General features: G+C 37.0%; 1 protein-coding gene and 2 pseudogenes across 3 annotated transcripts; 1 reads left to right on the top strand and 2 right to left on the bottom strand.

Annotated features, from left to right (window-relative positions):
• Positions 1-26,190: 26,190 nt before the first annotated feature.
• Positions 26,191-28,666, bottom strand: LOC118531426 (large ribosomal subunit protein uL15 pseudogene; annotated as a pseudogene).
• Positions 28,667-54,550: 25,884 nt separating this feature from the next.
• On the top strand, positions 54,551-143,910 carry RSPO3 (R-spondin 3). Of its 3 annotated transcripts, none has more exons than XM_036085432.2 (6): positions 54,551-55,159; positions 87,562-87,753; positions 89,305-89,451; positions 94,773-94,970; positions 141,981-142,150; positions 143,552-143,910. In XM_036085432.2, the coding sequence occupies exons 1-6, from the start codon at positions 55,063-55,065 to the stop codon at positions 143,585-143,587; spliced, it is 840 nt and encodes a 279-aa protein (XP_035941325.1). In that variant the 5' UTR covers positions 54,551-55,062; the 3' UTR covers positions 143,588-143,910. The 3 variants fall into 3 exon arrangements, with proteins under 3 accessions (XP_035941325.1, XP_035941326.1, XP_035941327.1); XM_036085434.2 differs by lacking the exon at positions 54,551-55,159 and adding an exon at positions 55,432-55,554; XM_036085433.2 differs by having other exon boundaries at positions 141,981-143,910.
• On the bottom strand, positions 91,446-91,668 carry LOC118531459 (U2 spliceosomal RNA; annotated as a pseudogene).
• Positions 143,911-144,179: the final 269 nt, after the last annotated feature.

Here is a 144,179-nt window from a genome sequence, read left to right as displayed (position 1 = left end):
ATGTGACTCTTGATCTCAGGGTCATGGTTCAAGCCCCACCCTGGGTGTAGAGATTACTAAAACAATTTTTTTAAAGATTACTTCTATTTTCTTGGTTCATACTCTGATATGAGCACCCTTGATACAGCCCTAGTTTGTTCTATAAATGATACTGAATCTTGCAGCATAGTTGGTAAAATCTTTACCTAGGTTTGGTATCTTCATATCTAAACTTCTATAATCTTTCCCTAACTATGCATGTAAATACACACACACACACACACACGCATGCCCGCATAGGTGCATCTCAATTTTGGGTATTTCTATTCAATTTCATCATCTAGTATATATCTCTCTCTAGCCAGTTGCCACATTGATATGTAACCCTGGTTAATTTTTATTTCTCTCATGATACTCTACGCTGCTTATCTGTGTTTGCGGTGTCTGTTTCACTGGTACACAGTAGATACTCAATAAATTCTTAGAGAATGAGAGAACCTGTCCCTTCTATATTACTTTTTTCTTTTTAAAAATAATTGCTCTTCTCACCACAAGCAACTCAACACCTTGATGCAAAATGAATGCCTAGTTCGACCTGGAAAACTGCAAATCTGTTGTCCTTTTTCACCCTACTCATATTAGCAAATACTCTTTTTAAGTTGATAGTACTAATCACCACCTAGTGGCTAGGATGAGGAACTATCTGATTTGAAATGTGTTACCTGGCACTTTCAAGGCATTTGGGAGGTCCAAACATTTGGAATTAGAGGTTATCAATGACAGCAGGAGCCTCAAGTAATCCCCAGCAGAGTCCAATCTAGGCCTTGGATAATCTTACACCTAGATCTTCTTGTCTTGGGTTTAGACCATTTAATCCTCTTTGGGGATGTTTGCATACAACAGTGAGGGCCCCAATATCAAAATTTCCAGATCCAAATCTCAAATCTGCCACTTGCCCTCCAAATGATCTTAGACAAATCATTTAGCCTCCCTATGTCGCAGTTTTTCATCTATAAAATTGGATTTCTCATTTATAAAATAATATTCCCATACAGAACTTCATGATCATAATATCACACTGAGGCTCTTCTGAGGATTAAGTACAATAACTCATGTGAATGAATTGATGCAGTAACTGGCATTTAATTAGAACTCAATAATTGAGTATTGTTTCTGTATTGAGTTAGTTCATCTTCCTGGCTGAGTTTGAAACCACTCTTGATTATATTCATTATACACATGCAATTTTTCTCCAGTCCAGGTCCTGGTTTCCATGTTCTTTCTTGGTCTGCACTGGGGACTGTTTCTGGCCTACCCTGGCCCTGCTTTCTAAATCCAATGTTTGACTCATCATCTTTGCACCCCACAAACTACCTCTTTGCCTGAGGAGATTTGTGTCTGCTGTAAGATTCTCGTATTTTCATTTTTATGACAATAGAGATCATTCCATCTTGGGTAATTTTCCCTTGTCTATAAATATACCACTTTAACCACTTTACCCCTTATATATCTTTCACTGCATGCTCCTTTTCTTCAGGAAAAAAAAATTGATCATCCCTTTCTCCTACTCTTAACTTCCATTGTATTGTCATGGCTGATAATACAACTGGGGATCTGTGGAACTACCCATATCAAGGAAAGAGAAACCTTAAAAAGTTTTAAAATAAAATTAGGCCCAAATTATATGAATGCTACTAATCCTTAAAGACCTTGAAAATGCCCATGAATCCTCCTAAAAACCTGCACAAACTTGCCATTTTCTAACTCTTCATTTAATTGAAGTGTATGTTTCTTCAAGAACCAACCTATTGAGAAATACTTTAAAACACTTCTTACATAATATTATTGTGAAAAACTTAAAACATTTTCTGTAAATATTGATACTTCAAGCATATGTTTTATTGTATCAAGTGGGTATTTTGTATCAATCCTAGAAAACTAACCACCACCATAAATATTGTTGTTATAGAATAATGTAAGCCAAATGAACTTACTATACACGATTCATTTCTAAGTTAGGCACTGAATATAAGAAGAATGAACATGATATCTGATCTGAATTATTTGGGCTTATTCTCCCAGCATGTCCTCCTGTTATCTTAGTCATTGAGTAATTTGATCTTGGTTGTTTCTTTTTTTCTCTTCCCTGTTGAAACAACTGTGCTTTGAAAGTTAGAATAATCAGAACAGCACAGATACTTTTCAGTCAGATTCCATCGATCATATTCTGAATATATTACCTAGTGATGACAGTCTTTTGTTCGGTGGGGTGTTCACAGTATGTTGGGCACTGGAAACATCACTCATGGTGATATTATATGTCTGAGGAACGGGTCAGACTGTGGAATGCCCTGGTTTGTTGCCTTCAATCAAGTAAGATAATTTGTTCTCATACATTTGGATGAAGGTGCAGTTACGCTCATTGATAAGTGGAGCTGTATAGACATAAGGTCTAGTCAGTTCATTCCATCCTCATACTGGACATTCTTCTCCAAAATCGTGTACCACAAGCTAAAAAAGGTGAAAGAATAGATGCCAGTTCCAATTCCTTCTGTCATGGTTTGCTCGTCTTCCCTTGGTCTTCTCAGAATGCAGAGTTTAGGAAATTTTATTTTGTGACTTATTTCATAATTTTGGTTTATTTTGTGATTCTAGATAAATCATTAAAATCATAGAAATCCTTAATGCTGGCACTATGATCCTTGTGCTATAAAGAAAGCTATTAGAAATGATTTTAGTCAAAGGTTTTTGTGATGGTGGATTTTTATAAGTGTCAGAGTTTTGCACCCAAGGTCTTATACTTCAGAAACAAAAGAAATTGAAACTTTAGTGACATTTTTGTTAGTATCTATGACAAGGAGTCTCTTCTGAGGTGCTTGTAACTAGGTTATTCAGGTTCTACAGGTGCTATTAATTCACTGCCTACAATTTAAAGATTTTTTTAAAGATTTATTTATTTATTTGAGAGAGAGAGAGAGAGAGAATACGTGGGGGAAGGGGCAGAGGGAGAGGAAGAGAGAAGCTTTTTTTATTCAAATTCAATTAGCCAACATATAGTACATCATTAGTTTCAGATGTAGTGCTCAATAATTCATCAGTTGCGTGTAACACCCAGTGCTCATCATACCATGTGACCTCCTTAAGAGAGGAAGAGAGAATCTTAAATAGACTCTGTGCTGAGTGTGAGCCCTACATGGGGCTCAATCTCATGACCCTGAGAGCATGACCGAGCTGAAACCAAGAGCTGGATGCTCAACTGACTGAGCCACCCAGGTTCCCCTAAAGATTTTTTTAAAACTTGTTCTTCTTGGGCGCCTGGGTGGCTCTGTCAGATAAGTGTCTGCCTTCAGGTCAGGTCATGATCCCAGGGTCCTAGGATCGAGTCCCACATTGGGCTTCCTGCTCAGGGGGACCCTGCTTCTCCCTCTCCTCCCCCGTTCATGCTCTCTGTCACTATCTCCGTCTCTCTCAAATAAATAAATAAAATCTTAAAAAAAAACAAAACTTGTTCTTATTTTATAAAATTACAAAAGGAAATGGGTTCATTAATGGGTTCATTACTTTTAGAAAAATGTTCCCATTAAATTTAAGCCTGCTTTAGAAATATTCAAATGTATGCACTTATGCATTCATTCAAAACATTTTTTTCTAGATGTCTGTCAAACTATGCAAGTTTTAAAAGTAGCCTGAGACTAACATTTAAGGAGGGAAATAAAACAAAAACATGTGATGGAACCAGACAATAATTATAAATTAATATAGATGTAAAAATAAGATAATATTAAACAGTAATCTGAACAAAATATTCATTTTCAGAAAATATACTGTACAAGGGCAGTTAAGTGGTATCCAGATCAACAGTAGACATGTGAGATTTAAGAAATCTGGGAAAGGGAATCTAGGAAAATGAGGTCATGAATTTTAAGATGGATGGAGTGAAATATAAGACCAACATGTTGTACTGAAGAAAAGAATGAAAAAGCATTTCAGATAAATATTCCATTAATTAATATGGAATCCCTCAAAATCAAGTTCTTAAGGAAAATTACCACTGGTCTCAGAGTAATTACATATCATTTCATTATGAATCAAGAGAGAAAATATTTCATTACTTGGAATGTTGTAGGCTATTCAGCACAATACAAAGCAATAATGAAATAAATAATAAAATTTAATCTGTTGACTGTTCTAAAAGGTTTAGTAGATGGAAGGTTCTTTACTATGTTAGAATCTAATAGTAGAAAAATTAGAAATGACTGTATAATCCTGGAGATTAAACATTAAAAGACATGAAACTAAATGTGAGAGAAATATCTTAGGACATCATGAAAATTAAGAAAGGAAATAAGGTTTTTGGCCGATAACGCACAATAACCAATCAAACAAAGAACCCTTACTAAGGTGAAGCATGCTGCTATCACTTTTGTGAACATAGTAATATTGACTAAGCTAACACTAAATTTTTTCTAAATAGTTGATGGTGAAATTACTTGTGATTCAAAGAGATTTCCAGAAGAGGAAATAGTAAAAACTCTGTTTCAATAGGAAGAAGTATAAAGATCTGAGGAAACATTCTCATTAGAGCCCAGAGAAAGGCAACATATTACAGGAAAAGAATTCACTAATCCTAGCTTTGATCCATTTGAATAAAAGTGCCACTATTTAAAACATTGATATCTCAAATCCTACAAAAGTTGTTGCTCCCACATTCCTCTTTGTAGAAAGCTTCTTTGAGAGCTCTTGATCCCCATTACCCCATCACCCCCATTACCTAACACCCAAAAGAATAATTACTTCATCTTTGCTCCACCTTGAATCTATCTCTGTCATAACACAATTGCCCATTATTATATATTAACAACTAACAAATAACACTTGTAATAGACTGGAAACTCCTTAAGGCCAATGTTTATTATATTCCTATTGCCTCACACAATACTAGCATTTACTGGGATGTAAAAACTTATGAAAAGTAGAAGTTTAAAGTTGTTCTTGAATTAATACTAGCAGTTCAGATATAGTTTGTTATATTACTTCATGGTATTTTGGATTTTCTCTTCTTATCTCTTAACATATTTGTGAAATAATTACCAATTATAATAATTATTATATAACTTAGACTATTATATACATAATGTGTATATATATACATAATTATATGTATATATGGCCTGGGTTAACCACATAATTTGCAGGGCTCAGCACAAAATGTAAATGTGGAATTCCTTGTTCATAAAGCGGGAAAAAATGCCATAAATTACAAAATACAAAGCTTTTCCCTTTCTTTTGAGTTTTCTATTTTAAACTGTCATGGTGTTTTTACTTCCTATTTAATGTCATCCTAAGTAAAGAATATTTAAATTGTTATAAATTTTACTACTAATTTCATATTACACAATGCCAGTTTTAAATGCAAATATAAAAAAATCTAACCTTCATGCAGAATCATTGAAATTATACAATTTCAATTTGTAGCTTGTATATGCATATGTATTTTGTTGCTGCTAGAACAAAGGATACTCTGCATAAAACTAGCAACTATCTTGTTTCACTTCTTGATATGCACACGTTCTACCAACTCACTATTTGCAGCTTACCCAGGAGTAAGGAAGGACTGAAAGGAAAGGAACTATGGATTGCCTTATCTTTCTTTTTCCTTTTATAACATAGCAGCTTCTATAACGTGTTTACCTTGTACTTGCTTTGAGTCTGTACTCCAATGCATTGTGAGTGCAATGGAATTCTGTGTTGATGGGACATCACAAAGGTTATATATGCAAAATGGATGGCAAGGAATGGTGGTCACATATACTATTCAATATCATCTCTGCTCACATGAATGATCTATTATCCATCAAACTCTGCTTACAAAACACAAGTTCTAAGATAAAGTTTTTAAGAATTGAAGTTGCAACAACAAAGCATTAAATTAAATACAGGGCCCTTCTGAGGGCAAAGCCTGTTGACCTGAATAGGCTGTAAACCCATGAAGCCAACCCTGTATGGGGCCTCCTGATAATATTTAGACCACAACCCCAACCACAGAATAAAGTAAGTGGTCAAACACAATTGGCTTGTAAATGTCACTAGCATTAGACGGTAGGTGACTTAAGTTTTGCCTTAAGTTGGAACTTGAAAACTTTCCTGATTACTTTCATTTGTGTCTAAAACTAATGTGACCTTTTAGACTGTGAAAGGAATGCTAATAAGTTGATTGCCAAAAATTTTGTCAATTTTAAATTTATATAGATGCTATTTGTGGTAATCCAATCAGACAAAAGGCTCTGTTACAAAGATACTTCATATCTGAAGTAAAAAAAAAAAAAATGGTTTTCAAGCTATGGGATGGCACTCCCATTAGTAGATACTGAAATCAAATTACTAGGTTGTAACCAGAATTTTTTAAATAATGAAATAGACAAGAATAGAAAAGATCAGAGTGCTATACATATAGCAAAGACATGTATAATTTTATGAAACTTTAGTTTCAGGTGTACATAGACCTATTATACATATATATATATATAAATGAAAGTAATAGGCTGCAATATAGGATGTATTTCTTCCTGGGCTTATCATTTAGAAAGCATTGTCATTAAAATCTGTGTCCTAAGATAAAGTCTATGGTTTCTAAACTCAGGAACTCTATACTGTAACAAAGATTCATTTCAGAAAAAGAAAATCAAATTCATTTAAGTCATACTGACAACTATTTTCTACAAAATGTTGCCTTTCCAAGCTCAGATCCCTCTATATGATTATGTTCTCCAGGACTTATAGATAATGTACTCAGCAATTCAAGCATTTGCAACATCCACCAAAGAGTGGGCATTTGGAAGCAAAGAAAGAAAAAAAAAACACATTTATTCCCTTCCATTATTTGATTTAATCCTCACAGTAATCTCTAATTGATAATATCATTCTTCTTTTATAGGCAAGGAAGATGAAACTCAGAGAATTTAAGTAATTTGCCCAGTCACGTATCTTATTAGTGGCAAATGGGACTTGGAACCTAGGTTGTCTGAGTCCAAGTCCAGCATTTAAGTCTCCTGAGGTGTTATAATCTTATAAAAAATGTTGAAAAGATTAAAATTAAAAGGGGAAATAACATAACTGATGCACAAAAATCAAGGTTTGATTGTGTTACAGTCTAGTGAAATATAATTTAATTTTGGACTCCATTTTCCCATTGAACCATACCGTAACTAATAGGCAATATTCTTTTGTGAATCAGAGCTTCAGCATTTGCATTTTCTTGTGGTTACATTATAAGAAATAATGTGCAATGTTTTGATTTCTTTGTACCCACAATCTAAGACATTCAAAAACAACAAAATTCCACAAAGGAGGAGGAAAAAATAAATCTTAGAGAATTTTGGAAAGAATAGTATCAACTTTTTATAGCAATCATAAGAAAATCATCTACATTCGTATCAAATATCAGGTTTCCAGCACAGGAAAAGAAAACTGCAGTACCTGCCATTTTAAATTACTCCTTGTCATGTTTTTATTCCTCCTCCTCCCCTGGGATGTTAACGTCTTGAAGAAATATGTGTGCACTCTGAAAATATTTCCTGAAGTCAGTGGATTCCATATGTTCCTAGGGAAACAAATTATTCACTCCGTGGGTCATTCCTGGTGACATTTAGATCTTCTAATCAGTACATTTAGGCCCTATGTACTTTTTATTTTCAGAGCTCTCTTACGTAAAACTACATAGAACTCAAGAAATATTTTCATTGACTCAAACCCTCCCTTAATCTAAAAGAACACACATGAACACACACATACACTCTCTTTCATACACATTTACATACACAAATATATACACAAAGACACACAATTATATGTACTTTATAGTTTAATTATATTGGACATTGATTTAAGGAAAGTAAGACCACTATTTCAAACTAAGTAAGTGATACAGGCCTAAATGCAAAGGAAGCATTAGAAATGCACACAAAAATATACTCAATAGCCTTAGTTCACAGAGTTGATCAGAAGAATGGAGGCCAAATAACAAATTCTAAGAGATTGTTTCCATTTGTTTTGTGCGTTATTTTGTTTGCTTGTCGTACAGAAATAAAGATCAAGAGTTGGAGTGTGGCTTTTGCTTTCCTTTGGACCAAAAAAGAAAAATAAAAGTGTAGTTCTTGAAATACTTTCCTCATTTGGTTTCAAGGTACTGCCTTTTTCCTGTTTTCTGAAATGCTCTTTAATGATTCTTTTCTTTACTGACTCTGATGTTGGAGCTTCCCGAAATTATTTCATTGGTCCTCTTCTTTGTTAGTCTTAGAAATTTCAATATTATCACAGGCTTCAATTGCCATCAATGTACTATAAACTCCCCAAACATATATTTTATTCATTTATTGTACATATATTTGCTGATTATTTATATGTCCAGAAATTTTGGGACAAAATAATCATGGTCATCACCATCTTACAACTTAAAGTCATTTACTGGAGCCATATATTATATATACATATATATATGTATATATATATATAAAAGAAAAAATAATAATAAAATAACAATAGTGCTGGCAAGGAAGAAAAGTAGGACACAAGTAAGAGAATAAAGTAGGAGGAAGGGAAATGACATTTAAGTTGAGATCTAAAAATTAAGATCCAGTCTAACAAAGATCAAGGATAATCCATTTGAATAATCTGTAATATCTTTGATTTTAAGATGTATATAACTGAACTGTAATTTCCATACAAATCCAATTACCCTGCTTTTTCTCCCAGCTATTTCTGTCTTTGTTAATAGCACCACCATTCACCCAAGCTGACCACCTCAGAAGTCTCTCAAGAATCTTCCTTGTCCTTCACACTTTACATAATCGCTTACCAAATCCTATGAATTCCACTCCACATAGAAGGTGTTTAAGAAGTGTTTTTTATTAATGAATAGTGACTCAATCAATAAACCACCTGCTGATGAAAAATTTCTAAATGCCATCATAAATCTATCTTAATAACAATAGAATGTGTTTCTTCTTCATTTAGAATGTATACTCTACCTTTCAAAGGAACATAAACTACTTTTGTTGAACACATCACAATATTGAAGAAAGGAGGAGAGAAATCAGTTCCTATCTTGCCACTCAATCTCAATCTAAAATAGTTTATTGATAAAGGGAAGACCACATTTTTATTTTAGGAAGTATTGCTCCTAGGGAAGAGCATCAAAAAGGAGAAAATAATGCTCATCTTTTACTATCTATATATAGAACGCTCACAGATTTATATTCCCACCCATATCTCTTCCCTGCACTACTTGTCTATAGGCTTATATATCCAACTGCCTACTCAGAATTTTCACTTTAACTTCTTAAACATATATATCTAAAATGAACTTCTGATATTCTCTCCCAAACCCTCCTCCTCCAACAGTCTTTATTATCCGTGTAAACAACAATTCCATCCTTCCAGTTGCTCAAGACAAAAACTTTGGAGTCATTCTTAACCCCTCTATTTTCCTTATATCCCACATTCAATTTTACAGAAAATCTTGTTGGCTCTACCATCTAAATAGATCCAGAATCTGACTAGTTATCACCACGCCCACCCCAAACAACTTGTCTTAAATCAATATTGTCTCTCTCTCAGATTATTGCAAAACCTTCCATAGGGTTTCTGCTTCCATACTTGCTCCCTACAATCTTTTCTTAAAAGAGCAGTCAGAGAAATACTTTTTGCTCAAAACTCTTCAATGACTATCTTACCTGAGGTAAAATCCCCAATCCATACAGATGCCTAATGTGACCTAGTTCCTGCTCTTCCCTGAGATGTACTCATCTTTGAGTACTCCCCCTTCACTCCCTTTCTTCTTACCACACAATCTTTTTGTTATTTCCTGAGTAGTCTAGGTAAGTCTAGGTAAGCATTCCCCTCAGTGCTTTTATAATTACTCTGTTGCCAGATCCTGGAAAATGATCCTAGATCCTCCCTCTTCCACCCCACCTCATGACTAACGCTTTATCTTCTTCTTAATTAGTCCTGTGCTGGCTACCCTACTTAAAATTACAAACCCCTCCCTGTCTCACACTTCCTATTCCCCCTGCCATGCTTTATCTCCACAGCACTTTCAAGGTCTAAGATTCTATATAATTATTTTTTTCTTTGTTGACTGTTTCTACTAACTGAAACATCAGTTCTTTGAAGGCAATATATTTTGTCTTCTTCATTGCTATTTCACCAGTGACACACAGTAATGTAAAAAAATAGAAATGAACAACCAAAAGGATAAATGAATAAATGAAAAATGTGTATTTATATGTTAGGAATTAGCCTGGAATGAAGATGGGAGATTTGGTCAATACTTGCAAATTAAAAAGAAACCCATCCTCTTTTATGAGTACCCAGAGAATAGATTTTCTACTCTAAATAGAGTTTAGCCAAATTTAAATTGTGGGTGTGGTAGAAAGAGAGAAGTGGGAGGCAAATTAAGGATGGGTTTGCTATGGAGGGGTAGATAAAGGGAGAAGTGTGCATTGTGACTAATCTGGATATCTGGTTTTTGGGAATTGAGGAGTTTGCACTCAACTATTTCCAAATCCCTGTCCAGCTATTAGGTTCTCTGATTCTACAAAGAAGATAGATACCACCAAGCATCAAGATAAAGATGCTTATTAAAAATTTGGTTAACATTATCTCTAAATTCCCTGGAAGCTAAGACAAAAAGCAAAACACATTGAGTTTAATGTGCATTTGTTTATGTGTTTGTTTTGTCAAGGAAAGCATGCAATTCACTCCACAAAGGCAAATTTATCTTACAATTGAACAGTTAAAAATTGACTTAGGTTCTCTAACAAGGGCCTATGGATAAGAGAGTGAACAACATCTTAAAACATAATTTAATGAAATACATATATATACACATACACACACATACATACACATAAATATGTATATATATAAAATCTATGATTTTTTATGGGCTCTCTCCAAATGCAAAGGACATAACATTAAATGAATATATGTTGAGCCTCACAGGATACATAGTAATGTACCTTGAATGTTTACTTTAATACCAATCCAATTTTCAGCATTTTGCTCCCTACATCCTTACCTTAGCAACATACTTATGACTTATCTTTACCATCTTAAACAATTACATAGCACACAAGGTTACAAATTAAAGAAGTGCAGGTGGAGGTGCCACAAATTGGTTGGTACTTTTGGAGGAAAAGTTGTTGAGGTTCTATCACACCTTTTAAAATATTTTTAGAAAATTAAAATCAAATGTCCAGAAATGATTTTAGAAGTCATATTTCTAAAGTGATCATTTTCTTTGCCTCCCTCAACCAGAAGTGATTACTTTGTGTTATTTTGTTCAGATCACTGATAACTGCTACATGTACTTTTAATTTTTTTTCTAGCTTTATTGAGGAATAATTGGCAAATAGAATTGTATATATTTAAAATACAACCTGATAATTTGATATACATATACACTGTGAAATGATTTCCAAGTTGAAAGTAATTAACACATGCATCATCTCATATAGTTAACTCTGTGTGTGTGAGAAATGAGAATACTTAAGATCTACTTTCAACAAATTTCAAGTATATTGTATTATTAACTATAGTCACCATGCTATATATAAATCAGATCTCAGAACTCATTCATCTTATAACTGAAATTTTGTACCTTTCAATTTACATCGCCCTAATTTTCCCCTCTTCCCAGCCCCTTGCAACCCTCGTTCTACAATTTCCTTCTATGAGATCAGTTTTTTTAATCCCACATTTAATGATATCCCTTAGTAGTATTCATTCTTCTCTGTCTGGCTTATTTCACTTAGCATAATGCCCTCCAGTTTTATCCATGTTGTCGCAAACAGCAGGATTTCCTTGTTTCTTATAGTTGAATAATAATTCTATTGTACATATTCACACAACATGTTCTTTATTCATTCATCCACTGAAGGACACTTAAGTTGTTTCTGTACCTTGGCTATTGTGAATAATGTTACAAAAAGCATGGGAGTACAGATATCTCTTTGAGATAATTGATTTCATTTCCTTAGGATATATACCTAGGAGTGGAATTGCTGGGTCATATGGTAGTTCTATTTTTAATTTTTTGAGGATCTCCTTACTGTTTTCCAGTGGCTATACTAATAAACATTCCCATTTTAGTGGGAATGTTTTCCCCACATCCTTGTCAACATTTGTTATCTCTTGCCCTTTTTGATAACAGCCATCTTCATAGGTGTGAGGTGATAATCTCATTGTGGTTTTGATTTGCATTTCCCTAATGAGTGGAGATATTAAGCACCTTTTCATATACTTATCGGCCATTTGTATGCCTTCTTTGAAAAAAAAATATCTATTCAGGCCCTTTGCTCATTTTTAATCAGATTATTTGGTTCTTGGCAGTTCAGTTGTATGAGTTCCGCATATATTTTGGATATTAACCCCTTATCAGATATATGGTTTGCAAATACTTTCTCCCATTCTATAGGTTTTCTTTTTGTTTTATGGATTGTTTCCTTTGTTGTGCAGAAGTTTTTAGTTTGATGTCCCATTTGTGTATTTTAGCTTTCGTTGCCTGTGCCTTCAGCATCATATCCAAAAAATCATTGCCAAGACCAATGTCAATGAGCTTTTTTCTATGTTTTCTTCTAGGTTTATGGTTTCAGGTCTTATACTCAAGTCTTTAATCCATTTTCAGTTAATTTTTGTGAGTGGTGTAAGATGGGTATCCAGTTTCATTTTTATGCATGTGGATAGCCAGTTTTCCCAACACCATTCATTGAAGAGACCAGCCTTTCTCCATTGTTTGTTCTTGACACCCTTGTCAAAGACTGGTTGACTGTATATTCATTGATTTACTTCTAGGCTCTCTATTCTGTTCCATTGGTGTACGTATATATTGTTATGCTAGTGACACACTGTTTTGGTTACTATAACTTTGTAATATAATTTGAAATTAGGAAGTGATGCCTCCAGCTTTGTTGTTCTTTTTCAAGATTGCTTTGGCTATCTGGAATCTTTGTGATCCCATATGAATTTTAGAATAGTTTTTTCTACTTCTATGAAAAATGCCATTAGAATTTTGATTGTATTGAATCTATAGGTTGATTTGGTTAATATAAGACTTTTAATCTTCTAATACAGTCCAAAATCATTATTCACAGATTCTGTATTTGCGAATTTGCCTACTCACTAAAATTTATTTATATTCCCCAAATCAATATCTGCACTGCTTTCCCTGTCATTCATAAACATGTACAGAACAATGAAGAATTTGAGTCTCTAGCTGGCACATCTCCCAGCTGAGGTTAAACAAGGAGATGCCCTGTCTTCTTATTTTAGCTCTCATACTGTAAGCAAGTACTTTTTCACAGTCTACTTAATACCTTTTTAATTTTTGTGCATTCGGTTGGTGATTTTGCCATTTTATTTTATTTTACTTAAGTTTTTACTTAAATTCCACTTAGTTAACATACAGTGTAATATTAGTTTCAGGTATACAATTTAGTGATTCAGTACTTCCATACAAAATCCCGTGCTCACCACAAGTGCCTCCTTAATCCCCATCATCCATCTAACCCAACCTCCCACCCATCTCCCCTCTGGCAACCACCAAACTAAATTCAAAATGGATTAAAGACCTAAATATGAGAGAGGATTTTGCCCTTTCAAATAATCACCAAGTGCAGTATTGATGTGCTGTTTAGTCTTCCTTAGTGCAAGAGACTGTGATGTACATTAATGGAGAAAATGTGTGCACAGGTTAAGCTTTGTTCAGGCATGAGTTATCATGAGAGTGCTGTTGACCATGAGTTCAATGTTAAAACCAAGAATATATATTAATTAAGATGTCTTTAAGCAGAATGAATAAAACAAGGTTATATATTGATCAGTTGTCAAAACTATTGTGACCAGAGGAACATAACACTGTATTTCCCTTAGGAGCAATGTTCAGTATTTGCTAATTCAGTGTTTGCCATGACTTTATAGAACATAACTACCATGAATAATGAGAATAAATGTATATAGTCAAAGTATGAAATACAAGCTTTGGAAAAGACTTTTGAATGTAAAGCTTATACAATGTCACTAGGGCTACCTTGCTAGATACAGTCTAGTTAAAAGATTTCATAAAATAGCTGCATGTCTCCATGTTGTTAATCATTGATGTTTCTAAAGTATTAAAAAGAACATGTATGTAACTCCTCCCTTGATCTTCGCACTCCCTTCTATTAGACAGCATGACAGAGGGGTATCTTTCTAAGCAAAATTTGCAAACTTCTTTGGCAATTTTATCTTTGAGAATAACAATACTAAGCCACCAGTAAAAATATATTACACGTAGTTCTGTAGGCATTAGATCTGCTAGTATAACTGGAAACTTGAAGGATTTTTCTTTATTTGTTTTTATTTTCAGGGATTTTGGAAAGGGAAGAGGACTTGAACTCAGAAGACTTCTGTTTGGAATCTTTCCTCCACCACTTTCTAGCTATAGTTACTCTATTAATCTGAGTCTCTTTATGCAAGATAGAGAAATATCTTTTTCACAAGTCTATAGTCAACATAAGAGGAAATTATATAGAGAGGACTCTGAGAACTATAAGGGTTATACAATCATGCCATATCCAATCTAATCTACTGGAATACTTATGTCTTAGTCATATTCAAAGGTCTAGCCTTCGTCTTCATCATTCTTGATTTGACTAAAACATTTTACTCTACTGATTAACTTCTTCCTGAAACAATCTCCCTTGTTTTTTAAGAGACTGCATCATCTCATTTCTATTCCACCCTCTTATAATTGTACTTTCTTGGCCTGTTCTGGAAGGATCATGGTTTGAGGAAGGAGAAAGGATAAGGGGAAGAGAGAAAGAAAGAAAAAATTTCTGAGTCAGAAACCCCAAGTTCAAATAAGACTCCTCTGGTATAGAACCTTATACAAGTAACTCCTTGGTTTCTAGCTTTCTTTATGTATAAATTTATACTAAAAAATATGTACCTTGTAGGATTCTTTTGAGTGTTAAATAAGTAGCAGAAATGATTATGTTCCCTATGAGATGACTAAGTTGAATCACACCATGCCTTACATTCTGGTTTATTTCAGTCACTACAGGCAGGCCAGCCTCCCTGTGCATCAGATGGATTTCTATTCTAATTTGGATATGTATATCCCCAAGTCTAACTCAAGCTTCCACATCTTGTCAACACTCAACTCTTGTACTGTGCCCTCTGAAACTCATGGTTTGTCACCATCAATAAACCCAATATTCTCAACCTCTTCTCTATTAGCTCTCTTCATCATCAGGTCCAGCTTACGTTACATGCCTCTCAATTGATGGCTTTTTGTTCCACTCACAGGGAGGAGTTAGATATTCTCTCTGCTCTTTATTGCTTCTTTCAACCTCCCCAGAATTATAGCTACTTCCAAGTACATGCTATCAGACTCTGATATGTGATAATCCCTCCTTGTTGCAAATGTCTATCATCTTCCAGGTCACTCCCTCTCATTTAGTGAGTACTTTATCATCTTTCTCTTTACCACTAACTCTATATTATGTTAGGTGATTTCAGTGCCTGTTCAACACTTGGGTACTTAGTTCATTGACCTTCCACTCATTCCATGTTATTCCTGTGCCATAACCTTGAACCAAGCTAAACTATGTAATGTTTCCCAAATATGCCCTATGTCTTCCAGTCTCCGAATATTTGCTTAAGCTCTTTCTTTCTGTTGATGGAGCACTGTCCTTTTTCATCTCTATCTGACAAATTTCTACTTATCATTCATTGCTACCCTAAATGTCATTTTCCTCATGCCGTCTTTCTTGAACATTTAATTTGGCTGTGAACTTTCCTTTCTTAAAATCCTGTGTCATTCTTATTAGAGTTAGCCTTTAATTATACTCTTCTGTATTCTTTTCTTATCCTCCTATGTCCTATGCAGATGTTTATTATTATTATGGTACGCTTTTAGCAGCAGAAGCTACTTTTTACCTATAGTGGCTTTCTTTGATAAATCTAATACAGCCATTTTTTAAGTATATGCTCAAAAATCCATGTTTAAATAAAGAATTATAACTTCACTACTATTAATAATTAAAGTGTGTTTAATCTCAGGGTGCCTGGGTGGCTCAGTCAGTTAAGCATCTGACTCTTGATTTTGACTTCTGTCATGATCTCAGGGTCTTGAGATAGAGCCCTGTATTGGGCTCCACACTCAGTGGGAAGTCTGCTTGAGATTCTTTCTCTCCCTCTCCCACTGCCCCTACCCCTCATCTCTAATATAAATAAATAAATATTTTTAAAAAATGTTTTTAATCTCAATAGACTGCTGGTTTCCATAAAGACTATGGAGTCAGGCAAAGGGCTAGAATAGCATCTTTTTTGGATCCTGAGTGCCTACAACAGTGTTTTTAATTCAAACAACTTTTGTTAAATGGATAGATTCTGTTCTGTTTTTTTGGTCAGAGTTTCCCATGCTTAGCACATTTGAAGCGAGACATGTCCATGCAAGAGGCAAACAACCTGCAAAAGTCTTGTATGAAAACAATAATCCTGAGTAAAAGTGGTGGCAATTCTCTAAAACTGTAATTCAAAACCTTGACTAATTAAAAGAATCATCTGCAGAATATTGTAAAAAATATAAATGCCTAAATGGCATCCCCCACATACTAATTAGAATTTCTGCAAGTGAGACCAACCACCTGATTTACAATCTGGGGATGAGATAATTTTGGAAACATCTCTTAGAGGAGGCATGGCTCAGAGCTGGTTCCATTTCTTACCAGTATATATGACCTCTACACTCCATTCAAAGTGATTATGTATGTATTTTTTTTAAATCTGAGTATGTGTCATCTATGCATTGAATAAGAATCTAGGAAATATAATTGAGGCAGAATAGTTGGACAAATCTACAAGGCAGTGATTATTACAGGTAAGTATTTTAAAGGTGGATAATTTAATGTGGACCTACTTCATTTAAAATATATTTATATATTTATAATGCAATTTTGATATATGAAAATGAATTTCCAATTTGGTGTGTTTCTTAAGATTGGCTGAATGCAAAAAGACTAAGAAATGTTAGTTCATATGTATTTGATACTGTCTGTTCTTGGCTTGTTATGTATAATTGTGTCATATAAATAGGTCCAAGCCAAGTAAAGATAGTTTAGCTATGTAAAAGTACCATGACAGCTCAGAAAGATCATTTAAGGTCACATAACATAGCCAATTGGAGTTTGTTTGTCAATTGTGGGGTTAATCACAGTGGAATAACACTTTTACTTAGCTAATCCACATCGCCTCCATTTTCAGAGAAAACTGATAAACCACACCTTGTTCTCAGAAAAGATTTAATAACTAAGAACTGGAATGAGATTGAAAAGCCAAGTTGTATTTTTCATATTAAAATTAAAAGCTTTAGACAAGGGGCAAAAACACTAGGCTTTGTTGAATCAACTGTCTAAATTCTTGAATTAATTCTACCACTGAATTGTTCTGGGGAAAACAAAAGCTGTCTTTTTAAATACGCCTGTTTTGAACACTGACAATATTTTTTTATTTAAATAGTAATTAATAATAATAATTAAAGACAAGGGTGAACCCATGCTTCATATGTGGTAGGCATAGAAAACTCTGACCTACAAAGACAGAGCAGAAATCATTCATTCAGCAAAAATAATTTGAGCATCAAAGCACCACAAGAGGCACTCAAAAAAAAAAAATAAAAAAATAAAAAGACTCCCCCCACCCCTAGCACTTGAGACTCGTGGTCTAACAGAGAAGGAAGGGGGGCGCCTGGGTGGCTCAGTCGTTAAGCGTCTGCCTTCGGCTCAGGTCATGATCCCAGGGTCCTGGGATCGAGTCCCACATCGGGCTCCCTGCTCGGCGGGAAGCCTGCTTCTCCCTCTCCCACTCCCCCTGCTTGCGTTCCTGCTCTCGCTATCTCTCTCTCTGTCAAATAAATAAATAAAATCTTTAAAAAAAAAAAAAGAATTTAAAAAAAAAATAACAGAGAAGGAAGGAATATTAAGAGATAAAAAATAAATATATTTATAAGCCATCTATGGTATAGTCATCTAACATGAGATGAGTTCTTGGCAGGCTTTTGTAGCCATAAGAAATTTTAAGAAAGAGAGAAAATTTAGTTGGGCTTGAATAATAAATGGAAAGATGATGAGCTGTGGAAAGCATTCTAAGTAGTGTTCTGGAATAATAAACATCATTTTTTTTGAAATCACAAGACTTTGGGTCAATTGAGATCTTTGAAAGCCAGTTAACCTTTTTGAACCTCAGGTTTCTCATCTGAGAAATGGGAACAATAGTAATACCTACCTATGTCTTATAATTATAGGAAGGATCAAATGAAATAATGCCTGCAGAAGTGCTCTGGAAACTGCAAAGAACCATGAATATGCTACAGTCTTGAATACACTTTTAGTTGGGGAAATGATGTAAGTGAAGACTCAGAGGCCCCATGAGCCTGGTGTATGGGAGGAGTGTTGACAGTAAGAAGACTAGCTCCGTTGGAGTGGAAAACTTATTGGGAGTACTGTTAAGTCAAGTTAATAGATATAATTAGGGTCAAATGGTTTTGTTTGCAATCTTAAAAAACTATTTGGCATTATTTCAGTGGGCAATGTAAAAGCACTCTTAAGTTCTTACAGTTGAGGACAGAGGGGGCAAATCAAAGCTGAATTATTTTCTGCCAAAGCTATGCAAATAGACCAAATGAGGAAGAACAGATCAAATAGTAAAAAAACTACAATATCTTAGAAATGATTTGGTAGCAACTTGGGCTAGAATATTGTCTATGATAATGGAAAGGAAGGACTTTGTGATGACAGAATTAACTTGGCTGAGTAGCTGACTTGTTGCTGAAGTGAGATATTCAAAAAAAACACCCAAAATCTCATATTGTTGTTGGGCCATGAATAGCAATGGGAAATATAAAAATAATATTACGTCAAATGTTTAAGGGAGGAAAGTTATTCCATGCTCATGGATTAGAAGAATTAATATTGTTAAAATGTCCATACTACCTAAAGCAATCTATAGATTCATTGAAATTCCTATCAAAATACCAACAGCACTTTTCACAGATCTAGAACAAGTAATGCTAAAATTTGTATAGAACTACAAAAGACCTTGAATAGCCAAAGCAATCTTGAGAAAGAAGAACAAACCTGGAGGTATCATAATCCCAGATTTCAAGATATACTACAAAGCTGTAAAAATCAAAATAATAAGGTACTGGCACAAAAATAGACACATAGATCAACAGAACAGACCAGAGAGCCCAGAAATAAACCTATGCTTATATGGTCAATTTATCTATGACAAAGCAGGCAAGGATATACAAAGGGGGCTAGACAGTCTCTTCAATAAATGCTGCTGGGAAAACTAGACAGCTACATGCAAAAGAATAAAACTGGACCACTTTCTTATACCATGCACAAAAATAAACTCAACATGGATTAAAGACCTAAATGTAAGACCTAAAATCATAGAACTCTTAGATGAGAACATAGACAGTAATTTCTTTGAATACAAATCAAAATTACAATGAGATATCTCCTTACACCTGTCAGAATGGCTAGAATCAAAAAGACAAGAAACAACAAGTGTTGGAGAGAACGTGGAGAAAAGGGAATCCTCATGCACTCTTGGTGGGAATGTGAATGGGTGCAGCCACTGTGGAAAAGAGTAGAGAGACTCCTCAAAAAGTTAAAAATAGAATTACCATATGATCCAATAATTCCACTATTGAATATGCTCCCAAAGAAAACAAAAACACTAACTTGAAAAGATATATGAACCCCTATGTTTATGGCAGCATTATTTACAATAACCAAGATATGGAAGCAGCCTAAGTGTCCATCCATAGATGAATAAAGAAAATGTGATATATATACAGTGGAATATTACTCAGACATAAAAAAAGGATGAGATCTTGCCATTTGTAACAACATGTACGGACCTGGAGGGTATCATACTAAGTGAAAGAAGTCAGAGAAAGACAAATATCATATGATTGCACTTATATGTGATATCTAAAAAACAAAACAAATGAATAAACAAACAAAAAGCAGAATCAGACCTATTAATACAGAGAACAAACTGAAGTTTGCCAGGGGTGGGAGGCATTGGGCAAAATGGGTGAAGAGGAGTGGAAGATACAGGCTTCCAGTTGTGGAATGAATAAGTCACAGGGATGAAAGGTAAAATGTGTTGTGTGTTGTGTGCTGACAGATGGTAGCTACCATAGCATATAAACTGGTTGAATCACTATGTTGTACACCTGAAATTAATGCAATATTGTATGTCAATGATACTCAAAAATAAATAAGTTAGTTAATTAATTAATTAGTTAATTAATTGAAGGGAGTAGAGAGCCAAAGAGGCAGGGAACAAGGAGAACCGGCAAAATAATAGTTTGCTTTAATAACAATGAGATACTTGGAAAAATGAATGTAAAGTTCGAGTAAAAAAAAATATTGAAGTCATAAGTATGGATTTGATAAAGGAAATGCTGAGAAACTTGGATTTATTTGTATGAGAGATAAAGGGCATAGAATATGCCTATACCTAGGGGAATTGGTAAGAATAAGAATGCTTACTGTTGGCGAGGATGTGGAGAAAGGGGAACCCTCCTACATTGTTGGTGGGAAGGCAAGCTGGTGCAGCCACTCTGGAAAACAGTATGGAGGTTCCTCAAAAGGTTGAAAATAGAGCTACCCTATGGCCCAGCAAGTTCACTACTGGGTATTTACCCCAAAGATACAAATGTAGTGATCCGAAGGGGCACATGCACCCCAATGTTTATAGCAGCAATGTCCACAATAGCCAAACTACGGAAAGAGCTTAGATGTCCATCAACAGATGAATGGATAAAGAAGATGTGGTATATATATACAATGGAATATTATGCAGCCATCAAAAAATGCAATCTTGCCATTTGCAACAATGTGGATGGAACTAGAGGGTATTATGCTAAGTGAAATAAGTCAATCAGAGAAAGGCAAGTACCGTATGATCTCACTGATATGAGGAATTTGAGAAACAAGACAGAGGATCATAGGGGAAGGGAGGGAAAAATGAAACAAGATGAAACCAGAGAGGGAGACAAACCATAAGAGACTCTTAATCTCAGGAAACAAACTGAGGGTTGCTGGAGGGGAGGGGCGTGGGAAGGATGGGGTGGCTGAGTGATGGACATTGGGGAGGATATGTACTATGGTGAGTGCTGTGAATTGTGCAAGACTGATGAATCACAGACCTGTACCCCCGAAACAAGTAATACACTATATGTTAATAAAAAAATTTTTTTAAAGAATAAGAATGCTTACAAAATAAATGAAGGATGAGAAACAAGGAACAATAAGTAAAGATTACTACTATTTCAGTTATTTTAGTAAGTAAAAAATTTTTATAATACTGAAATTATTTAAATGTTCATAATTAATTAAAAAGAAGCCCTTGAGTGAATCTTTAAAAGCACTGGGATAACAAGTTGCAGTGTTGTTCAGTGTGTTTGTAGACAAAGATAAGGAATCAGGGAAAACAGGAAATTAAAGAAAGAAGTTCCCAAGAGGGACCAAAAGATAAGATCAATTATTTTGTTTTTTGTTTTGTTTTGTTTGAATATAAAAGTTCCCTATTCCTTTCTCTCTCTCCTACTAAATAATGCCCTTTTTTTCACAGTGCCACCTCAAGGTGGGTAGGGACATTTGAAGAAGAAACAAAGAAGGCATTGCAACCCTTTTTAGCAGGGTGGGACAAATCTACAATGGGCTCAGGGAGCATTGCTAATTGTGGAGGTCAGAGGACGGGGGAGCTTGGTGAGGTGGAACATGGGACTCTTTCACAAAGAATCAGGTATTTAAGTGGGAGGAGAACTAATTTTTACAGAATGCTAGTTAGACAACATCATTCTAGCTGATTTATATATATATCTTAGTGAGGTAGAGAGTACTATTCTCATTCTTTGAAGAGCCTCACAGAAGTTAAATAATTTGCCAAAAGTCAAATACCTACTATGTAGCAAATATAAAGATTTAAATGTGTATATGCCAGACACTAAAGTCTTGATCTTTCTCTATTCCACTCTTTCCTTATCTGTAAAATAAAATTAGGGAACTAGATATTCTCTAAAACCCCTTCCAACTCTAACATTTTCTGTATCTCCATTATATAAGTACATCATTGGACAGCTCACCTTATTCATTCATTGATGGTGAAACAGGGTTTTTAAATGGGCCTTTTGGGGGTGCCTGGATGGCACAGTCAGTTAAGCATCTAACTCTTGGTTTCGGCTCAAGTGGGGATCTCAGGGTCATGGGATCAAGCTCCACATCAGGCTCTGCGCTCAGCACAGGAGTCTGCTTAACATTCTCTCTCCCGTTCCCACTGCCCCTCCCTCCCACACTCTCTCTCTCTCTCAAATAAGTAAATAAATCTTTTTTAAAATAAAAATTAAAAAATTAAATGGGCCCTTTGACTGGTACTCCCAGTGCCTGATCTTCCTACTTCCTTTACTTTCTCTGGAACACCTCATCTTCACACTCCTTTCATTTAAAAATGCATCCTTATGTGCTATGGTGAGCGTTGTGAATTGTGTAAGACTGTTGAATCACAGACCTGTGCCTCTGAAACAAATAATACACTATATGTTAAAAAAAAAAGAAGAAGAAGAAGAAGATAGCAGGAAGGGAAAAATGAAGGGGGATAAATCAGAGAGGGAGATGAGACATAAGACACTATGGACCCTGAGAAATAAACTGAGGGTTCTAGAGGGGAGGGGGGTGGGGGGATGGGTTAGCCTGGTGATGGGTATTAAAGAGGGCACGTACTGAATGGAGCACTGGGTGTTATAAGCAAACAATGAACCATGGAACACTACATCAAAAACTAATGATGTAATGTATGGTGATTAACATAACATAATAAATAAATAAAAATAAAAATAAAGGGAAAAATGCATCCTTAATTCAGTAAATACATCATATTTAATTTTGAAAAAAAGTTCCTTGTCTGAACCTTTGCCTATTCTGTGAAAAGGACTTAGCAGGGTCAGACATTAAATGAGAAATGATTCAAATGGTAATAAACATATGTTGGTAAATTCAGGTGACATTACTTTTTTTTTTTTTCACTCCAGGGGTATAAAATACCCAAAGTGTGCTTTAGGAATTTGTATTCTTCAACAAAATTTTCATAATAAATCATACCTACAAAATTATGGAGTTAGAAGAAATTTCATGAGACTCTACCCAAATCCTTGCATTTTACAGAGGAAATAACCAAGCTACAGAAACATTAAGGCAATAAGGTATTCAGTAAACACATGGGCTTTGGGATGAGACTGTCAAGACTAAATTTGGCTTTTAATAGCAATGGCTTCTGTGTGATTCTCTGATTCTCAGTCAACTCATCTGGAACATGGGGATAATTACAGTACCTACCTGAGATGATTAAATAATTTAATGTATACAAAGCACTTACCATAGTACCTGACCTAGATTAATTGCTCAATAAAAGTTATTATTATTACTACTATCAGCAGCAGCAGTAGCAGCCTTGTTATTCAGGCCTAGTCAGAGGCAAAACTCAAACCAAGGTCTCATGAGTCCTATTTCAGTATTCTTTCACTTTAGTTTCAAGGTACTGCACAGAATTTTAAGTTAATGATACTGCACATGAGTAGGGCTTGAAGAATGCCTTCTTCCTGGGTACCTCAACACTGGAAAGTCTGTCTTCATAAACATCACCATATATGTACTTTCTGCAACCCTGCTCTTCCCACAGTCAATTAGGATGAATGTCCTCATGAAAAGGCAACAGTAATTCTTTGTCACAAGTGCAAATAGCACTATTACAGAGCTGATATGATTAAACACACAATCATTTGAAAACAAACTGAAGTTGACATTCTTCATTGGTCTGGCTGGCTGTGGCACAACAGTTCTCTAATCCACCCACAGCCTTCACATGGTAACAATGATAACTCTCACTGGCACAGGGCTATACAGTTTTTAGAAAATCCTTCACTCACATCTTCCCATGTGATTCTCACACATTGCTATGTAGTAGAAAGACAAGGTATTATTACCTCATTTTGTAGATGAGAAGAGTAAAGCTAAGGAGTGACTAACTTGGGGTAACCCAGCTGGTAAGCAGCTGAGCCTGTCTACTCAAACCCAGAAATTCTGTCTTCAAGTGCCTATGTGCTCTTCCTGCTATAGAAAGCACACGGCCCTCAGCTTGATTACTTACAAGATAAAGTGATTCTTATTTTCAGATCAGGTTCAAATACAAAAGAATTCTCAGAGTAACTGAAATGCACTAGCATCCTGTGAAATAAGTTAGTACACCTACAGAAGTATCAGTCTGGTTTTCTGGAGGGTCAATAGTTGCTCTGCTACCAGAGAGAATTAGGTACTTATGAAGATAGAGCTGAGAATCTTTCTTTGTGCTTAGAAGCATACACAGTAAACTTTCCAGTGAAAAAAAGAAACCTGACAGAGCAAGCAAGCAATGGTCATCTTTCTAAGTTATCAAGACTTCTGTGCAACATCTGATTCTGCAATCTGTCATTGCTCAAAGCCAAGAAATGAAGAGACAGTGGGAGTCTAGTTCTTTGTAGAAAGCAGTGCAGTTGTTGGGGGCTTTGTTCCCTTCCTTCTGCCAAATGGGATGGGACTCTGGCAGCAACACTTTGAATAAATCCTAAAAACATTTTTAAGGGCCAAGAAATTACTTCATTAGGGAGAGGGAGGGAGAAAGAGAAGGAGGCGCTGGATCCCTGGAGCAATCAGTTTACGTGCTGTGATATGAGATTTGATTATCTTTATCTGATTTTTATAACTTCAAATGCTATTGGTCTCAAAATACCCAGCATTTTAAAGATCTCTGATTCACCCTTGAACCTGGTGACCTGTCTCTACATACTGGTTATAAGTTCAATTTCCCCCACGTAATTCAGTATGCATTAGCTCCACATTCCCTAAGAGTATTATCTTGTCTTTTGTTAAGTAGCATTGGCTTTCATTTTTTAATTCCTCAATTCTAACTCACATTTCAAAATCCAGATAAAATAATCACAGCAGGTTATAGGGGGAAAATGTTGAATTTAATATAGGCAGACTTGAATTGAGGTCCTGTCTTTTTTATTAATTAAATGTACAGCTGTATCAAGCTTGATTGTATCAGGCTATTTTTATCCTTTGTTCAGAAGGAGGTCAGTTTTATCCTTTGTTCAGAAAAAAAAAATGTTTATTTCTAATTTCTAAGGCTTTAATATTTTCTATAATTCTATGATTTTCTGACTTCCAAACAATCCTCAGGAATTCCTATGTTGCCAAACTGAGGTGGTATTTCTCAGTACAATACACTCTCCTTGCACTCTGATAGGAAAGTAAAAGGATCTAGAGTCTACAGCTCATACAGCTAAAGCCATGTTTTTTTCAAAGTATTCCAATCCAGGTGAATTAAATAAACAGAAACAAAATCAATGAAGATGTTATGTATATGTTCATATCTTGCTTTAACTCACAACTTGGAAGAATGTATAAAACAATATGGAAAAATTACAATATCAAAAAATTAAAATAAGCAAATTGTGAGTAGAACAGAAGGTCAAGACCATAAGGAAAGACAGAAAAAAGTCATGTATAGCTTGATAAAGTCCATATTGTTATTAACATTGACATTCAATATGTCAGTCCTCACACCGTTTTACGCATGCTTAAAGATCACAAACTTTTGTATGGGGTAGTGAAACTATATTTATTATATTCAAAGTCATATATTTTCAAATATTTGTGGTCTTTTCTTACAAAAAAATATATTGCAATCAGGAAAAGCCCTGTCACGCCGTGTATTTCCTAGGTTCTAGAACATATTTGAAGCACTAAGGATTGGACAATTCTACATGTCTTACAAAAATAATGTATTCTCTATACTTTCTAATGCATATATACATCTGATCCACACTGAAATAGGTTTTCAATCCAAGGTTTGGATCTTTATTGAGTTGTTTTTTAAAATATAACTTCCAAATGTATGTTACTGTTTGATTCTTTTGACTGAACTAACAACCCAGAAGATACAAATCAAGTAAAAGCTTGATGGCCATCTGGTGGAGATCTTACAGAAGGTGTTTATACTTTGGGCAGAGTCTGGCTTCTTTTCATAAAAGCTGGTGAAAACTGGGTGTGGACTTCAACCCTGTGGACCAGTTCTCAGGCATGAGATAGAATCCAGGAGGTCTGGCTGGATCAGATTTGTTTTGCAGAGCATCGGACAACAGATGTAAGCCAAGGAGTAAGCACTAATATTATCACAGGGATTACCAGTCACTACCAAAAGAATATTATTAAACAGAATATTATCACAGGGATTACCAGTCACTACCAAAAGAATATTATTAAACAGAAACAAATGTAATGATAACAGGAAAGAAAGCAAAAAGTCAGGACCTAAAGGGATCACGAACTGGTCAGGAATCAGAGTGGAAGGTAGGATGTAGTGAAATATTTATGATATTGCTATCTTTGCTGTGCATGAATGAAGCAAGGTTGCCAGAATCTTTTTTTTTTTTTTTTATTGAATGATAGGTAGATTAGTCAGCTTAAAGAAGTATTCGGCTGTATGTTTGTCACTGTAGTTATCCAGTGGAGATGACAAAAATGTCAAATCCTCTTAAGATGTTCTGGACCATCTGAGGTCACCTTAGTACCATTGTTCTGGGAGAATAAAAGGAAAAGGCTTCTCAGACCCTTCAATAATTTAAATGTAGATTACCTAGACAAGAGGAATAGCCATTTTTGTCAAATTTTGTTTTGAGAGACAGTTCATAAGTCTCTTCCATTTTTCCACATCTTGAGCACAGAGGCACTTTCTATCATTTTTCCAGACTATCTTTTCATAGGTGTTTGTAAAATGAAGAACCTCGAAAGACGAAGACTGTGTTTCCCAAAGCAAAGAGCAGGTTTGCCTACTGTCTTATATAATAAAAAGCATGTTTATCTTCAGAGTAAAAGACAGGAATAGTTACATCTATTATAAAAGATTCAGGTTCCCTAATCTCAAGACACCTCTAGTTTAACACCAACTGGTGTATGGACCGGCATTACCTAATATGTGCACTGTCTTGTGGGAACTGGGGTGTGGGGAACCAGCACAAGAAAATGCTGATACTCTGGCTATTGCTATTGCTGATAAGATCATTTGTTTCTGAACCAGAAGTCTTGTATCTTCTGCCAGAATTTATGTAACTGTGACAGGCAAACTTATTAGCTTGCAAGGAGTATAAAATTTCAAAGAGAATAAATATAATTTAAAATAACTTGCTTATAAAAGAGCCATCTTAAGATAAACTCACCTCTGTTAACTACCTCACCTCTGTTAACTACCTTTAGTGAGAAGCAATACTTCACCACAGGCTTGGAAAAACTAAAAGGTTTAGACTAACCACTACATGTACTTTATATGATATTTGTCTGTTATATTTTAGACACCAGAAATATTGGCTTTACCCAACTGTACTTCAGAAGCCTATGCATACCTACTAAAACTAAATCCATCCATACTTAAATACATATTGAGTACATTATCTCTACCCTAAACAAGATTTCCTCTTGGTAGATAAAACTTGGGTTTAGAAATCTTATGAGTTTTCCCCTTTGATTTTGAGTTTCAAAATATAACCTCACTTATTCTTGATTTCTACTCCAATTTGAATTTAAGTTTTTTTTTTTATAATGAAGATGAGAAAATTTTATTGTGTCATAAGTAGGCAGACATTTAGAGGGACATGGAATCCTTCTGTGGTTTTTTTTGTTGTTTTGTTTTTTTTGTTTTGTTTTTATTATGTTCAGTTAGCCAACATATAGTACATCATTAGTTTTTGATGTAGTGTTCAACGATTCATTAGTTGCACTTAGTTTTTATTTATGTCCTCAAGATGTTCATTTGCTAATCTCAAACAGTAGCAATTATAATTGAATTATATCAACCTATTGTTTTTCAGTTATCATCTCTACATTTGTCTAGGTCAGTATTGTAAGCCTTTTGTTAAAAACTCTGGGAAATATCAACCATATCTATATGGTACCTTTTATAAAGATCACTTGGAATTTTTTAATTCATTTTTTAAAGCACTTGTTAGCATTTAATGAACCTCCCTCTGTGTGGCTTCAAGCTACCAGGACATAACCCCCCCAACCCCCCCCTTACCCCCAGCCACACACACACACACACACACACACACACACACACACACCCTTAATCTTCTCCTCAGCTCTTCTAGTGAAGAATTTGGCTTTCATGATGATAGGCTGTTTTGGGAGCTATCCCTTTCCCAAAACCTTATATTAGCTTAATCTTACCACATTTATGATAAGAGCAGCTCTAGTCTTGTTTTTGGCAGCATGTACCTGTGTCTGCTCACTGACCAAGGTCCACGTTTATCAAGGTTGAGAGTTGGGCAGAAGCTCTGGTTCCTCTTAAAGTGGTAATGCCTCATACCAGTTTTTCCAAAGTAACCTGAGTGATATTTGTCAAAGTTGATCCTGTGGTGATGCATGCCACCAGCATTACCCTGGCATCCTGGGTGCTTCCAGTGCTTGCCAATGTCGCTGTGTCCATGGCTCACGTGGCCCCAAAGTTTCCGGATCTTTCTCAGTCTGGATGGCATGTTGGCAGCCCAGACAAAAGAGTTTAATTCATTTTTAAATGTTATCAGCATTGTATCTAGATTGGGGCAGTCACCCCAGAATATAGTTAGAGAAAGATGCAAGTGGAGAGGATGAAGGGTCATAATATGTAAATGTGAAAGAAACAACAAAAGGTAGGGATTTAAGTTGAATGTTAGGCAAACAGGCAAAAGGATCAGTAAATTCCAGAGAAATCCAGAAGGGGCAGAAGTGACAGAGCAGGTGGTAGCCTGAGGCAGACATGCTAGTATATCCCAAGTTTAGATTATTGTGTCTTATCACTTTAATGTTCCAAACAACTTGATCAGTACAAATGCACCACCCTATTCACTTGAGCAAATCTTTGCCAACAGTCAGTAAGTTTCAATTTAAACACATCACACATCTGTTTACATTCAGTAGAGAAATCTGAGAATTTTCATCAGGATATACAAAAATTGAGTCTGGAAGTTTGTGGTCTAACAAGTCCTCCTACTCAAAAGCAAAGGCATTATCGCCAAAAAGGCTGTTCGAGCACAGACGAAAGGACTGAGGTTTCAGAGATGATGGGAAATAGTGTGCCCATCCCAACCAGTCTATGTTAAGAATCAAGCTATCTTTCTGGCCACACCAAATTGGCCAAGACCAGATTTATGTGCTTATTTAACTTGGTGTCACAAAAAAGATGAAATGTTTATTTTAATAATTATATATTGGAATTCACAGTTTTCATTTTCTTCAAGACTGCATGATAGGGCCCTGGGTAACAAGCAGGATTCTTATTTCTATCAATGGAAATTTTCCCCTAGAATTTACATTTTTTTTAAAGATTTATTTATTTATTTGAGAGAGAGAGAGAGAGCAGTGGGAGCAGGGAGAGGGAGAAGGAGAGAAGCAGACCACTGCTGAGGGTGGACCCAGCCATAGGGGTTGATCTCACAACCTTGAGATCATGACCTGAGCCAAAATCAAGAGTCAGAGGCTTAATCAACTGAGCCACCCAGGCACCCCTAGAATTTACATTTTAAACTAATTTTCTTTTTAGTTTATAATTTTTCACTCTCTGCTATTCATGCAATAAAAGTCATTGATCACTTACTATATTTAAAGCACTTTACTCACCACAGAGTACCAAATGATGAATAAAACAAAATCCCTGCCCTAAAGGAACTTAAAGTAGGCAGTTATCTTTGGAAACAGACCATCATAGAAGCACACTCAAATTGCCACTCCAACAAAAATATTTAGGTTGTTAGTCGGTTTAACTTACTACATTTATTAAATGATTTGACCTATCAAAATAAAAAATGTTTATAAATATTATATTTACATAAAATATATTTATATATGTTTACATATGTATGTTAATATACTTTTGCAAAGTTGAAAGTGAAGCAAAATTACAAGTGGCTAGACTCATTCTTGTAATTCATTGTTATTAAATTGTAAGGTACTAGAAATAAAAAAAACTAGCCTCTATTAAAAAAATAATAGCAATAATAACTTATGGTTTTTCTATAACCACTATAATCTTCATTCTTCAGTCATGCATCCAACACTTTGACTTGGTCACTCTTTTCTGCCTGTGTAAAGGTGCTGCTAAGCTACTCTCATCTTGTGAATACATTGCCATCATAAGGTTTGTATTTTTGAGAAAGTGAATCCAGGGAAAGTAATCCAAGGAAGTTTCAGATAGCATGGCCAAGATAGACAGATAATATACATGTTGAAGTCTCTTCCCACAGCTATCAAACAGCATCAGGCACTCATCTGATTTATTTATTGTTGGGGTTCATCCTATGACACCCACCTCTACTGTTGCACACAAGATAATTATTACATCGACATATCAGGTCATAGGCAAACCATAACTAAGAAATCTACATAGACCTATATAGGTGATCCTAGGCCACATGGACAAAAATGGAAAGATCACATTCCAGAATGTACCACTATCCTATTGTTCATTGTTTCAGACAGTAAAACCACCTTATGCCATTCATATATGGTCTGCACTTAATATCTGGCATTGCCCTAGGTGGAAAGAAAATTAGTAAATGAAATCTAAATACAAACATCTAATTTTTACCTTTCATTGCAACTCTAACCTCCTCCAAACTTTTACAAGAACTAAGACACACAGTCTTCAACTAAATTAGGTCTCTGTTTCCTTTACCCATCTTTTCTCTTCTAGAATATTAACTACCTCCCCCCACCTCCAACATACATTGTTTCAGTTGCTTCTGTACACAACTTGCACCCCTATAGCCTCATATTTTTATTATGTTTTTGCCATTTCATGGTCCCTGGTCTTTTCGTAGTGCCTATCGAGAAAATCTCCAAACTTTTACCAAGGCAACAAATCTACTTTCTTCCTTCTTAACAACCAAGAGATAAGGAGAAAGTCACTTACTGTGAAAATTGTGACCCCTACAGATTTCTGGTTTCTGGCCTCAGTGGGGTTTACAATGTTTCATTTGACCCTGGTCTTTATCCCTGCCTCCTATTCTCTCATGTTGGAGATTCCAAATTTTCACATCTTTCCTTAGGCTCTATGCACTTGCCACAGCCCAAACAGAAGATTTCTTCCAGTTAGGTATTTAACTTCCCTACCTTGTTCTTAATTGCACACTCAAAGTAAGCTTCCTGAAATTTGATCCTTCCCTCTATTTACTTTGTTACTGTTCTGGAGAAATCAGTGATAATTTCTTCCCTGGAATACTGAACATTCTAACTGATCTCCCTGCCCATAGTCTCCTGCTTTTCCCTATCATTTGCCTCCTTGCATACAACATTCATCCACTCTAATCCTGCTTCCATATGCTGGTAACTTCCAAACCCTGTCCTGACTGATCTCCTAAACCACACAGATCCACAGTTACAACTACCTTCTGAATATCTCCAAATGGACATTCAGCAGACTTCATATGCTTAACATGTCAAAAACTAAAATTTTAAATTTCCTGCCCTGCAACCTACTTCTCCCTGAACTGTTATTGAATCAATAGTGCAAGTTAAAATCTGTTAGCCATTGTCAGCCCCTTCTTCTTATTCACCAATCTCCCCAGACATCACAAATAACTGATTGCTAAGCATTGTCATTATACCACCCAACTATCTTTTCAGTCTTTCTTCTTTTCTTTAATTCTCTTACTAACGTTCCAGTCTTTTCCACTTGGGGTTAAGATCATGAATGTAGCCTACTAACGACTTTTGTTTCCTCAAATTTACTCCCTATCTGATACCAGAGCATTATTTCTAAAACATACATACATAATTCAGTATGAAAAGGCTGAAAGTGTCTGATGAATCTCACTATTCACCATGTAAAGGAAAGGAAAAGATGACGTAACACTGGAAATCAAGACTGACAGTAAACTAATGCCAGAATTTAGGAAGCATTTGGGAAGAATCCTCACTAAATGCAAAGTCAGTGACACTGCCCACCATAAAGAAGAGGAAGTAATATACATTTGTACTTACCTTGTATCAAGTACTATAGTAGGTGCTTAGGTAAGAAACTAATTCATCACAACTCATTGGATCAGAAACTGGGAAAAATAACTAGCCCACGGTCACAAAGCAAATAGGAAGAGAATTACAACCAAGGCCATCAGACATCAAAGTTGGCTATTAGTCACTATGTTATACTATCTCTCAAAAAGAATATCTAGAAGAAAAGAAATAGTCAAATAAAAAAGGGAATTTAACTAATAAAGGATTTGAAAAATTACATTATGGATTTATTATCCATAAAGGTAAAAATAACCTAGACAAAAATCTTACATGATGACTATAAAGAAAAAGAATCACTGACACAGCTTTTTTTTTCCCTGTAATAATAGTTGGCAAAAAGAGTTGAGAGAAAACTTTTTGTTTCAATAGTTTAATATTCAAGCCAAGTTATTATTCATCTATGAAGGCAACAGAAGATATTCAAATGTTCAGAAACATCCCTCCCTTGCAACACTTATGAAAAGACCACACATACTCAAGAAATGTTTGCATTACACCGTTAAGTGAGGAAAGCAGGTTATAAAACAACAGGCATTATGTAAGCTATTTTTTGAAAAAAACGTGTATCTTTGCAAATACATTCATGGAAAATATCTAAAACCTTTTATGGTGAAATGTTATCATGTATGAAGGGTATGAAGGGTTTTTTTTAATTTCCATTTTTGTAGTATGCAATTGCTTATGCCATAAGAATAATGAAAGTTAAAATAAAAAATGTTTTTGGAAACAGATTAATAAAAATTAGAAACTTAATAGGCAATCATAATATTAAAAATTATGATTAAGTGCTGAACTCTATGAAGCATAGAGCCAAACTGAAATACTTACTTGATAGTAAAACTTAATGAGAACCCACAAGAAAAAATAATTATTTGTTAATAATAATCTTGTATAAAAGTCAATATTTTTTTAAAAAAATCAATACCTCAGTAGCAGAAAGGGTTAAAGAGAATAAAATATTACCATAGAGCTCATCGTACACATGGGCCCCGAAAGATACCATGGTGAAAGAGTAAGAAGAGGCTTTTTTAGAAGAAGAAATTTTAGTGGCTGGGAAATATGAAAAACTATTTGTCCTCCTAATTAAGGAAATATAAATGAAAATAACAATGAAATGTTCTTTCACATATGGCCATGGCATAAAGTAGAGATTTATATCATCCACTGCTATTGAGTTTGAAAATCAGTGAAACTGATCACAGTAAAAATGTGTACAGATGATGAGAGATGTAGGACTTTGGAGTAGCAGGTAAAATTTACAATGTGCATAATGCTCATGTCCAAAAATCTCATAGTATTTCTCTATTCAGAGAAGCACTTCCAAAATATTTATTGCAGCATTATTTGTAACACCAAAAAATTGGAAACATGTAAATGTGAGTTAAGAAGGGAATGGGTTAAATCAATATGGTACATCCATGCTATGGAATACTGTGTTTAAAGAATGAGAAGGGGGCACCTGGGTGGTACAGTGGTTGAGCATCCAACTCTTGGTTTTGGCTCAGGTCATGATCTCAAGGTCATGATCTCAGGGTCATGAGATCCTGTGCTGGGCAGGGAGTCTGCTTGAGATTCTCTATCTCCCCCCTGCCCCTCCGCCACTCGTTCGTGAGCACGCACGCGCACGTGCTCTCTCTCTCTCTCTAAAAATAAATAAATCTTCTACAAAAATAAAAATAAAAGAATGAGAATGAACACTATACACTGGCATAGAGCACTCTTCAACTTCATAGTTTTATGAAGAAATCAAATCTCAGGAAAATACATACAAGATTATTCCATTTATTTTTTAAAAACTCCACACGGCAAAAAGATACATATTATTATCTGCCTTAAATACATGAAAGTGTCTATTAAAAATCTTGAAAAATGGAGAAAGAATGGGAATTATTTTTTTATTCTGACATTTTGTAATTCTCTATGGGATTTATTCTAAAATAAAAATATGGGGTGCCCGGGTGGCTCAGTCCTTAAGCATTTGCCTTCGGCTCAGGTCATGATCCCAGGGTCCTGGATCCAGCCATGCATCAGGCTCCCTGCTCAGCGGGAAGCCTGCTTCTCCCTCTCCCACTGCCCCTGCTTGTGTTCCCTCTCTCACTGTGTCTCTCTCTGTCAAATAAATAAATAAAATCTTTAAAAATAAATAAATAAATAAAATAAAAATATATCTGTCAAAACACAGAGGCTAAGGTAAAGCTTGGATCTTAATACTTGACTGAGGGGAAGAGGGGAAGACTGAGGGGAAGAGTGCACTCCTCAATGGCTGCAGGAGTGAGAAAAGCCAGAAAATGAGGCAGGGAAGCAAAGAAAGCAAAAACAACATGGGGCAGTTTGGAGCTGGCACAGCTTCACGGGAAAGCATAGCTGGGGACATGTCCTGGCAGGCCACATGGAACATCTGCACCTTGGAACAGTTGGGGGTGGGCTGGGGAGTAGACTAGAGAATCAGCTCTCTCTCATCTCCTATTCCTCAGTGGTCAACTTTTTCCCCAAAAGTGAACTCCCCTGAACTTCTGGGTCATGTTACTCATTGCATGTGAAGTATCTTTGGGAAAGACAGATCTCATGTGCAATATTCAGTGCTCATCTGAATGCAGAACCAGTGGGAAGAGACAGAATTGTCATGTATTTAGCTGAGTTGAGCCTGGTTTAGATGCGGCCACAGGTCGCTCCTCATCAGGTACAGTAAAGCCCAACTTCCTGCCAGGGGAACCTGAGACAGCAAGTGTTATTTGGGAATAAGGTGACTCCACAGGGTGATAGAGATCTCTACTGAACAAGTGTCCAAGACCCCAGGAAACAGATGGGGCCAAGTGAATGTAGGAAGGTACATGAATGCTTAATTCCACTATCGGTATATTAAATTATGTAAATATGCTAATTATAGAATTGAAAGCGAGTAACTAAACAAGTAAAAGTTATTAATATATTTTTACATTCTCTATTAAAGGAAATAAAGAAACTAAAGAAGGAAGAAAGAAAAGATGATGACACAATCTAAAATCCTGAAATACTGATAGTAGACCAATTCTATGATGAGATTTAAGTCTACTCTATTAATCTTGGCCATATACATGTTATGCTTTACCACCACTTATATCATTACCAATAGCATAAGGAGCCAGCCTGAAATTGAAGTCAGCTCTGAAGCCAAGAGAAAAGAATGATACCAACTATGCCATAAGGACAGCCAACCAGCTGTTTCTTAGGATGTGTCACACTGACTTTGGTACTCAAACATTCCTCTGTAATTTAAAGGCATACCTCAAACTGTGAAAGGAATTGCCAAAGATACAGAAACTAAGACTCTAAAATTATGCATGATGCTAATTATCCCTATTATGAAATTCTGTTCAAAGTTTTCTTGTAAAAAATAAAAACTTTTGTTTTCTGTCATATCAGTAGTTTAATTTCATATGGAAACATCTTTATTCTACAATGAAGACTTAGAAATTAAGCTGGGAAATTATTTCAAATTGTCTGCAGTCTATGTTTCTGTTAGATTGCACATTCCACACTACTCAGTTCAATGCAACTCCAAAAAAAGCAGTTGAACAGAACATAGATCCAAGGGACAGAGCTAAAATCCAGGCTGCCATAAACTCCTTCCAGAGCTCATCCTTGCAATGACATCTATTCTCTCTCTAACACTGTATTTCTCTTTGACCTTTAACATCAATCTACTTGACACTTCTGATTCTGTGATTGGTCAATGACCCTACTCTGCTATGTAACCACTAACATAAGATTCTATTTTCAGGTATATTTTTGGATAAGGATAAAGCCTTCTTACCCCTGTCATCACAGCAGTTCAGAAAGGCATGAAGGGGTAAGGGAAAGAAAAATTAAGCAACCTGGCAAGAGTTCTGCCCCAGCCCTGAGCTGAGCTGAGAGGTGAGGAAGCCACAACTAAGTCGAAAAGATTCAACATCGCTGGAAGGAAGAACACTCTGCCCATATCCATTGGTAAAACTATATATGTTCACGGCATGATAATATGAAGGATATGATGATGCACAAGGACTTCCTGCTCAAAAATCTCAACCCCGTCCCTTGACATTTTATCATCAGGGATTTAAGCCTTTGCAATTACCAAGGGGAGGCAGATCCTGCAGTGTAAGCTAACACCCAAAAGGAATAGAATGTCAGCCACTTGAAAAAGAAATATAGAAAAGCTAAATACAGAATGAAAAGTTGGTGGTAAAAAAGACCACTGAGAGTGTAGGTAACTGTACATAAAAAAAAAAAAAAAGAAAGAAAGAAAAAAGAAAAGACAAATATTCCACATATGTCACTCTTTTCCCTGAATTTTCGGTACCCTGGTTAAGGAAAAGGAGCAGTGAGAATCAAAGCAAATAAAGTATGCATTGGGCACCTCGTCTACAAATGGCTTGTTGTAGCTGTGGGCTACAAGGAGGAAACAAAATGTAGAAATGGAAGCAGGAAGATAGAAAAAAGGCATAATAACAGAAATCAAAGTTACAACAATAAGAAAGCATGAAACAAAATCCTAAAACACATCTTGTACTAAATATAAGAATTTCTAATTCCATGTCAGCTCTATTTAGAGATTTGATCCTATTGAAATATGGAAATAAATTGGTACCTGATGAGAAAAATGCTGGCTATTACTCATCTCCAAGGGCTACACCTACAGGAGATTGACTATATGAAAATGTTATGCAAATATTAAAAACATTCACTCAAAATCTGCTTTGAGTAAATACCAGCTTATCATTGCCACGGACCAAAACTGAAGCTGTATGGTTTCTTATAAATACGTAAAGTACAAAAGAAAAAGAAATATAAAATATTTTTTCCTCCCTCAGTTCCTAAAGAACAAATGTCCTAAAGCTAATTTCCTCATAAACACAGGAGCTGTTGTACCATTCGAGTATGAAGCCTGAGGAACTGCAATTAGGGGCACTAAAATAGACTCCATGTCTCCTCAACTCAGTTTTCAAAAACTAGGTGTTCTTTTTCAATAGCTTTCTTTTATTCATTCTGTCAGTGCGTTTTGTTGAGCATCTCCTATAGGCAAGCCGTGTTGCTTAAAATGAAAAATGTAAAGTTTAGATCACCTGATCCCTACACTTAAGGATCTTGAAGATTTGCAGAAAAGGTAAGATACATCCAGAAAAACAGCTATAATGTAAAGCAGAAGATGTCAAAAGAAAAATTAAATATTAAAGCAAAATGCAAGGACAGTTCAGAGGAAGTGGAAAATATTCGCAGTGTTGGGAGAGGCAAGGTGTTTTTCATGGAAAACACACCAGCTGAGTAGAGCCCTGAAGAACATGTAGGATTTCTATAATTATAGATAAAACCTAAAGGAATTCCAAATGAAAGAAATAATACAATACAAGGAGCAAACATGAAAAAGCCCAAGAAGTATTTGGGGGAAGAGCATGTAGTCTAATTGTGTATGTTTAGTGTATATGTTCTGTATATTAAGAACAAAATGCTAGACTTCCATGATTTTAGGAGCTACTGGCTCATACTCAGATTTTCAAGGCATGCTTGTATACAAATCATAAACTATCTTCTGTTGGAATAATATCATTACATTTACATCTGATAGCTTCTAGCTCAACCCTTTATTTTAGCGGAATTGAAAAACTGAATTTCAAAGAGGATAAATGGCATTTGCAAGTTCATACAGCTAATTAATGGCGGCACTGAGACCCAAAGTGTGGAGTTTATCATTCTGGTCCAGGAGGAAGGATTTATCCCAGGCCATAAATGTTCTCTTGCTCCACACCCTACCTCCCACTCTCTCCTTAATCTTGCCAAAATATGCATTGGTTCACAGGCTGACCCATGCAGTCTATGACCAAGGGAGAGAGTATTTTCTCTGTAAGATGCTAATTGGTTCATATAGGGAGTCAGTCTCTACCTCGGCCTTGTTAGCTCCCAGGTTCAAACTAACTCCTAGACTACACCTTAACTAAGAAGATCAAAACAACGTTGTCACCAAGAAAATTTCTAAAAAGAACCAATAGCAGTTGAAATGCATTAAACATAACTTTCTTAGATTTGACTCCCTCTAGAGTATGTTGGAGGAAAAGACTTGATCCAGTGAATTCTTTTTCAATACACATTTTAAAACATGGAAAGTTCTTGATACAATACTCCCCTCCTCCCACAAAATCTGTAAGTGTTCTTAAAAAAAAAAAAAAAAGGCAGAAACAATTCAGTTTTTCTTAACAGATGGAGCTAAAATGTTTCTGCTGAATAAACTACTGATTTATATCTCTAACTCACTCACTTACTGGTACCAGGACCAGAGATCTCTATAAAATACATCATTAAATACTGGCTCTGTGATTTAAAGTATTAAAATTCCAAATTCACAGTAATACCTTTAGTATGGGGCAGGTTGTGTTCTTTTTAATGAGTTAGAACTTAATAAATGCTATCAAATCAAATAAACTTATTGTGAAACCTTTTTTCTTTCCACAATTTCAACAAAAGTTCATTAACCAAATTCAATGAGATTCAGCTTTTTCACATATATAAAAAACATATATTCATTTGTAAATGTGAAAATGTCATAAGTTCTTTTATGGCAGGATATGAAGGTATTAGCTCCGTATTGCAAAAAAGAAACTCAAGAACTTGCTTAATTCTCCCAAAATCTTAATCCTTGAATACATTTAAGAGATTTCTTTCACATGTTTTGCATTCTTGGTCTAAGGTAGACTTATTCAACATAAAAATTTTCTCAATGTCACTGAAGCATTAAGTATGATATATCAATAATAATAGAAGTATTTATGAACTCCCTCACAGGAATAACATCCATGCTAGGATAATCAAATTACCGCCAATCTTTTTTTGTTCCTTCCCATTCTAGCAAGGAACATACATAAAGCATATACATATACATATATATACTTTATATATATATATATATATTATATATATATATTATAAATATATATAGATACAGTATTTATGGATATATATGTATATTAGTGAGCTCTGTTTAGTGAGCTTCTGCTAACCTATATTGGTAGACCCAAGTATAGTGTTATTTTACTATCTACCACCCCCAAATTTAAATAGTGTACTTAAAGAAATTTGAATATAACATGGGAGAAGAAACCATAAAATCTTAATTTGAAAATACTTTAACATTCATCGGAATTCATGCAGAAATTCCACTGTACCAGAAAACACATTCCATTTTAGGCAGTTCTCATGGTCCAAAATTACCCCTTATGTCATTCTTTCTCAGTAATGTTCCTCCCAGTACAGAAAGCTCTCATTAGGCCTTGGGTCCCCAGCTATTAGTTGATTAGTAAAGTGCTTTGGCTTGTCTACTAATACTACTACTTAACTTGATTGATTAATATACATTAAAGGGGCAGAGGAAAGTCATGCTGGTGGGAACCTATAACCGAATGGTTATTTATTTGTACACTATGGGGCATTAAGAGTTCATTATGACTTTCTTGAATACTGCAAAGTAGATAATTGCTCACTTTCTGCAGGATTGAGGAAAAAATTCCAGTTTTTCACAAGTTGCAAAATGTAGTGACTAATCCTTATTATATTATATTACACAGTTGTATGATGACTCCTGATGTCAATAGACCATTTTCCATTCCACAGACTAGACTCACTTGACTTTCTGTTTATTTAAGTGACACTCTTGTTTGAAATTCTGGGTGCTTCTTATCCCTTTGAGTCACACACTGTGTCTGGGAGCCTCTGCTCTGGCACTTTTAGCACCTCATTAATTACTAACCATAGCAAAGTCCTGCTGTTTTGCAACTCCTCTGCCTTTGTTGGGAAATCACAACCCCTTGCTAGAATGAGAAGGCAGGACAATAGTTATCTGCCAAATGTCCAGTTTGTGAGCATATTACAAAGGCTAATTATCTTAGGGTCTTGTAATTTCCCTAGATAGTCAAACTTGATAACTCAGTGTGTCTCTGAAGTGCCTTTACGTTTAGGACCGGGCGAAATCCAGAAAGCATTTGCATTCAGCTAACTGATAGTCAGAGAAGTTAAATACTTGTTACAGTTATAAAGGAGAATAGGTGATGAAACAGAATATAGTCTCCTGGTTAACATGGGCATCTTTTAGAGAGAGTCCGAGGCACAATACCCAGAGGCAGGCCTAACAGCACTCTCAACTTCTTTTGCACATACCATCTGAATCTCCCATTTGGCTTTCAATCTGTGCTCTACTCCACTGTTGTTTATTTTTGGAGCATACTAGTTCTGACACCAACCGCCCTACCCATGCCAGTAAATTTTAAGCCCTTCAGAGGTAGGGGCTATATCCTCTAATATTTTTTATCTGTAACACCTAGAAGAATGCTCCATACATTTCTCTATATAGATACTTAAAATACAGGGTATTTTCCTATTACAAAATATAACAAATAAAAATATAAATAATTCTATCAATCAATGCAAGATCTTGGATGACAACCGACAATTTTATGAAGAAGAAACCTGTCAAACCAACCTCGTGTTTTATGTCAAGATGGCAGATAAACTGACTATAAGAGTTATCCACACCAGTATTAGAAATGGGTTCTTTCCCTTTGTGGCACATTTATCAATAAAGAGACTACGTATTCTTGAAATAAGTATTCCTCAATCTGGGGTTTAAATAAGAGTAAACGGAATCCAGAGGATAGCTTTTCACAGTACTGAAGAGTCCTTACTCCTTCCCTTCATAGTGAATGCTAAGACTCAGAGTCAAGTTAACCATTCTGATTTGCTCTCCCTCTTCCCGTAAAAACTGTGGTTATCTTGTCTGAAATGTTCCCTTTCAGCACCAGCCCTTTCCCAGACAAAGAGACTTAGAGGTGTTGAGAATCATTCACTGATCTAGGAGGAGCAATGGCTCATGATAAAGATAAAAGGATGCCTCATTTAAGTCCCATCTCCACCTCTGCTCCTACCCTATCAGATATTTTGGAATCTCATCCCACATTCTCTCCTTTCCATGCTGATCTCCCTGCTTTCTGAGTCCATTCCCTCTTCTCACCTGGTAAAAGGATAGAGGAGCTCTGAGACAAAAATGATCCCCCACAAGGCTACCAGATAAAAGGAATGGAACATCATAAGATTACCAGCGTTTCCCAGGCTTCCTTGTTAATAAATGTCACCCGGGTCGCTTATTCAATACACTGAAAATTCTGATTTCTGATTCCTTAGGTCCTAGACCTAGACTCTGGACTCTATTTTGTTAGTAAGGGCTCTAGGCGATTCTTATCTTTAGGCATATTTGGGAAAGAGTAGGAAATGTGTTTTACCCTGTTGACACACTAAAACCTCTGGGAAGTATTTAAATCATACAGATGCCCCAATCACCAGAGATTTTAATTTAATTACATTGAAACAGAGTCCGTTCATCAGTACTTTTAAAAGCTCTCCCAAATGATTATATCATGAAGCAGCTTCTCAAGCTTTAATGTGCATACAAATCACCCGGGAAATGGTTAAAATGATTCAGTAGACTGTTATTCAACAAATCTAGGGTGGGGCCTAAGATTCTGCATTTTCTAACAAGGTGATGTCTGTGGTGCTAGTCTGTGGACCACATGTGAGTAGCCAGGACTATTAATTGGTATCTTTGGGACTGAAGCCAGAACTAGAACTAGAGCTAGTGCTCGCTCACTCACCTTCCCTTTCCCTCGCTCTCTCCCACACATTATTTCTATATTCTAGATTCCAGTAGTGAGTGAAGTGAATAGCATGGAAGAGAAGATTGAGAGTAACCTGCCATCCTGCCCAGATGGGAGAACTATTAGGTGAACGAATGTGACAACGGGCCCTAGTGCCTGACGTAGGGCCTGGAATGTGAGCTCTCAGAAATTGCCTCTGAATAGGAATCTGAACATTGTGAGGGGCCATATGCACAGAGTGGGTCATTCAACTGGTCTCAAGAAAGAGGGAAAAATTTAAGCCTAAATCTTTCCTTTGAACAGTAATAACTTTAACACCTGAACTGACCTTTCCCTATATCTCCCTCAGATTTGCTTCAAAGTCTGGCTTTCACTCAAGTCTTCAAAGACTGGCACCTTGACTGAACTGCTCATTTATCTGTAGGCTAAAGAGTTATCTTTTTCTGGGGATAAGAAAGTATATATAACATAAAATCTTCATTTTTTCATATATTTCTTTGTATCTTCCTCTTGACTAAGTTGTGAGCTCCTGGAGGCCTATGCCCTTCATTTCTTCGGGGTTACTCTCACAACATTTAATAAATTTATGCTTATTGCCTACACAGTAGACACTCAGCACTTTCGCTAATTGGCAGTGTGGAAGCGGAGTCCAAGTGACTTTTATACATTGCAGTAATGTGAAAATAAATGAATAAATTTTAACGGTACAAGTTAGCTTAATACATGGAATAAACACATTGCCTTATTTATTTGAGCAGGTTATAATTTTTTTCCTTAAGTATGACTGAAAAAATAAAAACAGGGCCACTTGCATAGCAAATTCAGGTTGGTGTTCTCTATTCTAAAAACAAATATGGGGGCTTCAGTTACAAAAGCAAATGCAGAAATATTAGAACTTCCTTCTATTATATTCAGAATTCACCTGACCCTAGACTTTACAAATGCAAGTATATCGATATCAATGAAGAATTAGTCAAAGAACAAAAATTAAAAGGTTTAACCCAAGAATATGAATAAATTCATAATTATTTTAAACTCTATGAAGAGTTCTTCATTGGAAAATGGTAATGATGATCCAGGTCAAGGCCCAAAGACGGTACTAAAGGAATACTGAATAAATGTGAGTGAGTGAATAAATGAACTAGTGAATGAATGAGCTGTCCTGAAACTCCACTGATATGAAACAAAAGGATATGAATTTTTAAAATAGTATAGCATGAGTGATGAAACCGTGTTCAGAATCCTGGTGTGGGCAAAAGTATCCTGCTAATGAAAAGGAGTGGGTTTTATTCCCAGCTCTGCAGTATGGCCTTGGGCGAGCCATTTAAGCTTTCGGGTCTCAGTTTCCTCATATACAAAATAAAATAATATATACTAGATGATCTCTTAGAGTCCTTACAGTTCTAGAATTCTACGAATTTTACAAGCCAAATTAAACTGAAACTTCCATTAACAATTGAAGTTTTACCAGTTTCTAAGCAAAGATTCTAGTTTGCTTTTGAAATTTCAACTCAGGGGGTGCCTGGGTGGCTCAGTTGATTGAGCATAGGACTCTAGATTTCAGCTCATCTTAGGGTCATGAGATGAGCCCCACCTCAGCCTCCAGGCTCAGCGGGAGTCAGCTTGAGATTCTTTCCTCTCTCCCTCTGTCCCTCCCCACCCTCACTCTGGCACGTGCTCTCTCTCTCTCTCTAAAAAATAAATAAATCTTTTTGAAAAGAGAAATTCCAGTGCAGTACAGAAACTTTATGCTGGCATAGCTTGTATTAGTGGGAAATAAAATTTGTTCTGCAACTTTAAAAGCCTGCAAAGAATATTGGAAACTCCCTCTCCCAAAGTCTTTAAAAACTGTAGACACTTTCCTCTCTCAAAGATGCTTCAAAAAAAAAAAGTTCTCCTACCTCAAGTTTAAGTGGCAAACAGGTTTCCCTATTGTACTCCAACTCCCATTGATTGATGGTCGCAGCACAGAGCCCTGCATGTAAAGGATCCTAAAGCCCCTTAGCACTTGGTGATTCAGAGTACCACGATCATATCAGTGCTGTGCACTTCAGAGGGAAGGAATTGTGGTACCAGAATGAAACATTTGCCAAGCGTGAAGGATTAAATTAACTCCCAAACCCTTCAAGTTCTCTAAAATACATGTATTTCAACTTGGTATTAAAGGTAATCATCTTTAACAATGTACATAAAATAAAAGAAGCCATTCTTGTATTTAACTTTTAAATACCAATTAATTCAACAACAGAAAATATATTTTATTCCGGGGGATTCGGATGTTCCATCTTTCAGTCAATCTTGCCCATTATCTGTACAGACCTATTGAATCTTACCCTGTAAATTATTCATTACTTCCCTCTTTGTTATCTCAATGCAAATTGTCTACTTTAATTCCCTTATTTACTCACCTTCTGCATACTCATTTTGGTTTACTTACACTAGGTCCTATGCTGATGGAAAGAATCAGAATCTGACTTAAGGGTAACCTCAGAAGCCCAATAACTACAAAGTGTGTTTCTCACTCATGTAATATGTCCAGCATAGTCAGGAGGGTCTAGGGAGTGAGAGGGCTGTTCACTGTAGTCCCACAGTGACCAAAACTGATGAAGGCTTAATTTTGTCCATGCTTCCGTGATTGTCACAGCATTAGAAAGAGAATGTGGTAAACCTGACCCTGACTCTTAAAACTTTTTTTTAAAGATTTTATTTATTTGAGAGAGAGAAACAGAGATAGTGAGAGAGAGCATGAGCAGAGAGGAGAGGGAGAAGCAGGATCCCAACTGAGCAGGGAGCCCGACACGGCCTGAACCCAGCACCCTGGAATCGTGACCTGAGCTGAAGGCAGATGCTTAACTGACTGAGCCACTCTGGCACCCTGACTCTTAAAATTTTTATCTTCAAGTGACTTAGTATCACTTCTGCTCTCATTTCTTTCCATGTATACATTCTGTGCCTAACTTTGCTGAACAGCCTCATGGCTACGCCACAAGGCCATGTCAGGGCCAGCATTATAGAGAAAGTTCTTTTGGTTATTTTTCACCCATATTTGAGTGCTGTATGAGATGTCTTTGGCCTCCAAGTAAATCTGTTCTTGAACTATTATATTAGGTCTCACCAGCATGGGGAGGAATTTTGTTCCTCCTCTGACCTTTGATTATAAGTTCCTTATGGACATTTTGCACAAGGTCTTACGTATCCACAACAGTTCTACCCCTACTATATGAAAAGGAACATGAATGATTGACTGTCAGTAAGAGACTGGATTGTGATTTCTTTGTCATACGGTATTTGTCTTTCTTGGTATGACTTATTTCACTTAACATAATACCCTCTGGGTCCATTCACATTCTCACAAATGTAAGATTTCATTCTTCTCTTAAAGCTGAGTATCTATTTTATATATATGTAATATATATAAATATCTCATGTCTTCTTTATCCATTCATCTATCAATGGACATATTTGTGTTGCTCCTATATCTTGGCTATTGTAAATAATACTGTAGTATATATAAGGGTACATATATATTTTCAAATTAGTATTTTCATTTCCTTTGGGTAAATACCCAGTAGTGGAATTATTGGATCATATGGTATTTCCATTTTTAACTTTTTGAGGAACCTCCTATTTTTCATAGTGCACTAATTTACATTCCCGCCAACAGTATACAAGGGTTCCCTCTTCTCCACATCCTTGCAAACACTTGTTATTGATACTAGTCATTCTGACTGTTGGGAGGTGATAACTCATTATGGTTCTGCTGTGCATCTGTACTCATCTACTTTTAGTCTCCAGTGTATATTCTGGATAATTTTCCTGTGTCATAGGACATCCCTCCTCAGGTGAATCTGCATCAGGGAATTTAAATTTTCTTTAGAGCAATCCATTTTATATTCTAACACAATCTCCTCCTACATTAAGGAGACTGCCATCAAGTGTCTAATCTAAATTTTCATTAATGCATTATTGCGCCATTCATATAAAAATAAGTTCATCCTTGAAACACTCCAGCTCCCTTGTACTGCTGCTTTTTCTTGCAGTTTCTGTTTCTGCCCTCACTTTTCACCTCTCATAATCACTAAGCATCCTTATTAGATACAAATCTCCCAAATACTCACATTTCATAATGCCCTACACAGGTTGGACCTTCTCCCCTTGCCAAATGTCAGAGATCTGTTACAAAGAAAATGATCTAATTAAAATAATTCACTAGTTCTGAACTTCCTTGAGAATATTTGCACTTAAAATAAATTTCTAATTGTGATAATTTCAAGTAGTGTACATAAGGATGTGCATAATTTCACGAATGAGAATAGATGAAAAATACATATACACATTCATATACACAGAGGAAAGCAAGCTATACGTGTTAAGTATCATTATTTGGGGCAAATATCCTCAAGTTATTACTTACCTATTAGAAGTTAGGCTGGCCTAATTTCTAACTCTTATAGTATGATCTTTAACAAAAACGTGAAAGACCATATTTTATGTAATTTATAATGTTACTAAAAAAGCATTGATTCTTATGATTACAAATAATGAAAATTCACCTTAAAGTCATGCAAAATCAATGTATCATTCCTAAGTAAGTTAGAGAATCAATTAACAGTGAAGGAGTAAATCCATTAGTTTACTTGCCTCTTTTCCTAAACCCTGAAGGTTTATCTATTTGGTAGGGCAAAATGAGTGTATCTATTTCATTAAATCTTAGAATTATGGAATGTAATGATAGTGACTTCATGTTCATATGCACTAAAATTATAAGTCTTTCAGTCAATTTTAGTAGACCAAAGAAAGACCTCCCAGCAAGAAAGCATTTACACAGTGGCTCTTTTAATGAGGAGACTTCTATGTTGTATTCACAAATCTTAAGTAATGCTATCTTAGCTCTTGAGACAAGAAAGAAAAGAAGGAAAATAACAGGCTGAAGTTTACCTCTACATAAAGGAAGCCCTTATGACTTCCCCACAATCAGAATGCCCCAGCAATTTTTTTCTATGAGTTCCAAACCATAACAGCTCTCTACTAATAGACTCAAGGCCAAAACTTCATCATAAAAGTAGTCTGGAACTTTGTACTGATTTAATAGTCTGAGGTGTCCCAACCAGAATTTAAACTGAATCCAGAGAAAGAACTAATCTAGAACCAGAACAGTCTTTACAGATAGAATATATGGTAAACTTAATTTTGCTTTCTTATTTCAACTCAGTGTCAGTTTTCTGACCTGCCAAGAGGTTTGAAAGCTTGACTTTATACAAAGATCAGTAACCCATTCACCAGCTCTTGATGGGTTAAAAACAGCCAATAATTCTCATATTAAAGATGGAGTCTATTGGGTAAACCATGGAATCTGAGGTAGCCATGTAACTTGCTTTAACCAACAAAATGTAGTGGAAATGACACTGGAAGACTTCCAAAGGGCCTTGCAGTTTCCCCTTTTTATGCATCTAGAACCCAAAGAGCTCCATGCTCAGAGAATGAAAAACCACAGGAGGAGAGAGGCCTACCTTCCCTAGCATCTCAGATGAGCCCAAGTTCAGTAACTGACAGCTGAATTCAGTATATGAATGAAGTGTCTGAACACTTCAGGGAGACCAGCAGGAGAACCAGTCAACTAACAAAATTGTGAGAAGCCATGAATAGTCAATAATTTCAGGCACTAAGTTTTAGGGGTGGTTACAGCAATATGTAACAGAATACCATCTCCCTGGGAGGAAAGTCCTTTGTTCTTCTTCATTTTCTTGCAGAATATTTCTCACTGAGGCAACTGGAAAGCATGGCAGGATGGTTAGCATGCAAATGTCAGAAGCACCAGCCACTGAGAACCCTTTCTATTCCTCATAATGGTTATAACTCCCTACATCTATGGCATACCCCACAGGCCACTATGAAATCAAAATATGTTTCTAGAAAGAAAGAATTATATGGAAGAAAAGAAGAAAGAGAGAAGGGCAGAGGTAGGCCAGCCCTTTATCAGTACCATGTAAGCTAAGGCTAGGTTTCAGAGCAGGGATCTTCTAATGTGGAGAGGGATAGACAGCCAAACGGATGAGGCTCAGCAAGAGACTTCTGGGTGAGGTTGGGGTCATAAAAAACTGGGGAGAACAAGTTGCAAAGGAATTATAGAATGTGTGGGGAATGGTGAAGCATGGGGCTGGAGTCGGAGAACGAGAGCAACGCTGGCCCTCTTTGTTACTCTAAATACATTCAGACACTTGTAGAAAATAGGAGAAATGAAGTGTCATTTTTCTCACATGAGAAGAATCTACCCACAGTGTATCTAAAATAAACTAGTCAAATCATTAACCTACATAGACCCCCGCACATGTATCAGCCATTAACAACACTCCCACATGGTCAATACTGAGCCACATTGAATTGCTGGGGGAGGAGGAGGCCTGATACCACTCCCGGGGTATGGCTGCCTCCCTAGCAAGCAGGCAGCCGACTGTGACCACTGACCTCCAGAAAATAAGACAAAAGAGCTTATACCTCCACCTCTGAATCAGTACCAACCTAAAGCAAAGGAAGGAATCCTTCCTTATCCACATTAAGACTCACCATCAAGTCCTTTAAACGCTGTACGTCTTAGACACAGAGTTTATCTCTACCCCCCAACCCAAGCTTTGTTTCTCTTTCCTCTTCCCACAACATACCACATAGTCTTTATCACATAGCATTTATTTCATGTAAGTGTCAATGCTTTCTGTGCCTGTCTCCTCACTGAGGGTGTTCTCCTTGAGGGCAAGGCCCTAGTCTTCATAGTTTTGTATCTCTAGAAGCTAGCATGGTGTTTGCTACACGGTCAGTAAATGCTGAAGTAAGAGTAATCAACTGACCAAAAGTGACTACTCATGTAGTTGTTACTACATCAGTAGTAACAAATGTAAACCATAAATGATAGGTAGTTATAGGGATGGAGAAAAGCATTTTATTTTTTAACATAGATGCTTTAAAGAGATGTTTCCTAAAGCCTATTGTTGAATATGACCATAATGCCTCTACATGCCATTTTATTTCTGTCATAAACTGTAACACTGCTTTTAACCAGAACACCAACACAAACTATAAAGTCATCTCTTCAGTATTCTTGTCTTAAGGATCATAAATAAAACTCTGCTTCTTTGTCTAGCCTGGAGACACCCATAGCAGGCCGCATCAACAAATACTTGTGGGATGAATGGACAACTGATTTACATTAGCTGTTACCCTTTACTACCCTGTCCAGTAAGGTATCCTTACTTACCTATGGAGTGTTCAAGACTGGTTTTAGATCTAGCAGGAAAAAAATAAATAAATAAAAAGCAACTTAATCAAAACAGCCTTACAATCAATGTCATTCATCTTTTGCTGATGCTGTGTCCTGCCTTGCTCCTTCCTTTCCTGTTTCTCACCTTATTTCTAATGCCTGGCTACAATTTTGAACATGAGCTTTGCTCTGCTTCTTGCCATTCTGATTCTAGTTATTCACTCTGGTTTAGCCCATGACCTTACTCAGATGTCTGTTTTATGCCACCTTCCTTACTTGATAAGCATTCCTGGCTGTAACCCTCCAGCCTTCCCTGATCAACCTCCCCTTCACCCAACTCAGTTTTAATCAAGGTGCATCCTCTGGAAAAGCCAGATAACATGAAAAAAGTCACTGGATTTTAATCAGCTTTCAAGCCCCAGCTCTGATACTTGTGTGTCACTTAAAGACCCAGCAAGAATTTTTGGAAGGTACTTTTACAAAAGGACTATTTATAATAGTGCAGAGTTAAGGGATGCAACAGGAGATGTTGAGGAACCCAGGCACTAGCATTTCTACTCGTAGGCCTAAAGAGGCAGGGTGAGTAGATGGTGTTATCAAAACCTGGTTGAGAGCTAGAGCCAGGGAATAGGGCTGCTTAACAAAGCTATAGTCACCCTGAGGAATACATCAATTTCCAGAATGATGACAAAGCAGTGAGGGAGCAGAATCACTCTTCCCTGAATGCTTCCATTGCTGTCCCCATTGACTGAACCTAACCAGACCGTGACCAGATGACTGGTCCATAGAAGTCAACATCCTGGGGTCAGGGAAGACAGAGAAAATAGATGTTGAGGTAATATAAAATCACAAGAATAGTTTCTATATAAGTTTAGGTAAGTGACTTTACCTCGCTGGCTTTAGTTGTCTCCTCTATGAAACAAGTGTTTTGAGATAATACATGCAAAAACAACTATAAAAGAATGCTCATTAAAATTATCCCTCACCTAGTCTTGCATGCTCCATCTTATAGTACTTTTATGTCTTTGACAGTAACCCCTCCACCTAAAGCTGTGACCACAGCCACTTTAAACCTCACTGTTGACTTTCTGAAGTTTCCTGAGACGGAAGAGGCATGGATATAAACCCTCATCCGAAGATATGGATAGAAAAGGAAAGGAATAACACAAAATAAAAAGGAAAGTCCTCATTCAATGAAATCCCTGTTCCTTTCTCACCTAGGATTCCTGAAAACAGGAACTGAGACTGAGTGGTATCTGCAGGAAGTTCATAAGTCTTTTTTCCTACCCACCCCAGGTGTCCGCCCACAATCTGAGGTTTAAAATCTGTTCTTCCTTATCCCAAAGTCTAGAGACATCTAAAGAGATTAAACTGTTCTGGACATATTGTGCTAGGCCAGAGTCATCTAGGATTCTAATGGATTAGGCATTTCCGGAAAATCAACAAGTTTGTGAAAAGATTTCTAAATCTGGGCCTATTCAATTAAACACAATTCTGTAAGTGAAAGCTGTGTTGTTACATAACTAGAAATAGCACTGACATTTGCAATTACAAGTCTGCTTTTCTTTTTTGGATATGTTGCCATTATTTTCAGAGCTAAAAGGCACTCTGGAGATCATCTAGTTGAATTTTCTCATTTTTCAGATGAAGAAATCTGAAACACAATGACAAATACGAACAAGAACTTCACGTTGGTCCCTAGGTTACTAGTCAATCGTCTTACTGCAACACTTAACCTCTTTATATTAAAGCTCTATAATCAAAAATTTCTGAGGTATTAAATTCTTTATATTAAATACTACCAGATATTCACTTTTAAATGAGCCCTGCAATTAGCTTATTTGTGAAAGAGAAAAGTTTTTAAAAATAGGCACACCAGACAGTGCTCACCACAATTTTATAAGTGTCCCATAATTTCATCTGGGAGGAAGAACATTCTTTCTTGTTGACAGAAAGTAATCCATCATGGGTCTTGACTTTCTCATTTTCTTAATGCTATATAACCATTTAATCATTTTTTAAAATTGCTATAATAATTCTGTCTCCTTTATTTCTCACTCTAAAAATAGTAGCTGTCCTTCATCTGCTAATTTCAATGGCTTTTAAATATTGCTGTCCGCTCTATATTTCAAGGATGACATCTAGCTGCATCAGTTACACAGACCCCGCCAGCAATACCCTGTTTGACTTACTCAGATGCCTCCAGATCTGAGTAACTAGAGAGCTGAGCATTTTCAGGATCTGCATGTTAGCTCTGTGGTATAATGACTGATGTCAGCCTGAACTTTGCCAAATATCTCTCATCACTACTAGTTATATCCCATTCCAAACGATTGGGCTTGCTCTCTCTTTCTGGAGCACACCCCCTTTCACATATTTGAGTATGGATTCAACAATATGACAATCATTTTCTTTCCTTAAAGTGCCACTCGCAATGGACAAAAATAACTTGTTACTATTGTCACTGCCTGGTGGGGGGAGGTGGTAAAGGGGAGATGAGAAGTTGTAGTAACTAGTCTGAATGTGTTTAAGCCCCCATCTTTATCCAAAACTATTCTATTCTCCTGGCCCAACCTTCTTAAATTCCTGGTTATTCAAACTCCCTAGTATTTTAATGTTTTCTGGAGAAAAACAACAAGCAAATGTTGACTTGTATGCTGAGCCTATGGTTTTTAACTTGCTTTAGGCTTGGGCCCTGGAAACCATAGGCAGCCACAGGCTTCTATGAGTGTTGTTTTATTGATTAAAAATTTAAAAAGGTACTATGTTGCACAAAAATAGGCCATGGCATGCTTTCCATAAGCTTCTAGAACACTTGAGGGAATGGACGACTCAGCCAGGCAAGTAAACACACATTTAATAGTATGGCAACATGGATCAGGAAAAAGTTATTCTAAAGCATAGCGTCAAGAGAGAAAGAATACACTCTCCATTTATTTAATGTTTTCCTTATGTTTCCTCAGAACAGTGCTTATTCCTTGACAAGCTTTTCCTGCATACTGCATCTAGTACTTCTTTCCTGGGATGGCTCAAGAGCTGCAGCTTCTCACTCTGCTTGTTTATTTATTTACACTGTCATTCCTATTCTCATCCAAACTAACATATGTCTGCACGATACAGAGTGAAAAGTAAATGTCTGTCTTCATGTTTATTTCCCTGAAGTTGTTCACTAAATTGCTTTTTTTACATCCCTTTTGCAATCTCATCCCATCCGGCTCAAGTATCCTGGATTAGAAAGGCAGTCTCTGGAGTCCTTTTCAAAGGGAGCCTCCCACAGCCTTTAAATCCCCCACATTTTATGGTGCAGATATTCAGGATCTGAGGTATTAAGTAAGAAGGAAAGCAAAGCTGACTGGGATGGGCATAGAAAAATAGAGTAGCTCCTTTTTTGGATAATCATTATTGGACTCGTCCTGTTATCTCTAACTTCTCTGGTTCAAACGGATAAACCCAGTCATTTGCAACTGGACATTATGCAACAGATAAAGATGGGGAGTGTGTTTGTGTGTGTGTGTGTATGTGTGCGTGTGCCTGCAATGTACAGAAAATACCATTCCTCCACAGAGAAAGAATTGCAAATGGGAATTCTTAAAGATAAGCCAAAAATCATAACCTTAATGGGGTTGTTGTCTTTCCCATAATATAAAATCTAAAGAAAACTACTCTTACCTTCAAAATTCCAATACAGGTAAGCAAAGTAATTAATAATTTAATTAAGGAATTATCATGGAAAGACCAGACTCTCAGATTCTAATTTTTAGCACTTTAACAAGAATGTATATTTCATGTTCCTTTCCTTTTGCTTCCAGGCCATTTCATCTCCTCAATCCTCTCTTCTGGGCTGTGTAACAACTACACCATTGAAGACTTCAGAGAAATACAACAATTTGAAGCATTGCAAGCTTACAAAATGGGATGGGTAGGAGCGGTGACCTTTTTATCCCCCTCATTTATAAACACATAAATAGAAGGCAATCCAGTTTAGGGATTATAAATGAAGGAAAAAGAAAGAAATACAAATCTTACTTATTTCCAGCAAGGCTTTGGCTATCTTCTAAACCTAAATTATTTGAGCAAAAGAATTAGCAAGGTGTTTCTGAATCAGGGACTTTTTCAAAGTGACCTCTCGGGGGCTGTGTAAAACTGTAATGCTATAATGTATAGTCCTTCAGATATTGTTAAATACAACTACCTATTAGTTTATATTAAAATCACTTTGGGGGCTTGTGACTTAAATAATACTTCTTCAGTAACTTCTGGAAGCTCATCGACTTGTGCTACTGGAGAAAAGAGGTGGGAAGCTTAACCATTGACTAATAACAGCCAGGGTGTACACCGCTCAGAAATGCCGGCCCTGGGTTCTCCCATCCCTGGGTGGACCAGCTGACTTATTTTCCTCTGCCATGGGGCCCTTACCTGCGCTGGGAACAGAGGAAGTAGAGGACCCTCCCCTCCTCCCCTAAGACTAGGAAAGATCTTTCTGAATATCATTTCCTCTTCCCTAGACGAGAAACCAAATTGCACAACAGATCTTCTCAAGATTGGGAGACTGAGGGTGAGAGAGCGCGCGCGCCAAGCGAGGGCAATCAGACTAAGGAGAGAACTGCCTGAGGGGTGGAGGAATCTCCCGGAGCCGCAGCAAAGGCTCAGTTTGGAAGAAAGCGGCAGCACAACTGCATTTCCAAAGGGACGGTCCTGAACGCACACACCGCTGGGTCCTTCCCACTCGGGGCAGGTAACCCGCGGGCGAAGTGACCGTCAGCGCCCACTGAGCTCCTCCGGACCAGCCGCCCGGCACCCAACTGCAGCCACCTTTATTGAAAGGAAGAAAGAAAGGGAGCAAAGCAACGGAGGGGTGCTCAAGAAAACTGGAAAGGAGTCCGCAGACAGAAACCCTCCAGCGATCTGCCTAGGTGGCGAGGGGCGAGTTGCCCTGGGGCCAGCCGTTGCGCGCCGGCGCGGGGGGTGGAGGCTCGAGGTAGCAGGGGTGCTCCGCTGGGAGAGCCTGGTGCGCCCAGCCTGAGGCGGTGGAGACCAGCCGGGCTCAGAAGTGGGGGGCGGGGGTCTCGCGCCCGCCGGGACCTTCTGCCTCAACACTCCCGGCGCGAGCGCGCCCACCTCTCCCCGCGAGAGCTGCCTTCTGAGGGGCTCTTCTCGCCGCGCTGTGCCTCCCCCACTCCCCCCGGCTCGCGTTCTCCGCCTTCTTTGCAGTGTCCAGAGATGCTCCGTCGCAGACCCGGGACCCCTTAGGCGCCTCTTCCCGTCCCTCTGCCAAATCGCAACGCCTGTACTTTTCCAGCTCCCTCTTTCCCTCTTGAAATTGAAAGTTATTGAGGTCGCTCAGGGTTGTGCTCCAGCAGTTTCCTTCCCCGCCCCCGAGCTCCCCCGCCCCCCGCAGCCATCCCCCCCTTCCCCCTCCCTCGTCCCGTCCTTCCCTCCCTCCTTCCCTCCCTCCCTCCACCACTGGAGCGGCTCCTACTCGCGAACAGCAGAAGCAGCTCGGGGTCTCTCCGCCGCCCCTTGGCCATGGCCGCGGTGCCGACGGCGCCCGCTCCCCTACGATCCCCGGGCCCCCGCCGCTGTCGCCGCAGCCGCCGCAACCTCTGAGCCCCAGGAGCCGCCGCCGCCGTTACCCGCCCGCCCGGATCCCGCCCGCCGCCGCCCCTCACCATGCTACCTGCGGCCGCCCCGGCGAGGCCGCTCGCTGCTCGTGGAACCCTCGCTTGCGGTGTTGACAGCCACCCTTGCGGAGCCGCCGCGGTTCAGGGCTCGGACAATTTGAAAGTACAATAGTTGGTTTCCCTGCACCCGACCCGCTTCGTTTGCCATCCCAGCACGCCTATCGGATCTGAGTGGAGAAGTTGTCCGCTGCTTGGGGTCTCCCTCCCTATACGCCTAACACCTACCTATACTTCTAAAACATTTAATATAATTAACAAAAGAAAAAGGAGAAAAGGAAGGGAAACATTACTGGGTTACTATGCACTTGCGACTGATTTCTTGGTTTTTTATCATTTTGAACTTTATGGAATACATCGGCAGCCAAAACGCCTCCCGGGGAAGGCGCCAGCGAAGAAGTAAGTGCAGGGTTTTTTACACGTTTGCTCCCTCCCGCCGCGTTCACCTGTCGGGTCTCTTTGCTTGTCCGGAGTCGGTTCCCAGCGTCAGCGGTCCTCCCGCCCTGCACCCCACGCCTCCGAGGGGAGGTAATAGTTCAGGCTCCGGTATTGACGGCGTCTTTCACGCCTTCCTCTACGCGCCCCTCTCTTCCTCCGCGTCCTCGCGGGTGCCAAAGCGGGAGGATTGGGCGTTAACGTGGCTCCCGCCCCCATGTTACTTCAGGTTCGAGGAAGAGTTTAGGTTTTCGTTAGACAAGCTCTAGGTAGTTGTGCTTTCCTTCCGTGACTGGGATGGGGGCCTGGAACCCCTGGCATCCTAGACACCCAGCCCGCGAGATGTCTCTGACCACTGAGTAAGCGCCGGGGCGGGGAGGCGTGGGGGTGCGGCTGCGGCGCCGATTCACCTCGCTCGGGTTGCGAATTGCTCGAGGGCCAGCCGGGGAACCAGAGAGCGAGCGCCTGCGCGGCCGCTCCCCGCAACCATGCACGAATGGAGCAGAAAGGCACGCGGGGGGCTCAGGGTTCGCGTGTCTACGCGCTTGCAGAGCCGCTCGCGATCCCACTCCGGGGAGGGTCTAAGGACTGCCGAGCCCGCCGCTGGGAGCCTGAGATGCCGCGTTTCCAGTTACGATCTTGCCTGTCACGCGTGAGCGCTTGTACCGTTTCAGCCTCTTTCAGGGGTCCCCTGGGGCAGACAGACTGAGGGTGGGGTTCTCCCTCAGGACTCAGGCTCCCCATCTCACTGCCCCTTATCCTGTCTCCTGTCACTTGGAAGGATGGCTTGTGAAGTCGTCTCAAAACAGTGCCCTCCCTGGGATTGAACGGGTGGGTACCCCAGGGCACCCTCAACCTGGGTTGGTCTGTCTGAAAGGTGGCCGTCTTCCAGAGATGAGGAGACAGGCGCGAGAATGGCACCTCTCCCTGCTCCCGGGTAGCCTGGCGCGCTGGCGCTCTGGCGTCTGTGCCCGCGTGGGGAGTCCATTCGCGAATAGTAGGGCTGCGGGCGACCCTGGCTCCGGCGCGGGGGACGCTGGTGGGGTCACGGAGGGAGAACCCTTCCCGGAGCTCGCGGGGCGCAGAGAACGAGGCTACTGCCGTGGCCCCTCAGACCGCCGCCGCGGGGGAGCCAGTGACGCTTGGCGGCGACGGGTCCCGCGCGAGGACCCCCTCTCGGAGCGCCGGCCAGTGAAGCCCCTGGGGCGGGCGCGGGTCCAGCTGCGGGGACACAGCCCAGGCTTGTTTGAGGTGGAGATCTAGTGATCGCTTCTCTGACGCTGTTTGTCTCTGCCCTGTCCCTGGACGTGAGGGTCCCCTGAAAGCTCCCTTTGTGCCACTAGCCTCGGGCGGACAAGGTCTGATTCACCTGAAAATTGCCTTTAAAAATCGTAGCTGGGACCAAGCGCCAGGGGCTCCGGCTAGGTCTCACCACCTCTGGGACCGCGTAGCAAGGGGCAGGAGGGCCCAAGCTAAACATGTCAGGGCATCCGATTTACTATTCTTGGCCTCTGAACGGTTTGTGTTCTTCGGAACTCCTCCATCCACCCTTTCACTCAAGCCGCGCGGCCGCCTCACCGAAGGAGCGGCCTGGGGCTTGAGTCTTGCCCTTGCGCCCTGGTGGTCCCTGTCTCCTCGCCTTGCCGGTCCGCGGACACTTCATCTCAGGTCGGTGGGGAGACGGATGCCGGGGCCAAGGGCAGTCTCTTGCTTTACATTGCTCTGACGCACTACTTCCTTCATCCCACCGAGGACCCCAGGGCCTGGAGCTACACAACTGCTGGGGCGGGACAGAGTCCTGAGTATCAGTGTAGAGGTGCCTCCGATTGCAGTTTGGGGGCCCCTGTTTTTGAAGGAAGATACGGGAAAGAAACCTGGCCATCCACTGGTTCCCACCTCCCCCAGCTGACCGCCGAGAACAGCGGTGCAGGAAGCTGCCCGGTGATGCTGCCCCAAGGCTGCGGGGACCAACGGGATGGCGCACCTCTAGGTTCATACTCCGGAGAAATCGCAGTCAAAAGGCGAACTGCTTTTCGACCTGCCTTAATCGTCTCAAGGCCAAGTCAGAGGCGCCCTCTGGTTGTGTAGCGGGGGGTGAGAGAGGGAGTGGGTGGCATTGGGTTAAAATTCCAATTATTCTGTGGGAGTGGGGCTGGGAGAGAGCTCCCGTAGCAAGGGATGCTCCTTGCTGCTTCGCCCTTGAGTCGGCCTTTGTGGCTGGGTTTGCTGGTACACTCCTGGGAGAGGGGCGACCCCTTGCGTCCTCCTAGGAGACAGACTCAGGCTCTTGGCAGGTGCAGTATGGTTTTTGGAGAATGGGGAAGGAGTGGAGGGTAAGGAGAGATCTTTGTTAAATGTCCAGAAACTCAAGGCCAAATTGCATGTGCACATAATTTTTTTTGGAAATTTCTGAAAGAAACGTATAAGAACTTTTCCTCCAATGCGGTCTAGGAAAAAAAAATTAGTGAAAGATAAGGTATTTTAGAAAAAAGCCGTCTTTACTTTTTCCTAAAAGAGACAACTAACGTGAAAATTTAAGAGTATCCCTTTTGGCCTGTAGTTAAATATCTTCACTTTCCTAAACTTTTAAAATACAAGAGGTAGAAAATTAAGGTGTAAGAACTTTTTTCAAAGTTTTTTTAAGTGGTCTCTTGAATGTTTTAGTAGCAAAGTTTCTTGCCAAAAAAAAAAAAAAAAAAGACATTTGCTTGTAGTGTTCAATATTGTCAAGTCTAAGGAATCATGACTAATCCTCAGATGTAGCAGATAAAGCCACAGTAGTATTGTCCTGTTCTCCTGAAACAACTGCTATACCAATTGTCCGTACGTTGTGAAAACTAGTGATCTTATAAAAGAAAGAGCATTTTAATCATAAATTTTGTACCTTAAAAAATACCTGTGGAGTTATGGGTGAGTAAATACACAATAACTTTTTTACCTATTTGGATTCATATACAGCTCCTAGAGATGACTAAGTTGAATTTATTTAAGATAAAAATGAAATGCAGCCCTTATTCAAAATTCCCCAACCAGCAATGTTTTCAGAGGCAAGGTTTGGACTTTAAGTACAGTGTTGAATCAAGAACCCCAAGTCCAGTTTTTAATTCGTTTCCAGCTCAGTCTTTGCAACTAGTACAGTTAGGTTCTGAATTCCAGGTTATCTGCTAATAAAAGTAAAGATCATATTTGCCATAATGATAATAAACACAATACCTTACTATTGTATTGCACTGCATTTCCCTTGAATTATACACTCAGACTCCTAAATAGTAACTTGAGGTGCAGGTATTAATATTCCCATTTTACAGAGAAAGAATCTCAATAACAGAGGCTAAGTAACTTATACAAAGCTATACAGCTAGTAGGTAGAGCTTGTATCCTGCTATTTACACTCCCTGCTGATCCAGGTCACAGAGAAGATGTCAGGTATGTTAAAGTAATAAGTCTGTTGGTCTCCAGACCATCATTTATCCACTTTGTTTGGAGAATAAGCTGTTCTAGTTGACTGGAAATTTTTGAACTGATATTTATATTATTATACATTAGTAACCAATGTCAAAGAATTAAATATCTGGTAATAACAGTAATAATGAATAGCAATAGTGAAGCTTGCTAAATATAATAACATTATTTGATTATTCAGAAGATATTGTAGGATCATATTATTCCAGGAGATTATTGTTAGAAACATCAGATGTCTTTGTAGTATCCTTTTTATTTGATGCCATCTATTAATTGGGTTTTAATTGTCTGGATTCTAGATACACACAAGTTTTAAAAAACCATTGTGTGTATAATAATTACAAAGCTCCCGTTGCACAATCTGTGAAACTTTTAAAAATCGTTCATAAATATGTCTGAAATAAAGGAGTAAGAATACAAGGAAAATAATTTTAATGGTAATAAAATAAAACCATCTTATTGGAATATACTGGTCATTGCTCATGACATTGTTTCAGATATTGAGCCATTCTTTGAGATTCTGATACACTCTTGGTAATTACACTGCCAATTCTGGTAAATAACAAGTTAACCATAGGGTAGAAAAATCTTTCATTCTACTATGCATTTTGTAATATTAATTCTGAATGGAAGTATGGTTTGGAGATTGGCTACAATGCATTTTCTCACCTGTCTACTTTAGTTACCAGTCTACTTTGTTTTTGAAAGAAACATTGTTTAGGGGTGTCTGGGTGGTTCAGTCGTTAAGCGTCTGCCTTCAGCTCAGGGTATGATCCCAGGGTCCTGGGATCGAGCCCCACATCGGGCTCTCTGCTCAGCGGAGAGCTTGCTTCTCCCTCTCCCACTATCCCTGCTTGTGTTCCCTCTCTCGCTGTGTCTCTCTCTGTCAAATAAATAAATAAAATCTTAAAAAAAAAAAGAAAGAAATGTTTAATAGATAGGAGACATGAGTAAAATTTGCTAATGAAAGCATATTCTGCAACATATCATGTGATATCTGTATGAATTAAAGTCACAAATTTAAACTCTTAGGCAGTAATGTCAATATCTAAATACAAGCAAAAGATTTATTTTTGTAAATTCTAATATATTCACTAATACACTATCAGAGTTATTTCTTAAAATATCCTTTTGTTATACTATTTTAATTCTTTGTTTATTACTTAAATAGAAGGATTTTACTTAGAACATTAAGGATGATAATTTTTAAATATTGTCTTTTTAATCCTGAATTATTCCATGTAAAGTAATTGAGAATATAAAAATGAGTGTGAAATTGATTTATTTTTCCTCTAAGCATGAAAAGTGAACAGTATTTCAACTTATAAGTAGATAAATTTTGCTAAATCATTTCTCCATTAAATATTTACCCAGAATTTAATATTCTACAAATTAGGTTCCCAGAAAGCAATGAATAGAAATTACAACATGTAGTTACATTTGATTTTCAAGTTATTATGGGGAAACCATACATACCACGATACTACAAAACAAATTTATTAGTCATCTGATCACTTTAAAATATTTAAATCTGGACAGAGATCTCCAGATTACTATTAAATATCTAAAAATATTTTCTAATTACATGGTTAATCTTTTTTTTAATGCAGTTATTCTTTTAAATTCTATGTAATGTTGGTGGTATATCATGTGGAATTATCAGAACCCTAAGCAGAGTTAAGACCAAATTGTCCCTCTGCAATTATAAGAATGAAGTATCAAAAAATAAGACTATTCTGCATATAGTGATTTCTTAAATCATCTTTCCCCACTTTATCTAAATGTTTCATTTTGGATGTTGTCCTAACCTTTCTTCCTACTTCCCCGCTATCCACTCATCCCACCCCCAAAAAAATCCTTTTCCAAGTAGTGAATTCTTTTTTTTTTTTTTTTTTTAAAGATTTTATTTATTTATTTGACAGAGAGAGAGACACAGCGAGAGAGGGAACACAAGCAGGGGGAGTGGGAGAGGGAGAAGCAGGCTTCCCGCAGAGCAGGGAGCCCAATGCGGGGCTCGATCCCAGGACCTGGAATCATGACCTGAGCCGAAGGCAGACGCTTAACGACTGAGCCACCCAGGCGCCCCTCCAAGTAGTGAATTCTTGAAATGCCATCAGAGTGGGTATTATATTTCATGAAATGTAAGAATCAACTTTGGTTACCATTAGGAAAACATCATTCAGTTCTGAGAGCATGGTAAGGATCGTGCAAGACAGTGTGTTGAAATTACGTGTTTTAGTTGGTTAGAACTATTTCTTCTCTGAACAGCGCAAGGTACACTGGCATGCTTTTGAGAATGATCATTTGAGAAGTGTTGCATCATAAATTATATAGATTTTTTTACCTTGCTTTTGATTTTGAGGAAAAATGTGGGTTACTTTCTTATTGTGAATATTTTCTTCAGGTTTAAAATGATTGGATTATCTTAAATTTACCATCTGTTGGACAATCTAGTAAGTTTGAAATACTTTGCAGTTATACCTTAACAAAATTTATAAAGCGTAAAATATACATCTGTAAAAATTTACTAACCATTTTTTTTTTCTGTTTAATCCTGCCCATCAGATCTTTCCATTCAGGAATATTACTAGCATTCTGCTTAAAGTACTTATCCAGCAATACTGAAAAGAATGGAATGTTCCATTCTCAAGGATTGTGGGGGTGCTGAGAATGCTTACTGTTTAAATGCCATTGAGTGCTATGAAATCCCATTTTCTGCTGCAAAGAGTTTTCAACAACATGAAACTTTTAAGCAAAATACCTACATTTTTTCACATTTGAAAAGTTTGAATATTTTCAAAAATTCATTTTAAAAAATATGATTACAGGTGCCTCTTATCTGATAAGAGCATTTCTTCCTTATTTGTAATTTTGGCAAGGGACCTAGTTACCATCTGCTGTCACTAAAATTATTCTGGAAGTTTTATAGAGAAAACTCAATGGTACTAAAGAATATGATTGCCCAATTAAATATATATTTAATAGCTTTTAACTGTCATTATGTCTTATGCAAGAATCTAATCCAGTCTTCAAAACACTACCTTATTTTAGGGTCCCATCTGACCTTTAAGAATTTGATGAGTAGCAAGCATCATAAGTTCATGGTAGAGACTGAGACCTAAGATGCCATTAAGGGAGAATCCCCAGTGTCTGTTGGGAAAAAGTAGACTGAGAAGTAGAAGACCTGGGTTCCAGATCCAGCACGGCTACTAATATTTGAATAATCCAGGCAAGTGCCTTTACCACACTAGGTTGCAATTCCTCATCTGCGAAATAAGGTAGTCGGTCAAAAATTTATGTCTAAGTGATTCCTATAGTCTCTTCAACTTATCATCTTTTGGTCTGAAAACATAAGTCCTGGCTATGACTTAAATAGTCATAGTTAAACAGTTCTTCTAAACTTAGTTGTCTTTTTCAACCAAGTTTAGTGGATGAAGATTGAGAATGCAAACAAATATAAATATTCATTTATTATAAGGAAATGCATGTAAAGATTAATTAATAAGCACCTTATCAAAGTAAAGATGGAATTAGTTATGATATTTCTCATTCTTCACAATATCTAGTGCCCAAAAGCCATAGCCATAGCATCAATCAGCATAATCAGTCTTCAGCAGGTCCATCTTGTCCTTGGGCTTGGAGTCACAGGGAGCTGGTTCGGAATCCAGCTAGAGAGATGCTGCAGAACCACTCCCCACCCCCGCCCCCCACACCCATGGCAGGCTGTCAGAAGTGGCCTGTGCTAGTATGGAAGCGGCAATTGTGATGGCCCAAGTTTAAGATAATAAGGCCCTGTGTTATGATAGTAGTGACTGATTGAGCAAGGGTGTGTATAGAGCAGATAATTTATATGGATCAAATGTATGGGTCTTGGCAACTAACTGGATATGAAGGGAAAAGAGATGGAGAGACATATTTGGCACCAGACTTTGTAGTGTAAGGACTCAGATCTAGGTGAACGGAAAAGTAATGGAGATAAACAAAAAGATGGGAAAGTAAGAGAAGCAGACTTGGTAGGAAACTTATTTTTCTTTTGAGCTGTCTTTACTTTGAGGGCCAGTAGAGCATCTAGTAACTCAGGATCAAAGTCTCAAGAGTATCAGGGCTGAAGATAAGTATTTTGGAGTCCTATAAAGGGGATAGTTGAATGCATGAGATAAAATCTAGCAGTGCCATATTTATTGTTATTAAAAGTGTTCGCATAGCTGACATTGAGACTCTTACTGGTAGTATCAAAATAAGATTAATTACATTAAGGTACTTTGTCTATATATATCATTCTCAACTGAAGCCTCTCATTTTTATAGTACTCTTTGTATTATATAAGAGAATGGTCACTGAGCTTCAATTTTAAGGTGCCAAATCATGCAACTAAAGATCATACTTAGAAATCTCCTCACCTGTGGAACCATATTACTTTGCCACAGATCATAGGAGACTTGAAAAACTTTATGATAATGAAAGATACATTCCCCCTTTTTTTAAATCATTCCATTTGGATCTAACATCTACTCATAACAGGGCATTCTCCTTTCAAGCCGATTTCTCTACAAAGTGTGCTCTCTTACAAAAAGAGGTTCTGAGGATGGGATGGAACTTGAAGGAATCCAGTCCATCTGTACAATGGGTGGATTACCTCTGCAACATCCCCACTAAGTAATTATCCAGCCCTAGTAACAGCTAGGCCCCACGCCCTCTTTCTCCTCCAATTCAATATTGGCCTTCTGCATCAGAAGCAGGTAATATTTTCTAGTGTGTTTATTCTCCTCTTTATCGTCTGAGCACTTGGCATGGGCATGGGATTAGATTCAGTTACCTTAAAACATCTTTCTAGAATGAATACACAATAATGCAATGCACTATCTTCACTCCCAAAAACTGTCCTCAGAAAACTAGCTGGTAAGCATATTTATAATTATACCCCAATACAAAGCACATTCCTGAAGTAAGTGGTAAAGCAGCCCCCATTTTATAACCACATAATACAAACAACCACCACACAATATAAAATAACAGAATTTGTGAGATGCTTATTTTAGAATACTGTTTTTTTAACATATGCTTGATAAGTTGGTAAGAAAAAGAGAAGCTAGTTTCTCATTGTTATGTTCTTTTCTTATACAAAGGGACCTCAAAAGTATGAACGCGGTAATCTTGACAAAGGCTGTCATATAAGGAAAGGCAGTATCAGTCACATTTTACTGATAAGAAAGAGATAAAAATGTTATGCCAAAATGCGTCTAAGTGCCTCCGAGCAAATTATAGTTTCATAGTTCTGAGGGCCACTGTTATATTCATATATATGTTATTTTACTACACATTTATATTTATTTGTTAAAGTAAGTGCTGAGATACTGACCATTATTTAAATAGTTGCCATGCTTTAATCACCTGTGAGTGCTAGATCCTGTATTTGATGTTTTTGTGCAAATGTTCTCTCATCTAGTCCTCACAGTTACCATGTAAGGAAGGTGCCAATAGCCCCATGTTAGTCACCTGAGATCACTCGACAAAGATGTGGTAGACCTGGGATTTCAGTCCGGGTTTGGCTCCAAAGCCAGTGTCCTTCCCTGATTTCTTCACATCTCCTCAACTACTGGGATTAGTACATGAGGCAGTCATAGGTGCATTTTCTCAAACCCCACCTCACCCTTTCTTTCCCTTACTCTCTCTTTGCTCATTCTTTCTTCCTCATCATTTAACAAACCACAAGTGTTTCCCAAACATTTACTATAGAGGTTGCTTCTGGTATTCTCGTAATTTCTCCCACTTCTCTTTCTTTTTTCTACCCCTTTGCTCTCTTTCCTTAAACTTACCCTATTGATGGTTTTTAAACGTAAGAAGTTGCTGATTTTTTTTCCTTAGGAGCAATAGAATAGCACATTTTATATGAAATACTCTAAGATTATTCTTCTCATCTACCCTGTGCATATCCAAGAGAAGATTAACTTAGGCATGAGGATGTGGCAAAGTCTATAATTTTGCAGTGAAATATCAAAATCCTTCTATGTAATTTACAACGACAATAGATATTTCACTGGCTAGTTTTTGTTTTCCAGAAAAGTTATCTTTATGGTGCTTCATAAAATCTGCTATTTATATTACTTTTACCATGAGTATTAACAGTAACCTTCACTCTAAATTCTTTCTTTATGGGCCTTGGTACAGTGATTTTCAACCCTGAATTCAAATTAGAATCACCTGGGGATCTTAAAAAAAAAAGCTAAACTCCACCCTTCACCAAATGAAACAATCTCTGGGGATGGGGCCTGGACAACTGTATTTTCAAAGGTAGTCCTGATGATTTTGCACCCAAGAGTGAGAACTACTATTAGACCCTTAATTCAAGAATAACTATTACAGCTGAGCAACTGTTAAAAACAATGCCAGTTTCATGGGGGTTAGACAGACAAAATGGACTTGTGTGGGGTGTGATAAGAGATGAGATACACGTCATCTGAGCAGATAGTAGTTTAAAATATAAAGTAGTCCGATAGCCTCATATTGTTTATCAATACAGTATTGTTCAACTTGTGGCACTGACTAGTGCAGACAAGATTATCTGATAGAGAATTGTCTCAGCCAAAGAGTCTAAGAAAAAAGAGCAAAGTGCACACAGTAAGACATGATACTGAGTTTAACAGACACTGACTTCATAGGACAAGAACATTGCAGCTGGGTGAGGTGCAAACAGAGTGAGTGTGCTTGTTGCTGAACCCTTCCGTGGTTGAGTGAGGCAGTAAATGGATAGAAGATGGGGTATCAGCCATACCAAAATTTTTTCAAAGCTACTTAATGATAAACAACTGTTTTCATGTCTTACTAGATAATTGGTAATGTGCCCTAGAGTACTCTTTGTTTTTAGAAAACTCGTAATGGTTAGAAAACTGCCTAACAAGAAATAAACATTCTTTTCTTTTATAGTTTCTACAATTCCTGACTAACTTCAGATTGACTACTGTTGATCAGTAAAACTACTATAAATAACATAGTTTGAACTCCATCTTAATGGGTTAAGTTTTGTGGTAGGTTGTTTATTCATGAACTTACTGCTTTTACTTCTCTCCTAATGTGCTCTTCTTTGGGTGGTTGTCTTCATTACATCTCATTTATTATTCTTTTCTAGTCCATGAAGGATTTCCAAACCTTGTCATAAACCAGGGAAATCTCCATGTAAAAGTGAAGTGGAAGTCTGGGCTTCCTGTCAGACTTAATTCTGCTTGTTAAGGGGGCTCCTTGGGAGAATTTGGGTTCTAGTGAGTCACTAGGCCAAATCCCAATAACCACAATTGCCAAAAGTAATTAGACTGAGGAAAGCCAGGCTCCTTGGGAGGAAGGTCATCACAGCACGCTTGAGCCATTGCTCCGTGGTCAGACCTAGTTACTTGTCCCTAAGGATTGGGAGCAATCATGAGTTATGGAGAGCAGGAAATCCACTAGAAAACAATGCTTTTCCACCAATTTTTTTTTCTTCAATAGATTATTCACCCTAAGCAGGCAAGAGATGGAAATACGCCACTGGTATACGTGTACAGGTCACGTCACCATCATCTTATAAACCACTTTGTCTGCCTGCCGGGGTGCAAATGCACACATACAGAACTCCTGCTGTCTCCACTTGCAAGTTCTTCTCCTCCCTTCCTTAGTAGATAAAAAGAACCCAAGGAGTTTAGTCTAAGGCTTTGTAAAAGAGGTGTCTGATTAGGATGGGAAGGGAAGAGATTCTGGTAAACATCCTGAGGTCAATTTAGGTATAATATTACTGAAGTAACATTTGGAAATAAGAAAATCGTAGTACATTTCCAGGACAGGGGTTCTAAAACCTCCAGAGCTAGAAAAGGGCCAAGAGCTCACTTATGATTTCTTGTGCTGAAAAGAATACCATTTAGAAATGTGATGCTGTAAGGAGCTAAGGAGAAGTTATCAGTAAGTGGCACTCTAATTTTAAACTTTCAACATGTTAGAAATTAGAAGATTGTTAAACCTTTTTATAGGAAAATATTCACGGAGCACAAATATATCTGTGCTTAATAACCTAAGTGAAAGTCCGCCTTTGAAACTATTGGCATTGCCTCAACTATCCAGAAAAGACACACTGTCTGCTTCACGTGAGGATGCCACTGTTCACTGCCCTTAAATGTGGTAAGTTTCACATTCCTTTATAATTCAGAATGATTTCAGTATGTTTCAATATTCCTATGCGTGGATCACTAGCTCTTTTTGTTTAAACATGTGGATGGCTGATATTGCTTCTTGTAAATCCACAAAGAGGCATGCAGTCAGATTCTGTTTCTGACCAGCCTTCTCTGGCAATTGGCAATCTCCAGGTAACATTTGGCAGATAAACCCTGACCTCTTGCACTGTGCACACTGAAGAGTTACAGTGACCTGCAGTCAATATGATATTACCAATTTAGTGGCACTATATATTTGATTTTCTTTGGTCTTGAATTTGACCATGAGACAATCTAAGAATAGAAGAATTTAATTTTTGAAAACTTAGCAGCAAGACTGTGACCTCTAGGGGCGCCTGGGTGGCTCAGTCAGTTAAGCATCTTCCTTCTGCTCAGGTCATGATCCCAGGTTCCTGGGATCAAGCCCCACTTTGCATTGGGCTCCCTGCTCAGCAGGGAGCCTGCTTCTCCCCCTGCCCTTCCCCTCCCCGCTCATGCTCATTCTTTTTCTCTCTCTCTCTCAAATAAATAAATAAAATCTTTTTAAAAAAGACTGTAACCTGTATTTACTTGTGTCACTACTTTTTGATGGCATGTCATTTCTGCCATGAAATACAAAAGATATAGACAAATGCTGCTTGGCCACAAACTATATGAGCACATATTGAGCTGCTGAAGATTTGTTTCTTACAGAATTCAGTCTTGCTTTTCCAATTGATGACCGACTTGTTGATCTAAGTCCAAAAGGACCTTCATTACTGTTTGGTAACAAGAGAAAAAGCCCACAGGTAGCATCTTCAGCCCTTCTGCCCTCCATTCACCTGGTCACCTCATGCCATCCTCAAGGTAACTCTTAAGGTAACTCTTAGCCCCTTCCACAAAGAAAGGGCAATCTCTCTTTCCTATAGCACATTTCCGAGACATCCACCCAGATTTCCAGTTCTGTCCAGAGCTTGATGTAGATCCAAGCTGTAAACAAAAATCAGTGGGATTCCCTTGGAAGCCAGTTACACTTGCAGGATCATGTCGATGCATAATTGACCCTAGTATCAATAATCAATAGCATGTGCCATTCCACCCGGCACTGCACTTCCAGGACCCAGCCCTGATTCATGTGTGTTTTCAGACTTGTGAGCATTATGTGTCCATACCTCAAAGTTTAATTTCTAATAGAGGAAAGGAGAGTTCCAGAAAAAGGAGCTCCCAAACACTTCAGGCTACCACTGCCATTTTCAGCACCCATGTGGACATCTCACTGACATTTCAGAAATTCATTGAAAACCACCTCTGAACTTAATATATTGCCCATACTATAAATGGAGAGCTTATAATCCCAGAAAGCTTTTTATAATAGCTTTTAACCAAACCACTTAATTAACAGGCTGAGGGGCAAAAGTGCTACTGTTCTTCAGGGAAGAACACATTTCAGATGAAACTTGCCAAGATTTTCCAGTGCAGGATATTTTCTCTACCCTTCCTAGCCCCAAAACACTTCCTCAAATACTCTCCAAATTCCAAACCCATACTAAGATGAGTTGAACGGTCTTAATTTTGGAATCTTCCAAAGAAAAAATAAACACACAGACAGCTGAGTTAATTTATAAAACACTGCTGCATTTATCTTGGCAGATTTCAATTCTCTCCTGTCTAAGTCTTGCATGCTAACTCTCACTCAGCAATTCATGGAAGCAACAAGTCATTTCTATATATTAAGCACCTTGGGAGCCATTGAACAGAGTAAGTTTGGTGTTTCTTCACACCTCTTGTACAAGTTTCTTTTCTCATACACAATTTATTTACTGGGTCTCTGAAACCTAAATAATCCCTTTAGTTTAAACCTGAAGCAAATGGAGGGTCATTTTTACAAGAGCAATAAATGGAAGTGGCTGTTGAGATACTTTACTTGAATTGGTCTACACACTGAAGTACCTTTTTGTTAATACAAACCCTTCATAGTCAAGCAAGCGGCTCCCTGAAATTCTAGGGCTGCTTAAAATTATAGGACCAGGGACCAGGAATCTCCCCTCCCCCATTGCCAGTTCTCTGCTCTTGGGAGTATGCCAGCAATTTTGCAGGATTCATTCTGACAACTGTTCTGGTGTAAATATTTAGAGAAATCCTTTCCATTAGAGATTAAACAAAGTATAAGTAACTGTTCCTAAATGATAGATCTTATTAATGTTTGCAACAGCAAGCCTTATGCTATCTGATGCACAGATTCCAATACACTGGAAAAGACTAAGGGTAAAAGAATCAAGACAGGAATTACATGTAACTGTACCTAATGTGAACTGCAAAATATTATTTTATTTTAAATGATCGCTATGGAGACATGGTTTAATTTGCACAGAATGTAGGAGAAATGAGTTCATTTAAATTGAAAATAATAAAAATTTGCTACTGGTGTTCTAATAGTTTAAAAAAGATGGAGTGGCAGTGTTTACAGATCTCTTTATCAATATGTTCAAAAGCAGTTCTTACCTATTTCTCCATGTTCCCTCCAAAATAAAGTAATACATCTGAGATCCTATCTTTTATAAGCTCTGGTTTCTATATTACTGTTTAAAGACTAATAAAAGGGATAATGGCTGGGCTCTGGTGCTTATATCAAATATCACTTGTTAAAATAGGGTGGTACCCTAGCCTCAAGGGGCCAAAGCTCCCCCATGTTCCACTTCTGCGCCTTCCTGTTTGCAAGGAATTTTCAGGTATTTATATGTACTAGGGGATAACACAGCTAAGTAATTTAAAGCATCAGAGGCTTCATTGACTGAATTTAAAATTAATTATACAGTATTAATGATTACTATGATACTTGACTAAAAAAGGTGTATAATCTTTTGACTAGTCATTGTTTCTCCCTGCCTTTGATGATTTAGGGCCTACACTAAAATCTAAAAAACCTTGAATTTTAATTCACTTCCTTTATTGGTGTCACTATCTCAGATTTCTCATTAGAATCGCAGTTTGCTTTCTTTATAGGAGTAGGATTTTTTTTTTTTTTACATAGGATTTTTTTCCCCTGTAGAAAAGTACTCTAGAAAAAAAGATGCTATGTAAATAATGTTATTAAAATATCTACAATGGGATTTTACTTTTCCTAGTTTCGCTTCAAATGTGTAATTACAATCATTCACTGCTGAGTCCTCACTTGAATCCCACTTGAATCCCAAATTTATCCACAATTTAGCAAAGAAAGTAATAAAAAGAAATTTAAGGTAGAAGAAATGGAAACTTCATAAACTAGTTACAGAAGAATAACATCTTTCTAATTGCCTTTTTTGGATCCAGATCTTCTGGAGTTTGGACTATAGTTCAAGAAATCCCATGTTAGGGGGCAGATGGATTGATTTCTAATAACCTTCTGCTGTATAATTTAGATAAACCATTTATTTAGTCTGTGATTCCATTGCACCTACTATAAAATGGGACTCATAATCTGTTACTTATCTGAAAGCAAGAGACTGATCTCAGAGTACCCCTAACAGGAAAATCAAAAAGTTCTTCCTTTTCCTTCTTGTAGCATGCTGTACCCTTAGATAGTTGTCAGTCACAACTTAAAGAATGTGGAGTTAGGGCTTCAATTCAAAAGCATGAGTTTCTCTTTATACTTTCATGGAGTTTTTTAGACCATATGTTTTTTTTAAAGCTAACAAGTGAAACATTCTTTTGGGAGAAAAATATGAGGAAAAATTGAAATTAAACTTAGTCCTAATTAAAACAACATCAGTTCATTCAGCAGAGATTTATTGAATATTTAGTTTGTGCTAAGATTACAAAAGTGAGCAAAGCACACATTAAACCTACTTTTGTGGCATGTCACAGTGGTTAAAGGAAGAACAAATGAGCCTAGAATTAAACATTATTCGGCTGAAGATAAATCAGCTGTTAGGTACTTTTTCTAAGCTGTATAACATTTCTTTTTAAGGCTTGTTTAAACAGAATTGGAAATTAATGAGATGGTTTACAAATGAGCCAATGCACACCCAGATTTTTCTCTAGAAAACAAGGATACCAGACAGCATGTGAGGATGAAGCAGGAAGGTGGAAGGAAGATCAACAGAAAACACTGGAATTTATTGGGCCTCCCAGTATTATCTTGTCTGAAAATTTATGACCAATGAATAAGAGTCATCGTTTAGCATGACGTCTGTGACAATCATAGGAAGTATGCTATGCGTACTATAAACGTAGTTGGCATTGTTAGGTAAAGCTTGTAATGGAATGACATAGTTTGGCTGAGCAAATTTCCCTTTTCAGCACATTGACTAATTTCTATAGTTGAACTTTCATGCTAGTTCACTAACTGGAATTACTTCTACCAAACAAATATTAAAATAGTGTGTGTTTAAAAATAGTACATTTTTGTCCATCTCATGGGGACATTTTTCAAACCGTTTATGGTAACCCCTTGACCACTACATGGAACATACCATCCAGCCTACTTAAAGCACCATTTTGACAAACACATATCAACATGTTATTTGGATTTCTTATGTCAGTCTGTTGATGACTTTTCTTAACATCAATTGATAGCTTTAAAGATGTCAGTTGCCAGAATTCAGAGCCTTAAAAATAGCATGATCCAATTCTTTTCTGTATGTTTTACTAACTTGTGAAAGCTTTTGAGTAAAGAAAGGTAAATATCAGGTGCTCTTATATGTATTATCTCTTGTAAACCTCACAACAACTCACAATATATTTTAACTGTTTTATAAATGAAGAAACTGATGCTCAAAACCATTAAGCAATTGACCAAAGTGACAGCCAGCAATGGTAGATGTAAGAGTATACCCAGATCTTCTGACTTAAAGCACAGCTTTCTCATTACACTCTGCTTTTCATCAAGAAGACAATGCCGGAGGAGGTTTAAATGAGGGAGAGTTCTCTCTACAGCTGAGATGGTACTATGAATGGCTCCTTAGACAAGAAATGAGGTTGAGAGAGAGTAGACTGAGCTAACTGACCGAAGTGGTTACTCGGGAAGAGCAGTGAGAAGTCTTTAAGCTGTTTTTAAAGCAGGGGCCTGATAAAATCTTAACCATTGTTCCTAAAAGATTACTCTAATTGCTAAATGGTAGCACTAGTCGTGGTGGGAAATGGAAAGATGTGAGCTCTCTTAGCTAAGGATGTAGATTCCATAGGGAAGAGTGGTTGGAGATGAGGGTGAGTGGGGCTCTTAGAATCCTGGCTTTGGCAACTAGATTGATGCCATTTATGTCAATAGAAAATATTAGGGAAAGAGCACATGTGGATTAGGTGTACAACATGTTTTAGTAGGTAGGAAGATTTGGGGGAGTAGTGTATGCAGCGTAATCCCCTCAAATTACTTAAGAGGGAAAAAAGAGCCAGGGAAGTAGGCCAGCTGACTGAAGTCATTTTGTAGTAAACCCTAGAGCAGAAACAACTCCTGTGGCCATTCTATAACAACAAAGGCCAAACAGCAGGTAGGTTCGAGGAATGGCCTTCCAGAGAAGCGTTCTGTGGATCTTCTGGCAATTGGATTCTTATTTGTTTAATTAATTGTCATTTCAAAGAGAATTATCTGCTCACTGGATCAACACTTATTTCACAATCTCCTTATTTCCTTATTCCAAGAGATGCAAATCTAAAAAGTTACTATAACCTGTTACCCTAGTCTAACATGACTCATGATAGGGCACAATTTTAAAACAACAAACCAATTACACATACTCTCATCAAATACACTTGTCAGTTTTCTCATCAAATGTATTTTTACTCTATTCTTGGGAATGGTTAGATTCAGATCTGGCCTTAGTTGGTAAAGGATCATTTATGCCCACTGTTAACTATAACATATCAATATAATTTTGTACAGCTTATGAACATTGTCTTATTTGAGTTTTTCAATACCCGCGCCCCGAAACGAGCAGGGCAGGTTTTACCATTCTCGTTTTACAGATCAAGCTTAAAGATGTTAAGTGATTTGTATAGTATCACAAAGCTAGTAAATTTGAGCAGAACTCAATCTCAAATTTCTGAAAGGGGCATATTTGTTTTGTTTTACTACAAGTCCTTGGCCTTTCCTGCATGACCACAATCCCCATTTATCTCCTGTGAAGTTCCTTCTATTAGTATAATTTCTTTGGTGTTTCACAGTAAAAGCATGTAAATTAGGGGAAATCTCTATTATGGATTAGATTATTCTTACCGGCTGACAAGGTGAATTGGTGGATCATTAAGGTCCTTTGCCTTTAAATACCCATGTGTGAGCCCTTGGGGTAGGGGGGACACACACGCTGAGGGAAAAGACTGGTAAATAAGCCACTTTAAAGACTAAACAAAAACGCTTTCAAATCTAAAAATAAAATCTAAGCCCACAGCTCCCCTAATAGTCCTTATAAACTAAAAGAAACTAAAAATAGAGACTTGTAGTGATATACAGTTGTTCCTCCTTACCTGCAGGGGACACACTCCAAGACCCCCCAAGTGGATGCCTGAAACCGGGGATAGTACCAAACCCTATATGTACTGTTTTTTTCTACACATACATACCTATGATAAAGTTTAATTTATAAATTAGGCACAGTAAGAAGTTAACAATAATAACTAATAATAAAATAGAACAATTATAACATACTGTCATAAAGGTAATGTGAATGTGCTCTCCCTCTCAAAATATCTTATTGTACTGTACTCCCCTCACCTTCTTCTTGTGATGATATGAGATGACAAAATGCCTACATGATGAGATGAAGTGAGGCAAATAACAAACACTAGGCTACTATTGACCTTCTGACACTGTGTCAGAAGGAGGATCATCTGCTCCCAAAATATGGTTCCACAGATAAACTGGAAAGCAAAACCGCGGATAAGGCGGGTGGGGGGGGTGGTGGACCATAATATTCTGTTAAATGATTTAAAAAAGACCCTTCCCATTTTGCTATTTCACTGTCTATAATTAGTATTTTTGTTAAAGAGTAATGAATTATGATTCTGAAATCAGCTCCCTCATAAAAATTGATCAGTGCACCTTCTGCTGTTACAGTGTTCAAACCAGCATGCCTGTTGGGGGTATGATGAGGCAAAATGAGCCATGATGTGTCTCTTTTTGTAACAAAAGGTTTTGGCTCTGTAGTCTCAATGTAGAGTGATTATTTATAATGGACCCCAGGAAAATGTGTTTTATCCCGTGAGGAAGGCAGAAAACCAGAGGAATAACCAGCAGGTGTCTTTGCTCCTCCTCTGGGCAGTTTTCATGACTAACTTTCCAGGTCCTGTCTCCACAGTGACTATCACCAGGACTGAACATCAGGAACTGATCTCAAACTCTGGAAAATGTAATCGGATATTGATGCCATAAGAAACTAAGCTTAGCTTCAGCATTTTGGCTCTCTTCGGCTTTGGAAAGCTCTCTAAATTCATGCATGCTCAGGTGTGATGGTTGAAATGCTGGGTTAGAAGAATCCCCCCAACTTTGTTTTCTGAACTCCTATAACACATAAACATTTCCTAAAATTCCATCACCTTTCAAAACCATAATGTTTCCTTGTTATCTTCACTGAACTCCTTAGCCTGCTATTCATGCTCCTTATGTTTGGTCTTAACTTTTGCTCCCCTTTATTTCTCTCCATAAATTTTATGTTTTAGTGAAATCAAAAAAACCCCTGAAGAGTGCCACTAATGCTAGGTGATTCTTCCTTGTGAAGGCACTAAAATTCCGTAAGTCTCAGTTCTTGATTTAGAGGGTTTTATTTTTTATAAAATGAAGGAATTTATTTGTTCTTTATGGTTTATTATGAACCCATCAATATGCCTGGTCCTGGTCTATCTCTTTGGGATATAAAGGGAGAATAAGACAAGTCCAAGCCCCCAGGACCTCAATATAATCACTTTTACCTGCTTTTCTCCCTCCCTCAGTCACCTGCCCTTCTAGTTGGATATCTCTGAATCCCTATATCTCAATTAATTACATCATTTTGTTCCTTATCTCCCCAGTTAGAAACACCCAAATCAACATTTATTATTCCTTCATTTACCCATTTATTAGTTTTTTTTCATTTACCCGTTTAAAATTGATTGTCAAATCCTGTCAACCTTGCCCATTCTTCTTCGGAAATAACTTTAAAATCCATGCCCTCTTTTTGTATTACTCCCATTAATGCTATTCTAATTCAGCAAACAGCAGTGCCAGGTATCAAACATAACATAACATCCTATTAACTCAACTTTTAGTTTTTCCTCCCGAGAAATTCTTCTCTTTGTCATCAGAGAATTTGCTTAAAACCAAATTAAATCATGTCACTGATTTGTCTATAAACAGTTCCTTCAAGTTATATAAAAGATTAAATTCATGGGGCGCCTGGGTGGCTCAGTTGGTTAAGCAACTGCCTTCGGCTCAGGTCATGATTCTGGAGTCCTGGGATCGAGTCCCACATCGGGCTCCCTGCTCAGCGGGGGGTCTGCTTCTCCCTCTGACCCTTCCCCTCTCATGCTCTCTGTCTCCCATTCTCTCTCTCAGATAAATAAATAAAATCTTTAAAAAAAAAAAAAAAAAAGATTAAATTCAAACCCCCACCAGTTTCCCCATATTTCTCAAAATCCAGCTCAGATGTCAGGATTCCCAAGTAGATGGTTCCGGATGGTTAGTAGTCTCCTTTCTGCTAAGGCCTTGTACATAATATTTACCGCACTGGCTTTACTTTGTTTATGGTCTCTCACCATACTTCATACTCCTAGGTTTTATCCATCTTTCCATCCAAAGCACCAAGCACTGTTTAACAAATTCCCTTAAGGAAAAAGGAGAAAATGGATTGGGTGTGCTCTATAGTACTAGAACTTCCTGAAAGACAGGCAGGTCTACGTTCAAAATGGGGAGATGTTTTAAGATGTTCAATATGTAGAGATGCTATAAAATAATTATACTGGCTGCCCCCAAAACATAGGATTTATTTTACTAGACATGATTAAATGGACTGTTCTGGAGAGGCTGTTTGAACCAAATCCCACTAAACTTCCAAAGGTTTATGATTCTATCAGCTAGAAGCTAATTAACTATGTGGACCACAGTGTTCTCATCTGAAATTAAAGAGAGAAGGAAGAGCTCTAAAATCCTTTTAAATTCCACCATTATATTCACCATTCTCCCAAATCTTCTTTATGTATTCATGCATAACACTCTTGCTCCTAACACTGTCTTCCTTCCTTTTTATTTGCCTAAGGCCTTCTTTTCCTTCAAGTCCCATAACTGTTCCTGATTGCTCTCTGGCATCTTCACATATCTCAGCCATCAGCAACTGCCCCTGCCTTGGAATTTCTGCTGTGCTAAATTTCTAGTCTATATATTTATGGGCCTTAAAATATAAAAAGACTGTTTTACTAACTGTATAGTAGACTTCTTGAGTTGGAGACCATGTTTTGTTTCTGAGTCCCTAGAAGAGTAATCACTGAATAAATACTTATTTGTGAAAATGGCAATGATGTGATACTAAAAGTAGGGTATCACCTGTGTCACATTCACCTGGAATGCTTCACCGAGATGCAACTACCTGGAACCCCCTCTTCATTCCTGAATCAGAATCTTTTGGAATGAAACCTATGCATTCATATTATTCAAAAGTACTCCAGCTCAATTTTACACACAGTACAGTTTCAGTTTTAGAGCCTTACTGGCAAAGACTTTCAGGTTCTCTATACCATTCTGGTATCATTTCTATGGCACGCCTTACCTCTTTCCATCTGTTTGAGCAGGTCCTTGTCTTCAGTGGGTTGCTAGAGTCCCAGAGGCCTTCCTGCTCAAAATGGTGTGTGAGACCGGGGCGCCTGGGTGGCTCAGTCGTTAAGCGTCTGCCTTCGGCTCAGGTCATGATCCCAGGGTCCTGGGATCGAGCCCCGCATCGGGCTCCCTGCTCCGCGGGAAGCCTGCTTCTCCCACTCCCACTCCCCCTGCTTGTGTTCCCTCTCTCACTGTGTCTCTCTCTGTCAAATAAATAAATAAAATATAAAAAAAAAATGTTGTGTGAGACCACCATATCTGATACTCACTAAATGCTGCATCTGTGGTCCTTAAAAAGTAGCCTCTTTCTATGACTGTTAGTGAGTCCCTGGCTCTCCAAATTTCCCCAAATCACCTGTGTTAGAAGAAGCATCAGCATCTGCCCTCTCTACAGCCTCCTTGCTTGGAGGTTTTGAGAGTCATTATTGACTAAAGCTTCACAGCTGCCTTGAATAAGAGTGGAGATAGCACAAGGTTATAGTTAGTACTTCTTGGGTAAAATGAAATGCCGTACACATACTGACTTGTTATTAGTGCCTGTAAGAGTGCTAGGTGCTTACACGTGATCTCATTTAATCGCCCCAGTATCTGTCAAGTAGATATTCCCATGTTACAGATGAGAACGCTTAGGTTCAAAAAGGTTGAGCAACTTGTGTCTCAATAATCAGACTGTGAACTCCTTGATACAGATGATTGGTTTTATTCGTCTTTAGATGCTCATTCACAAGCTGTGCGTGGATGTTGGATAGTTTAATTATCTAAATGAGTAGCTGAATAAAGAGATAAATTTTGGTTATTCAGCTAGCAAATGTCAGAACTCTGTATGAGTCCAAAGCCAGTTCACCATCCCCCAGTCCCTGTGCTCGTCTGGGAAGAGTGCAGGACTCATTTCTGAATGAGGTAGTGATGCAGTAAACCATGCACATGAAGTACAAAAATGCATCAAACTCACAAAGGTGCATGTCAGCACCTTCTGCTCTGTCAGCAATTTTGTGAATCTAGGAGAAAAATCCACTTATTTTTTCTGCTCAGGATGTGACACATAAAGCTGGATTTATTTAATGGTATACCCACTATTTGCACATCTTCTTGTGCCTGTTAAAATACCGCAAGTTTTTCGCCTGCTGTTTGCTTATGCTAAGACTTCAGCCATCAGATATGCTACTTTAGCATGCTATGTGGCAAGAAGATCCAAGTTTATTCATAATATAACAAAGTAGAGTTTGTTTTTAACACAAACTGAAGTTTGTTTCGTTCAAGAATGCAAACTTAGTAGTTATGGAATCACACCCATGCAGATTCATTACCATTAAACTATCACATTTTCTGTTTATGTTGATTTCTAATTAATTCTCTCCTTTAAAAAAAAAAAAAAAAAGGAATGGCTCTCTCAGCCAGACCAGAGCACATAATCATTCCCACTGTTGGATGAACACTGTTGGATCTGTCTCACGAAAAATGCTGTTATTACCACCCACTAACTCATCAACAGGTCCTGGCTCTCTACGGAATCTGGGTCTCCATTACCCCTATCCACTCCCTCCTGTCCTCTATTCACCTCCACTTGGGAACATGGCCACTTGGAAAAGGGGAAGTTTTCCCTCCCTTAGCAACAGCTGTAGATGCTGATTCAGTACCTTACATTTTATACCCGTAGCAGGGTGCATTAACCTTACGATAAATTTTCAACTTGTGGTTAGGAAAAAAACACTATTTTTTGGTTGTACAAAATGCTTTCTGTTGCAGTGTCAACAGCAGAATTAACTATAGCTATCTGGTAGGTCACAGGAAAACTAATATGGTTTTCACTACTTTTGAAGGATCAACTTTGGAATTAGCCCACAAGTTATTAATTTATTTAATGGAAAAAAAGAACATAGAGACTCTAAAAGGAAGATTAGAAGTGAAAACTATAATGTTGTTGCTCTAAATTACCTAGACTTTGTCAATGTGCATCACTAATAGTAAAAATTGAGAAAAATACAGAAAAGATCATATGCAAGATTGCAAAATGTTTTATTTTTTATTCTCTTTATTTGTTCTTATGACCTCTTATGTATTTCATAATTTTCCTGGTTCTCTTTACCACCACCACTATCCCCCACACATACACTCCAGGAAAAGAGAACAAAAATGTAAAACTCTGAAGCAAACTAAAATTACTACTCGAGAAAGATAGGAGAAACAAAGGAGAAATGAAATGTTTCCAAGAGCAAAGAACATGTAGATTGATGCACAGTCTCTTCAAAGATTAGAATCTGAATATAAATCTCTATCTTGTCGGGCTGGCTAGAACATTCTCCTCTAATATAAATATTGATAAAACAACATGTTTTCGAGGAATACAAGATGCTGGTTCCGTTTCATGATCCATGAAATTAACAAAAATTAAAGTGAATGATTATGTCAGGCAAAATGTGTTCTTTCCGTTCATTCTGCTATTCACTTAGCAATGCACTTGGTATATAATACACTTGGTATATAATCCCAGCTATTTACCTTGATCCACAAGGTTCTGTAGGATCTGGCTCTACCCTCCTTCTCTAAACTCATCTCTTACCCTTCACAGTGCTGCAGCCTCATTGGTTTCCCTTGTGCTGTTCCTTATGCCTGTTTTTTTCCCATAGCCTTAAAATCTTTGCACTTGCTGATGTTCCACCTGGAATACTCTCCCTCCCTTAGCTTTTCATAGTTGACTCCTTCTCATTCTCCAGGTCTCAGCTAAAGGGTGACATTCTAAAAGGTGCCTTCCTTGACCACTGTATTTAAAGTAGCTCCCCACAGTTATTCCCTGTCTTATTCACCTCTTTATTTCACTCACAACATTCATCACAATCTTTAAGCATTTAATTGTTCACTTGCTTATTAACTGATTAACGTCATAAGATCAGGAACTAGATGTCTTGTTCACTCCTACATTTACTACATCACGTGTAGGGTTAGGTACATAGTGAGTTATCAGAAATTTTTGTTGAAAACCTTAATCATGGTTTTCACAATGTGTATACGATGCAGCCCATTTTCATCTTTCATTTCTAGTCCTAATTCTGTAGCCTGTGGAGAGACAGAGCACAGCCATTGGCCACCAAGTTGGCATCTAGCTACCAAATATTCATCATAGCTTAGATTTCAGGAATTCTGTATCTGTCATCATTTGCTAGCCATTTTCATAATATTTTGAGCTGGCTTGATTTTAGTGGAAAGTCTAGCTAATTGCTATTTAATGTTAGGTCTGTTTTATTGCTGTGGTTTTATTTTAAAGTATTTATAGAATATAAATATTAGACTCCCTTCAGGAAATTATTATTCATTAAGAGAAAGAGAAAGATTTTCCAAGTTCTCAAAGAAATAGTTTCCATTAAAAACAGTATGTTTCCCCACATAATAATGGTGGAGCCCTAACTGGGCTGTATTCAGCAGCTGGTGAATACATTCCTCTCTGAGACTTTAGGAATTTGATGAACCCATTGGTGTGGACACAAACTTTCAGAATATTCAAGGTTAATTCACTGGAACAAAAGATATGGCAGACTCTATTATCCTAACTGCTTCAGGTCAGTTAATGTCTGTGCTATTGACTTTGGTAAAGGACCAAATAGAATGTGTGTCTCATGTGTCTAATTATGCATGTGGGCATCATGTGTCTAGTTACATATATACATATATACAATATATACACATATGTATACACCATCAGATGCTACTGCAAAAATAGCAAAATCTGTGTATGTTTGTATATATAAACATGTGGTTCTCTCAACAAATTACTAGTCAGAAATAATAGTAGAGGACTATGATAGGCCTCTATTCATCCAGATATCATCATTTGAGAATGTAAAGGAGTATTGTATACCAATAAGTAATTATATTCATTCAAACAGATTTTGATATTTTGCTGTCTATACCTAACAAATGGTTGTGGAAATTAGCCATTGTCTGTTCTGCCTTGGCTGCTATAAATAAGACACATTGACTCTCAATATTTTCTGGGGTTGATTCAATAGAATTTGAAAGAGACTGCCAAGTAATTCAAATTTTTAACATTAGATTTTTCTTAAAGTGAATAATGTCAAACATTCCAGAGGACGCATGAAACATCTCTTTCCATGACCGTAACACTATATTAAACTTAAAAATGATTCCATTACAATCAAGACCCAAGGTATGATAGAAATGTGCTGTCCTTACTTAGGCAAGAAACAAGTCTACATTTCCTTTAGGTGAAGAGATAGCTGAAGTAAATGGCACCTGGAAAAACTTTTATTATTTTATTTCAAATGATTTATTTCATAATTAAGTATCCTCACATTGTATGTGATTTGAAACTTTCCTCCTTTATCAGATATTCATGGGCACAGCCGACTTAAAATAGTTACTGTACTTTTCTATTAAGTATTTACCTCTGTGGCATCTTTATTATTTTTAAAAACACAAATAAATAGCTTATCTTTCATATTTACTGCCTTCGTCTGTTCAACAATCAAAAGTCTTTGTTGAGAACCCATTTAATGAGTAGCTGCCCTATGTAGAAGCTGGGAATTATCAAGAAAATTATGAAGACATTATCAGGACCGACTTTCAAGAAGCTTCCAATCAATGTGAACATCCTCATAAAAGGAGAGGACATGGAAGAAAGGACAGATGTAAAACTAGCTTTGATTATAGAATTCCACTGACCTCTTATCCCTGCCCTGTCTCTTAAGGTCACTACAGGGAGAAGAGCAGACAGTGACTGTTGTGAAGACAAGAGTGCTTTAGAAAGGATCTGGTCCTTAAATTATTATTATTAAAAAATAACTTTTATCAAATTTGTTAATTTATTTATCTTTTATTCTCTGAATTATAAAATCACTACATTACTTTCATGTATTTAGCACTTACTGTGAACTTCAGTCAAAGCTTTTATAAACCTAAAGTCTACCAAATTTTGTACTTCTGGAAATTCTCTAGCCACAAATAAATGACCATCAGAGATAATTGGCAGCATGCAATATTGGATTTCTTCCACATAGCAATTTACGGTAGATGTGAGTACATTTGCAGTTGGGTTTTAGAAGGGGATTAAACTAAGGCAAATCCTTGAGGCTTACACTTAAATTCTTACAGAAATGGAGCTTAGATGTCAGTGCTGCAGTTGGTTCGGTACATCATAAATACTGAAGAGAACTAGCCAAAGATTGTGTATTTTTTAAAAAGATTTTATTTATTTATTTAAGAGAGAGAGACAGATAGTGACAGAGTTAGTGAGAGAGCACAAGCAGGAAGGAGCATCTAGCAGGGAGCCTGACATGTGAGGCTCGATCCCAGGACCCTGGGATCATGACCTGAGCCGAAGGCAGACACTTAACTGACTGAGCCACCCAGGCGACCCCCAGAAATTATGTATTTACCAAATGCTCTACCATTTAAAACTCTATGTTCTGGATGTTTTATCAAAAAAGTTGAGGGGCATCTGGGTGGCTCAGTCGGTTAAGTGTCCAAGTCTTGATTTTGTCTCAGGTCATGATCTCAGGGTCATGAGATCAAGCCCCAATTGGAGCCCCATGTCCATCCTCCTGTCCCCTTTAGCTCTGCACTCAGCAGGGAGTCTGAGATTCTCTCTCTCTCTCTCTCTTTCTCTCTGCCCCTACCCCCCCAACACTCGCTCTTTCTCTCTCTAAAATAAATAAATCTTTTTTAAAAAGCTGGATTAACTCTCATGACAATAGCCTTTATGAACTGTTGCATCAGTTATGCATCACAAGATTATCAAATAGAGAAATAGTAGGAAGGCTCAACAACTATAGAAATTGAAGTCAGGGAGTATCGACAGTCTGACACTGAAAATTGGTTTAAATTATGCATTAATATATACTCTTTTCATACTTAAACTTTGTATACCAGTTAAGAAAAGATGCTTTCCTATTTCCCAATTTTAGGGAAAGATACACTAATTTTACCATGTATTTGACACATTTGTAAAAAGAAAGTCCCAATTTAAAGTTCCCATGAATTTTACACATTTTTCCATTCGTATTTAACCTTGTTACATACACATCTAAAGTTTACTTATACATAAAGAGATTGTTACCAGATATCAAAGATCTAGGTTCTAACCTTTGATATAAACTTGCTATTTGTCTTACAGTTTCAGCATTTCTTTGAGTCCTAGTTTGAGGTTTCAAAATAAATAATTGTGACGGCTTCTATCCTTACTAACAATAGTTATCATAGTTAATTTAGCTTCCTGTGAGATGCATGCTTTGAAAGCAAAAGTGGTGTAGAAATACAAAGTATTGTTAAAAATCAGCTGAAAGTATGTCTTTTTCTCTTACCAAATGCCCCTTATTTTGGACTATGTTTCCTTCTTCTGGCATTCTTCAATTCCCCTTTCAAGATGTCTTCTCTAATTAAGTAGCTACAGCTAGAGACTCTCATTTACATCTCTGGCAACGATTACAATATTAAGTTCCATCTATTAAGCATCACTTCCTGGATATTTCATAAAATCTGCAAAATCAATGATCCCAAGCCATGGGATCAGTTGCACTGAACTCATGCCAGTCTCCTTGATGTGGATAATTGGGGTGTTCCCTCCTCTAGCCCCACCATGGCCACTTACATAGTGATAACTTCAACTCATTTTCTTTTTTTATTTAAATTCAATTGACCAACATATAGTACATCATTAATTTCAGATGTAGATTTCAGTAATTCATCAGTTGTGTATAACACCCAGTGCTCATCACATCACGTGCCCTCCTTAATGCCCATCACCCAGTTACTCCTTTCCCCTGGCCCCTCCCTTCCAGCAACCCTCAGTTTGTTTCCTATAGTTAAGAGTCTCTTATGGTTTCTCTCCCTCTTTGATGACTTCCCATTCAGTTTCCCTCCCTTCCTCTATGAGCCTATGCACTGTCTCTTATATTCCACATATGTGTGAAACCAAATGATAATTGTCTTTCTCTGATTGACTTATTTCACTCAGCATAATACCCTCCAGTTCCATTCATGTCAATGTAAATGGTAAGTATTCATCCTTTCTAATAACCGAGTAATATGCCATTGTATATATATACATCACATCTTTATCCATTCATCTGTCGGTGGACATCTCAGCTCTTTCCACAGTTTGGCTATTGTGGACATTGCTGCTATAAACATTGGGGTGCAGGTGCCCCTTCGGATCAATACATTTGTATCTTTGGGGTAAACACCTAGTAGAGCAATTGCTGGGTCATAGGGTAGCTCTTTTTTTTTTTTTTTTTTAAGATTTTATTTATTTATTTGACAGAGAGAGACACAGCAAGAGAGGGAACACAAGCAGGGGGAGTGGGAGAGGGAGAAGCAGGCTTCCCACCGAGCAGGGAGCCCAATGCGGGGCTCGATCTCAGGACCCTGGGATCATGACCTGAGGTGAAGGCAGATGCTTAACGACTGAGCCACCCAGGTGCCCCAGGGTAGCTCTATTTTCAACTTCTTGAGGAACCTCCATACTATTTTCCAGAGTGGCTGCACCAGCTTGCATTCCCACCAACAGTGTAAGAGGGTTCCCCTTTCTCCACATCCTCACCAACATTCGTTGTTTCCTGACTTGTTCGTTTTAGCCATTCTGACTGGTGTGAGGTGGTATCTCATTGTGGTTTTGATTTGTAGTTCCCCGATGCCAAGTGATGTGAAGCAATTTTTCTTGTGTCTGTTGGCCATTTGTATGTCTTCTTTGGAGAAATATCTGTTCATGTCTTCTGCCCATTTCTTGATTGGATTATTTGTTTTTTGGGTGTTGAGTTTGATAAGTTCTTTATAGATCTTAGATAGTAGCCCCTTATCTGATATGTCATTTGCAAATATCTTCTCCCATTCTATAGGTTGCCTTTTAGTTTTGTTCAACTTGTTTTCTAAGATTAGGTTTAAACCTTAGATATTCTATGAAACCTCATCACCACTAACACCTCCATTGCTCATATGAAATAATAGTCCAAAAACATTGTTTGAAAAAAAGGTGATTCAGAAATACAAAATGAAGTTATTATTAGAATGGAAAAGAAGAAGTGTGAAAAAGTAGAATTTAATTTTCTGACTTTAGAATCCTAACATTTTAAGGCTGAAAGAGTTGTTACAGTCAATCCAGACCAAAGCTTTTTGTGGTTTCTATATAAAAAGTAAAAACTTGCCTTCAGATGAAGTTTGGGAAATTTGTACCTACTTGTGTAATACTGACTGTATAATTTGAGTGACCCTTGTACAGCATTTAAGAAACAATCACTACTCAACTGTAAAAGAAAAAAATCTAGAATCATAGAATCTGAGCTTCATAGTCTCAATTTTTCCCGCTTCCCACAGCATAACACTGAAACCTTCCTGAAGAAATAAAGTTTGCCACCATTTGTGCCTGCCCATATTCAAAACTTCCTAATAAAACACAAACAGAAATTTTCCTTCCCAATTAGGACAATTATGTCTTCTTTACTTTTTCAAAAATCTACTTTGCCAAAAACTTTTGTCTAAAAAGGCAAAACATGAAAAAAACAAACAAGAAGAATATAGCACAACGTGTTATGAGTTGATTGTGTTAGATTTCATCAGTGAAAGTTTTAAAGAAAGAATTGAGCAAGGTACTTTGGCACATCTCATAATTTTGGTGGGAACTGTTACCAACCATGGGACTTTTTATGGAGCCTTTTCCTGGAAAAGTTTCCAAACATCCAAAATCTAAAATTTTAAATGAAATGTATTTTAAGGTTTATCAGTTTCTGAGGCTTTGCGCATATAAATCATGCTTATTTTCATAGCTGATTTAAAGTTATATTGTAATTGACAAAAGTTTCAAGGTGCTTGAAATTACAATTGTGTTTCCTTTGAGCAGCTGCATTTCAGAGATAGAGAGATAGGCTGTTGTGGACCAGTCAAACCCATCTTCATTCAAACTCAGAGTCCCTTCCTGCCCTGGGCTTGAAGTGATTTTCTTTCAAAGTGAGGTCCACTTCTCTATAGACAGTTCTTATGAGAAGTTTTCACAGGTTTTTACCTATAGCTCTCGTGTCTTAAAATGGACCAAACTAGCTTCTGAGCACAGGAAGCTCTCTTCATCTCTTTTCTTTTTAGGGTCTTTCCCTACATAAAATATGTACACATTTTCTGTAAGTCTCCAATGCTGACTTACTGGCATGAAAAATGATCCTGTTACTTGGAAAACAGTTTTCACTTACAAGTCCCCTAGGTCCTATAATGGCTAAACCTCCTGTGCCACTTTATATGTCCGCCCCACCCCATAGAGGAGTATGTACAGGAAAAGCAGACTTCCCTTCCCCCACACATTTCCTCAGTTTATTTACAAAACGTCTTGGAATGAGAATGAGCTGCTTGTGGTTCCTGTGGCTGATTCAGGGATGGTTTCCTCTAGGAAGAGGATGCTGGTCAACCAAATGACCTCTCTGTAGCTAACCCTTGCACCCCTGTGGTAAGGCTGATTGGGCTTATGGGTACCCCTTTCTAACTAAGCCTGGTGGGATTTTTTTTGTGGTAAAGAACTTAGCAAGAACCAAACATCACTCTGAAGTCAGACCTGACAATGTCAAGGCCCATCAGAGCCCAACCCACCCCCACCACCACCTACAAAAGAAGTCAGAATACACAGAGATGCCTTTGCACTCCTGTGCATCAACCTTTGTTTCTCATAATGGTCACAGTTTTTCCCTTCTGGATTCCTAGAAGGACAATAAAGCTACTTATATTGTATTCGAACACAGAACACACAAGGAGAAGAAATCATCCCAAATACCAGATATGTGAGAGATGTACATCAGTCAGCAGTTTTCCCTCAGCTCAAATGTATGTGTTGATGACCAGTTAATAGTCATAAGAAGATTTAAAGTTGTGAAGATCTTAAGTAAACATTAATCTTCCACATATATGTTTATATTTATGCAGACTTGCTAATGAACAAGCTCACCACACACATGAATATGTGTAGCAATAGTCTTTAGTGTCATGTCCTCACCAAACAAATATTTCACTTGAGTAGATGGAAGATGAAGACAAAAGAACTATAAGAATTTTATCCCCAAAGATAAAATGTTGAACATTATAAATATTATAAATTATAATTAGTAATATAAACAACCACATATGATCATGTGGAAATACTAGTAAGATAAATATCACATTTCATCATTGTATCAATTTGAACTGATAAATATAAAACTCATGTGAGAGGAAATATTTTAAGAAAGCATGGGAGGGTTCCAAGGAACTACATAATTTCAGAATCAATTTACATTGGAGCAAAAAGTAAAACTGTGTTCTCTAATAGACCACAGTTGAAAAAAGATATCCTAAAAGGAAGTGTCCTTACTCAAGTTAAGTTTTCGTCTATGTTGTCATCCTTGCTTGAAGAAATTAGATGCATGCTTTTCATCCATCACATAAATGACAAGCGAACTAATGTGCACTGATTTCAGTGCAAAATTACCCAGTCTCCAATCTTCCAGGGTGCTAGTTCAATGAGAATATTTTCACTGTGTGTGTGTGTGTGTGTGTGTGTGTGATCTATAAATAGTTTGAGGCAGTATATTCTTAGTTTCCAAATTCCCAAATTCTAATTAAATTAAAAACAATGTATGTATGTATTATTTTTTTTTTTAAAGATTTTATTTATTTGACAGAGAGAGACACAGCGAGAGAGGGAACACAAGCAGGGGGAGTGGGAGAGGGAGGAGCAGGCTTCCCGCTGAGCAGGGAGCCCGATGCGGGGCTCGATCCCAGGACCCTGGGATCATGACCTGAGCCGAAGGCAGACGCTTAACGACTGAGCCACCCAGGCGCCCCAATGTATGTATGTATTAAAGGGAAACACTAGATCATAGAAAAGAGAGGGGAAAATCCCAACTCATTCACCCATTGCCACCAACTGAAAGCTAATGAAACGAAGTGTATCTCCTGCCTAGAGAATGTCATTGGATTTCTATATTTATAATTTAACATTTGTTTTTGTCTTTCTGCATTTGTCCCTTCAGTGCATCCTAACGTCAGTCAAGGCTGCCAAGGAGGCTGTGCAACGTGTTCAGATTACAATGGATGTTTGTCATGTAAGCCCAGACTATTTTTTGTTCTGGAAAGAATTGGCATGAAGCAGATTGGAGTGTGTCTCTCTTCATGTCCAAGTGGATATTATGGAACTCGATATCCAGATATAAATAAGTGTACAAGTAAGTGCTACATGGCATTATGTTTTTATCTCATCCTTGGGGTCTTTCCAGATTTGAACTGGCCTCTAGCATGTTTGTGATATTCAGCGTTAAGGAAATAATGATATTTACCTGATAATTAGGCTAAACCATACTTGGACTTAACCCTCAGAGCAGGAAACTTTTCACCTCTTATAAAAAGCACTCGAGTTTTGTGTTCTTGTTGTTTTTCATTGTAAAAGCAAAAACTGAGAACCTGGTTATTCCTCGTGGAACCTATAGAAAAGTACTATAAGCCGAGTTCCCATTACTATCACAGCATCCAAGTATTTAATGACTTAAAGAATAAATTCAGCTACTTTTGCTTCAAGAAGGATTCTAGTATAGCAAATGAAACATTTATCTATCTGTTGGAAATAAATGTTGAAAACACTCTCATATCTCCTCTCCTCTGGACCCTGGAAGTCTGCTCTCCCCACCAGAGACCCAGTAACCTTTCAGAATCTAAATTCCTCTCAAACTCCTGTCCTGTGACTGAACTGCAGCCATTTTGCACTGACCTCACTGGGCTTCTTGCAAGATCTTCCCACCTCAAGGCCTTTGCAGTTACTGTTCTACACTCACTGTTCTGCCAGTTTAGAAAGCTCTTTGCCTGCATCTTTCCTTGGTTGGCTCTTTTCTTTCATTCAAGATTCTGTTCATATGTCACCTTCTCCGGGGGCATTCCATGGCCAGCTTACTCACAACAGTCAACCTTCTCCCCTTATTGGTCATTTGCCATATCTTTCTCCTACCTTTTATTGTCGTCATTACTCTTTCCAAAGCACTTATCACTCTGGAACTAGACTGCTTGGTTTCCAAAACCACTCTGCTCTATGGTCCTGGGCTAGTTACATAATCTTTCTGAGCCTCAGTTTCCTTATCTGTAAAATGGAAGTTATAATAGGGGCTACCTCCCTGGGTGATTGTCCTCACAATAACCTCCACAACTTAAACCTCTTAAGTGGCTTAATATTACAAAATACTTGCAGCAGTATCTGACTTATAGTAATCACCATGTAAGGGTCAAATGTTGTTATTGTTTATTGTGTCACCCCTCCTAAAATGTAAGCTCTGTGAAGTCCTTATCTCTTGTATGCGCTGCTGTCAAGCAATATCTAGAACAGTACTAGGCACATCGTGGACAATCAGATATTTGTTGAATGAACGAATAGACTCCCAAAACAGCCGAAAAGCAATATCTAGTATATTTCATTAAAGCTCTGGTGAAAAACTTTTTGCTGTCATTTAATATAAATAGATACTTGCTCTTATAAACATTTTTGGCAGTAGACATATTGCCAAAAACTTTTCATAGGGCTATCAGTACAATAATTTTGAAATCAATGGCTGATGTACATCAACTAAATGACTGTGAAGGAATCCGTAATTCGGTCTGGCAAATTAATTTTGAATCCTAAATGTGTTTGACACCAAAGTCACATGTACCTGTGATGTAAGCGTACAGACCTGGACCAGCAATAGGTAAGTGAAGATAATGAAAGCATATTTCTTTCCTTTTTTCTCTTTCAGAATGCAAAGCTGACTGTGATACCTGTTTCAACAAAAATTTCTGCACAAAGTGTAAAAGTGGATTTTACTTACACCTTGGAAAGTGCCTTGACAATTGCCCAGAAGGGTTGGAAGCCAACAACCATACCATGGAGTGCGTCAGTATTGGTGAGAAGGATCTCTAAGATTTACAGGGGAGGAGAAACACCTCAGATGATAATTTCAGTCTCCATGGAAGTGCTGCTTAAAGTCCTATTTCACAACTACCTGAGGGACTATTTCCAAGACGCTTTCTTCATCCTTCCTTACAAAGATACCATCTTAGCAGAGTTCCCACAGCCTTACCCAGCATGTATCACAGTACAATTTAACACCCCACGGGTGCTCCATTATTTCTTAGAGACTGTTGGTAACTGTTTCAGCTATTCTGATCGTTAAATATTTATTTTGTATCATTATGATACAGTGAAGTTCTACTTACAGTAATTTATTATAGACATACTTGCATATGTATTATATGAGATATATACACACACACACACACACACACACACACGTATATATTTGGTCTTAAAATAAATTTCCACATTAGGACAAGAGTTTCACAAAACACCTAGGTCTAATGTCAAGCAGTGAGCAATGTTGTTTTCCAAGGGGAGAAAGCATTCTCTGGATATAGCCCATTGACACTCAGTAGATGAGCCAAAGATCTACAGAACTGGACCTCATATAGTTAAAAATCTGACTTTTTTCTGTCGCACTGCTTTGCTGAAATGTCCTGCTTGCACAGGTATTTAGAAACAAGGAGAGGATTTGGGACTCACTCAAACTGACAGAAGGACACAAGTCACAGGGTCTGATTAAATGCAGGCTGAATTTTCTGGAGGGGAGGTCCCTCAGACCAGTTGTTTGTCTAAATAACAGATCACTGTCAGGCTCTATTTTCCCTCTTTTAAATGTTGCGCAGCTACTACAGCTATGAGTTTGATGAACAGTTGGGGAGCAGATGCTAAACCAAATGGGAAAACAGCATACTAAATCCCAGAATCCCCTGGGCAAGAGCTACAAGAACCTTTGATGCTGCAGTGATATTGGCACACAAATGTCCTCCTGATTCAGTACAAGATCATCTCCAGGACTCCCCTGGGGTCCCCGCAGATAGATCCATTAGAATCAAAAGTGCTAGAGTAATACTCTAAAGTGGTGGTTTAACTGTTTCAGGTCCACAAGAAACACTTATTTTAAACAAACTTTGTAGGAGAACGAAACGAATAGATGATATTTTAAAGATAATTTCAGAAGCATCTGGAAAACAGCAAGCATGAAACAGTTCATGGTTCATTTTGGTTTAGTCTTTTTTTTTTTCCTCTAGTCAATAAAGACGCAGAGAAACAACTTAGAAAGAGAGTAAAACGTACATGAGAAAGCACTTCAAGTTCATCTCTTTGTAAGTCCTGAGGGCTGATGATTAAAGGTAATAAGTTCCAAACTGTGGAAGAAATAGGAAACAGGTCTGTGGAGTATTCAAAGACAGAAATTCGGATAAGTTGCAAAAAGTTTGTGGTATTTCTCTACCCAAGAAAAGGGGAGCATGTTTAGATTTTCTTAGTTGTTGAAAGTGTAGCATTCAGTCCTTGAAAGGCTGTTTATCTTAAATGTATTAATGTTTTTCTATTATAGAGAGCATTTAGCACCTGGCATTGTTAGATTAACTAGTAAAGCTGACTGGTAATTTATAGTACTATTTAGACAAAAACGATTTAACACAATTAAATTTAAGAAATTTATATGTTTAAGAATAGGGGTTAGCAATCTAAAAGCTATTTAGTGAATCTGGCTCATTGAACAGTTAGGTATAAATGACCTAGGACCCGATAATAGTGCAAATCCACAACTTTTGTTCAGAGCTATCTCTTGTTGCTTGCCATAAGGGATGCCTCCCATCATGTGCTGTCTAGCCAACAAGCAGTAGGTAGGCCATGACTGGGCTTGCCCCAGAATTTCACGAGAAATGATGACCTGCTTGCTTATCACAAAGGAACATTAAAGCTTATTCCTTTAACAGATATGAAACTAGGACCAAGAACTTGAAATAATGATTCCAAGGACACAGTATGAGTTATTGTCAGTGCTATTATTAGTATCTTGACTCTAGCTCTCTGGTGCTCACCGAAGATATTGAAGAATGTGAAATCTATTCTCTGGATATAGCCCATTGACACTCAGTAGATGAGCCAAAGATCTACAGAACTGGACCTCATATAGTTAAAAATCTGAATTTTTTTGTGAAATCTACATTGTGTGACCTGTTTCTTACCCAGATTATGATTAAACTAATAAGAACAGATACTACACTTGATCTTAGCCAAAAGGTTGAGAAGCGATTACCCAGATTATTATTAAGAGGAAGGTTCATAAACAGGGAAAATGCCACCCTGATATAGAGCTAAGGTGAAAGACTTACATCTCAACGTATCCACTCCTCATGGTTTGCTGTCAAATTAGGCATAAATTGTCCATTGAACCCAATTTTATAGGAGAATATAGTTCTACTACTTCATGCTCTAGATATTTGCTTCCTTTCTGCACTTTTTGTCATCCTTATTCTTCTCTTGGAGAGTTGGCCTTACTCAAGTATTCACAGAAGGAGATATCTAACTTTAAACAGTGAGTAAACAGGAATGTGCCCTTGTTATGTTCTCAATGGAACCATGCAACTGGTCAACAAAAATGAGAGTAAACGAATAATGGTGTTGTAAGGTCATTATTGGTGAAACATCCAGTTCAGCTTTTCTCCCAATTCAAGAATCCCTCTTAGAGCATTCCAGACTACCACAGTGTGACCACTTCGGGGGACAGGAGGCTAATGACTTTTTTGAGACCCTTGCTTCATGAGTGAATAGTTAAAGAGTTCCAGTGTTAATATTGTTTTTAATACACAAAATAGAAGAAATAGAGAAAGTGAGTAATTTTTTTCTTAATTACCTCCTAACCAATGATGTCCCAGTTCTGTACCATTCATTTAATGATCTGAATGTAACTTAAATAACCCTTTTTGTTATCGTTACATGTTTTCCAAAGTTTCCAATTTTCCAGAAATATTTTTAGAAACTAATATTATAGATTCATACTACGGTATTTCTCTAGGAAAAATTCTCTTCCTCTCAAGGCTTTTTAACTATCCCTTTTTATTAGAGCTTTTTAATATCTGAACTCATAAGTTTTGAATATTTTCCCTCCTTCTTCCTCAATGGAATTATCTAAGACTGTCATTAGAATTTCATTATTTTAGGGGCACCTGGGTGGCTCAGTCAGTTAAGCATCCAACTCTTGATCATAGCCCAAGTCTTGATCTCAGGGTTGTGAGTTCAAGCCCCATGTTGGGCTCCATGCTGACTGTGGAGCCTACTTAAAAAAAAAAAAAAGGAATTTCATTTTTAGAACCATTTATCATCTGACTAAGGATTCCTAGTTGTAATTTTAAAAATCTTTTTTTCTGAAGTCTAAATACGCATTTGCCTAGACCACCTTTGCAATTGTGAAAAAGCACTAATATTCGGGTCATTTTCACATCATGTAATTTTTTTTTTCTAATTTAGTCCTCTTGGTTCTGGCAATAAATGAATACTAGACAAAGTGACAGCTCACAAACTTTGATTTTTATTTTTCCATTTGCTTTCTTGGAGGTGGTTTTATTTGTTTGTGTTAAAAATCCACTGCTTTTGCATCATTAATATCAGGTTGGTAGATATGTCCTTAATTGGTAAAAGATATAATATCGTTAAGTGACTTTGTTGCTCTATTCTTTTTTTAAAAAAGATTTTATTTATTTGAGAGAGAGAGTGTGAGAGAGAGCATGAGAGCAGGGTGAGGGGCAGAGGGAGAAGCAGACTCCCCGCTGAGCAGGGAGCCCGATGTCGGGCTTGATCCCAGGACTCTGGGATCATGGACCTGAGCCAAAGGCAGACGCTTAACTGACTGAGCCACCCAGGCACCCCTGTTGCTCTATTCTTTGACTAAAATCATTATGTTATAACTGAACATGAAAACTAGCTTAAGAGTGGTTCAGTAAAGTTCATTTAAGTTCACAGAAACTTAAATTCACTTATTTAGTCATTTACATTTAACTCTGTGTTACCTTCAGATACCTGATGGTAACTATAAAAGCATGTGAAAAAATGTATGGCAAAAGAATTTAAGTTTCTAAAACATTTAGGTTATATTTTTTGGGGTTGCATGAAAGACAGAATTCTGCTCTAAAATAAGGATCCTTTAAATCAGAAGGCAGCAAGAAAGGTTAATGGAAACATGTTTTGTGGAAAGAATCCTATATCATCTAAAGAATTATTGCTGCAAGCTGTTTCAGTTATTGCAAATTAGGAAGTTGTATGAACATAAATAGAATGATAGTATCTTGCAGATACTTATTTTTGTTAGAAGTGCAGAAATCTGGGGCGCCTGGGTGGCTCAGTCGTCCTGGGTCCTGGGATTGGGCTCCCTGCTCAGCGGGAAGCCTGTTTCTCCTTCTCCCACTCCCCCTGCTTGTGTTCCCTCTTTCACTGTCTCTCTCTCTGTCAAATAAATAAATAAAATATTTTTAAAAAAGAAGAAGAAGTGCAGAAATCTGTTACAAGACTCTGGAAAGCCATGATTGAAAAGAAGAGATTAAAACATACAGAAAAAGGGGGAAAAAAATCTACAGAAGCTTCAGAAAAATTAATCCTTTCATCTTAGAAATCACTCCTTCAAGTTAATTCTAGAAGCAGTTTATCAGCTGAAGTTGACCCAGAATCCACTTAAAATAGATGCTGCTATGCCTGAACCATACCTGTTAATAAATGATAATATTTAAGTATTCAACTGCACATGAAAGACAGTGAATCCAGGCCAACAACCTGGATGCCTTTTTTGCTTAACCATTCTCTAGCACTGAAGTTCTCAAAGTGTGTTCTTTGGACCTGCAAATCAGCACCACATGTATTGTTAGAAATGAAAATTCTCAGGCCCCATCCCAGACAACTGAATCAGAAACTCTAGGGGTGGGATCCAGCAGTCTGTGCCTCAGCAAGCCCTCCAGGTGATTCTGTTGCACACTGAAGTTTGAGAAGCAGATCTGTAGCACATAATAATGACTAGTCTATCAAGTTATGGTCAGGATCAATCAATAATTGTAGCAGTGCTCTAGGAATTATGAAACATTGGTCAATTGTGAGTAATTATATTAGTGCCTGGCTTTATAAATCTACAGTGAAAAGTAAACCTAATGCAAGAATGAGTTTACCTGACATTATGAGCACTAAAAACATGAAAACATTATATTCCTGCCTTTCCCTTTCTCTTCATTTTCTTTAAGTCATCTTGCCCAAGTTTGTTCTACAGGATTTCTCAGAATTTGAGCAAGTATTCATAGAAGCAAACCTTTTTGTTTATTGAACAATTGTGAAAGTATCTGTGAGCCTGCTGAGCCTGCTTCTGCTGTTCTGTTTCAGTGCACTGTGAGGCAAGTGAATGGAGTCCTTGGAGTCCATGCATGAAGAAAGGAAAAACATGTGGTTTCAAAAGAGGGACTGAAACACGGGTCCGAGAAATAACACAGCATCCATCAGCAAAGGGTAACCTGTGTCCCCCCACCACTGAGACAAGAAAGTGTACAGTGCAAAGAAAGAAGTGTCAGAAAGGAGAACGAGGTACAATCATACTAGCAAAATGTGCTTATTTGAAGTCTCAGAATTTGAAGCAAATTTCACTTATTTCTTAGGAAACATTTAATGCTATTGCTTGTGTCTAAAACCCCAAAATGTATACCAACCAAAGCATATGTTGGCTGTAAATTACAGAATATAGATGTGCAATTTTTAAAAATAGAGTCTGATATCAAAACTATAAACTACTATAGATGTGTGTTAATTAGATCATGATGAAAAGGGATGCGTTATAGATTTTTTTAGGCCTATATTTGTCTTTTGGGTCATTATCTTTCTTATCATCCTTCTTAGTACCTAAAAAACTTTTGAGAAGCTTCATAAACGCAAGGTCTCATACCATTTGGTACAAGACCATAGTGAAGAGACACCAGCCATAAACTTACTTCTTTTTTCCACTGCCTACAAATCTAAGTAGTACAATTAGTTTGTAAGCTTTTGTAGCTAAAGATATTTTAAAGGTTACATAGCATTTTTAAAATATTTAAATGGATATATGTTTCTACAGTATTTTTTTATAGATGTACTTATTTATTTGAGAGAGAGAATTAGTGGGAGGGAGAGGGGGAGAGAATCTGAAGCAGACTCCCTGCTGAGCACAGAGCCCAATGCAGGGCTTGATCCCATCACCACGAGATCATGACCTGAGCTGAAACCAAGAGTTGGACACTTAACTGACTGAGTCACCCAGGCGCCCCAATATATGTTTCTAATTCTGACTTTACATTTGAAATAAATCACCAAGGCTATATATTACATATATAATACAAGCATTAATGACATTTGATCCCCAGATTATTTTCATGTTACACTAACTTTATAAACCAGATTATAGAACCTATTAGATCAATAGTAAATAACTCTGTGTTAGAGGGGCACCTGGGTGGCTCAGTCAGTTAAGCATCTGCATTCAGCTCAGGTCATGATCCTGGGGTCCTGGGATCGAGCCCCACATTGGGCTCCCTGCTCCATGGGAAGCCTGCTTCTCCCTCTGCCTCTGCTGCTCCCCCCGCTTGTGCTCTCTCTGTCTCTCAAATAAGTAAAATCTTTAAAAAAATAATAATAACTCTGTGTTAGAGCTTGTTCTGAAGTCTTTTGATTGCCAAGAAGAAATATACCATTTAATATAATGTTTTAGGGTAATTAAGCTTCAATTTAGAAGATCTGCAGTTGTGGTCCTTTAAAATATAATCTTCCATCTTTCTCACTAATGTCCTCCATTCCACTGCCTACAAAGATAGTTATGTAGCTTTATGTACCTATTGGTAGTTCTCTTGAGCCAATAAATGATCCTCTCAATGAATTGCAGCTTGAAAGGAGTTTGGCTGCCTCTGTAGTTGAACTTCCTTTGCTTTATTTCATTCATTCATTCATTCATTCATTCAACATGGTTTTATTGAATTTTTACTTTGTGGCCACACACAGTGCTAAGTCTTGGGGATTCACAACTGAATAGGGTACTCTCCCTATCCTGAAGGCATAATCAGGATCCAGTGGATGGTTGAGATTTTTAAATAGACGATCACAATATCATATACAAAAGGAAGATTATAGATACATGAACAAAATTCAGGGAACAGAGAGGAGAGTGTTGTGCAAACTCGAACATTGATCATTTAAGAAAGAACTTGGATCACTGGTACTTTGCAAAATATCTTTCACTATACCAAAAGAATTGGCCATTATCAGAATGTATCCAGCCTACTGATGCTATTAGTAATCAAATAGTTAATGTGATAAAATTTTGAAGACATGGATGATTTTAAAGGGAACTTCAAGCTTTTGTAAATTTGTAAGAGGTTTTGATTAAAATTAGGTTTAAGGAATGAAAGTTGGCTAGTGAAAAAGGTCTTTCTGGCATTTGTTACCAATTAATTTAAAACATCTTAAATTTTAAAAGTTGGATTTGGAAATCCAATATTTCATCACTCGACTTGTTGGTAAACTCCCATAGCTGTACATTTACTTATATTTGCTACATTTTCTTGAAATTTAATGACTTACAGGTGGCCCTTGTTCATATTATTCTTTCACAAAGATTCTACATTACTAATCAGTATTCAGTATACTTGACTTTAAAAATGTAAGTGAAGAAAACCTTATCCAATAGAAAAATTAAATTATGATACTAGTTTTTCATTTGAGAATGTGGTCTTCTAATATATTTTGCTAGGACTTGACTTAAATAGTAACATTGAAAATGTCAGTTTTTAAAACCAGCTATAGATAAAATAAATAATGCCACAAGAAGTTTAAAATAATAACCTGTGACATAAGCTTGACTTAAAAGTTTCTTCTGGTCTTTTTTTTTTTTTTCTCTCTGAATAGGATATAGTGACATTTTACATTTACTAAGAGAACTTCATCCAACTAAAAAAATTTAGGTAGATCACATTTATAATTCCAGATTTAGTTCCACTTTTGTTTAATCTTTATGCATCTTTGTATATGTCTCAAAAAATTTTTCTCAAGTGGCCCAGAAATTTAACATAAGAGGGAAACCAGTCCTCCCTTCATTTCTTACTTCTCTAACTTGATATTTTTCTTAACTTCTCTTGATGATAACTTACCAAACTTTCTATTTGAACACAAAGAAACCAAACAGAAAAGTAATAATGAACTCTGGACAGGCCACCATATCAAACATCACATGAAAATAATAATGTTACTTGGAGTCTTCTCATTTAGATTCTGAGATATATATTATAAATATTTATAAATATTTATTAAGATATATGAAGATAATACAATAAAGTGATAAAGGCTTGATTTTTCCTACCACTAGAATAGCTGTTACCCAAGTTGCTCCTAAATGCTTATAATAAAATAAGATCTTTTAGGTTCATTGTTTCAGCATTTCTAGATGAGTAAGCTAAAAGATTAAGTTTTTAAAATAAAATTTAGCCTGAAAATCTTGAATTTAAACTTTAGTATATCATCCCTGTCTAAGAGGCTCACAATAGACAGAGGTAGATAACTCATATTTGGAAAAGGTATGGAGCATGTGTTCAGGATTTTTTTCTGCTGTGTTGTAATTGCCAAAAGCAGGGTCTCTAGGGAAGAATGATAAGATCCAGAAATGACTTTCCAAAATGTACACAAAGAAGAAGCTGAATTGAAGGAAGTAGCTTTTAGTAACAGAATGAATTCTTCAAGTTGTGAGATGTATTTTAATATATATGTTGAAAAAATTGGTTGCAAAATCTTATACACACACTTTTTTTTACTAACATCCTTCTCATGTTTAGAATACAGTAAATGAATATGAGGATATAAATGTAATTTTTGTAGCCCCCTAAATTTTTATCTGATGTACTATTTGTTTGCATCTTCTAGAATTTTTTCCCTTACCTTTTAATCAGTCTTAACTGCTCCCTCAATTACCAGCTTTAATAAGAAATTAGTACCATTGCAATATTTTCTAACTTGAGTCTATCTCAGTGGAACTATGTATCTGAAATGTCCAGTATATAACATATATTTTAAGAGAGTGTAAAGGCTAACATATAGAGTAGTCTCACATGTGCATTAAAACAATGTTGAAATGGAAGTAAACAAGGAGAAAAAAATGCATGTTCAACAATTGTCAGCTTATATTTATTGACTCTTTTGATATACTGGACCTCACCATCTTAGATAAAGGGATGTGAAATGGGACAAGGAAATATATATGTGCCTGTATTTGATGCAAAAGGGTGATGCTATGTGTGTAGAGGTATGGAGGTGTCAGAGAAAGGAGGACCACTAAACATATTTCTCATCATTTGTACATTTCTTTAACTGAAGAGAATTTCCTATAGATATTGGGTTTTGAGGAATTTCACAAAGAATGAAAGAAATTTTGTTCTTTAGCAATTGCATTAAGAAGATACTAATTAATTACATGTAGTGCATGATCTTGGGATAGAAAAGAGAAAGAAGAGCAGAGTCATGGAAGAAATGGGGCAGGGTCTACTTTCTTGATTAAAGAAGAAATAGCATCCCTCCAAGCAGAAAGAGAAAAGGAACCATTAGAATATAAAGACAGGCATATCTCAGAGAAACTGTGGGTTTGGTTCCAGACCTCCATGATAAAGCAAATATTGCAATAAAATGAGTCAAATTAATTTTTTGCTTTCCCAGACATGTACAAGTTATGTTTACACTATACTGTAGACTATTAAGTGTGCAACAGCATTATGTCTGAAAAAATAATGTACATACCTTAATTTTAAAATACTTACTTCATTGCTAAAAAAATGCTAATGAATCATCATGAGCCAGTTCTTATCTTTTTGCTGGTGAAGGGTCTTGCCTTGATGTTGATGGGTAGCTTACTGAGCAGGGTGGTGGTTGCTGAAGGCTGGGGCAGTTGTGGCAATTTCTTAAAATAAGACAAAAATGAAGTTTGCCACATCGATTGACTCTTCCTTTCACAAATGATTTCTCTGTAGCTTGCAGTGCTGTTTGATAACATTTTACCCACATTAGAGTTCCTTCAAAATTGGAGTCAATCCTCTCAAACCCTGCTGCTGTTTTATCAACTAAGTTTATATAATAAACTTAATCTAAATCCTTTGCTGTCATGTCAATAATCTTCAAACATCTTCATCAGAAGTAGAGTCCCTCTCAGAACACCACTTTCTTTGATCATCCATAAGAAGCAACTCATCCATTCAAGTTTGATCATGAGATTGCAACAATTCAGTCACATTTTCAGGTTTCACTTCTCATCTCTAGCTATGAAAGCTCTATGCCGCCATCCTCCAATATAAGGCTGTTTGGTCTGCATTGAAAATCTGTGGTTTAGTGTAGTTACCTTCCTTACTGATCTTAGCCAGATCTTCTGGAGAACTTGCTGCAGCTTCTACATCAGCCCCTGCTTCTTCACCTTTCACTCTTATGTTAAGAGATGGCTTCTTTCCGTAAACCTCGTGAACTAACCTCTGCGAGCTTCAAACTTTTCTTCTGCAGCTTCTTCACTTCTCTCAGCCTTCATAGAACTGAATAAAGGTAGGGTCTCGCTCTAGGTTAGGCTTTGGCTTTAGGGAATGTTGGGGCTGTTTTGGTTTTTGTATCCAGACCAATAAAACTTTCTCTATAACGGCAATAAGGCTGTTTTGCTTTCTTATTATGCATTTGTTCAGTGAAGTAGTACTTTTAATGTCCAACAAGAATTTTTCCTTTGCATTCACAATTTGGCTAACTGGCACAAGAAGCCTAGCTTTCAGTGTATCTCGGCTTTCAAAATGCTTTCCTCACTAAGCTTAATCATATCTGGTTTTTTATTTAAAGTGAGAGATGTGCGACTCTTCCTTTCACCTGAACGCTTAGAGGCCATTGTAGGGCTATTGATTGGCCTAATTTCAATACTGTTGTATCTCAGGGTATACAGAGGCCCAAGAAGAGAGAGAGATGGGGGAACAACCAGCCAGTGGACATGATAAAGCAAATATTGCCAACCCAGCCCCTACTGAAATGGGTTGTTTGTTCAAATTCTGGGGCAGACCAGTTGCCACCAATGAAAACCCTCAAAAGGTGTGAATCCTTGGTAAGAAGGACAAGATGGTAGAACAAAGAGGGAAATCTTCCTCCCCAATATAAAGGGAATAATCAACTTTATTAAAAATTAATAGTTTAATTTAAAATATTGCAGCACAAAAATATTCAGGTATATTTAAAACTTCCAAGAAAAGTAGTCTATGGCAGTGAGAACACACACATTTATCGATTAAGTTCACCATCTTGTGTGGGTGTGGTTGTGGTGCCCCAAAACAATTACAGTAGTAACCTCAAAGATCACTGATCACAAATCTCCATAACAAACACAATAATAATGACAACATTTGAAATATTGAAGGGATAAATATGATAGAGAGGCACAAAGTGAGCAAATGTTCTTGGGAAAATGGTGTCAGTAGACTTGTTGGATGCAGGGTTGCCACAAACCTTCAATTTGTAAAAAAAAAAAAAAGAAAGAAAGAAAAGAAAAAACACACTATCTGTGAATCACAATAAGGCAAAGTGCAATAAAATGAGGTATGCTTGTAAATAAAATGTCCAGAGATATTTCCAGGGAAGAGATAAGTATGGGAATTATTGCATTACTGGACTATATTATAGGTCGCCTTATGTGCCCAACCCAAATTAAAAGCAAAGTTGTAAAAGTCATCTTGGTTTCACATAAAGGAAAGTGTTATCTGTTAATTTATAATCACTATTAATCATTTCTTCAAATACCAGTATTATAGATATGCATTATGTTTATCATGAGCACTCTATTTAAAATTACAGCAAAATCAGTTTTTAAAAATCAAGCAAATAAAAAAATGATGAGTCTGCTTTGTTCCTAGACTTGCTTCTCTTTTAGTTTACTTCTTAAAATCTTTATAACAACTATTCCAGTAAAGAACAGTCCAGTTTTCTACAGGAAGGATTTATATTAAATATTCATTCAAATTCAAAATAAGACATTTAGCAAAGATTCCCAGAACAGTTCATCAAAATCCAAATAGATGGACTCATTAGCTCAAATTTGTAGTATGCCAGTTGGCTAGAGTATTTAGATGTCCTCTCCCCACCTTCACCTCATGGAGGAAGACCAGCTGGCCTATAGACACTCATCCTGTGTAAGTACTGGAGGATGGGAGCTTTCTGATCTTTCCCTACACCCAATTAATAGACCAGCCCTTTGAGATAGGTCAGAGAAAATTTGAGAAAATACAGAGCAGAAATAATAATGACATTAGAGATGGTTGTTCTCAACCAGGTGTGATCTTGCTGCCCAGGGGACATTTCTGATTATCACAACTTGGGGGAGGGAAATACTACAGACATATAGATAGAGGAGGGTGTATTCTGCTAAATATACTACACTGCACAGGACAGGTGCATACAACAAAAACTATCTGCTAATAGTGCAAGCATGAGAAACCCTGAGATAAACTCAACAGTATCTCTCTGTTATCCCTTGCTGGGGCCAACCCAGCCCCTACTGAAATGGGTTGTTTGTTCAAATTCTGGGGCAGGCCAGTTGCCACCAATGAAAACCCTCAAAAGGTGTGAATCCTTGGTAAGAAGGACAAGATGGTAGAACAAAGAGGGAAATCTTCCTCCCCAATATAAAGGGAATAATCAACTTTGTTAAAAATTAATAGTTTAATTTAAAATATTGCAGCACAAAAATATTCAGGTATATTTAAAACTTCCAAGAAAGGTAGTCTATTGCAGTAATTAACACCCTTCACTCTCAGAGAGATGTTTATTAGTATAAATGTATATACCTCCTCTTAAAAGCTAAGCCAAATTTTTCTTTTTTTAAATTTTATTTTATTATGTTATGTTAATCACCATACATTACATCATTAGTTTTTGATGTAGTGTTACATGATTCATTGTTTGCGTATAACATTTAATGTCCTCAATGGAGAAGCTTGGGCAGTTGTTTAATCACTACTTACCTTTCTTTTCACCAAAACTAATTATGTGGACATAGCCATCTCTTGTTTCAAACCCTCTCCTATCTATTAGGTTGAACCATATGAAATTGCCACTTTTCTAGGTCATAAATGGGGCCAAATATTAGCAATTTCATATGGCTCAACCTAATATTTCAAAATTTTATCTCTCTGAATTTTGTTAAGTACTAGAACCAGCTCCAGAGTGTGGTTGTTACTGATTGAAAGATTCAGTTCGCATATACCTCAACCTATTTTCAGGTTAGGCTTTTAAAAATAGTACGGGTGTCTACTGTTTTTGAAGAATGTAGGCACTACTATTAATCTCTCATGACCCCCATAAATTCATAGTTCATCTTCAGATCCTTTTCAGTCATGGTCACTCATGGCCTCTTCCCTTAATTCATTTGATTATGTTTCCTTCTTCTTAGCTGTATTACTTAACTTTTATTCCTTTTTCTTTCCCACCAACTCCCATTGAATCCTTGAAGCATCAACTCAGTTTGCAAACTCAATGGATAAGTGTCAGAATTTGTTATCCATCCAGATAAAAGAAAGTTACAGCTGCGGTACAGGCCCCAACCTTTTTCACTGTTTTTTTCTGACATTGACATTACAATGGCAGGATCTTTGTGAGGATTCTTTGCTGCCCAGGTTTGTGGTTTGAAGACCATGCCATGATCCTTTATATGCACAGTTTACTCCCTTCTGTAATAATGAAGCAGAAGGATTACAGCCAGCACCTAGATAGAGGTTGAAAAAAAAAAAATGAAATGACAGTTACTAGGTTTCATGCCTCTAACACATTTTATAATTCCATTGTATGTTCTTAAAATTCTCAGTGTTAAAGGAAAATCTCTGCAGAAAATGAGAAGCCTTTTATTTCATGCCTGGCAATCCTAGGCACTATACCATTTTTATCATTCAACCAGAAGTTATGAACTCTTTATAATGAATGCCAAGTTTATATCATTCCATTTTTGTAGGCTATCTAAGATATTTGAGACATTATCCATGGTGGTCAAATTCATGTGGATGTATTTATGGGGGAAATACTTAAGTGTTAGCACTGTCTGTGCGGTCCCTTCCTTGCTATGGTGATAGAATCATTTTTAGGCTTCTCTGCTGTATTGGTGTGTACCTCAGCATCCCTATTCTAAAGACGTCTTTATAATAAATTATCCTTGCAAATGCCTGTATTTTCTGAGACTTCTTTTTTGTGATGTTTATAAATAACAAATGCTTTTTAACCCATTGGTATGTGTAACATAGCACATACTGGTCGGTTTATTGAATTGAGTAGTAGCTGTACTATACAAAGCATTCTTCAATCCCTAAGCAAGCAATGATCTTGCCATTGTTTAGATCCTGTGCACGAGGGTAAAGTTGTTTCAGTTAGCTTTTGCTACATAACAAATTAACCCCAAAACATAGAAGCTTAAAACAACAACTGTCTATTTAACAACAAATGTGAGTGGGCAGTTCAGACTGAGATTCACTGTGCAGTTCTGGTTGGGCACCTTCATGGCTGGTTAGAGGACTGAGGAAATTGTGCTAGGTCTCTATCATCAATGATGTGGCTAGGGGATCTACAGGGATCCAAGAGGGAGAGTAGAAGGAATTCCTTTTGAGGCGAGGCTCAGAACAGGCACAATTTCACTTTCACCAAATTCTTTTAGCCTATGCAAGTTATAAGGCCAGCCCTGATTCAAGAGTTGAAGAAATAGATTTCACCTTTTGGTGGGAGAAGCTGCAGAGTTGTAAGGCGGTGTGCATACACAGGGATGATTGGAGAGCCACAACAATTTTTGCTGTTTACCCTAAGGTCTTTCTCTGGTTTGCAATTAGGTGAATGTGATTGTTCATTCATTCAATATATATATATATATATTTTTTTACTATCTAAGGTACTATCTCTTCCCTTGTAAAAATACACTCAGTGGTTAGTACAGGAGATGTTGTATTTCTGTTTCTGTGTCTACAATGTTTCTATTGTACTTTCCAGTTTGTAATGGGAAGAATAGGAAGAATAAGTAAAAGTCCAGGCCACGGTGCCTTCATACACTCAACAAACATTTACTAAAGTACCAGCTACGGGCTAGGCTGAGGATATAGCAATGAACAAGAAAGGCAAAAGCCCCTCCCCCCACGGATCTCTTCTTCTAGCTGTTGGCATCATGATATGTCATTCCACAAGGTAGTAACCACCAATTATCAGCTCACTTGTAGCATTTAACTGTGTTGTTTTCACCTTTGCGATTTGCTCCATCAGTAACTGCAGTCTTAATTGTAGTTCACTAAGACAGTCACAAAGACATTCATTTATGCTGGCAAAAATGAAATATCTCTGCCTACTTTTGTTTTGGTTTCAAGGAGAATATATGTCTTTCTTCCGTGACCACCATGTTGATGTGCTAATATGTGTTTGTAAGATGGCTAAGTAGGGTTAAAGATACAGATTGTGGCCGTGGAACAGAGCGGAGTTAACGGGCCCCTTGGAGAAACGACCCTAAGACCTTGGCTTCGTTTGCAGCCTGTTCTAGCCAGCTGAAATCCCTGCCAATTAGGAGGGTTCCCTAGAGAGAGACTCAGAGAGCATCAGCATAAATTTAAATTCTGGACCCCCAAGTATAGTTTCCAAAAGAGCTTTCTTGTCCTTTGCTAATTACAAAGTAAACATTTCTCCAGCAAAAAGACACTTCCTCCTTTCATGCTTCTGTCCTCCCTCCCACCTCCCTAATACAGCCACTCCTTGAAACTGCTGGTGTTGCTGAAACCTCTTTGGCAGAGAAGACACCCAACATTTGAAGGCACAAAAGAATTATTCTTTCCCTAGATCATTATCTTGTCCTCTTTTTACCTACTCCAGCAACTGCTTCATGGAAGCGTTACACTAACTTTGTAGATTGTTGTAGCCTTGCAGAAAGGACTCAGGCCTCCCAAGAGGTGTGATCAGGCAAATATAACCAGATTACAATCAAATTCTGTGACATCACTGAAACAGAAACATTCTCAAACTTGTTTACATTAGAACCATATCATGTTTAGCATCATGAATGGAAATTCACCATTCAAATGGTTTAATCTTTATACATTACTGTCAAACCAGACCCCAAATAGGGTGAGGTATAATTTTTATTTTTTTTATATTTTTTTCTTTCAAAAAGCTTTATGTTTTATTCATTTATTTTATTTTATTTTATTATGTTAGTCACCATACATTACATCATTAGTTTTTGATGTAGTGTTCCATGATTCATTGTTTGCATATAACACCCAGTGCTCCACGCAATACGTGCCCTCCCTAATACCCATCACCGGGCTAACCCGTCCCCCCATCCCCCTCCCCCCTAAAACCATCAGTTTGTTTCTTAGAGTACATAGTCTCCCATGGTTCGTCCTCCCCTCCGATTCCCCCCCCCTTCATTTTTCCCTTCCTACTATCTTCTTCTTTTTTTTTTTTTTAACATATATTGTATTATTTGTTTCAGAGGTACAGGTCTGTGATTCATCAGTCTTACACAGTTCACAGCACTTACCATAGCACATACCCTCCCCACTGTCTATCACCAAGCCACCCCATCCTTCCCACCCCCCACCACTCCAGCAACCCTCAGTTTGTTTCCTGAGATTGAGTCTCTTATGGTTTGTCTCCCTCTCTGGTTTCATCTTGTTTCATTTTTTCCTCCCTTCCCCTATGTTCCTCTCTCTTGTTTCTTAAATTCCTCATATCAGTGAGATCATATGACACTTGCCTTTCTCTGATTGACTTATTTCGCTTAGCATAATACCCTCTAGTTCCATCCACGTCATTGCAAATGGCAAGATTTCATTTTTGATGGCTGCATAATATTCCATTGTATAAATATATACCACATCTTCTTTATCCATTCATCTGTTGATGGACATCTAGGCTCTTTCCATAGTTTGGCTATTGTGGACATTGCTGCTATAAACATTAGGGTGCACATACCCCTTTGGATCACTACATTTATATCTTTGGGTAAATACCCAGTAGTGCAATTGCTGGGTCGTAGGGTAGCTCTATTTTCAATTTTTTGAGGAACCTCCATACTGTTTTCCATAGTGGCTGCACCAGCATGCATTCCCAGTAACAGTGTAGGAGGGTTCCCCTTTCTCCGCATCCTCGCCAACATCTGTCATTTCCTGACTTACTAATTTTTGCCATTCTGACTGGTGCGAGGTGGTATCTCATTGAGGTTTTGATTTGTATTTCCCTGAAATGTACTCTCTATCCCTATACTCTGAAGAGTTTTAATCAAGAAAAGATCCTGTACTTTGTCAAACGCTTTTTCTGCATCTATTGAGAGGATCATACGGTTCTTGTTCTTTCTTTTATTAATGTATTGTATCACATTGATTGATTTGTGGATGTTGAACCAACCTTGCAGCCCAGGAATAAATCCCACTTGGTCGTGGTGAATAATCCTTTTAATGTACTGTTGGGACCTATTGGCTAGTATTTTGGTAAGAATTTTTGCATCCATGTTCATCAGGGATATTGGTCTGTAATTCTCCTTTTTGATGGGGTCTTTGTCTGATTTTGGGATCAAGGTAATGCTGGCCTCACAAAATGAGTTTGGAAGTTTTCCTTCCGTTTCTATTTTTTGGAACAGTTTCAGAAGAATAAGTATTAATTCTTCTTTAAATGTTTGGTAGAATTCCCCCGGGAAGCCATCTGGCCCTGGGCTCTTGTTTGTTGGGAGATTTTTGATTACTGCTTTAATTTCCTTAGTGGTTATGGGTCTGTTTAGGTTTTCTATTTCTTCCTGGTTCAGTCTTGGTAGTTTATATTTCTTTAGGAATGCATCGATTTCTTCCAGATTGTCTAATTTGTTGGCATATAGTTGCTCATAATATGTTCTTATAATTGTTTGTATTTCTTTGGTGTTGGTTGTGATCTCTCCTCTTTCATTCATGATTTTATTTATTTGGGTCGTTTTTCTTTTCTTTTTGATAAGTCTGGCCAGGGGTTTATCAATCTTGTTAATTCTTTCAAAGAACCAGCTCCTAATTTCATTGATCTGTTCTACTGTTCTTTTGGTTTCTATTTCATTGATTTCTGCTCTGATCTTTATTATTTCTCTTCTTCTACTGGGTTTAGGCTTTATTTGCTGTTCTTTCTCCAGCTCCTTTAGGTGTAGGGTTAGGTTGTGTATTTGAGACCTTTCTTGTTTCTTGAGAAAGGCTTGTATTGCTATATACTTTCCTCTTAGGACCACCTTTGCTGCATCCCAAAGATTTTGAACAGTTGTGTTTTCATTTTTATTTGTTTCCATGAATTTTGTTTAATTCTTCTTTAATTTCTTGGTTGATCCATTCATTCTTTAGTAGGATGCTCTTTAACCTCCATGTATTTGAGTTCTTTCTGACTTTCCTCTTGTGATTGAGTTCTAGTTTCAAAGCATTGTGGTCCAAAAATATGCAGGGAATGATCCCAGTCTTTTGGTACCGGTTGAGACCTGGTTTGTGACCTAGGATGTGATCTATTCTGGAGAATGTTCCATGTGCACTAGAGAAGAATGTGTATTCTGTTGCTTTGGAATGGAATGTTCTGAATATATCTGTGAAGTCCATTTGGTCCAGTGTGTCATTTAAAGCCTTTATTTCCTTGTTGATCTTTTGCTTAGATGATCTGTTCATTTCAGTGAGGGGGTGTTAAAGTCCCCTACTATTATTGTATTGTTGTCAATGTGTTTCTTTGCTTTTGTTATTATTTGGCTTATATAATTGGCTGCTCCCATATTAGGGGCATAGATATTTACAATTGTTAGATCTTCTTGTTGGATACCCTTTAAGTAGGATATAGTGTCCCTCCTCATCGGATGAGGTATAAATTTTAATGATGGACAAATCCAAGCCTAAAGTTTCTAGCACAGTGTCTGGCACCAGTGGGCTATTATTATTAACATATACAAAATGGATGTATATTGCAAAGTCATCAAAACATCTTAATCCACTATGTTTCTGCTCCCTTCCATGTATATTTCTCTTTCCATTTAATCTTCAATTCACTTCCTTTTACTTTTTGTGTAAAGTACCCCATTTCTCATGTCCTACATTGAAAATCGTTTTCTGTACTTTTTCTTTCTTTCAGTTTCTTCAAAAACATTGTTTGCTAATATAGGTGATTATTTCTCTAACAGAAAACAATATATCAGTATATATCCCCCACTGATAAATCCTTTTTCACCAAGCTCACTGTTACCCCATCTGTATTAATCAGGACATTTTAGTTAAAGATGACAGATTTCAAATTACTTTAAGCAAAAAGAAAACTATTGGCTTTAGGCACATTTGGCTCTAAGTGCTCAATATCATTTGAGTCTTTCTCATCATTTCAACTCATTCTGCTTCTGTTTCTCTCTGTTTATTGGCCTTGCTCTTCTCTGCTGCAGCACTTCTGTCTACTCAAGGGGAAAGCTGGCTCTGGGCAGTCCTAATTCTATATCCACATTGCTCTCAATCCAAAAGGATAGTGTGCTCTCCCTTTTGGTGTTCATTCATGCATTCTTACTAAGGGACTCAAATTGACCCTGCTAGGGTCATATGTCCATCCCTTTGAACCATTCACTGGCAAGGGAACTGGAGTCCTACAATTGGTCTGCCTGAGTTGCATGACCACCCTGGAAGCCAAGGGACATGTGGGCCATTTTGAGGGATAGTTCTACCTAGAAATAAGGATGCTAGGCTGACAAAAACAACAGATACAGATTACCTCCCTCCAAAAAATAAATTCAAAATTTTAAAAATTGAGAAGTTTATACTCTTTTATAGGGTAATCCCTGCCCAATATTATTCATGGGGGCGGAAATTTAAGTGAGGAAGAGTAAGTTCTTCTCCCTCTATTTTAGTTCTTCTCCCTCTATTTTAGTTCTTCTCCCTCTATTTTAGATTAGAGAAACATGATCAGCATAATACTAATAATATTTTGACTAATTTTTTTTTCTGATTTCTCTGGTTTTCTGGAAACCATTTCTCCAGTTTTATGTGAGTAAAGTGGCTCTGAAATGAATAGAAAAAGAAGCCATAACTCGTATGCGTGGTTCCTGGGATTGATTTGTGCAAGCTTAAGTAAAGACGTGTCCATTTCCATTTCTAGCTGCTGAGTGTTCTGTGTGAAATGTACCAGTGTGGGTAATGACCTTTGGCTTGATTATGCACCAGGTCACTGGAACTTTAAAATTAACTCAAACCTAATTACTGAACTCTTGTGTTTATACTGTGTATACACCACCCGGTCATAACTCTAGCCTCTGTGAGCCCAGACTGCCATAATTGAGAAATATGCCTTGTAAATGGTTGTTTTGTTTATTTGTTGTTTCTGCTGGAAAAGCCTGCTTTTCTTATTTTTGAAAAGGATAAAATTCAGGAAGTTTCTGAACAGAGTCCAGTTACATTTTATATCTCAATGCAAGACATGTAAATTTCTAAGTAAGATATTCTTTTATTTTTGCATTATATGAAATTTAATGTCTAGAAACATAAAGCTACTATTTTTCACTGATATTTTGAATAATACCACATTTTAGGCAAGAAAATATCCACATACTAAACCCACATTTGGGAAATATGAATAATTGTGAATAATTCCAAAAATAAGACATAAAATATATGCATACTTAAGATCAATAGTTAATATCTAATTAATTTTGCAACCTTATTATCCTAATTGACAGAAATAATAACCTAGTTTTCCATAATGCAATTAGTAGAATGTTAATTGGATAGCTAATTATTTTACAGAATATGTATATATGATAGTGAAATATCACTCAGAATAATAAATACATACTATAAACATCTGACATGATGCATGTCATATCCAACCAACACCAAAATCATAAAGGGATTTGTTTTTTTCAAATTTTGTTTGTTTCAGTAGCTAAAACACAGCTTACTAAAGGATTTCATGGGCAAACCTCTGGTGGATTCACACTTGTCCAATTTGTCAAATTTTGTTTTGAATTGGGTAGGAAAAGGGAGTTTTTATATTTAATTTCTCTCCTTTAGCCCTTTGGCTTCCTACCATGTTTGATGCCTTTAGTGTCCCTCCTCCTGCCTTATCATCCTTTCCTTCCTGCGGACTTCATCAATTTTCCAAGAATCGTTTCTTTTCATGTTCACAGAATTCAAAACATAATATTGAATATTTGCAGTGTCAGCTTGGTGAAATAAAAAAGTACTGCAATAGTCAGGAAGGCAGAACCATCTCAGTTCAACTCTGGACTTGCTGTTTATTTGGGTTTTCATTTAGTTTTCACAAAAGCATTTTTTTAATATCAATAATGATATACATGCTACATTATGTATATATACAATAATGGCATATATACCAATGTACCATAATGGTGTAATAGATAGTAAAATTTGTTCCTGTTTACCCTTACTACTAGTAAGGCTAATCACATGGTTATTAGTTATTTGGATTTCTATAGGGCACCTATTTATATGTTTACCCACTTTTCTATTGAGTAATTTCTGAATCAGTTGTAGGAACTCTTTGTATAGTAGAGATATTAATCTTTTGTCAAGTGGATAGCAAATATTTTTCTTATTCTTTTACTTATTTGACTGTTTACAGTGTGTTTTCTTATCTTTTAAGTAATTACAACTTTTCCTTCTGGGTTGCTGATTTTTTAAAAACTTGTTAGATACTGTAATCTTAAATGTGTGGGTATTTATTCAATAAATATTTGTTGGGCAGCAATTGTGTGCAAGACATAGTGCTAGAAACACTAGTGTAATGTATTAAGGTATACCTATGGTGATTCATTTATATAAGCTATCTCACCCTACGTCCCTCATAAATTCACTTTTGCCTCTGGCAATGTTATTAAAAGGACATGTGTATTAGGACTAATCTTATTCCCCTTGTATAATGGTAGTATCATACAAAACATCAGAATGAGAATCAAAAACACCATAGAGATGAATGGTTTGTCAGTCATTTTTTGGCAATAAATGACACCAAGACCTAAAAAGAGTAAGTGGCTTTGCCCAAGTGACCCTATCACAAGGCTGGTAATGACAGAAGAGGAATGAGAATCCCAATACATTGCACTTTTCACTATATCATGCTGCTTTATCAACACAATATTTTCCTGTAGTATTCTTTTATTACTTTCCATTAACAACTGTGTTGATGTTATTAACTCCCTTTGTGGAACTATATAGATATTTAATAATGTATCACTGCACTAACTTTACCTGCTTTCTCCTTGTTTGAATCACTTCTTTTCAGCCCTATTTTTAAACAACAAAAGAAACCACCTACTTAGTTGCTACAGTGGAAAGAGAGTCTCTCTTCAATGAAATAGTCTTTCCCAGTGAGTTTGTTCTCATTGCCTGAGGTGACTTAAGGCCAGATATTCTGGAAAGTAGATTTGAACATTGAGCTAAGAGTTCTCCTTTGAAATGTGGTCTGGAAAGGGTCACCAAAAGCGATCAAAAAAAAAAAAAAAGTAATGAAGAAGCTTCTAATAGGTATCTCATAGGGAGAAGAGTGGCCTTTTTGATGGGCATTTTACTGAGTCTTGTTTTGCTCCTGGTAATAGATTGCTGGGCAATTTATAGATGCTTGCAAAATGAGAAGATTGGATTAGAAAAGTAGTTTTAAAATGGGTTTTAGTAACAGAACCTTCTGCTTTAATGAAATCTTATGCACATTCCAATAAATAAAATAGAGAAAAATACAAGTGCTTGTTGTTGGTAAAGATATGGAGAAACTGGAACCTTTGTGCACTGTTGATAAAAATGTAAAATGGTAGAGCCACTATGGAAAACATCATGGTGGTTCTGCAGAAATCAAGAATAGAATTATTATATGATCCACCAACTCCACATCTAGGTATATACCCAAAATAATTGAAAATAGGATCTCAAAGATATATTGGTACCTCCATGTTTATAGCAGCATTATTCACAATAGCCAAAAGGTAGAAGCAACCCAAGTGTCCATCAACAGATGAATGGATAAACAAAATGTGGTGTATATACATACAATAGAATATTATTCATCTTTAAAAAGGAAGGAAATTCTCCAGGGAATGAAAAGGTAGTTCAATATCTGCAAATTAATTAAAGTGTTATACAGCATTAACAAAATGAAGGATAAAAAATCATATGATCATCTTAGTAGATGCAAAAAGGATTTGACAAAATTCAACATCCATTTATGATAAAACCTCTCAACAAAGTGGGTATAGAGGGTATACCTCCACATAATTAAGGCCATATATGACAAGCCTACAGCTAAAATCAAATTCAACAGTGAAAAGCTGAAAGCTTTTCCTCTAAGGTCAGGAGTAAGACAAGGATGCCCACTCTCCCCACTTTTATTTGTCATAGTATTAGAAGTTCTTGCCAGAGCAGTTGGGCAATAAAAAGACATAAAAGGCATCTAAATTGGATAGAAAGAAATAAAACTGTCACTATTTGTGGATAAGATGATTTTACATATAGAAAATTTTAATGACTATACCAGAAAAAACTGTTAGAACTAATAAATGAATTCAATAAAGTAGCAGAGTACAAAATCAGTATACAAAATTTGGTTGCATCTCTATACACGAACAATGAGTTATCAGAAAAAGAAATTTAAAAATAATCCATTTACAATTGCATCAAAAAGAATAAAATACCTAGGAATAAATTTAACCAAGGAGGTGAAAGACCTATACACTGAAACTATAAGTTACTGATGAAAGAAATTGAAGAAGACAGAGAAATGAAAAGATATTTTGTGCTCATGGATTGGAAGAATTAATATTGTTAAAATGTCCATATTACCAAAAGCAATCTATATATTCAATGCAATCCCTATCAAAATTCCAATGATGTTTTTCACAGATATAAAACAAACTATCCTAAAATTTGTGTGGAACCACAAAAGATCCTGACTAGCCAAAGCAATCTTGAGAAGAACAAATATGTAGGCATCATGCTCCCTGATTACAAACTATATTACAAAACTATAGTAATCAAAAGAGTCTGGTATTGGTATAAAAACAGACACATAGATCAATGGAACAGAATAGAGAACCCAGAAATAAATCCACACACATATGCGATCAATTAATTTATAACAAAGGATGCAAGAATATAGAGAGGGGAAAGCCACACACATATGCGATCAATTAATTTATAACAAAGGATGCAAGAATATAGAGAGGGGAAAGGACAGTCTTGTCAATTAAATGGTGTTGGGGAAACTGGCAGCCACATGCAAAAGAATGAAATGAGACAACTATCTTATACCACACACAAAAACTAACTCAAAATGGATAAAAGACTTGAATTTAACACCTGACACCCCTAGAAGAAAATATAGTTGGTAAGCTACTTGACATCAGTCTTGGCAATAAATTTTTGTATCTGACTCCAAAAACAAAGACAACAAAAGCAAAAATAAACAAGTGGGATTACATCAAACTAAAAAGCTTCTGCACAACAACAGAAACCATCAATCTAAAAGGCAATCTACTGAATGGGAGAAAATATTTTCAAATCATATATCTGATAAGGGATTCATATCTAAAATGTATAAGGATCTCATACAACTCAATATATAAAGAGCTCATACAACCCTATTCGGGGAATCTGAATAGACATTCTTCCAAAGAAGATATACAGATGGTCAAGAGGCACATGAAAAGATGCTCAACATCACTATTAGAATGGCTATCAAAATGACAGGAAATAACAAGTATTGGCAAGGATGTGGAGAAAAGGGGACCCTCATGCACTGTTGGTGGGAATGTAAATTGGTATAGCCACTATGGAAAACAGTATGGAGGTTCTTCAAAAAAATTAAAAATAGAACTGTCATATGATCCAGCAATTCCACTTCTGGGTATTTATCTGAAGAAAATGAAAACACTAACATGAAAAGATATATGCACCCCCATGTTTATTGCAGCATTATTTACAACACACACACACACACATACACACAATGGAATACTACTCAGCCATAAGAAAAGAATGAAATCTTGTCATTTGCAACAACATGGATGATGGATGGAACTTGAGGGAATTATACTAAATGAAATAAGTCAGAGAAAGACAAATAATACCATATGATTTCATTTACATGTGGAATCTAAAAAGCAACTAACCAAACCAAACAACAAAAATCATAGATAACAGAGAACAGAATGTCTGTTGCCAGAGGGGCGGGGTTTGAGGAGTGGGCAAAACAGGTGAAAGGGATTAAGAGGTACAAAATTCCAGTTATAAAATAAAAAAGTCATGAAGATGTAATGTACAGCATGGTTACTTCAGTAATATTTGAAAGCATACTTGAAAGTTGCCAAGAGAGTAAATCCAAAAAGTTAACTTTGTATGGTGACAGATGGTAGCTAGGCTTGTTGTGATGATCATTTCACAATGTATACAAATATCAAGTTGTTGTGTTGTACACCTGAAACCAATATAATGTTATGTGGCAATTATACCTCAATTAAAAAATTTTTAAAGGAAGGAAATTGTCACATTCTACAACATGGATGAACCTTGAGGACCCAATGCCAAGTGAAATAAGTGAGTCACAAAAAGACAAATACTGTATGAGTCCACTTATACGAGGTACCTAGAGTAGTCAAATTCATTGAGACAGGAAGTAGAATGGTGGTAGCCAGGGATTTGGGGTAGTGGAGAATGGGGAATTGTTATTTAATGGGTTCAGAATTTCAGTTTTTCAAGGCAAAAAGATTTCTGGAAATGGATGGTGGTGATGGTTGCACAACAATGTGAATGTATGTAATGCCACTGATCTATGCACTTAAACATGATTAAGAACGTAAATTTTATGTTATGTGCATTTTACTGCAATGTGAGATAATTAAAAAATACAGAAGTGCTTGTATTGAAGTAGGACTAACTAACCAATGGCCATGTGCTAGAGTACTCTATAGGAAGTCATTAAACAAGATGGTTTATGAAATCTATTTTCTGTTTTTGCAATTAGATTCAGGTAAAATCTGAACTTGATATTGCTATGGACATTTTACTAGAGTAAAGCACAGTATTTTTTCTTAGGAAAATTGCTTGAATCTCGGAAGGGAAAAATATGTCCATGTGCCCCCCAGTGTGCGTCATGCAGAGGTTATGTCAGACATCGTAATATATATTATGCTGTAGCAGTAAGATGTTGTAGGGTGACAAGAAATAAGTAGCTATGAACACTAGCTCTTTCAGGAAATACTAACATGATGGGTTTTGTATTTATCTGTTTCTTGGTTTTTCCTCAAATTTGTATTCACTTTTACTAATTTATAGAAGTCTAGCTTCCATATTCCATCTAGATGTATAGCTTCCATCTGAAACAGCAAAACTATAGAAAAAGAGACATTCCTAACACATACACTTTTACATATAACTTTTAACTTGTAATAAATGTGTGGCACTGGATCATTTTGGACATCTTTCCTTATTATTGGTCCCACCCAATCCCCTGGCACAATGCTTTTTTCAGGATTTCTGTCATTTATCTCTCCTTTTTTGATTGCTAAATGCATAATCTAAAATACTAGGTTGCAAATCAGCCTAAACTTGGCTAGGAGCTTAGGAGCTTAGGAACACTTTTTATATAAACTCTAAGGAGGTCAAATTTAGAAAAATCTCAGCTGCTGTACTTGGATCCCATGAGCCACTGACCATTTATAATTAATATTAATAAATGGCAGATGACAGATGTTTATTGCTTAACTAAAATTGTGTGTGCAATACTCAACTTTTAAAAAATAAGTTAGTTTAAGACCCAAAGGACTTGAATATATATATATACATATGTATGTATATATATATTTTTTTAGAATAATGAAAATAATAAAACTACCAATATGTGATCCAGAATCCTCTAACTACAAACACCCAAAGTTCCATAGGAAACATAAAAATATTTTTAATTCATCATATTAAGCATTGGATTGCCATGGAACTCTATTCCTTTACATTTAAATGCCTGTTTCACAAGCATTTCTTTGGAAAGGAGGCTTATGAATCATTAATATGTTCTTAACTATCAATCTCCCAACCTAAAACCAAATTGTTTAACATGTAGAGCTCTTAAATCAGAAGTTTTAAAAAAGCAATACCAAAATTCTGAGTTAGTTTAAATCCTTTTATTCCATGGAGCCTCATTAAATAATATAATAACTGGAAGAGAATTTATTCACCTCTGGATGCTAAAGAGTTAGGACACAGTAGTTCAGTTATCTAGTTATATTATTCTGGGAACTTGATAAGATGATTAAAATAGAGATGAGACTTCTAGTTTGAAGAAGAAGTAAAAATGGCTTTCCAGGGGAATTACAATGGACCAAAAATCATGTTACAATAAGGCAAACGACAGGAAAATAATTTGCTTAAATTGTATTCCTTACTCAAATGCAATAACCAAATCCATTGACATAGATTCTTTTCAATTGGGCTGTATTTAGTAATGATTTGTCTAAGCCTTGTCAGTTTTATGTAATTAGCTCACGTAGTCCTTTAAATACTCTAGGCGTCTCTGCATAGTTGTTATCAACTCCATCTTTTAAATGAGGAAGTTGAGTCTCTGAGTGTGAGTAGTTGACTTAAAATCACACATAGTTAGTGGCAGACACAAGACTCAAACCCAGACCTGATGCCAAGTCCAGTGAGATTTCAAGTTACTGAGGTGAAAACTGTTGATAACTACTTTAAGAGTGTTAGCTAGTAAATAAGTGAATCAGGATTAGGACATGGATCTTTTGTCTATTAATCCAACCTTCGTTCCATGCTGTCCCTTTCCAAACTCCTGCCACATGTTCAAGATGATCATTTATTTCTGTCTGACCTTTTCTAATTATACCCACCACACATGTGGTTGGCATTAGCCATTATTTCTTATTATTGTCATTTTGTTGCTGATAAAATTGAGAATGTTATATTTCTACCACCAAATTTGCTAAGTCTTTCTGTTTTACAAACATTCTGTTGTTCAAAGAGCAAGCTTGAACTTAATGAGGAAATTGGCCAATGATTCCCCTTTTGCTTCAAATCACACTAATGCTTTAAAGCCAAATGGTTTTCACAAACTGTCAACATCATATTCAAATGCAGTAAATGCTTATGTGAGCAGCATCATGTTGTCTAAACAAAGACGCTGTCAGTCAATAGTGTCAGTAACATTAAGGCTCTAAGAGCTTTGTGCAGTTTTCACAGGGTTATGTTTAAATATTGATCCTAATAAAGATCCTCATTTGGCTTTTTAAAAGGTTATGAAAATCAATACCCCATTCAAATACACTAAAATAGCATTGAAAACATGAAATGAAATTCACTAAAAAATGTATTTCAAAGGTGCAGATTTTTGACTCAATTTACAAAGTGTGTATGGTCTCCCAAGTGTTGTGTGAATTAGTGGGTATGCCAGACAGGGAGCAAAAGTTCCCACCCCAGGAGGCTTCCAAGCCTGAAGCAAGATCTAAGTGGATAGAGTTCCAAGATAGAACACGCTGTGCATGTTTGAATAAAGTAGATGCGGCATGACTTTCGGTTTGTTCTTTGAGAACTCACGACTGTATGGAAAAATCACATGCTGCTCTCACTTGCAGTAGACATCTGCTGAAAACACGTGAGATTGAGGCTCGGGAAATGGTGCAAGATTTTTGCTAGAATATAGTAACTTAATTTTGGAAACTGGTTGTTATAGAATGAGAATTTCTCCCTTGCATTATAAATGTACAGCATGCTCACCCATGCAGGCAAACAGAGCACAGTAAGCTATTTGTTTGTAAAAAGATGGGAGCACTTATTTCCTCCAGTAGTATTATTAATATCTATTTACAGCCTTTAGTTTGGGCTGTCAAAGAACAGCCCGTTTCTAATGGTGTGAGTGTTTGTGATACCTTGCTTTTGCAAAGGCTTAAAAATTTAAAGAGGCCTTTAATTATTGCTTAGACATGAAATTGAACTCACAAAATAAGCTTAATGGCAAGTTAGAAACACAAGGATATATTTCCTTTAAATTATATACAGATTTTTTGAATTAAGATGTGGTAAAACCTACTAGTGGTCTATTAAGCCATCTAAAGCACTGGAAACAGAATTAGAGATTTTCAAATTCAAGGATGTCCTAATGGAAATAAGAACAAATTGGTGGTTGCCATTTTGGCATTGCTCGTGTATTTTTTTTTAATTAACATAACGTATTATTTGTTTCAGGGGTACAGGTCTGTGATTCATCAGTCTTACACAATTCACAGTGCTCACCATAGCACATACCCTGCCCAATTCCATCACCAGCCACCCCATCCCTCCCGCACCCCTCCACTCCAGCAACCCTCAGTTTGTTTCCTGAGATTAAGAGTCTCATATGGTTTGTCTCCCTATCCAGTTTTGTCCCTTGCCCTATGATCCTCTGTCTTGATTATCAAATTCCTCATATCAGTGAGATCATATGATACTTGTCTTTCTCTGATTGACTTATTTCGCTTAGCATAATACCCTCTAGTTCCATCCACATCATTGCAAATGGCAAGATTTCATTTTTTCTGAAGGCTGCATAATATTCCATTGTATATATATATACCACATCTTCTTTATCCATTCATCTGTTGATGGACATCTAGGCTCTTTCCATAGTTTGGCTATTGTGGACATTGCTGCTATAAACATTGGGGTGCACGTGCCCCTTCGGATCCCTACATTTGTATCTTTGGGGTAAATACCCAGTAGTGCAATTGCTGGGTTGTAGGGTAGCTCTATTTTCAACTTTTTGAGGAACCTCCATACTGTTTTCCATAGTGGCTGCACCAGCTTGCATTCCCAGTAACAGTGTAGGAGGTTCCCCTTTCTCCCCATCCTTGCCAACATCTGTCATTGCCTGACTTGTTAATTTTAGCCATTCTGACTGGTGTGAGGTGGTATCTCATTGAGGTTTTGATTTGTATTTCCCTGATGCCGAGCGATGTTGAGCACTTTTTCATGTGCCTGTTAGCCATTTGTATGTCTTCTTAACACTTCATTTAGCCTAGTGTTAGCATAGTGGATATGCTTCCATCAGGAAAAGACCAAGAGGTGTGAAGAGGGCAAAAGAAACATGAAATGTTAAGAAATGAGGGCAATAGATACATATGAAACTGCTTCTATGCTGGATTTTGTTTTGTTGCTGTTGTCCGTATGGGAAGATGTCCTATGGCTTTTCAGGTTGACCACACTGCCATCATATTCTCTAGAACCATTAGAATGGAACTAGTCTTCATTTTTCTCAAAGTTTAAATATGTGTGTGCTGCACAGTAATTTACAATAATATGTATGGAGTCAGAGAACTGGAAACATAGTCACCAACACATTTCTTAAACAAAGCCCATTTTATGATCTATTTGTATTTATTCTCAGCCATATGATAGATTTCCATTTTAAGTATTCAGTAAAATTGTTTTAGGCCAGTTTGCAAGGAAGTCTGACAGAAATAATGTTTAGATTTATGGAGAAGCTTTCTATCTTTGGGCAGCTTTATCTTACTCTTTAAACTAGCCATGACATCATATGAGTAAGGAACTCCTAGACTTCATTCATTTATATTCCTGACTTTAATCACAGATGCATGAAAATTCATTCAATCTTAAAACTTTTTAGTGCTCATTTCAACATGAAAAGAAGTGATTTCCCCAGCTTATTGAAAGCAATCAATGCTGACCTCACTCTCTTTATATTCTATAATTTATTTATCCTTTAATACATACATTTTCCAAGTATAAGAGTTATTTATTGATCTGTGGTCATTTATTGATTTGTGGTTTTAACCCTATATTTGTGTTTCTTATCTTCAACTATTCCCATTGGTTTTGTTTTGTTTATTTGTCTAACTTAGAAAATAGAAGTCCTTTATTGGAGAACTTTTTCACAGTCCCAAAGCACATTATTTAGTTTTTTTTCTGGGCAAGGGAAGATATGTATTTTGCTGAATATTGAAAACTCCAGAAATCCAAAGAAGTAAGAGCTTTGCTCATGAGAATTAAAGAATATGTTTGAAAGACATTCAGCTGTGTTACTTTCTTAAATTGCATATGGTTAATCTGTTGCTGCCAATTGGAACTTGGTTAGATGACTGCTTCAGTTATCAAATAATACTTCCTGGACAACACTGATTATTTTTGTAAATGAGTACAAAGTGCTGGAAGACTTTATACTTTCTGATAATTTAAACAGCCATTTGGTTCAATATTGAATTGCTTGACAAACCCTTCTTCAGGGTCCTTGACAGTATTGCAAAGGTTAACTTTAGCACACATCACAGTCTATTCTAGATCATAGGCTCCAAATTCATGAACTTAAGCTGATTTCTGCATTTCCATGTTAGTCTCAGTCTGAAAACTACTAAGAATAGGTCTAGTATCAAATCTGGATATTCTTAAAGACTATATTCTTTAAGACTGGCTCACCATATTGGCTAATAATGATAAGTGAGGACACGTTACATTGAATGAGGGTATTGTTAACCATATTCTTTCCAAAATTCATCTTAAATTGTTTCCTTATAAATACTGTGTATTTATCATCAAAGTTCATCACTATTATTTTAAAACACTTATAAAGTGCCTATCTGAAGATGATATGCTCTTGGATTCTTTGTAACGTTAAACAGATGCAGACATAAAGACAAAAGCAAATTCCAGAGTATGTTTGCAGCCATGAAACCACCATTAAAAAAAAGAAAGGTTTGTGACCCCGATGTTACCTTAACATTGTCTTGAGCATTTCATATTTAATTATAGTAGATTACTCACCAATATAATAAATATAGATTTATGAGATACTTTAATGTTCTTAAAACAAATGAAAACCACCCAAGAGGAGACTTACCAATCCTGAGGTTGTCCAGACTGCACTGGCTAAGATTAAGTGGAAGATCATTCATCTCTAAGAGTCATGCAATTAATCTCAGAGTGGGAGTTAAAGCAATGACTAAGCAGAAAAGGAAGCTGAGGTACAAGCCTGTTAACAAAAGGGGTGGGAGCTCCAGTATGAAGAAACTTATTTCCTTTTTTGTGAATAGACCAAAATACTGACTCCTTCCTATCAGTTTCTTTGGGTCCTAAAATCCCACTTGTTTAGGTTAACTATTTTTCATGACCATTACTGATATGATCAAACAGGTGGAAAAAACAAGCTTTATTTAAAAGAGCACAATATGTTTTACTGTCAAGGAAGAAAAAAAGGCACTTTATCTCAGGAGTCACCAGGAAGTATTTTAGGACAAATTTATGATAACCCAGGGTTTGGACAATAAGAAAGCTCAAGACACAATTTAAAGAAGAAATATTCTACTCCAGGGTTTAAATATTTATTTAATTTCAAATAAAAGTAAAAGTTCATCTTAAATTAGCTCAGGTGACACCTTTTGCAAAATATGAATTCCTTGTAGATAAATTACTATACTCTTGATAATCCCAATGATTCCCAGGGGCAGCAAATTTTTATTTTCAAAAAACACTTCTTGTCCCCCCACCACCACCACCAATCCACAACTTCTCTCAAACCTTACATTATAAGCCAAGACTTCTTTTGAACTTGGTCCTTCCTTAATGGTAGATCTTTTCTCCAACTGGGGAGAATCCTGACCCAAAATTGCCCTGGCTTTGGGGGTTTTATGTGATGTGCCATGGCTGATAGCTCATGAGAAGTGACTGCTAAGTCTATTGCTCACGTCAATGTTCCCACTGGATATTTTGCTCATTTCTTGGGAATTTAAAAGAATAACAAATAACCAACAAATCATCAAAAACTATAACATGTTACCCAATTCTTGGGACTGAGCCAATGAGACTAGAATCTTCTTAAATATCACAAATGTGAATTCTCAGCCTTCCAGCTACCAGATTGTCCTAAATGCTCACCAATGGCAATTCCATATCTCAGCTCTACAGACGGGGCACATTCATCTGGTAGCTGTCAGCTATGAGTTTCTGCCACCTCCTTAAACCCAGTTGGCCATACAGCAGGCAGGAGCCACATATTTGTCTCAAGACCGCAGAGAGCAATACCCTGTCAAAAAGAGGATGTGGATACCGATGTAATCTAGAATTGATTTGAGGTTGACACCAAACGTTCCATGACAGTAGTAAGTGCTTGTCCCAAGAACTTAACTCTGTATTCCATTAGAATTATTGATAAGGTGTGAATATAGTACATAACAAACTCTAGGAATGAATAATAAGAGCTGGGTGAAAAACTGAAATGATGAAACAAAAACTGAAAAGTTTTAGAATTGTAAATTGACAAGATTTGCATCTACTTTCTCTCTTTTTATAACTTGAGTAAAAGAGATGAAAAACAAAGGGAGAACAGACTCACAAGAAGCCAAACTTGTTACAGATGGGTTTGTTTTTTCCTCAAAAGCCAATTATTTAATGGCTGTCCAAAGAAAGGAGTCAGAGAGAGCCAATGTTCTTTTGTTTTTGTTATTGGGGTTCTGTTGTTGTTTGTTTGTTTCAACAATGGAATAAAATAATAAATTTGATTGCACTAGTATCAGTCTCATAATCTGTGGGATACAGTCCTTCTTTGACTCATTTCTGAAATAGCAATGAAGTATGACATAAACCTGATATTCATTTAATATTAATAAATATTTACTTAGCTGCTCTTCCAGGACTGCTCATCCTATGAGACAATCTTTATAGTTACCTTAAATCCAAATTTCAAAATGCTAACTAATTCTATTTCACTATATAGATTTTTAAACACTGGATTATATATTATAGTTGACAAATAGAGACATTTTGTAGAGTTTGGGCTGAACAACAACTATAAATGTTAGAGACAACTCCATGAATTTTCCTGAAATATACACACAAGCTTCTTTATTACTAAACTCATAACAAAATGTATGTCTTAAAGCAGTTTTAATTTGAGCACTATTTTTTCACATCATCATAAAAATAAAAGATAAGTAATATGACTAAATTGGGAGCAACTTAGTTTTAGGTATCCCTTCAAAGAGTTCCCTAAAATGATTGGAAGCCTGCTAAATAAAAACATGTTGTAAGTATGTGCAGTTATAAGTCAGAATTAATAGTGTAGAGTATCAGTTTCTTAAGAATTTTCAAAGAAAAATACGCTGGGCTAAGAATCAACATCCACATGGTATGACATTTATTGCTTTCTATTACACATTACATATAATATAACATTATGTTATATTACATTATATAAAATTTTAGGCATTTCCAAAGGACGTTTATATTTTGTGCACTTCTATAATGAAATTAATAAAATAAGTGGATAAACAAAATACATATTGTTCTAGATTTCAACTAGATTTTTTCACATTATACTTCAAAAGTATGAAAATATTGCTGAGAATGGAGCATCTGTGTCTTTTCACATATAACTTTTCTTGATTATTTTCTAGGAAGGCAGACTAAACATGCAGTTCTGACATAGTGCAGCATCCCATTTTGATTTCTGGGGAGCTCAGAAGCCTTCACCGGCTAAAAAAAAGTCTCTGAAAAAGGGCAAAACTTTTTGACCTTAGGAGGTTCTGATAGGAAAAACTGAAGCAATGAACACCAAGAGTACAGAAAACATTGGAATAAATTCCCCAAAGTTCTGTAACCACATTGGTGTGGGTGCACGGAGGAAGGCATAATTTCACTCTTAAAGAATCTCCCTGTTTTCACATTCTTTCATTTCTGTTAAAGCTGATCATGCAGATGATATAGTCCAGATGAATTTCTGCTTAATAGGAACTCTTGTTCACAAATTGACACTGAAAATACATTCACCATATATGTAAAAAATAAAATGGTGAGGACCCATCTTGTTTCACAGTTTGGCTTATAATTTATCAGATAATTTTTAGAAAAAGCACACTTTTGGTTTTCATAAGGGTTGGATAAAGAGAGGAGGTATGAACTTTAAAAAAAATAGTATGTGTTTCTTTTTGACACTTGGCTGCCTTTGACCGATTTATTATTTTGTGTCTGTTATCAATAAATTCAATTTCTCCAAATTTCCTAGATTAGAGTTTCCAGAAAGGAATTTAAGGTACTTATGCTTTCTAATGGTCTGTGTAGACAAGTTAGGTGCTGTTCATAACTAAGATGATCCATTCAGATAACCTAGAGCATTTGAATAGTCGGATAGAAGTCTTCAAAAAAGTCTTTGGCATATTTTTATGAACTAAATATAAGAAAACCATTACAAAGTTTAGGCCTGTATTAGTTTTCTCTTGCTGCCATAAGTTACCAAATATTTAGAGTCTTAAACACCACAAATTTATCATCTTACAGTTCCATAGTTCAGAACTATAGTTCTAACATAGGCTTAATAAGGCTAAATCAAGGTGATCACAGGACTGTGTTTTTTTTCTGGAGCCTCTAGGTGAGAATCCATTTCCTTGCCTTTTCCAGTTTGTAAAGGCTGCCCACATTTCTTTATGCAAGGCCCCTTCCTCCATCTTCAAAGTCAAAACTAGCAGATTAAGTCCTTCTCACATAACATCTCTCTGACCCCCCTTTTGCCTCTTCTTCCACTTTTAAGGACTCAAAATTAGACTGCACCCACCTGAGTGATCCCAGATAATCTCTCCATCTCAAAGTCATTAGCAAACCTTAATTCCATCTGCAATCTTAATTCCCTTTTGCCATGTAAAGTGACATATTCACAGCTCCCAGGATTAGGACATGGGCATCTTTGCAAAGCTCTTATTCTGCCTACAGAATAATACCACAGGGTTATTCCAGCAAAACAGGCCATACTTCTTGGAAATCTGAAGGGCCCCCAATTTACATAATACTCTCTTAATGGGCCCTTGGTAAGTGGTCAACAAGCCAAGGACAAGCATTAACTGGTATTGCTCATTTTTATGAAGTGAACACTCAATGGTGATGATTTCCTTCATGAGAAATTGTTGACTGATTCAGCTAAGTCTGCCCAGTTCTTTCATTATTCTTTCTGTGTCCCCTCTGACTATCTTCCACTGATTTAAAGAGGAAAGTTAATCCTTCTCATAAACAGACTGAAGAAAAATATGACTAAATCTATCACCCCTTGCTCAGCATGCATGCGTGGTGTGTATTAATCAGAGGACAAATTGGAGCCTAGAATTTGGAAGCTGCCTGCAGTGGTACCATGAGTAAGTCTTGTATCCTCACTGCTCCCAGCTGGGGTGATGCAATGACACCATGCCTCATATAGAAAAATTTTATTTATTAGATCATATCATCACCAGAAAGAAAAGATTTCTTTAATGAAAATAGCATAAAGGGCGCCTGGGTGGCTCAGTCGTTAAGCATCTGCCTTCGGCTCAGGTCATGATCCCGGAGTCCTGGGATCGAGTCCCACATCGGGGTCCCTGCTCGGCGGGAAGCCTGCTTCTCCCTCTCCCACTCCCCCTGCTTGTGTTCCTGCTCTCGCTGTCTCTCTCTCTGTCAAATAAATAAAATCTTTAAAAAAAAAAAAAGAAAATAGCATAAAGAAACTGACAAAGCAATATAATTGTGACAGAGGAAAAGTAGATCTAATAAAGTAACTTGTCCTACTAGAAAATTAGTGTTTATGAATAAAATGGTCATTAAACTCTTCAGTTTAAGCCTTGTGGTGTCACCACTTATCTTGCTTTGCATGATTCTGGCTCTGAGCATTCTGCCTATTCATCCTTTCATTTGATTTTATGTATTCGGTAATTACTATATGCCAGGACCTGTGCTAGATGCTAGAAATAAAAATGATAGGGAAGATACACAAATACATATGAGACTCATTTGAGAGTTCATAATTTAATGGGAGAGTTGATTGTAAGCAAAAAATGGCAAAATAGATAGATGGGTATGATGTTCTGGAAACAAAGGAGGTAAATTGGTATTGGCTCTTATAGAACAATTAGAATTTTTCCAGCTAAAGAAGCTCTCCATTGAGGAGCAGCATTAAGGCACAAAAGCAAGAAAGAGCATGATGTGACCAACTAATCATGAGATATGTAGTGTGGCTGAAGCAGAGGCAAATTAGGGAAAGAAATAATGCTCTATAAAATTTGGGAGTACAGGCACTAGGGAAATTTAAAAACAAGAGACTAACAGGAACAACAGACCAGCACCGTGTGGTATAAGAAGATAGCCTGTCAGCAAGGTGAAAATAACTGGAAGCAAAGAACAGCAATGTCCCCAGTTTTGCAAAAATACATTCTTGAGATGATAAGAGGCTAAAACTAAATGAGAATAAAGAGAGAATAGCACCTTTGAGAGAGATGTGAGAGATAAAATTTTCACAATTTTACTAAAGCAGATGGATTTGAGTGGGTTAAGGACTTCCACCAAAAGTCTTAAAAGAATTAAATTCCCCTGAGGTTTAACCTTAGTCAGATTAAGGCTGTTTTATTTTCGAAGGTGACTTGAGTCACTCAAATGTTTCATATTTTCACAGAAATCATCATCATCACCATCATCATCATCATTATTTTAGGAGTTATAATTTCATAGTTCTTTCCACTTTCTAAGTACTTATATATCATTTATTCCTCACGCCTATACCAAATAGTGAGAATAGTAAGAATGATCCACTCTAACTTGTAAATTAGAGGCAACTGAAGCACAAAAAGTACTTTGAGGCACCTGCGTGGCTCATTCAGTTAAGCATCTGCTTTCAGCTCAGGTCATGATCCCAGAATTCCTGGATGGAGCCCAGCGCCTGGCTCCCAGCTCAGCGGGGAGACTGCTTCTTCCTCTCCCTCTGTCCCTCCATCCTGCTTGTGTTCTCTTTCTCTCTCTCAAATATATAAATAAAATTAAAAAAAAAAGTACTTCATTTAAGGTCACATAGCTGATAAGTAATATAGCCAATTCTCTCTAAAATGCACATTTTCTGATACTCATTTCAAATTTTTTACATTTAATTTTATGCCACCTATATTTTTAAGCACACATTTTAAAAAAAATAAGGTCTTGGGGTTTAAGTAACATCAGTCAAGAATAGACAATGGCTAAATGGTTTGACAGAGAATCAGACTCAGACCTAACTTCAGAGTCCAAGGTCACAGAAGCTATAGTTTCCTGCTTCCCTGCTTACCTGCTGGAGAATTATTGGGGAAGGCTTCATGGAGAAAGCAACCTTTAAAATGTATCTTTAAGGATGTATATAGGCAAAGAGTGATTTTCAAAACACTTAACAAGTACAGTGCAATGGGTTAATGTATTAATCCACATATGAATCAAAAATGTCAAGTACACATGCATAAAGAATGCAACTGTTTACCATGTGTTGTAAGTGATAGTGAAAACCATCTATGATCTAAGTGATCTCGGAAATACTTGATGATTTTTAGAAATCACAGGTATCATTTTCTTTTTGGACAGAATTGCAAACCCATACCCAGACGTGTTTATAGTCAAGGAAGGCTGTCCAGGAGACTTTTTTTAACTCCTCAAGGTTCTGCTACAGCCAAAAAGTACCAACAGAGTTTGCAGGGCCCCAAAATGCATTTGATTTGAGGGTGACCCAGGTGTAAGGGAGAAGATTCTCCCTCTTATCCACCACCCTCCTAAGCCCCAGAACAGCAGAAAGACAAATCTGCCAATCCTACTTCTGCCTTCCTTAAGTATTTTTACTCCTCAGTATTTTTAATCACGTCCTGACTACTACCCCTTTTCTTAAAAATTCCCTGAAGCTAAGGGAAGGATTTATATACAATCATTGATCACGTGTTCCCTTTCTACCTCAATATGGTCTTCTGGCACACAGGAAGACTGTTTACTTTGCTCAGAAAAGAAACACCAAAAACATGGGCTATCAAAAATTCTTTATCCCTTTAAAACTTTTTTTTAACTTTTTTTTTAAGATTTTGTTTATTTATTTAAGAGAGAGAGAGAGACAGAGAGAGCACAAGCTGGGGGAGAGGCAGAGGGAGAGGCACAAGCAGGCTCCCTGCTGAGCAGGGAGCCTGATGTGGGGCTCGATCCCAGGACCCTGGGATCATGACCTGAGCCGAAGGCAGACGCTTAACCCACTGAGCCACCCAGGTTCCCCCCTTTAAAATTTTTTTATCAGTTGGCCTTTTTATTTCAAAGATCATCTTATTTGATTCTTAAATATTCAAACAAATACTCATTTTCCAGGGAGATTGAGTAAGACAGAGTTCATTCCTTCAGGAATTGTCACAGTTTCTTTAATTTTTAGCTCATTTGTTTAAGTCTCTCTTAGGACTTTCTCTCCTCATTAAGTGCATTACACATACCATTTGCTGCCCTTGCTACACCCTCTTAAATTGGAAGTTTCATCATACTACCCAATGGCCCTCTATTTGGGTGGAATTCCACTGACAGCAAAATTCAATAGATTACAACAAAAGCCACAGTCATTCAAAATCAAGGGGAAAATCAGGCTTCTGAGACTGTAGTGCCACTTCAAAAGCCCCAAGATTGGGTCAAGATGAGCCAGGATCATATTTCATTATTTTAAAAGAAGACTACATTCCCAACTCCACCAAATAAAGCATCATTTATGCCTGCTATAGAAGATAATTTAAGGAAGAAAAGGCTATTTTGCCATCTTTCAACTTTTCACAATCATCCAAAGTCCCTTCCTCTCTTCTTCCACTTCCCCTTTCCCTCCCTCTGACTACTTACTCTCCAGTCTCAGAAACTTTTTGTTAGGCCACTGTTTCCCCTTTTGGGGCTGGGAGATGGTCCACATTCCCCACCTCAGGGAAACTTTAGAAACTTCAAATCCCTGAAAGTGTTCTAGGATTTAAATTCCTTTTCAAAATAGAAGAGAGTAGGATACCTCTCTGTTGCAATTTGAATTTCTAAGGTCTCTTCTTGAAGCAGCCTTAGGGACATTCTAGTTATTCATCTTTGGTTTGGTCCTAAAGATGAGCTTCTAGAGCATGGTAAGTCAAAATTATTTCCTTGAGACCATGATGTAGCTCTCTGGAGTGGGCTGCTGCCTCTTAAAGCCGATATTGGAACAGAAGTGGCTTACTGGCTGAGGACTCTGTAATAATAAATGGCACTCATTAACACAAGTTGTTTGAGGGGCGCCTGGGTGGTTCAGTTGGTTAAGCGTCCAACTCTTGATTTCGACTTTGTTCATGATCTCAGGGTCGTGACACCAAGCCCCATGTTGGACTCTGCACTGGGCTTGGAGCTTTCTTGGGGTTCTCTTTCTCTCTCTCTCTCTCCTTCCGCCCCTCTCCCCACCCCCTCCATCTCTCTCTCTAAAAAAAAAAAAAAAAAAAAAAAAAAGACAAGTTGTTTGATTGAAATACTGAGCAATCATGGCATGCTTGCTTGCATATGTGAGAATAACATCAGAAGCATCTTTCTGTATACCTGTCCTTCTCCAACCTTCCCTCAAATAAAATGATGGGCATGAAATCAGGGAAAGAGAGTATTACTTATCTTTCATTTAAGTTTTTCAACAAATACTTATTGAGTAGCTACTGCATACAGGTTCTTGCCCAAAAAAAGGGGGGGAGAAGCTACCACACTCGTTGGAGCAACGGTAACATTGTTTACCTGTTTACCTAGTATGTGGGCCTCATACACCTCAAGGTCTCAAGGTTTTCTGTGTACAAAAATATGCAAATGAATCAGAAACCCTCTGCTAGAAGCCCCAATATTATCTACCTACCACCAAAATAACCTGTTCTGTGAACTGTGTTTCCTTCTGAAATATTTTTATAGGGAATCAAAATTAAGGTTGGGTTTCTACAAAAATAAGTTGATCATTTTTGCAATTATTACTACATGTTCTTCCTAATATTACAAAAAATAGTATAGTTCAGTATCACCTTGACATATTACAAAAATGCTAGGAATATAGATAAAAATTCAGTAGATAATACATCATGATACATTTAGGGACCCAGCCAAAACAGCGGAAGGAAATAAACTAGTTAGGAAACGAACTAGTGTGCTACTAACTCATTAGTAGCAAAGAGGTGGGAAATTGTGCTTCTAATGATCATGGCAGTGTTGGGAGAGAAAGTCCACATACAGAATGTTGTGTATTTGAAAAATGAAAGTAATTCTTTAATTTCTTCTGCATTAATCAGATGCCTATTAGAGGACCTATATTTTGTTTTCCTCACAACATTTTGAAAGTTCGTCAAGAAAAAAGAAGATGCAAGTGTTAATTTGACATATAGGAAGTAACGTTTCATGAGAAAAAGTTACAAGTCATGTAGCCTGGCAGACCCTGTTAATTTTAAAGGATCAAGTTTCTGAAGAACACTCATAATAGGATGAATCTTCTTGTTAGACTGGTTGAAAATTAAATGGGGAAACAAGCTTTCTGTCTTTGAGCTGGTATTTTAAATTCACCAGAAAAATAGAACTTTTCCATTTATGGTGGGAAGGAACCTATAAAGAAATATGTACGTATATAGTCATATATAATACACAAGCATGCACACACATTTGCTACACATGTGCCTACCCTCCTGACTCTCCTCTCCCCCCCTAATGCACATTAGTGCCGTGACAAAAGGACAGTGAAAGCCATAAAATGAGATACGGTAAAATCTTACTAATCTCACTTAATTATAAGGCCAATATTTCTAGGTTAGCAAACATTCAATTGCCAAAATATCTTAGAGAAATTAAACCAGTTGTATTCCACTCAAGTATATGCAACCAGTATTGATGACATAATTGCAAGGAGCTATCTTGCTGGTTTTGGAAAATGCATGTGGAAAGTATTTCTAACTAAGAACAGATATTTGCACCAAGAGAGCAGGATAAAAAGTACCTAAAACAGTTTGAAATATGCTGCTTATGATCTTATTTACATTATGAATAAAATTTATTTATTACAAATGTTAATAGAGGCTAAATGAGATTTTTCTGTTTTCCATCCTAGCTTAAGAAATCAATAGTTTGAGATAGAGTCTGTAACTCAAAAAATGTTTTAAATACTAAAGTAAGGTGAAAACATTTGAGAATGTACTGAAGGTACATTAAAAAAAAGTGAACTTCACATAGGTAATCAATAAATAGCTGAAAATATTAAATTATAGCTATAAATGTGTGTGACATCTCTACTAAAAATATCCTGGAGTAGCACACGCTAAATAGGAGACTTGGTAGTTGTTTTTCCCTCTGTGATGTAATTCCAGATTCGAGTTTCATTTTTTCCCCCATAGAACAATAAAAAGTTTCAAAGAAAGGAAGAGTGGGCTGTGGTAGAACAAGAATTAGACATCAGAATCAACTAGGGCATAAAATGATGAAAGAGATTAGAATAATATCAACATTTCTGGTATAATCAATCACTGCAAACGTGTCAGCAAGTATGAGACCATCCCTTTCTGTCAATACAACCGAGTAGACAATTTGAGTAAGGGAGGAAGTAGAGTCCAGTCAAACATGGCTATCAACACTTCTCTTTCTGTCTCAGAAGAGCAAAATTCTGAGGGAAGTTCTTGGAACAAACAGAAATTTATCCAAATGAAGTCAAATGATAAATGCCAAGAGAATATTCTTTCTTTGGAATTCTTTCAGTTCTTCGACTTAACCAGCTGGAATGAATTTTCAAGTAGCATTTTGTTCAGCCTTTTGAAATGAAGGACTTTCCTGTTAATTGGCAAGCTATATTTCATCAAAGATGAAGACAGTGCTCTTGGCTTAGTTATTCTCTTTGAAAAAGAAAAAAAAAAGGCATTTGGTGGATATATACCCTTAACAAACTCCAGAATATGCATTTCAAATGTGAAGGACTGAACTGTGAGCCTATACACCAAACTAAAGAAAAATGGGGAAAATTCAAATACCAATGTTATTCTAAGCTCTGCATGAAAACTCGCTAGTATATTATACTGTGCTCCCTCCTGAGAGGAATATGTAAGGATGGAAAAAGATTTGAAAAACATTAACGTTCAGAATCAAATATTGATACAACTGAGGTTTTTGGTTTTCTAAGGTAAATGAATTGGGTAAGTCACAAATTTAAGCATTCTTTATTGTGTTACTTTAAAATGTGTTTTGAGGACAGGGATAGCGTGATTATCAACTCAGAAAGATTTAGAGCAAGAAAATAAAATTAGCCAGGAAAAAAAATATTTAAGACTCAGATTTTCAAACTAACCTACACTTTAGGCAGTACTTTCAACTTAATTGCTGATTAGTGATATGTTAAATACACATTTAAAATTTAAATTGACACAGAATTAGGCAGCCTGATTTATCACAAGAACATGAAAAGTTTTTTGTTTTTTTTTTAAAGATTTTATTTATTTATTTGAGAGAGAGAGAATGAGAGACAGAGAGCAAGAGAGAGAAGAGGGTCAGAGGGAGAAGCAGACCCCCCGCTGAGCAGGGAGCCCGACGTGGGACTCGATCCCGGGACTCCAGGATCATGACCTGAGCCGAAGGCAGTCGCTTAACCAACTGAGCCACCCAGGCGCCCGAACATGAAAAGTTTTAAAAAGGAATTAATTATAATGTAATACTAAAGAAATAATGTTTTCAGGCTTCTTAAGGGAATCAATAAGTAGTCTGGAATGACAATTATGTATTTTGCTTTAAAATAATTTTATGAGAAAACCTATTCATGATACTATTTATATACTTTGAGTCTGGCAATATGTGTATGATAGGCATTTTCTTATTTATTTATTTATTTTTATTAACATACAATGTATTATTTGTTTCAGGGGTACAGGTCTGTGATTCATCAGTCTTACACAATTCACAGTGCTCACCATAGCACATACCCTGCCCAATTCCATCACCCAGCCATCCCATCCCTCCCACCCCCCTCCACTCCAGCAACCCTCAGTTTGTTTCCTGAGATTAAGAGTCTCTTATGGTTTGTCTCCCTCTCTGGTTTCATCTTGTTTCATTTTTTCCTCTCTTCCCCTATGATCCTCTGCCTTGTTTCTCAAATTCCACATATCAGTGAGATCATATGATAATTGTCTTTCTCTGATTGACTTATTTCACTTAGCATACTACCCTCTAGTTCCATCCAAGTCATTGCAAATGGCAAGATTTCATTTTTTGATGGCTGCATAATATTCCATTATATATATATATATATATATATATATATATATATATATATGCCACATCTTTTTATGCATTCATATGACAGGAATTTTCAAAGAGACTATTTTACTGGCTTTTTAAAATATTTAAATTGCTATAATAGATTTTTCTTTAATTTTCTGTTTAAGTCCAATTTAGTTAACATATAGTGTATTATTAGATCCAGGGGTAGAATTTAGTGATTTATCAGTTGCATATAACACCCAGTGCGCATTACATCAAGTGCCCCCCTTAATGCCCATCACCTTATTACCCTATCCCCCTACCCACGTCCCCTCCAGCAACCCTCAGTTTGTTTCTTATAGTTAGAAGTCTTTTATGGTTTACCTCCCTCTCTGTTTTCATCTTATTTTATTTTTCTTTCCCTTCCCCTATGTTCACCTCTTTTCTTAAATTTCGTGCCCTCCTATGTTTTTAAAATATTATAAAATAAAATACAGGATACCCTTTACTTTTATAATGCGTAGGTTGTAAATATTGCAAATAGTAAAAAATCTCTGGGCACTTTCTCCTTTGTGCTTTTAACTATTCTTTTAACACTGATGATTTACAACAGGAAGACGTCCTAGTATGCCTAGTATGCAATATCCAGTATCTTTAAGTTTCTTTTGGACTCTAACTAATGTCCCTCTTGAGTGCAAGGAGTCCAGGCTAGGGTTCTGGGCAGCAGAAGCAATGAGATGGAATAGAGTTACCTTGGGTGAAAGGGCCATGGAAATTTCTGTCAGCACAGAGCTAAAATTCAAAATTTCAGATCCTGAATCTTCAGTGAGTGATGAAATTATTTGAACAACAGGAAAAAATCTGTCAAGGTGAACTAAAAGTAATCAGTTCATAAGGAAAGTATTCAACTTGACAAAAGAAAGTTTATTATGCAAAAGCAGATTATGAAAATAGAAGTTCTAAAAATTTGTCACTGTTGATGTTTATGACGTTTGCTATAAAATGAAATGATTTATAATAGGACTGCATTCATGACTCACTAGGATTTTTAAATCTAAGTCAGTACAGTTTTTCTTTCTCTCTTTTGTTGTTAAGTGTAACAAAATATAAAAATCTCTGATAATTATATGAGGATTTCAGAAATGTAGCAGTGGTAGTTTAAAGGTAAAATAAAGTTTCTAAGTTATATATAAATGACATAATAGGTAAATAATTTCCAAAATTCACATATACTACATCCTACCTCTTTACGACTGGGAAGGGGATGGAAATACTGAAAAATACATAGACTGTAAGAAGAGAGGAGAGAATGAGGTGACTGGCTGGTGCTGACATAGAACATCTCTTTCAAAATGTTGTTAGGATCTGGTGAGCAAATTGCTGCTCAGAATTCAAATTCCAAGAGGTTAAAAAAGTATATCCTAAGCCATAATTCTTATAAAACTCTCTGTTGTATTAGGTTAGTCCACACACTTTCCTTGCCCCCCTTTTTTGACTGAGTAGCTTACGCATGAAATAAAACAAGATGCCATACCACACGGTGCTCTGTTGAGATGTGCCACGAGGCAGAAGGGCACGGTGTGGTTAAGAGCCTCATTTTCCTCAGTGTTAGGTGGAGGTTATAGTAGAGCTTGTAGACATGGTGCTCTCACTTAGAAGCATGCCTGCTACAGGGCGCCTGCCTGGTGACTCTCCGTTTTCAGCTCAGGTCGTGATTTCAGGGTTGTGAGATCAAGCCCCACGTGGGACTATGTGCTCAGCAGGGAGTCGCCTTGAGATTCTTTCACTCTCCCTCTGCCCCTGCCCCTCCCCACACCTGCTCACTTGAGCTCTCTCTCTCAAATAAATAAATCTTAAAAAAAGAAGAAGAAGAAGAAATATGCCTGGTACATATAAGTGTCCATTAAACTTTAATTACCATTACTTTTACTGTTTCTAGAAACAGACCACCCTAGTCATTTTCACTGTGCTTACTGCAACAGGCTACTAATTGGGAGCTTACTGAGCAAAGAGGGTAGAAATATCAGTAACCTAATCTAGGAAAAGGTGAGTGAGAGAGGAAGGTCCCCCTGAAGGAGTGACATGTGGCAGAGAATTAAACACAAAGTCTGCGTTAGAGCAAGGGATGCTAGAGAATGCATTCTGGTGAATGTATCCAACACAGGGGATCAGTAAACATAGTGGGTTGTGGTGAGTGAAGTGCAGGGGTGACTAAGAAGAGAAGTATGAGGCCACTGAAGGGAGTGACAAAGTGAGCAGGGGCCAGGACAGAGGACCAGGACCCTGAGTGCCATGTTAAGACAGCTGGGTTTATCCCCTTTCACCTCCTAAAATTTACACTCGGTGTTTTACAGTCAGGACACTCTTGTTTCTGAATTCCTAAAAGAATGTGACACAAATGGATTGCATCTCTCGTATTAGTCTTTTTCACCTGTTGGGAAAATGCTATTTCAATCGTAATATATTTTAAATGATCAGAGCTAGCTTTGCAAAAATGGTTCAGGGTAATTTCCCAAATTAACAGCGTTCGGTAGACTATGTAATTCTATGCCAAATTATTTTTCTGTGAATAATTAATCAGAAGATCTTGGAAGTTAAATAGAAATGCAATTAAATTAATTCAGGTATTAAACTACAGAAAAAATAATTCAGGTAGCTTTTAAACTTCAATTTGGAGAAATTAAGTGTCTATTTACAAATCCATTCCTTCATATTTTCACTATATTTGCTATAAATTCCTAGGTTAGAGTAATGTCAAGGAAATAATATCAAGGAAATAAGTATTTCTATTTTTTTAAAGACTTATGTATTTGACAGAGAGAGAGAACACGAGAGAGGGAACACAAGCAGGGAGAGGGGGAAAGGGAGAAGCAGGCTTCCCGCCGAGCAGGGAGTCCGACGCGGGGCTCGATCCCAGCACCCTGGGATCATGACCTGAGCCGAAGGCAGGCACTTAACCGACTGAGCCACCCAGGCGCCCCTATTTCTATTTTATTTTTAAAAAACAAACAAACACGGGGCGCCTGAGTGGCTCAGTCGTTAAGCGTCTGCCTTCGGCTCAGGTCATGGTCCCAGGGTGCTAGGATCGAGCCCCGCGTCGGGCTCCCTGCTCGGCGGGAAGCCTGCTTCTCCCTCTCCCACTCCCCCTGCTTGTGTTCCCTCTCTCGCTATGTCTCTGTCAAATAAATAAATAAAATCTTTAAAAACAAACAAACAAACAACAAAAGGTTTGAACGCATTCCTGAAGCAAATTCTACGGGGTAATAATACAGCTGAAAAGGAATTTGGCCTTTCTGACTTTCAACTGTGTTCTCTACCACTGGGTCAGGCTGTTCTGTGTTTGTATAGTCCACAATTCAAAAGCCTTTATATATTATATGTAACTACGTACCAGATCGTAATTGCTGAAGAAGTTAGACTATAGCAATTTCCCCTCCTCTGCAAAATTTCCCCAGTGACATATTAACTAAAAGGAATAAAATTTGGAATTTTCATCCTCTATACATAAAAATCAGGTCAATTCTAGATTAAAAATCATTAGATTAACCCCATTTTCGCACAATTTGTGCTTTTTTGAAGGTATAAAACCATGCGTTTCCAATTGAACCTCATTCCACAACCAATAAAGAGAAAACATCTAGCAATACATTATATTTTAATGGGCTATTTATTTAATTGGTTTTAGTTATAGATTCAATAATATTTAGTCCTCCGTCTAGAATGTGAGATACACTTCAGCTTTTTGAGAAAAATTATACAGCTTGTCTTGGAAGTGGAGCTATTGAAAGCTCAATAGCTCCCCTTAGTGGTGTCATTCAAGAAATTCACCAAGAAGTCTCCTAAATACCTCTGTGCACATTTCTAAACATTCAGAAAATTGTGAACTAATATTCACAATTTGAGTAATTCCCAACAAATAAATTCTATCTGTGATTCTGTGGAAGCAAATTTTTATAACCCTATTACACTTTAAAAGGTAATTTAGCATTTTCTATAGTTTTCATTTTTCACTTGGAACTTAAATAATACATAATTTAGGAAAAATAATTCAGGACTGTTTCCTTCTCTCTTTGTTCTTTTTTACATGTTTATTCCTTTTAGTTCATATTTGTATTTGAACAGGTTTTAAAAAGACAACCTGAAACTGATTTTCATTTTGTATCTAAGTGTCTGTTCCAAATGCACCTAATCAGAAAACTTGCCTTAAAAATTAGTAGCTACAGTATGTCAAAAAACATACTTTATATATATAAAGAAATTAAATGAGAAACCATATGATGTGAAATAAACTTTGAGAGTATACATTTAAAAAAATTGGACCTTCTATTGGTTTACAGCTGTGGGTCTTATTCTTTACCAGAATAAACTCAGGGTGAATTTGTTAACTACAGGTTCCTGGGCCCCTCATAAGACCTACTGAATCGTAAGCTCCAGGGGTGGGGCCTAGGAATATGTATTTCTCAAAGTCATCTATGCTGGGAAACCTGGCCTGCAGAAGGCCCTAGGAGGTGCTTAGATAAATGACTATGTATTTCTGTCCTAATAGGAAATAATTTCAGTATCTCAAAAATATCACCTATTCAATCATGTGATACTGATCTGCAATGAAATCTTAAATAATATGTGGCTAGACTGATCTGCACAGAGATTTTAGCTACTCTTTTAAAAGTTAAGGCTCAACACTGGGTATTATATAAGACTGATGAATCACTGACCTCTACCTCTGAAACCAATAATACATTATATGTTAATTGAATCTAAATTTTAAAAAAAAAGTTAAGGCCCAAAAATAAATACCTGTCACTGTGTACACACCCTTTATGGGTTCTAATTACAAAAGTGCCCCTGAAATAGGAAATAAGGTCACATGTCAGGATATCCTATTGGCCTTTTCTAAACTAGTCACAGAAACATCCAAACTCTGCCCTACTCTCAGATTCTAATACTTGCCCTTTTCCCATTTTCAGTATCACTGATCCTCAGGACAAACTCCCAACATGGCAAATGAGTCCTGTACATCGTTCCAGCTTCTCTGAGTAATGTCCTATATTTAGACTCTGATCAAACCACGGAAGTCTACTTTTTCAGTTCCCCGGATTCACCATGTCCTTGCATGCCTTCATTGACGTACTGTTCACTGCCCGACATCCCCTTTTGCCCTCTTCGGCCTGGCAAGCGCTCACTCATTCTGTAAGGCTCAAAAACATCACCCCATCTGGGGAGTCTTTCTCGATCTCCGTTGGCAGAGGTCAATGCTTTCCTTGCTGTGCTCCCATTAAGAGTTTGCACACGCCTCTCTCTATTTTACCATTAGCTTGTAACTACAATTATTGTGTCTATCTCCATGTCTCATTTGTATCCCCAAGTTGTAGCACACATTTTGGCATGGAGTAGAAGCTTAATTCATATTTTTGTAATGAGTTAATAACATCAGCTCTCATTTTTCCATGATTAATGTGTGCCAGGCCCTATGCTAAGTGCTTTACAAGCATCTCGTGTAAACTTTACAACATTTAGAAAGTAGTAATGATTATCCACAGGTTAAATATCAGCTAATCCTGAGAGATACCAACAAATTGCCAAAAGTCACACAACTAGTTGGTGGCAGACCTAGAATTTGAGCACTGTGTTTTTCTGACCATAAAAACAGCAGTCTTAAACAAATGTTGCACCATAAAGGCTCAGGTCGTACTTGATTGCTAATAGCAATTTCTCTTGGATGGTCTCTATCCGACATCAACCTCATACCTGGAACATCGAGGGATGACGATCATTAGAACACTCTACAACCCAATTCTGGTGCATGTGTACACATGCATAATCAGTGATATTGATTGAATATCAGTGATATTGATTGATTGATTTGAAACGCAAACACGTATATAAGATAGTGATAAGTTTTCTTAGTTTGCAAACTTACCAAAAAAAGTATAAAACAATTGACCACATCAATAAAAAGTCATCAGAATAGAAAAAGAAGTCCGCTTTAATGAAAACCTTACAAAATTTCCCAAATTGCATGTAATTTTTAGTGGATTGCAGCCACTCTCCCGCATTTCTATTTTATTTCTTGGACGAGAGGAAAATATATTATTTATGCGAAAGGGTAGTTAGTGTTTACAACCACTAACACATGGTGTGTAAAAAATAATAATCCCATTTTTCTATTGTGCAATAGCCCTCTGTTGGGCAACAATCATGTACAATGTGCTAGTTTCCTGTTACTTTACTAGAGCCTCCCCTTACACTCACTGCCCAGACTAAATAGTTATTCCTTGGCTAATAAAACTATAATACTGAGTTTCATGCTACTTCCAAAAATGTTTCTGCCTGTCTTAAGAAATAGTCGTATCAGTTTGCTAACAAGCAGAAATGCACTGTAAGTTGAAATTGTTGTCACATGTGGCTAAAAAACATATAAATCAATCTGTGGCCAAGAAAGAAACAATATATTTCTTATGCGTTCAGAATATTATGGTTAAGATCACAGCTGTAAGACGTTGGACCATCATCAAGAGAACAATGTCAAACACGGAACTTTTGGATAATTTCCATAAAAATAACATTTTGTTTGGGGCCAGTAGTTTTTATGGAACTTTGGAATAATTTTCACTGACAATTTTTTTTAGAGTTGAACTTGAACACCTCCAAAATGCTCCTCAAAATGGAAATACTATGTAATCTAACTTTTGTGACCAGGTCCTTCTGAAAACCAAGCACATATCATGAAAACCAGCCTTTCTCTCTTTCACTTTGTACAGTTTCATGAAAATTAAATTATGCTGCATACTCAGGAAGGTAAATTTACTCTTCAGTTTTCTCTGTTTAATTACCAAGTTCAAGTCATCAGCACCTCAAATGTGTAATAATTAAAGCCAGAATGAGAAAAAGAAACTAGATTCCTTCCTCAGAAATTTTATCAATCCAGCAAATTCTTTCAAGTGAAAAGAGTAATGGCATTGGTCAATCAGTGTACAACTAGTTAAGCTCTAGGTATAATGTCTTTTTAGAGTCCAGAATTTGGAGGTGCATTATGTTTAGCCCAACAAGGCAAGTTTTCATAAAGTAGTTGGAAGATTTTATAAATATAGTCTCAGACAAAGCTCGCTGTGGCATAAAATCATTAATCCAAGGAGATTTTGTTGGCCCAGGATACATATGCGGTATTAATAATATTGTTCCCTAGGATTCTGTAACCAGAGCTCAAGAAGAAGAAAGCCAAACCACTGTATTCAATATTTCCAGCCTATTTCAGGACATGAAAATATTTTGGTTCTCTCATACAAATAAATTCTCCAAAATACTTTGTCTAAAATGATTTTTTGCAGACAGATACTAATTTCAAATTTTACATGGCTCAGTCTGTGGGGATGCACATTATCAGAATTTGTCCCACATCAAGGAGTGGTTGGTTCCTAGTTTTCATTTCCTATGATATTGACTTAATTCAGTAATTTCTCTTTGGGATATATATACATATATATAGTGATGGATGCTACTAAAACCATGCCCTCAAAAATTATTTTGCACTGTAGACTAAATATATATATATATATATAATGTTTACATGATAATAAAATACTTAGTTAATTCACTGTCTAGAAATAAATGAAAATAAGAAACAAAACAAAAAAAGAAATAAATGAAAACAGCCCATCCAATTTGATGCAAGTCTCATGCACTTTGCTCAAATTACTCTCTTCCCCTAAAACTCTTAGCAATTTTCCAATGCCAACAGAATGAAACTCAGTTCTTCTCCCTGGCTCCACTCTAGCTTGCAGTATGCCTTTCCACATCAAAACCTTTAAGGTCATGTTGATTCCACTTTTTAAAATGCCCCGTACTGTGAATCTGAACTAAATCTACACTTCAAACCCAGTTCAAGATCAGGGATCTCCATGGAATCTAGTGTATATCCAATAAATATTTGCTCATTTGAGTGAGAGAGACACAATGTTCCTGCCTGCATAGCTGATACCATAGGGTTATTGATAAGTTATAGTTAGCACTCTGCATGTAATTGCAAAGGAAATTAATTTCAACATATAAACATTTGCGTTGAAATAAAGTACAGTTATCCTGGTATTTGCATATTTGTTATGTAAAGCAATTCTCCTTTAGTAGATGGCATGCAGTTATATCAGCAGATTGCAAATATGTAACTGTTCCTTGGAAAAATTTGAATACAAAGTAGTGCCTTAAATAGGAGTCAGATAACATATACACATTAAAAATTTCTTATATGGCAAGAAATCTATTCAAAACTTTATATTAAATATTCGTAAGTAACTACCATGTAAAATAATGATCAAACTTATAACTATAGAACCTTCTACTGTCCAAAACTATCATATATTAATTGTTTCATTATATTTTGTGATCCATGTTCACATTTCTTGAAATATGGTACAGATTTCAACAAAAGTAGCTGCGTGAATGATCTAAATGTTAGATACTTGGTATCTATGGGTATGATATCCAACCCAAGAGAAATTTAACTCGTTTTTTAAAACTTAGAATAACCAAACAGAACATGATTGAATGTATTTTTAAAAGGTGTATTCTTTCATTTCAGGGAAAAAAGGAAGGGAGAGGAAAAGAAAAAAACCTAATAAAGAAGAAAGTAAGGACGCAATACCTGATAACAAAGGTCTGGAACCCAGCAGAGAAACTCCAGAACAACGAGAAAACAAAGACAAACAGCAGCAAAAGAAGCGAAAGGTCCAAGATAAACAACAGAAATCGGTATCGGTCAGCACTGTACATTAGAGGGTCCCATGAGATCGTTGTAAACTCATGATGCTGCTATCTCAACCAGATGCCCAGGACAGGTGCTCTAGCCATTAGGACCACAAATGGACAACGTGTCAGTTACTGCTCAGTCTCAACAACATTCCAAATAGTTGCTATAGTCTTCATACAAGCATAGTTAACAACAAAGAGCCAAAAGTTCAAAGAAGGGATGTTTTCAAATGGTTATCTTACAGGCTTCTGTGCATTTCTAAGAGACAAGAAATTTTGTACATAATTATCAATAGGCTATAAGATGTAACAACATAATGATGACATCTGGAGAAGCAACATCTTTTCCCTCTAAAAATCATTTTCAAGCTATTGCTTTAAGAAGCGAAAAGATAGTTCTGCAAATTCAGAGATGCAGTATCCCTTCAAAGTAAATAAGAGATCAGGGAAGAGAAGCATCTTTCAAAGTACGGTGTTGTTTTGTCCAGGAGATCTAGAGAGTGCTTAAATATTAGGGCCTGGCATTTGGGATCATAGGAATTGTCCCCACAGAAACGACTGTTTTCAGATCGGTTCTATTGCTCTCACCATGTCCTTCTGCAAGAAACAGGAGAGTGTACACCAGAGTTAAGCATTATGTATGGGATTGGAGAAGGGCAAAATGTGGAAGAAACCATAGCGTTGGAGATGACTTCTGTGCTTTACAAAACTGTGAAGGGTTGTGATTACCTGGAACAGGTCTCCAATCGATGTCAGCACTGTGTGGTTCAGCCTCTGCTACCCCTCGGGTTATAGAAGTCTGTAAACATGGACCTGTAACTTCCAAAAGCAAAATCATACTTATTAGAAGAAAATTCTGATTTCATAGAAAAACAAAAACTAGAGCAAGGAGAATAGAACATGTTTGCAAAGTCATGTGTGTTCTGAGTGAAAAACAGTTTTATTACCTGCTTAATGGTCCACCTGGAACTAAAAGGGATACTACTTTCTAACAAGGTGTATCTAGTAGGGGGGAAAGCCACCACAATAAATATATTTGTTGATAGTTTTTAAAGTTTTGTTCATTTTGTTTTATTGTTTGTTTTATTGGAAACTTGTTATGCTTACGAACTCATGAATTAGGAAAGGGAATTCTGTATCCTATGTAATCTGAACATATTACATTTCTCAATGCTTGCTTTTGGAATCCACCTTTTGTAAGTAGATAGAGATTTACTTATAGGATATTAGGAGATATTTATTCAACTTTTCCCTTAATCGACAAAATTCTAATTCTAGGTGCATAGGCCTCCCGAAATGATTTCACTGCTCCCCCTTCATTGCTTAGAAATTAGCATCTTTCCTTGTATGTCAGTTCCTCCTGCATCTTGAACATTTGGCCTTTTCTTCTCCATATTTTCTCAGTCTGTGGATCTCTTTTGGGGATTGAAGTCACCCTAGCTGAAGCCCTCACCAGTGTTTCACAGAAGACACAGCCAGCCCAGGGCAGGAGGAGACATCTCTGAGCAAGCAGCACCGAATCTCGTGGCCCACCTTAACCTTCCTGTTGTAGTGGAAGGACGCACAGCTGCTCTGCCCACCATACTTCCTAGCCCTCTAAAGATCAATGCTTTCTGAAGAACTGGCAATGGAATCTGGCTTCTGGCTGCCTATCTCTGGTCACTCTTTTTCCACCAACTGTACTGTTCATGTGGACTGCTTGGCTTAATTCATTTTTCACTTCTCTTGTTGTCTTCCAAGATATAAAATTTTTGAATGATGCATTTCTGTTTCTCACTTTGGTGTTTTCTTTCCTAGTGTGCACGAGATAAGTGTTTCAACTAACTAGATCTATTCCCAATGTACAAAAATAATTCTATTTTCAACTACAGCTTATATCACCAAGGAGAAATAAACCTTTTCCTACAAAACTATATTAAATGGAAGTATATTCCCATGTTCTAGAACTTTTGGATGGCTTCAGACTTCATCTTTGTCCTCAATCTTATCTAGTCAAGCATAAGCGGCCAAATTATTTGTCTCTTTCTATGTT

The sequence above is a fragment of the Halichoerus grypus genome, chromosome 9 (genome assembly GCF_964656455.1).
Source record: "Halichoerus grypus chromosome 9, mHalGry1.hap1.1, whole genome shotgun sequence".
Lineage (NCBI taxonomy): Eukaryota > Metazoa > Chordata > Mammalia > Carnivora > Phocidae > Halichoerus > Halichoerus grypus.
This window is presented reverse-complemented; position numbering and strand designations above follow the sequence as displayed.

Coding starts and splice junctions, on each gene's coding strand:
- RSPO3 (XM_036085432.2), top strand. CDS start 55,063: ATGCACTTGCGACTGATTTCTTGGTTTTTTATCATTTTGAACTTTATG. Junction 89,452..94,772: donor CATGGAGTGCGTCAGTATTG/GTGAGAAGGATC, acceptor GTTCTGTTTCAG/TGCACTGTGAGGCAAGTGAA. Junction 142,151..143,551: donor AAGATAAACAACAGAAATCG/GTATCGGTCAGC, acceptor ATATTTTCTCAG/TCTGTGGATCTCTTTTGGGG.